Below are 144,179 nucleotides of genomic sequence, written 5' to 3'. Positions count from 1 at the left end.
GCAGAAGTTGGCACCTGTGGGTTGCTGTAATGCCTGCTTGCCAGTAAAAGAGAGGAAAACCAACTGTTTTTAAATAAAGCTCCTATATGGGAGAGTTTTGGATGAGCAGAGCACAATCACCATAATTATGAGTTAATCAAGGAGCTGGAATAAGCAATGCAGCTCCTGAGAAATGTCCAGTAGTGAGTATTCTCCCTAGCATTGCAACATGCTTCCAGTTCCAGGCTCAACCATGGAGAGTCAGGACACCATTTCCCACCGCGTGCATTTTTGAAGATTTCCCATAGATGCACTGAGCAGGCCCAAGTCTGCTTAATGGAAAGAAAAAGATGAGTGCTGGAGGCAACACGGCAGCAGGCATGCATGACAAATTTCAAGATTCTGGACAGCTTCAGAAACCAAAACTAAACAACACAAATTGGGGGGACAAAAAGCGTGGAGTATTTACTATGCTACAATGATAAGAACATTAGGATTCCAAAGCAACAGATGCCTTCTGCAATATCTATTAAAATGAATGACACTGTATTATTTATTTTAGAAATTAAAAAACACCCTAGTGAATTATTCATCTCTTTCTGTGACTTAAGAGGAGATGGTATGGTACAGCACATCTTGTTATAATACACAGCAGCATTTTGATCCACAGATTTAAAGAATTTCAGATTGCTTAGAGATACATGAGGCTCCATGGTGGTATGTAACATAATTTCTCACACAGTCTACCCATTGGAACAACTCTTGCCTTAGAGGAGGCTAAGTGGTAATGCGAAACATGTTGTTTCCTATTGTGAAGTTTTAAAGAAATGCATTAACCACAATACTTAGATTTTTCCCTTCATTAATATTCTAGTTCAATATACGCTACTAACAGGCAACTCTGGGGCAGCTCAGACAGCCTGGCTGATATATAATAAAAACAAGGGCCCTTACTAGCTCAAGCATTGAAGTTTTTGAGCAGAAATACTCCATTGACTTCAGAAGAATTCCTCCTTATTTACTGAGGTACGTGTGACAAGAGAATCAGGCTGAAAGCCATTGTATTGACAGTTAGAAAAATCTCACTATATTCTCCACAGAGAAACATAATAGTTGTGATTTCCATTTAAAACGTATCTATTTTGATGAAATATAAAAAATGTTTTAACAAGACACTGTACCATTTTCAATCTTCACAAAAGCACAGATCACATTTTAGAGAGGCATTGTGAAATATTTTTAATGAAACATGCACAAAGGTCCTCCTTCTGAGAAACCTACCAGACTAACACATCAATAGAAAGGGAAAATTAGACGTGAAAACAAACTCTGGTTAGATGATGATAGGAAGCGCTAGATAGCCTAGAGGAAAGGAAAGGTTTGGAATTTAATGCAAAATTTAACTCTTCTTTTGACACAGGCAAATTTCAATGTTTCTTTGGTTGCAAACTCCACAGATGTTAAGACTTTTCGTAGAGGAGATGAGTGTAAAATAAATTATTTTCGGAAACATCTCAAACGTTTGACAGGCTTGAAAGAGCAAGTCTGTTATTAAGGACTATAAAGAGAGTCCTATCTCCAATTTTGATTTTTCCCAGCATCACTGATCACAAATCACCCATGAAAAGATACACTTTCTTCCTGTAGCGTTTTTGTTTGTCCAGCTAATGCTTGGATCATCAGCTGTATTTGTGAAGGGAGAATATATGCAAGGAGTTTTATGCTACCATGTTCCCATTTGATTTTGATTATAAAACTGGTCTGTCCTAGAAAGGGATGAGGTGGGAATGGTACTGATCATCTGCCATGGCATGTTGGGAACTGATCCAGCTAAGGATCTGGAGCAGAACATGCTGTAGGATCGGGCTGAGCACCTTAGATCTCACACGACCACCAACCATGCTAAGTGCTAAGGCTCTTCATTCTGCAGTTTCAGTTCCTCAGCCATGAAACAGATAGATAGAAAATCTTCCCTTATTACCATTTTATTTCCATCCTATTACCATCCTATTGCTATCCTTATTCTCTCCTAATAGTTTTAGTATACAATATTTTGTGAGAATTGATTCCTACTGAATGGCTGAACTGCACTTCACACAGTGAAGTCCCCAGTATCCAGTGGTGCCTTTTGCAACACAAATAAACTATGGTGATAAATATGTCTCCTGAGGAACAAGTTTCTCTGAGCCAATGGAGCTCTGAGCAGTCCCCTTAGGCAAATTCACCCTTTCATTCTTAGCATTTAAAACTCATTTTATGAGCTGGTTATAAGCTTATAATGTTTAATCTTTGCCTAATACTTTTTATGGGGTCCTTGTGGATGAAGGGTGCACTTAGAGGGAAAGTCAGGCAATGTGAAAACTGCCGAAAGCAAGAGCTAGGAGGACGGTTAGATGAGAATTCGGGAATAATCCTGCGGGTCCTTAACACCAGAACTTGAAAATGAGGGAATTAAGGCTCTTTACTGCTATTCTGCATTTTTTTCCAACTCCTGTTTTGGGCCATGAATGTTTCCATTTTAGCCAAAGCAGATACACTAACGGCTGGATGGTCCATGCAATTCTTTCACTGTCTCATAATAAAGGCAACATTAACTTGCCTTATCAAAGCCTTAACTAACTGCAGAGAAGATATTCAGCCCTTAAAGATGCACTGTTACCAGAGGCATCCAGAGAGCAGGCTCACCTTTAGTCCTATTGCATCACTCACAAGGTAACTGTTCACTTCTCAGTTGCTGGTCCTCGTGGGAAGCTCTCAGTAATCACACAGAATCACGGAATCACAGAATGGCCAGAGTTGAAAGGGACCTCAAGGATCATGAATCTCCAACCCCTCTGCCACATGCAGGGCCACCTATTTCACCATTTAATAGTAGACCAGGCTGCCCAGGGCCCCATCCAACCTGGCCTTGAGCACTTCTAGGGATGGGGCATCCACAGCCTCTCTGGGCAGCCTGTTCCAGTACCTCACTGCTCTCTCTGTAAAGAACCCTGACATCCAACCTAAATCTTCCCTCCCTCAACTTAAAACCATTTCCCCTTGTCCTGCTGTTATCTACCCATTCAAAGAATTGATAATGCTTGATCACTATGAAATGCTACTCTTTTTTGCTCAAGGGAAAGATGCTTGTTCTTGCTGAAGTGGTGGGTTGCAATCCCGGCTCAGTCTGTACTGATTTTCTACAGCAGCATCACTCCCCTCATCTGCACAAAGACCTTTTCTTCCATCCTTTCTGGACTGCCTCCATGAGCCTGTGATAGGTGAGGTCTTCCAGGAAAAAGCAGAGCTCATATTCTTGCAGAAAAGTAGAGCCTTGCTGACTTTCACAGACTTTGGGTCACGGCCTCTGCATCCCTGCCTTTCACTTCTGTGTGCTGCTGTCTGTATGTAAAAACACCCACACACTGGATGGTGTGTGCACCAACGGTGCATGCATCCATGGACATCCTCCATCCATCTTCACAAAATAAAACACCACCTGCTTTCTGCACCCACACAAGCATTTTTCTGCAACACCACCTCACACTTCAGAGCTTTGTAAACACCAGTGAATTTGCATGGCAGAGCCAACCGAGCTCACAAACAGAGCTCTGTGAGATGTGCCTTCTCAGAGGACTTCAAACCTTCCATAAATCTTTTGTCACCACCTAGGAAAGCTCTCTGGCTTCTCCAGCATCATTCTGAACAGAGTCAGAGCAGTCACAACCACTACCTGCACATGTAAGGAGTACTAAGACCGTGAACCCCAATCTCTCATCCACCAAGGCTCAACAATGCTGGTTCTGGTGATCACACAAACACTGCAAGATGCCCTACTCTTTGTTCTGCCCTAACACAGCTCAGTGAAAATAATAATAACACATCCTTCCCTTTCGGAAATATGAGCTAAATCTCATTCACTTTTATTGAAAATAATGCATTATTTCAAGTAGTTCCCCTAGCTCCTACAGAGCAGGTGCCTCTGGCTGGTTATATATCGAGCTCAGCTACTGTTTTGATCACATATCAATATCTGCCCTGCTTTTACCTCAGTTATGCTTCCCGCAGCCATGTGAAGCACAACGCAGTGTGAAATTGCCCACATGAACTGGAAATTTTGACTTTTATCAATCTCAGAAAAAAACTGCAGGCTCTCACTTCACACCCAATTGACACCAGTGATGGACAAAACCATGATGTGTAAGTATAGACTCATTATAGTGACAGAGCACAAAGCCCTGGATACTCACTCAAGATGTCTACCTGGGTGAAAATAAGCAGGAATTATTTGGTTGATTCAGATCAAATGCTGCAAAAACCGCAGAGATTATTTACATTGAAAAGAAGAATTTTGGCTCATAAAGTACTTTTAAGCAATTTTCCTCATGCCATAGTCACAGGACTGCAATAGGCAGTAATTATTCCAGTCTTTAATACAGACTTTATCCCCCCTCCTTTTTCTCCTCCTGCAGAGAAAAAAAAAAAAAAATTATAGGTAGTAATTTTCCTTCATTGGCCAACACACGGCTGCGTGTGAAGAATGCTCTCTGGTTATCCAGCACGATGTAGGCTTTGATGGATGGAAATAAAAGATCATTCTCTGCAAGCTGGAGCTGAAATGTTAGCCTTTGAGAGCAAAGGTTATTTTATCAGGAAATAAATCAGAGCCCTCTTTCATTACTGTTTTTTTCCGAGCTCATCTCAGTGATGACTAGGGTGTGTGTTCAGACCACAGGAATCTGAAGAACCACCCAGTCGCTTCATCAGTCCTAGAAGACGACAGCGTTCAGAGTCAAAAAAGCAGCACCATCCTGGATTTTTTTTTCTCCTTCAGTCTTATTTCTGTTTGTTTGTTTGGATGTTCTCATTTATAGGCTGGTGGTTACAGCTCATTTTGTGGATCCTGAGCCAAGCAGTGCTGGGTTTTGCTCCCAGCAGCCAGTCCCCTGGGTGGCTGTGCTGCGATATGCCAGCCTGGAGCTCTTCCTGATGGGTCCCCTGGGAGCACTGCATCTGAGGCCCTTTCTGAAGATTCATATTCATGATTCTCCAATGTATGTCCTCAAAGGAGAGGCTCTGCCCCATTGTTTGACACAGCTTCTCCCCCTGGCTCTCAGCTCGCCACGAGCTCATTTGTGACAGAGATGTTGTGCTGGCTACAGAAGTGGTTGCCCTACTGATGCTGGGGTCATGGCTTTGAAGCCTCCAGACCCCCACAGAGAGGAAGGAGACATGTTTTAGAACTTTCCTCCTTGAGGGGAGGAGGATGGACACCAGTACAAGACAAGACATGCCTAAAGCTGGGGGAAAGGGAAGGCCCATTGAGAGCAATGTGTGAGGAGAGAAAAGGGGAAGAATTTGGGGAGAAATGCACAAATGGTAAAGGTGGAAGACACAACAACAAACCAGTACATACACCGGCATCTTGGAGGGCGGAGGGGCACAGCAATCCCCTGACAGCCAGCAGGACAAAAACAACATGGGGCTGGCCCTGGTGGGCAGGATCTGGATACATAAGCCAGAAAGGAGGGTAAATAAAGGGCTTGGCCAGGGAGCCAGGCCCACGTACCTTCCACAGACACTGGCCTGTAGCGCTTTCCTACCTCAAAACCTGAAATAAACTTGGATACCACACCTTCAAGAAAAGATACAGCTATTTATAAACATTCCAGCTATGCCTTTGATGCTATTTCAAAACCCTAAGATATAATTTAGTTTAAAAAAATAAGAGTATAAGAGAAGATGAGAAAAAAGAAAAAAGAGTTTAAAAACAGAAATAAAGTGCTACCATCATATTTTGCTACTGACCTACAGGCCTCATTTAGCCCCAGCTTCCCAGCAATCAGATTTTTAATTTGTTGATTTATCACTGTATTTTTATACAAATAAATGCGTATCTTTTCAGATATAAATTTTATAGTTATCAGCTGTTAAACATGCATCTCTCCTGCCCCTCTGGGAAAGTGAAAAGCTATCACCATTTTGCACATGGCAAAGCTAAGGCATCAACACGCTTGACGACATGTCAAGTCTGCCAAAGCAAACCTATGTCACAGATAAGGCAAGAGCACAGGACTGCTTCGTTTTCAAGTCTGATGCTAAATGTCAAGCTTTTCTTTTTAATCTATTTTACTGCAACCTGGCAATGATTGTAAGTCTGACTGGAGAAATAAGATCTTCAAATTGAATGTCTCTTAGTGATCTCGCTGTGACTCCTACATCTATTTTATACCAATATCCAGCCAGACATGGAGGTTTCATTTGTTCTTGACAAGACTGTAGGTTAAATAATGTCTTAATTATCAGATATACCTACATCTTTTTGGAGGTCTCCTTTTTACATCACAAATATCACAAAGGAGCTGCAAGATCCAAGATTTAAAAGTACCATTGATCAAGACACAAAGATATTAGCCACTACAGAAGGCTCTTCTGGGTAAAACATGAAGAATTTACGCAAATGGTTCATCTCATCATGGCATCTTCTGTTTATCTGTATTTTGCACAGCTTGTAGACATTCTGTTTGGCAAAAATCGCTCACTACCTTCTAATACGTGAATACACATAGGAACTCATTAGCAGCCTCCGTGTGATAAAAAATACTTGGTATTTGAAAGCTCTCAGAAATGATACACTGCAGCTATCCAAATGTCATTACAGAAAGGATAGCAACAACTTTGAGGTTCACTGGCTTACAAATTGCAAAAGATGGGTGCACGTGCTCTGTGTATTCCCGTCTGTACTGAGAAGTCTCTGAGAGAAGTTTTGCTGGGGCAAAACTTTGGGCAGCATACAATCTTCCCAGTCTTCTCCATCATCCTGAGGAAGCACATCAGATCTGGTACATTTTAGAAGGCAGCATTTTAATCACAGCTTTGACCTTTTCTGATCCTGGCTTTTTGCCTGTTGTATCAATCACATGCTATGAGAACAGCAGCTAAGTTTATCACAGCATACATTTTCCTCTATCTAATTACAGTCCTGCAGTCTACATTATCTGCACAAGTTTGTTTGAAGTTTATAATGTGTGCTTTGAATGCCCCTTAAGCTTCCCGCCAGTCTTGGAAATCTTTCTCTGATCAGCTTTGGAAGCCTTCTTTGAAAGCCGTGGTTCTGAGCAGGAAACAACAAGTTCAGGACTAGCATGCCAAAACACAGCATTTGCACCTATGTAGAGCAAAATACATTGTGTTATAGACTATTACAGGTCATCCAAAAGAGAACGGCATGGAGCTGCGTCAGGGGAGGGGCGGGTGGGGGTCAGGGACAGGGTCTGCACCAGGGGGCGGTGGGCATGGAACGGGGCTGTGGTCACGGCACCAAATCTGCTGAATTTCAAGAAGCGTTTGGGCAATGCTCAGGCACATGATTTGAGTTTTTTATGGTGCCGTGTGGAGCCAGGATCCTTACGAATCCCTTCCAACTCAACGTATTCTATGATTCTATGTTACATTTTCTCCCTTTCACTCCAGAAGCATTGTCTCCATTTTTCTCTCTCTTGAAGTCCTGTATAGTGCATAGGTAATACAAAATAAAAGCTTCTAGGCATCACAGCCTTCTGTCTAGGAGCTCTGAGAAATGCATCTGTGGCTCCTCAGCCCCACAGAGGGTGCTCCATCACCCCCTGCTCCAGCCCAGGCTGCCTCCATACCCGCCGAGCGTAACACTTGGGACAGACTGAGTGCGTGCCATGGGGTGGCGGGAGGGGGAGACACACCAAAATATACCATGAGCAGACATCTCTTAAACACCATTTTCAAAATGCCTCAAGGATTATTCACCTCATTTTAAATACATACCGGATGTTAGACTTGCTTAAATATATCTTTCACTGAAGACTGGACAAGTTCCAACAAAGTCATCCATGCTGTTGGGGTAAATGATATGCAATTTATGACCATTTCTTATTTTATTGAACAGAAAAAGGAAAACAGAAACTGTCACTGCAAGAAAAAAAAAAAAAATCTTCCTAGAAGAAAACACGTATTTACTTAATACTATGGCTGCCATACAAACTAAGAGAAGCCAAGTGATTCAAAGTCAAGTCTAGCCTTTATGCTTTTACCCCAGTAGCTATATCAGGTGAGAGCGGAGTACCAGACATAACTTGCATTTCTTATCCAGCGCTGGTTAATGTAGCAATTTGTACATTATGGAAACAAGCTTCCTCTGTTGAGTCAAACCCTTCCCTGATTTTGCAGTGCCCACAATAAGTACTCAGAACTATCCTACTATCCTTTTCCTGAGCCTTTTATCTCTCACTTTTTTTTTTTTTTTTTTTTTTTTTTTTTTAGCATATTCTTTCAGATTTGGACAACTCTGTGCTCTGGCTCCCTCCCTTGACTTCTCTGGGCTCAGGTCCCTGGGCTCAGTGACCCTCTCAGACCACATTCATGGCTAATGTGAAGACAAACCTGGTCCTTAAGCACCCAATGGGCTTACCTGGCCATTTTACTTAGGGCTCCACAGGAATGAGAGCAGCCTATAGCCACTCTGGTGTCAGTCAAATGGCATTATTCCTGATTTTTCTCCCCCATAGAGCAGACTAAGCTCAGGAGCTCTCAGGTCCTGCCAGCCTGAATGCTTGTCACAGCAGTAGATTGCAAGCCCTCATCTACAAACTCGAATATTATTTACCATATATATTGCATTACATTAATATCTGAACCACAGACCAGGTCCCCGCTGTGCTAGGTGCTATGCAACCTCAGAAATGAAGGATGATTCCCACTCTGACAAGCATATTAGGAGGAAAAGCTGACCTTGCAGTTCCAAAGAGCTCTGTTCGTTGTCCTGAACCAGTATCACCACATACCAGCAAATATCATTTCCCAGTATATTTTTCAGTGTTCTGCCAAGGGAATATGTTCTTACAGCAGCACAGAAGGAAGAGGGAAGGGTATGTGAAGGGACAAGAAAAGGTGCCCCATTAAGGGTTTGTGGGAGTAATGGCTTGCACTTGAATTCAGTGCATGCTGGCTGACAGGCAAGAGGATTAAAGGGTTGCATACCAAGTAGAATTAAGAAGTGCTAGTTTTCCTAGCTCCTATAATTTGTAAAGAACGGAAAGAAAAAAAAAAATCTCATGGAATTAATCTATTTCTTATGCTCATTCCAGCTGTGTTTAATTTACTCTTCGCTATTTCTCCCCTCTGATCGAGGAATGCTGTATCCTTACATTCATATTTCCCCTCAAAATCCCTGTGTTGAGCAGAACTTTTCTTAATTGCTTTAATATGCTGCATTCTGGGATGGGAGAAGCTGATCCAGAGTGACAAGGTCTGCCTCTGCCCCACTTCATGGCAGCGCCAGGCTCTTTGCCTTTTCTCTGCACTATTCCATTCCACCTAGTGCTGCACATGTGAAGAATGGATGCCCAGTGCTTGACACGGTCACACCAAGCAGCTTGCAGCAAAGCCAGAATGCTCCCCTCTGCCTGGCTTGCTTTTGTTCATGGATTAAAAGGCAGCACAAAAGCCTCTGGGTGGCCCATCAGTGATGTAGCAACCTACGTCCCAGATGGACCAAGCCTGGAAGAACAAGGACTGGGAGAAATGCTGAGCCAGTTAGGTGACAGTATTGCAAAACTGAGAGGAGCCAGAGAAGAGGGTTTGTCATTTCTGTTTGTGTGCATTAACCTGGACCCAGCCTGCAGGGGGTTTGTGGATGGAACCTCTTCGGCTAAGCTGGGCTCTGCAACCAGCATGGACTTGCATATGTCCCAAGAGCTGCCAAAGGAAGATCATCACTGCAGGCAGCACTTGGCAGTCTGAGTGTTGGCAGCTAGGATTGATGCCACAAGGAGACCTTCCTGTAGACTCATCAAGGCCCTGCCACCATACTAGGTAGAGCAATGACACACATACCCTAACCAGAACCAGGACAAGGATGAGTCTTCCCCCACCTACATCTACTACCAATTCATCTTGTAGATGGTGTATTGCAAGGTCATAAGAGACTTCTGCTCCTCAAGTGAGCCAAGAGCTTCCAAGAGCTGTGTACCCATGATTTTATTTTTTCTTATGATCCAAACATTTCACTATGTAACAGGATTCCATATCTAAGCCAAAGTGTTATTCCTTCCAGCAGGAGTGTGTCCATGCAGAAGGAACAGACCTCCCCAAGGATGAGCCACCAAGGGCTGATGTATCTGGCCCTCTCCATAATGACCAGACTTAAGACAACACAGCACTTTGCCAAAATAATCACCTCCATGCTAGCCATGCTCTCACACTCTGTGCAAGTCATTACGCCTAACTTATGTGGCAGATACATGCGGCAAAATGGGAATTGCATAGCAATTTATGGAGGATAGGATGAATGTTCTGGCCAACAATTTTCCCCCTCAGGAAGCTTCCTTGCACGTATCTCCCCCTGCCTCAGTCCTGTCCCTGCCTATGTTCTAAGACCTGCTCAGCCTTACTCTTGTGCCCCTTGCTAGGAGTCCGCAGAGAATCCCTTCACAGGCTTTGGGGCTCATTGCTCCTACATTTGGGAATAGTTCTCGAGAAGCTTCGGACTGAATGTGTGACAGGACTTTTATTTTTTTCGCCTTCAGTTTCCCATTCTGGCTATTCCAGAGGCAGCCCAACAACCGTAAATAGACCAAACTCCAACAAGGGAGAAAAAATAAAGAAGAAAAGCAGGCAAGTGAGATGATGACGTGAAGTTATGCAGCACAACCGGGAAGTTGACAAAGAGGTAAATTATGTGGCCTTCGGCAGGGACAACTAACAGCAGTGTGCACGCCGCACCCTGCCCTCAGCTTGGGGATGGCCAACACACAGGAGACCATCGTCTGCCGTGAGCTGCTGGGCTGCTGGATGCCAGGGGACACCGGCACCACCATGCCCACGAACCTGGGGTTTCCTCCTCTAGCAGCCACAGGCATGCTCTACCACTGGCTGGCTGGCTGCTGCTATTTATGCCGCGCTTTTCTAAAAATGTGCCTTGGCCTAGAAGCCCAGAGCATTGCCAACCTCCTTCTTTAATAAAAGTAACAACAGCAAGGTATTGAAAATCACAAGGCATTTAGAAATATACAGAGTCCTTTATGGGTGAAATAATCTAATAGACAAGCTGTTGTTAATTTACAGCCTCAATTTTCAGACACACTTCTTGAGTCAAAAGTACTTCCTGCTCCATAATTCCTACAGGGACACAGGTGGCCCAAATTGCAGTATACATCTACTGTACATTAAAATGTATTTCGGACTTAGCTTAAACATTTCTGAAATCTCAAGTTTATGTCTAGACTATTTTAATCAGCTAAATGTCATAATAAGCCATATGTTGGGCTTGATAGGTTACATATACCAGTCCTGCTCATAAAGTATCAAAAGGTGTTTTTAAAAAGGAGTCTGTGTTTGTTTTACCAGGAAAATGGTGCTTTTAGTCAATCGTATCAAACCTACTAGCAGAGTGCACAGGCTCTGACGTAACTCCTGGGAATGAGGGGGCCATGGTGACCGTGGTGTGGGGAATAGAGATGGCTCAGTCTGGGGCACCACTCCACTGCCTGGAGACACCGACCACCACCACCTTTACACTGCGGCATTCCCTGGGCTGGAGCATTTGGGCTGGACCCCTGCATGCAGGATTAAAGGGCACCCTTTGCATCTTAATGGTGTCAGGGACACATCCTCTGATTTGCATCAAAAGAAAGAGGCTTTCGCCCATAAAGCTCTGCCGCCACCAAATTAAATTAATTAAGCATAGCAGAATAAAATAAATCATACATTTTCTGGTGGAAAATAGCAAAAAAATCAAAGCCTCCTGAGTGCTGTTATGGCACCAGCCAGAGTGCCCAGCTGGAAGCACCCCACAGCCCAGCACTGCTCCGTGCTGGTTCCCCACCTCAGCTGAAAGGGATCCTGTGTGCGCCCTGTGCCGCTGAGGGCCTATGGCACATAGACACGTAGCCTGGCCTGCCTCCAGCCATGAGTGGGGATACACATGCACATGAATTCATCACGCTGTCGTGGGAGATTGTTTCCTTATGCAAAGCTGGCTCCCTTCTGGACGCAGAAATTCCCCTTCTGCTTCCAACCGCTGCCACCAGGCGGGTTTGCAGACCCTCCCCAGCACCCTGACCACCAGAAATACTCGGTGGCTGTGGGCCAGGCAGAGGCCTGAGCGCTCTCATTGCACGGATAGCTCAAAGCGCTTCTTACCTGGAAAACAACACACAGCCCCAGACAGAACACGTGCGCCTGGTGCAGCAGAGGATGTGCCGGGGGTTTCACGGGCGGGAACTTGCCCCTGGAAGATCCCCAGTGACTCAAGCTACACAGAGTGGAGCTTAAAGAGCATTTTAATTATAGACTTTCCTTAGGAAAAACAGTCCATTCAGTGCACAAGGATCCCCAGGGGCAACACCTGAACTGTAGCTATAAGCAGGGCATCCCTCTGGTTACCACAGCTCCACAGGATGAGAGGTTTGGGGTACTAGTTGGAGTGGCCCACAAACTGTACTTTAGCCTCCACAGCTCCCAGCTCTTTGGCTCCTGGGTAATTTCACTGTGTCCTTTCCAGATGCACTTTTTCTTCCTCCTTTTAACAAGCCTCCAGGGCACAAAGGGAGAGAGAAAGCCAGGCTCTCATTCTGCAAACAAAGCGCAGTGCCTCTGCAGGATGTGAAATACGGTCCAGCAGGTGAAACCGTGCAGCAGCACAGCCTGCCCGTGGTATCAGGTAAGAATACAGCCTATTTTAAAAATATACTTTCCTGTCAGTGTCTCCACCACCAAACATAAATCCTTACGTGATCCTATTTTTTCAGGATCCCCCTGTTTGCCAGCAGTAAACATCTGAGAGCTGTTTTTATTTCCACAGCACTTTATTGCTGTGCAAATACCATAATTTTCAGTCTCTACAAACAAAGAGAGATCCTCATCCACCCAGTTTGTTACTATACTTGCTGGGCAGAGGGATGTAGTAAAAGTCATGATTCCCCTCTGCCCAAAGTGAAATTGCAGTTTTTAACTCTTTCCCTGCTTGTGCAGGCAATGGTCATTTTCCCTAACACTGACTAGTCAATTTGAGCTCCAGTCTGAAAATTCCACTTTTTCTCATATTTACTATGTGCAGACACCAGGGGAAGGAGCAGCTGGGCAGATACTGAGCTACATCACCAGCCCACAGAAATTGACATGGCTTCATTGAAGGTGCCATTCTGAAGACGTGAGCTATTTGCATTTGTGGTCTTAGAAATAATGATTAGTTCATGTTCAGGAGCTACAGCTGGTTATTTCACTTCCTTGGTTTCCTATTTTGGTTGCAAAGATCCAGGACTATGTCACTACAGTGTAAGTTAGCCCAATGTCTTCCTGTCTGGCCTTGAGGAGAGAGCTCACTGCCCCAGCATTGAGCATCCTTGGTGTGCGTGTACTACTTAATGGACAACACCAGCTGAATCCAAGTGCTTCCCAAGCTGTTACTGGTACAGATGGATCAGCTTCTGGAACAGAAGGCAGACAAGAGAATGTCATAATTCTACAGTTCTAAATTATTTGATTCCTAATCTGGGTGACCAGGTACCAAGGAAGGAAAGCAGGACATAACTACGTATAAGTTGAAAAAAGGAAACTATCACATGGATTCATTTTCTCAATCACGTGGCTCGGCTGGGATGGGGACTTCCAGTTTTATGCAAATGAAGATGTCATATCAAGGGTAAGGAAAGGAATAGGGGACTAATTGCCATAATTTCATCAATAAGTAGAGGCCAAATTCTGTTGTTATATCAACGTATATATTGAGTTGTGCTGCTATAATCACTAGGATTATGTGTGAGTTTTCAGCCTCTTCTACCTGTTAATGCTTTCTTGTTTAAACAGTTCACAGTGGCACTGAGGTGAAGGTCAGTCCAGAAGGGACCAAATCCAATTAATTAAGGCTTCTCAAATGCTTAATGTAACATGTAACAGTCTGACAAAGCTCCCTGTATATTCATTATGGAAATGAAGTGCTTTGAGAGACCTCTGGGAGCGAATTCTGGCTGTATCCATAACAAGAGCCCAGGAAGAACTGCCAGTTCCCAGCTCCAGATGCTCAGCCACCACCTTTCCTTTCTTCAGGAAGGAAATCCAGGTATGGAGGCTGGGAGCTAAAGGTATCCCCTCTACCTGAAGAGAAAACAAGGGCTGAGGCACCTGCTCTGCCTGTCTAAATGTAGCTCTATGGGTAATCAGGTGCTTATATAGGGAGACCCAGATCGCTTTAGCTTCGCATCTAGCTTTCCTAGCACTTAGATCTACCACTTTTCTTCCAGATGAAGGGAGCTGAACACAGCTGTTAACGAAGATTAAACCCTGGAGTTCAGTCTTGCACCTAAACAGGCAAAGGACTCCTCTCCATGCAATTCTACAATTATACTGAGACATCTTCATTTAAACATTTCAATGCACTTTCTTGACAGAAAACATTTTCATAAATAGATGCATTTCTTGTGTCATTGAAATGACCTACATGTTGTGTTTGTTGGTTTTTGGTTGTTTGTTTGTTTGTTTTTTCCAAATCAAGTCCTGGTGCAAAGTATTCCCATTTTTAATTTATTTCTCATTACAAGCTTTTTTTTTTTCTTTTTTTTTTTTTTTTCCTGAAAGTATCCTTGCTTTCATTTTTGAGTGCCTTTTGAGATTTCCTTTTTTAAACTTCCAGCTATGATGATATTTTTAACAAGCAGCAATTATAAAACACAATACCTGATAGCTTCCCAGACAGATGGATCACAAGAGAGTGTAATTGGAGGTGGGTAGGAAATTACACCCTACCACTCACATATGCCTCTGTTCCTTAGACAGAGACACATCTTCTGATCCTTGAGAGCTCTTTAATCTAACAAGCACACAGAGAAAAAAATATCCTGCTTATTTCTACACTGAATGTTGTTGACTACAACTCTGTCAATCAGCACAACTCATTTCAATTAGGTTTTAGATAGTGGATTTTAACAAATCACCGTATGTTAGGGCAAAGTTGCTCTTGGAACATACTGCTAAATGGTGTGATGCATTTTCCTTTATTTATCCGGTCCTGACTCAAAGTCTTTATTTGTCTAAAATATATGCTGCAGTTTCACCATAAATTGTTACAGTGGGAGAAGTTTTCATAGTGCAAAATCTATGGCTTGTGCAATACTAGTCAAAACAGGAGTAAATACTGCAGAAAAAAAAACCTCAGCCCCCCTGTTCTGAAGTGACTTGGGACCACAAACACAACCGTCTTGCTTTAATATGAAGAAAGGACATGAGTCTAGTACATCACTTGAGCATTCCTGAATGTGCTGAAGCGATGGCCAACCTGGGGAAAACTCAAGTTCAACAAGACCAAGTGCCACGTTCTGCACTTTGGCCAAAACAACCCCAGGCAACACTACAGGTTTGGGGCAGAGTGACTGGGAGACTGTGTAGAAGAAATGGACCTGGGGTTGTTGGTCAGCACTCGGCCAAACATGAGCCAGCAGTGGGCCCAGGTAGCCAAGAAAAGCAATGGCATCCTGGCTTGTACCAGAAGCAGTGTTGCCAGCAGGAGCAAAGAAGTGATCACCCTTCTGTACATAGCTCTGGTGAGGCTGCACCTTGAGTGCTGTGTTCAGTGTTGAGCTTCTCACTATAAGACAGATGTTGAGGCCCTGGAGTGTGTCCAGAGAAGGGCACTGAAGCTGTGAAGGGTCTGGAGCTCAAGTTTTATGGGGAGCAACTGAGGGAGATGGGATTGTTTAGCTTGGAGTAAAGGAGTCTCAGGGGACACCTTATTGCTCTCTATAACTGCCTGAAGGGTGGTTGTGGTCAAATGGGAATTGGCCTCTTCTCCCGCATAACTAGCAACAGGACTAGAGGGAATGGCCTCAAGTTGTGCCAGGGAAGATTCAGGTTGGACATTAGGACCTTCTCTGAAAGAGTGGTCAGGTATTGGAATGAGCTGCCCATGGAGGTGTTGGAGTCACCATCCTTGGAGGTATTCAATAAATGTTTAGATGTTGTACTAAGGGACATGGTGTAGTGGGAAAATGTTGGTGGTACGTAGATGGTTGGACTGGATGATCTTGGAGGTCCTTTTCCAATCTTGTTGATTCTATGATTTCTAGTGGTTATGGATAATTTCTTTTTCCAGAAATAACCTGTTCAGTTGTACAGTGCATGTCTCACCCCACCAAACAGAAGAGCCCCAGTGCCCCCATCAGAGACGTGAACCCCCAGCCTGGCACCCAGAAGAACATCAGTCTCATGCTGGGTATGACCCAGAGTGATGGGTCCATGGGGGACTCTCTGGGGCACCACACTGTCCAGGGGGTCTTTGCTGTGGAAGATGGGGCTTATTATGGGACACCAAGAAAGAGCATTCTAGAATTGTGTAATACTTATTATGGGATGCCTAGGGGAGGAATCAAAGGCCGGGAAAGGATTTGTGCATCTATTGGGAACAGACACTCCATCACTCTGGGGGACGTGGAGCTGCAGCAGCCTCTCCTCTGCAGGGCTACTGGATTTGGCAACTCCTAGCATAAGCTTTGTGGATATTTCCAGGCAAAGCTTGAAATTAAACATCCATTATTCTTAAACGAATTGTCAAATGTCAGACTGAAATAAAACATGAGCTGCAATGGCCATTAGCATAGGAAACAGAGGGAAAGTAAATAACAATACCAGATCCCCTAAGTAAAGCCACAGTATCTCCATTTCCAGCTCAGCCTCGAGCTCTTCTAGCGATGATAGAGATAGACATGGTACGGAAATTACGGAGAGGAAGCCAAGAAGCAGCAGAGGGGACATCCTGGGGAGTCTGATAGCCGTCAGCTCTGTCGGAGCAGAGGACAATTAGATCGATGTAAGGTATATTTGTAAACCTAGCAGATCAGCTTGACGGAGACCTGGCAGCCTCCCAAGCCTCTGAGTACCACTGACCCAGAACAGAGGCAATCAGGGAGGCAGCAGAGCAACCACAATGGGTAGCACAGCCTAACCCAGCACTCATGGCCAGCGCCTCACCAGCACCAAGCACATCTGAGGAGGAGTGTTCAGAAATAGGCCATTCAGAAAATTAGAAGACAAGGAAGAGGAGGACTGACAACATTATTACAACAGGTAGCGCTGCCAGCCCCGATCAGGAGCGCTTTGTGTTTGTCAGGTTGGTCAGCTTGTTTGTCTTTGTAATAATACCTTTTGAGTTTCTTGTTCACCATTTCTTGATCACCATCCAGGTCTATAAGTATCTAAGGTGTGGGGGGCTGAATGTCGAGGCCGGACTCTTTTCAGTGGTGAATGGAGACAGGACAAGGGGAAACGGCTGGAAACTGCAGCATAGGAAGTTCTGCACAAATGTGCGAAGGAACTTCTTTACAGTGAGGTGACGGAGCACTGGAACAGGCTGCCCAGGGAGGTGGTGGAGTCTCCTTCTCTGGAGATGTTCAAGACCTGCCTGGATGCCTACCTGTGCGACCTGCTGTAGGGAACCTGCTTTGGCAGGGGGGTTGGACTCGATGATCTCTGGAGGTCCCTTCCAACCCCTACGATTCTGTGATTCTGTGATTCTGTGGTTTGGGTTTTGAGCCTTGAAGTTTTTCTTTCAAGCCTTTCCTCAACAAACACAAAGTACTGCTTAGAAAATTACTTTCTTTAATACAAAATGAAACCCGAGATTCTTCCGTGCTCACAGGAAATGGCACTTGAAAAATAATCATCACCAAGCCGTGCCATGCAAGAAAACCATCGTACCACCTCTTTTCCAAACTGTTAAGGAGGCTACAAGAGAGTTCACATTCCTATAGAGCAGGTACAGAAATTTTTCCTCCCCATCCTCTCTGGCCAGAAAATATCCTATTTGCTCATCTCTGAGGGCAGACCTAGAATCATGGAGTAACTTGAGTTGGAAGAGACCCATAAGGATGATTGAGCTCAACTCCTAATCCAGTTTTCCTTAGCTATAGATACGAAGAGAACATAGAGGCCCAATGACTGGAGTAATGTCACTGCCAGCCATGCACTTGGCAGAGCAGAAAGTACTGCTCCTCAAGTAAAATCACTGTTGCTATAGTTGGGAATGGGCTGTGCTTAAGGATTCCTCTACTTTAAGAACTGTGCGTACATTGAGTACATGAACCAGATCAGACATCCAAAGCAGCAGATGAAATCAGAAGAAAATGAAAATAATGTCATTTATGAAAAATTCACTTCAAGATGAGGAACAAACCAAAGAGAGACTGAGAAGTCTGTAATTCCATTCCTTGTCTCTTCCAGTGTTTTGCAAAAACAAAAATGGCTGCAATGTCAGTGTTTAAAATGCAGCGCATGCCCCAAATGTTTTTACAGCAACTGTTTGCAAGCAAGTTCAGCTCTGCTGCAAAGCAGCCAGATTCATCACTCCAGCCTGTTACCCACCAAATGAGATGTGTTTACTCAAGAGATCAAGCACTGCAGCCTATCAGTCACTTCTGAAAAACTGGCCTGAGCAAACAGGTTGAAAGCCAGCTGCAAAATGTCACCTGCTCACTAATTAGCCTTTTCACACACAGTAATTGATTTACCTTGTCATTACCATATCATTAGCCATCCTTCCATGGTTTCCTGCACCCCGAGGACGTCCCCACCTGGAGAAGTCGAAGCAGAAAACCACTCCTCCTTAAGGCCACCAGAGAGTCCTCAGCCTACCCAAAGCAGGAGTCCAGCAAACCAAGACCACAATGAGATGGTCTTAATGCTCAGCTCCTGTGCAGCTCTATTCATATGGTGAGATGGGTTAAAGAGAGAGCATCCAAATTCCAAATTCCTGTGTGCAGCCACTCTGAAGCCAGCCCTTATTACTAATTTTTTTTTTTCATGCTGAATATAAAAAAAATCCTTCATTTAATGCATTAAAAAAAAAAAAGATGCTGGAGAGTTTTCAATATTTCACCTGAAATACACACATTAGATTAAAATCTTAGATGCAGTGTCTGAACTAATGTAGGTCATCGCAAAGAAATAATTGCTAAATGTAAGCCTGTAAGAGGAAACTGTTCAGTGAAGCTGGATAATTGCAAAACAAGGCATGTATGACTAGATAGGAACTCAGATTCTACTTCAGTCACTTATCATTATCAAAGTACTTGAGACAGGTGATTATTTCAGGGAATATGTAACAGCACATAAATCCTTCATCTATAATGCCTCTGGTGCAGCCTATGCAAGCAATGCGAGTCACCCAGCCAGCAGTGTAGGGCAGCCTACAACATACAAGAAGGTGGTCCATTAACTGATTGCCGAAAAATAATTAAAATCCAACCCCAAACACCTGCACGTGCCATCCCACACAGTTGGCAGGCACTCCTGTCAGCGCCTGCCCACAGGCACAGCTCATGCACTGGCTGCTGTTGCTTGCATCAAAACAGCTCGTTGGTCCTTTGATTTTGAAAGATTGAGAAACGCTCATTTAGCTCCTGTGAAAGAGGACAGAGCTGTCGCAGCAGCACCCAGAGCCCGTGTTTTCTTCTCCTGCAGCTGGCAGTGCGCCACCCCGCCCTGCTGCCTGTCCATCATGCAGAAGCTACCAGCAGGGATAGTAGGTTCAAGCTGGAAAACCTGCATCTTGAATCAAATTTCCTTAAAACCTTCCTCCAACCTATTCCCAGCTGCCCTGGTGGGCAGCATTAGTGGGGTCAGCACCGGACGCTGCTGAGCTGGGCGGCCCCCTGGGCAGAGTTACCACGCTGGCAGTGGTGCTGCTTCATTCACCTCCTGTGGGATCAGCACAGTCATCATCCCCTCCATCCCCTGCCCAGGAGTGGGGTGAGGAATGCCCTGGCATCCCCTGCACAACGGAGCCCATCAGCAGGAGCCTGCAGCCAGGGAAACAGATCTCATCCAATAGTTAAATAAGAGGTGAAAGGATCCCTTTATGTTTAAATTTTGCCTGCTGACATCACCGAATGAAAACAAATATGGAGAAATAGTAACAAAATGAACCCCACAGGTTGTCTGGGGAACAATTGCTGTGACCTCCTGCACATTACTGGGTACGTTCATATGTACGGCCGATAGACTTTATTGGTAAACCAGATTTTTCTGTCTCAAGGTCTGTTCCAGTCTGCAAATGGGAGTGTGAGAATATTGTTTCCCCAACCCTTCCCCGATCAAAAGCCATCTCAGACATAAGAAAAACGCAGTTTGTGGGTACTGTTTTTAAAACAACCATTTATTTGAAGAGTGCTTTTCCCCTGCCACTTGTGAGCATAACCAGGACCAGCACGCTCCCCTTTTCTCCTTGTCTGGGGGTAGCATCGAAAATTCCCTGAAAGTTTTTTCTAAGAGCCAAGAAAGTGAGCCAGTAATCATGTGGGGCTGTGTGGCCAAAGGCACATAAACTGACTCCACATGGGACCCACAGTAGATCAGGTTGCATTGGGTGGAATGAAATAAAAAAAATCCCAGAAGTCTAGTTTCTTTGGAAACGAACCAAAACTGTCTCGCTATACCAACCTGGCACATCATATGTAAGAAAGTGACTATTTCCTAATACAGTATATGGGGTGTTTTATAGAAGTCAAAAAATCAGAATGGCCTTAGTTTGACATCGTAAACACAATATACTGTAATGTCATTGAGAGACTACTTGTCCCAAGATTAAATGCTGAAATTGAGCACGCAGACCTACCTACAGTTTCCCTCTGAGCACAGACATACCGGAAAATCTCATTGCTATACAGCTTGGAAATAATTGCAATAGCTACGTAATAGAAGAAACCACTTCTGTTTAATTCACCAGTATTATTTACGTCTGCCCTGAGAACCTGCAGTGCTGGGAAGCGATGGCGTGAGAATGCCACCCCCCATCCGGGGAACCTTCTGTCTGCATCCCCTGGTGGCTCTCCCAGGACGTGGATTTGGGGTCCCACTGCAATGGGTGTATGGCACACAGCATTGCAACAGGGCTGCTCTGCAGGCTTTGCAGATCCAATGCTATCCAAGATACTTTTCCTCTCAAGACACAACTGCAGTGACAAGTTGGTAGGTGAAGAGGTCACTGAGGATTAACAGGTATCTCCTTCACAGAGTTGATACCAGTTTAGCTTTTGGTGAGAACTAACTGAAAAGATCAACTGTTCACAGTGCCCAGATGTGGGCTTGGCAGCAGGGCAGGAGAAAGAGGGATGTCACAGAGGCCCATAAGCTCCAAGTCATAAACTTCTTAATACTGTCTAAATCTATTTGTATGCAAGATGAGATTAGTTTTTTTTGACAGGCTACATCATGTATTGGAACCAGTGCATCATTCTTACTAAATCAGATATATTGTCTCCAAATTACAGATCACCACCAGCCTGGAGGCAGGGATTACTACACCGTCAAGAAGAAGGAACAAAGGTAATTAAAAGGTGCTGCAGACACACACACACAAAAACAAAACAAAACAAAAAAAACCACTAATATGATTTTATGTAAATGAAGTTTTGATCAATAGCAGTGAGCTCCAACCCTAAACCCCAACCACCAGATGACAAAGTAGTGAGGAATCACCAAGAAAGCACTGTGACCAGACAACTTCCTAGGCAGCATGGGCCTTACATCTGCAAATTTCTGCCCACAGTTCCTGTATGCAGCTTTCTAAACAATTTTCTGTAGCTGCACCCAAAGAGGGGCAATCCATCAGTGCTGCAGGAGAGCTGCTCCCACAGCCGATGGCCAGTAGATGCACGTGGTGGTGGTGGCCTTATGTGCAGAAGTGATCCAAGCAGTGAAGAGTTTAAACTCGACTGATGTTATTTGTGCCCAAAGTCTGAAGGTATTCCCGAAAATGGGAGTCAGGCACCAAGATTTACACACTCCTTTTTGCCTTGTATGGCTATTAGCAGGCAGCAATTAGCTCAGCTGTGTTCTCATTGCTGCTGCTGCTCCACAGTGAGCATAGCTGGGTCTCACTGCTCGCTCTCACTGCTGCATTCCTCAGCTGCACCAGATGTCAGTCCCTTCGTTTGGGAAGGTTAGAAGCTGACTCCAGGAGACAGACAGCCCTCAGCCGTTCTTAACCTCTCCACGCCTGTCTGGGTTCTTTCCTCCTCCCATCATGAACAGACAGAGCACCAATGAATCTACCCCATACTAGGTTCTCAAACTATCTGCTTGCCATGAGGTATCAACGAGCAGCACTGAATTATTTATTCCAGCTTCCTAGGCAGGTGTGTGGCAAATTTCCATGCAGCTTTAATGGGAATCAGATTGCCAGCTTCAAACCCTAATTCTTCATCTGCAACACAGCATGACTGTGAAGTGTTGCTGAGCAAGGGTGGGGTGAGCAGCTACGGAGGAACCGACCACGCGGTCACAACTGGCAGAAGCATGTGGGTCTCACTTAATAAAACTCAATAGAAAATAGTTGTAGCTATACAAAAACATGGGGAAAGCCAGCAGTGTGATACACTTAGAATCCTAGAATCGTTTGAATTGGAAAAGACCCTGAAAGGCCATCTAGTCCAACTCCCCTGCAATGAACAGGGACACCTACAGCTAGAGCAGGAAGCTCAGAGCCCATTTCCAGGTGGATATTCACCATGGCACACATATGGTGCTGCAGGATCTGGCCCAGCAGTGGGTGCTGAGTTCGCCTAAGTCAGGGCTCCTGGCAATGCTTGTCCTGACAGGCACAGATCTGCCCCAGCCAACAGCTAGGGAAGTTTGAGAGGAGCTATGGTGTACCTTGACTGTGGAACATGGCACACACCTGAGTGCCCAGAAAAATCTCATTGCACAGGGAAACAGAATGCCTTTATTTACTCCATGCTAGTGTGGAACATCACGCAAAGCAAGGCATTAAAAATAAGAATGCCCTGATTTTTACTGCCACTGTTTTGTGCTGATTTGGTTAAATAAAAAAAAAACAAAACCAAAACCTCAAACCTTACAAACAACTGCGCAGCACTAGAGCAATAAACCAGATGAACGCTGAGGAACAAAATTTGGTACAAATCTCCAGTGTCTGAATACGTTTCTTTTAATAGAGAAATGTCTGTGATTATCACAAAAGGGGTAGAGCCGCAGCTCCACTGAAGGGTCCTCGACTGAAGGGCCCTCATTCTCTCCCCAGGCTCGCACAAATTGAAGGACTGCAAGGACAGCTTATTGGCTCACCCTGCCAGCGGGGCATCCAGGGAGGGCTGGAAGTGATGGTCTCAATTAGGGGTGGAAAGGGGAGTGCTGTGCCTGGATGCTGCCTACGTCTATAGTACTGTACCTTGAACCCATGCCAGAGGTAGGCATACCTTTATCAGAGTGCAGCAGGCAAAAACATTCAGAGCACCTGAAATCTCAGAGCTGTCTCTATTAATTGAGCCATGAAATTGACTTAAAAAATCTCTGAGGTCACTGCTGCAGGTCCAGTTGCACAGGGTGCTACACACCTGCAGCTAGAATGGGTATATGGGGGCAAATTGCGTCTTAATTATCTACTTAAATGAATAAGAGAACAAAATGGAAGTGGAAAGAACAAGGGAAAAAGTTCTGGTTTGGACACTATTTCAGAGCTCAGTACCTGCTGCTGCCTCATCTGGATCTATCTTCAAATGGTTTCAAACCATGCTAATCACTCTTGTGAATTAACTCTGCAAGTTGGATGTTGAAAATTGAATGCAAAAGCAAAGTGGAAATTCTGCAGTGCTGTTAAAGCTTAACCAGTTTGAGACTTAGACACAAAATGAGAAGCAGCAGCCCCTGGGTAGTGTGGGGGATGCAGAGCTTTGGAGAAGGTTGGGCTCAGGTTCTGCAGGGACACACTGACTCTCCAGGAGGTATCTGTAAGTGAATAAATACAGCCTAGGAAGAAGTTTCCCATTCCACCAATTTCATCTCCATTTAACATTATCTCTGCTCAAATCTCAGCTTCCTCATCCCAGCTCACCAACGCTGGCCAAATGCTTGCAGCAGAATGCTCACCACTGCCTCCAGTCTGCCCACATCAGAGATTTTCTACCTAATTCCAGCTTCCTCCACCCAGGACTCTTCCCCAAACAACAATATTAAAATCTACATTCACAATTGCCTTCAGCATCTTCCTCATATATGTGCATTTCTTGAAGTCAGGTTCTGCCCTAGCAAATTATTGCTTTCTTATTCCTCACATTTCCTCTTGCTTCTTCTGCCCCACGTATGCTGGCATAACTGACAAACAAGCACTTGCTTTCCTTCCCCATCCTCATTACACACTCCTGAGAGCACAACAGTTGTGAACATCCAACTGCCTCAAGCAGGTTTTGTGGTTTTTTAACACTTTTGTGTCAGAAAAGACTGATACTCTCCAAAGACCATTAACCTTGATGTATCCCTCCTTAGGATGTTCAAACTTCACTTAATCTCTTTGGCAAGCCAGCCTTTTTGAGATAAACAGTGATGGACACAGAGCTTACTAGCACTCCTAGAGAGCCTTGTGTTGGAGATGGCAAGTGTGAACAAAACCACCCCGCTGAGAAAATAAAATGTTCAAAACAAAGGCTGTTAGAATAAAACAGCTTTATTTTTTTTGTCATCTGCTATTTGTGGTAAGTTAAAATGACCCTGTTTTTGGCATATACAACATCGTTTGGAGACAAAAGAGATTCAGGGCTGAAAAGACAACAGGAAGATGACAGGAAGATGACCAAGGTGTCCATCTACATGAGACTTAAACCTGGTTTTGACATTCAGAAAATGTCTCCCCTCCTCGGTTCTGCCACCCCCAGCCCTCTCCTGGCTTTCCCACCTTTTCCTTCCCCCACTTTTACTTCAAAGCCCTTTCCCACACCTTCCATGTGCCACAGTGACTCTCCTTGGTGCCTTCCTGCACCTCCTGGTGTCACTGCCATGGAGAACTCAGAATACAGCCACATCTCCAAAAGCAGTGGTAAGTCCTGATGATAAATGGCACAGCCCAGCAGCAGGTCCCAGCACCCATCAACACTCAATACCAGGCTACCAGTAACTCTCTGAAGATGTATCCAGGAGTTGGTGACACACTGAGCAATAGTAGTGGAGAAAAGTATGAGTGGCCCTCCCAGGGCATGGCCCAGAAGAGGCAGCTGTGATCTGGAGATGAGGAGGTTTCATTCAGAGGGACAAATAAAGTCATGAATTAAGGTATCCTGGTGGCAGAGGAGCTATTACACATGAAATAAACAACCTTAATGAGGTTGTAACCTTAGATTTATGGTCTCATCTCCGTACACAGGACTTCAGGTGCAGAACTCCATTAGCACTAATGGGATGTGCACAATTAAAGCCCCCTACACCAAGATGAGACTGCTGCTATTAATACCGGTGGCAAACAAGCTCCAGAGAGGGTCTCCCATTCAGTTCAGCAGAGCAGTCTGAACAAAGCTTGTTTGCAAGGTGGTCATTTCTGAGCACTTGCTGCACAGCAGATACAAGTTTGAGGACAGACCTTTGGGTCAGCTGTCAATGTGTCCCTTCACACTTACTGGAATATCGGCTCTCTCTCCTGGGAATGGGCTCCAGCTCTCCGGCTATGGTTGGCAAAGCTTCCAACTTCAGTTGAAGGGGACAAAAGTCACCTAGTCTGTACAGATACAGAACAACACATCTCAGTGCTTTAGCACTGTAAGCTCCTTGCTTCTGCTTAGGGGTACAGCACGTATCCCCATGCTGAGAGGCAATGCACCAGTTAAGATCCCGGGACACAGCCTGTTAACCATTGCTACGGGCAGCAATCACCAGCTGAAAAGGGCAGCAGCTCCAGCTATGGTGTTCTTTAGCAGACATTATCCCCAGAATGGCTTTCTTGCCAGGGAATGGCAAAAGCTATTTACATCTGAGCACCACCACAGCATATATGGGGGAGATGGAATAAGGTGCAGGCGGTAGGCAGAACTGCGATGATAAAACATTAAATACGAATGTGATTTTAGATATTGTATTATGCTCTCCTAAGAGCTGTAATTTTTCATATATATGAAGCATTCAGAAAAACGGAATTGAACTCTTCATCACAACATTTTTTCTACAATATTAAAAATGTAATTTTACCAGAAGCCATGGGGACTCCTGTGTTCTTAATATACTTAAAGGTCTTTACAAGCCAACATTAAAACCGACTGAAATGCCGTACACATCCTTGTTCCTGCTTAACATTACTTTGAAGGCCATTCACTTTAATTTTGCATCGTAGTGTTCATTTTCTTGTATTCTTAACGCTCACAGATTTCAGCAGTACAGAATTCTGACATCATTCCTGAAAAGTCCGCGTTCACACAGAAAGCAGCAGAGTTTTACCGCCAGCTTTAGTGGCAATAGGCTTAAGCCCAAAAGTCTTAAATCTGATGGACATTAAAGATGGAGAAAATTTACTGGTTAATCTAATTTAGCCAGCACAAGAACATTCTCTACAAGGCCAAGGTTATTAATGGCAGCACAAGTAGCCGCATTTATGCAGAGGCTACTTAACTTTTTCCATTGTAATACTCTGCTTCAGGATAACTTTGAACAATTCAGGCTAAACATTCCTGACGCTAGCTGTCTGACTAATGGGATCTTTTTTGGGAAGCTTTTGCTCAAGGGATTCAGCTATTTCCAAGACTGAGGTTACATGGAAAAAAAAAAAAAAAAAAAAAAAACTGAGAAAACAAACTACAGTTTCACATGAAGAGCTCAAATGCTTCCATAAAGTTAAACAAGAACTTCAGCAATAAATCTGCTAAAAATTCAGACAATGACTGAGGAGTAAGGCTGAAAAAGCACACACTATGGATGAAAATGAAGTGATGTGCTAATTAGAGAATGAAGAGGCATAGGAAATTAAAAGCAGGTGCTAAGGAGAGATTAGGCAGAAGGACCTTTTCTGGTCAATAGGTTTACAAGATAGGGGTGTTCGCATCCCCACACTCTGGCCTCAGCCCTGCTTCACTGCTTTGCAAGTAGCAAAGAAACCTGTTATGAGCTGTTATCACCTCCTGCTATCAGGGCTGTGTCACAGGTACCCACAATGTGCTGCTGCTCTAAAGCAGGGGGATTACTGCATCCAGCACAGCCCTCAGACAGAGCCCAGGCATCTCTGTAAGACAAAATCCGCTTTCCTAAACTTTGGAAATTTGAGCCCTCCAGAGAGAGGAAAAACTGGAAATGTCAGTGAAATCTTCATCCAGCTACTCAGCATACAACCTTTTAATGGCTAATCATTTTCTCCATAAGATGTAATAATCAGGCAATTACGCTCAGATTGCATTTGGAGCAGATATGCTCCAAATGATATCAAGGACCTGCTGAGCATGGACTGGATTGAGCACATTAAGCACTTTAAATGTATGTGACAGACATGGACGGCATCAGTCTTAAGGAGCTTACACTCCATAAATACAAAAGAGCCAGAACCCATTCTTAATGCACATAGCTGAAGGATCTGTTTGGGTCATTTATCCGACCTGCTGAATCTGGGCTCAGACACAGGACCCCTGCTAGGCTCACACCTCCACTGCCCAGCAATTGCAAGTGATGAAGCAGCCCATATGTTTTGTATCAGGAAGAGCTGCTGTTTACATAAGGAAATTATTCACCTATGTCTACCAACACCAAGATTCCAGTAATTAGTGACAAGTTCGCAGCCACTGTCTGGTGGGAGTCGGAGGTTTATGGCTTGGAGACCACAGGCGGGGATGAGCTTCTCGCCGAGAGTGCTGGTTTCCTCCTTTGGGAATGCTCAGCCCATGGCCTATGGCCCTCTCTTCAATGTGGAAACCCTCCTACTTCGGGTGAGAGCAAAGCAGATTCAGCTGTCCCTGGACAGAAAGCAGCAGCTGCACATGGAGGGGATGAGAATTTCAGATAAATGCCTGACTGGTACCACTCCAGTCACCATTTATTTGCGAAATAACATAAATATTCAAGAGAAGCGTCTTCTAATAGCGTTACAATTAAGAAACATTAACTACAACAAATGCTTAGGATGTATGCACATAATTTGTAGACAGCCACCATCCAGTCACTTGGTGAGCATATTACTGCTTCAGTGTCGATTCAGAAGCTCTTTTTCTTCTCACTGATCCCCTTATTTCCTTTCCATAAAGTTAAATTCTCTGAGTATCCTTCCCAATTAGAAAACGTTCCCTTCTGAGTGAGGATTCATTGAGGATTCATTAAAGATTCATTAAAGTCTTACGGAAACCAATTAGCGAACGAGAGCTTTTCATTTCCAAGTAGCTCGTTGTGGTGCAATCTGTTACCCACCCCGTGACAATGCCAATTCCGTGTGACCCTGAGTCTGTACTCAGCCTCCTCTGCTCTTTGTCTGCAATATGCACAGCAATGCAAGCAAATGCTTACATCGAGCTTTGCTAAAGAAACAGGGCATACACAGTGGTGTTGTCTTAACAGCACTCTAAATTCTAAACCCAGCGGCCAAATTCAGCTAAAATGTGGTAGATTAGTAGGCTGAGGCATTTTGTTGAAGCAGCAACTTGGCAGGGGCTGAAGCACTGCTGGAAGTCTGCTGGTGTGGCCAGGCAGGAGCTATGCTGGGGATGTAAGGATTGGACCCACACCTGCTCAAGGAGGAGAAGGGACTCCGGGAGGAGCTGTGGGTTCTGCGGCAGCTGTGTGTGGAAGTCATTGGGAACAGCTCTTTGTGGTTGAACTAGGAAGACCAAAAAGCCACAAGGCAACTCCATGAATATGCACTCATATACGCAACTGTAGAAACTGCTCTTCCATCAACTGCAAGCTATTACTTTTTTTCCACTGATGGATGCCTAATGGCATCAAGAGTCACGTTAAAAGTGATTAAATCAAGTAAGACCTTGTAGTCCATGTAAACAAGCTGTTAACATTGCCAGAACTCGTAATTACTAATCCTTCTGGAAACCAGTTTTTTTACAGCTAGTAACACTGGATGTGTCTGACTACATGCTATGCCTTTTGCCTAAGGTAAGCTGAAATAATCCGTATGGAAGTCACACATTTGGTCGAAAGCAGAAACTGCTCAAGTGTTACAATCTGGTGTAATACAGCCTTGATCGTCATATTGTTTACTTCTTATCCTAAAATACATAAATTGGTCATTATGATTTAGACTCCACTTTCAGGCATATTTATTACCACAGCTTGAAATAGACAAAAATATTGCCGCTATTGCATTCCAGTTAAATATTTTTGTGCCTTATTCTGCAATCTAAAAATTAAATTTACTAATGTTAAAAGCCAAGTGAAAGATTTCAGAACAACAAAAAGACAAATTAACAAATTAGTGACAGACAAAACCTACTGTAAATCTTTCACATACAAGCTTTCAAATGTTAGGATACGCAAGCATGCAAACACTGGCTGTGGGATGACACCTCTGAATTTTTCCATCAGCTTTCAGCTTTGTGCCTATTGGGTATGACTCTCAGTCCATCCAGCTACAGAGATATGAAAAAAGATGAAGTCATACAATTGCATTGCTCAAATCTAGGCACACAATAAAAAACTCAAAAGCTTAATGTAACATTCCTTTTTAAGGAACACCAATACCAACGATGGTGAGATTAATAAATTGATCATTTAAAACAGAACGGAAATCCTTAATGCATGCATCCTTTTCATCTTACAAAGCTCTTGAGGTTTGCAGCTTTGTGCTGGACAAACACATTGCTGCCCTTCCTTGTTTACTGACGTTAACGCCTTTTCATATCATTGTAAAATGGATCTGGTCATTTTTCCCCGCATATAAATGTTCTTTTTAATTGAAGTAAGATTTCTTTTTCTCACTAAGGAGCCTTTTGCAAAAGCTGTTTTTCAAGACACCTTCTACAGCTCTGCACAATTCACTACTGTTCAGCGTATGATGAGTCTTGTGAACAGCAATCTGTTCTGTCAATTGAAAGACTTAAAAAAAATAACAACCAGTCCCAAAATGCCTGGTGTGAAAAGCCTTCAATTCACTCTATCTGGTGAAGTCCCACAGAAGTACCAGTCTTCTGAGCAGTGCTGATGCACTTGGTACCCTCACACCTGAAGATGAGGGGCATGAGAAAAGTGTACTTGGGAGCACACCTGGAGCAACGATCCAAAACTTCCACCACTAATTTGATGCGCTGCTCAAAAAATTTAACATATCTTTCCAAACCTATCCAGAAGAACTCACCACAAAGTGAAGCACATAATGACAGACATCAGAGGACTTAGAGCAGCATGGTCTTTTTCTTAAAGATCAACAAGCTGTGGGTAAAATTTGAAGGAAATTAAAAGCAAGTATAAAAACCAAGGGAAGAAAATGCACCGGCATACAAAATCACAAGGAAGGGTATATCTTTCACCCCTGGGCTGACACACTGGCTGTGAAGCAGATCTACAGAGAGCAATTCAGTTTCTCTTACTGCACACATTGCACATATTTAGGCTGGTGTTATTATTTGCATCATCAGCTCCTAATGGCTCCTTAGCAGAGCGCCGAGAGTTTTCTCAGTCCTTTAGACTATCAAATAAGAACCATTACATAGCATTTGCTCCTCAGAGATGTCTCAGATTGTCATCGGTGATTTGTTTCATCAGAAGGCAAAAAAATCTGGCAAGAACGACCAACAAAAAGATTAATTACTCTGCACTCAGGAATTTACAAAGCACAAGAAGCACAAACATGAAGATATCAGATGTTCTTCACAAGTGTTAGAGGTTGCCATGGCCAACCCCATCCAGCACCTCTGCTAGCACAAAGCAGGACATCCACATGACTCAGCCCTTCTCTACCACACACTCTATGCAGATGCAAACAGCCACACAAACACTACCTGCTCTCACCTGGCAGTGCCTTATAGTAGTTCTGCTCAACTCTGCATGGAAGTCCAAACTTCAACAGGATGCAGAGAAGGTAAAATCCAAGTCCTAAAAAATTTAAGCATTTGGGGGAATATTGCATGGAACTGAGAAGAAAGGACACGATAATGTATATTGAATAACTGGGTATAGAAGTCCCTGGTTTCCTCCACGTGAGCAGTTTGCTGCAGAATACTTACAAATACAAGATGGAATCTGGTCCAAAAGGAGAATGGAATACCACTTCATAACTTGATGTAGAGATAAGGCACACCAAGTACGTCCAGATTAGAGAAAAGCTCTCTCTCATTTGGTTTCATTTTCCTCAAACATTAAGGATTAGTCACTGCTAACAACATGGCAGTAAATGGCATCTAAGGATGTCATCATGCCTACCTGGTGTAGGGAACCTGCTTTGGCAGGGGGGTTGGACTCGATGATCTCTGGAGGTCCCTTCCATCCCCTACAGTTCTGTGATTCTGTGAATTATATCTATTTTCTTAGTTTAACCGAGCAGATAGTCCAAAGTGTGGCTTCTTTTCCTGTTGCCTGTCCTGCAGATAATACGTACCCAGACACATTTCAGAGCGTTAGAGAAGATCTGTGATTAACCTATTCTGCTCTGTTTAAGAGCAGGTCCACTCACAGTTCAATACTCTGACTCCTCAGGGAGGGCATCACTTCCAAGTACAGGAACAGTAACTTTTTATCTATGCAACACCACTTACATCCACCTTTGCCTTATACCAACACTTTTATGCCTTGTTTGCATGTGAAAAGAGAGTGGGTGCAAAGGACTTCATCACCCAGTAGGCAAGCAGTCACAGCAGTGACTGCAGCATGGGGCTAGTGTTACCACAAAGGGAGATGGTATTTCACTTCTCACGTGGGCCCAGTTTCGAATACAATTAGTGCACCTTAATAGTAGCAGTGGAACAGAGGCGTTGTCACAATAAAATGAGAGCTACACCAGTGAAGATTCCAAATATCAAGCAACCAGAAAAAAAATGCTGTACACTTTGTCTCTTGTGAGCATACACAATAGCTGTGGATATGTAACAGAGATGGGAGCTCAGTGCGGAGGCTGAGAGGTTGATGAGAGGTTCACTGATGAGAAAAAGAACAGTCAATGCTGACAGGCAGCAAAATTATCGACCGTCTCTGGAACAGTCACATGCAACATGAGAAAGTTCTCCTATGCAGTTCCTCTCTGTAAGTGATCTTTATGGGATCTACAGAAGCCTATGAATACCATGAGCAAAGAAGATTTTGTACTGCAGCTCACTACAGATATCAAAATTCACTATCTTAGCATTATTAAAATGGAGAAGTACGGAAAATTGAGACCAGAGCAGGCATTCTAGGGAAAACATTTGTTTCCAAGACTAAACACTGTATGAGTGGTCAAGAAAATGTTCTAACTTGTTTAGAGGTGATTTTTAAAGATTTTAATGTCACTGCATATGCGTTTAGAAGCCTTTCACAACCAAAAATAGATAGTGCTGTGATAATGAGAAAGGACTTGTCTACATAGAATGAGCTGCCAGCTCTACTACTTCAGGAAGGGAATGGGTAAGAGCTGAATTCCAGGAACACATTGATTGTGGGGAAAGCTGACACCAAACCCAGCACGGACACATAGCCCCTTTTAATTCTTAATCCCCACAGCTGTTGAATCTCATTTACAGACTGACAGCTTCAATTGACTCCACCTGCCTGGCTCAGGTAGGCTTCCCCTAATTCATTGCACCATGGCAGATGACCAAAGTGTGATTCAGAACAGAAGAGACAGAAACCACCTCCAAAATCTATTTAAGCCTTACTTACTATTGTAGCTCATTTCTCCATCTGACTCAAATCCATACACCTAGAGAAGCCATGAATCTCTACTGAAGATTTCAACATTTCTCCATATGCTTTAGCTGACATTTTTCAATTTAGCTATAATAAACGCACTGATCTTGTTAAACTCTAACATGGGAGATTATTGCACTTTCTCTCATTTATATCCACAATCTTAAAGGATTCAAAACACACAATTTGTTTTGAATCTATCCTAAGCATTTATTCTGCTAACACCTTTTTTGCAGACCTAGTATGCGTAATGTTACTTCACTTTTTATATACAGCCACTAAAGAGACAGTCGTTTATTCCCAGTCATTTAGAAGATCATTTTTTCCCCTCCATTTCAAGTGTCCCATCTTATCCTAACTATCTGCTCCTACTTCTGCTGCAATGGGGATTTTCTGGTCCTTCAGAAAACTAGAAAATTAACACAGTTTAAATATTATTTATACAGAAAACAAAAATCACGTGCACTGTAGCAGAACGTTGAACAGATTTTTGTTTTCAGATAAGTTCACTGTAGGAACATAAACACAAGGGTGCCTAAAGTTTCCAAGATAAAAAGATCAGACCGGCAATTTGCCAGATATTTGAGGGCTGAACAAAATTTGCATACATATTTGCACAAATACCACAAGCACTATAGTTAAGACAGACAAAAATAAGTTCCTAATCTATCCTCTGTTTTCACACACTTCTGACTTTCCAAAACATTCACCTTGCAGGCTGAAATTTTCCATACTAGGTTTGTATTTAGAAGACGTTATTCATTATAGAAGACTAAAATCAAATTCTTACAGCCATTTTAGGCTCTCAGGACTCATCATACCATGACAGGCAATAACTTTTTCTTCTTCTTTTTCTTTTAAAAAACAGTAACATGAGTGCACTGCCATGCATTAAACACTTAATGTTCTTGTTAAAAAGCAAAGTAGCTCAAGTTCAGGAATAAGTGCGTGTGCAGATGGTAAAGTTAACACAGTGTAGTCATGGCATCCATTTACACCACACTACCTACTACAGGTTAATTACTTCTACAACATCTTCCGTGCAGATTTCAGCAGGATCATTGGGTTTCAGTCTAGATGGTGGTGGCAATAGAAAATGGGAACACAGCCTAGCATGACATCGTGGGGATCAGCCTTCACAGAATATTGATTTGTATGTTCCAACTGCGAAGCCTATGAGATATTTGCAACATGGAAGGTCCACTGCACCATACTGTCCAAATAGATTAGAGTGAAAACGGACAACTGTTCCAAGTGACTAGCATATTATGGTTGTAAGTTCTCAACCAAAACTGGGAAATCTTAAATTTCTTCTGTAAACTCAGCTATGCTGAACGTTTCTAATAACTTGTTTTTATTTCGGATTCCAAGCTAAATAAAATATGTATTATTTGCAATGACTAAGTATGAATAACTGCCAGGCACTTAGAAAACCTGAGTGACCACAGAGAATTCCAGTCCAATATGGCCAACAAATAAGGAAATACTAAAATATCATTAAAATTTGCTTTTTATTTTTCTTGCTGGAGAGTTTTGCACAAACCAAGCTGATTGTTTTACAACATTCTTTTCCCAGTATACAAAGTTTTCAACAGGAGCGCAAACAATATTAAACTGTAAAATTCATTCTGTTGAAGGTTATAGCAAAGTTTCTTCAATTGTTGTAGTCTTGGAGAGCTTGAGCCATGAAAAGCTTGCCCAGGTTCTGTGCATTGAACTCCTTAATATTCTGACAGTAGGTATTAATTTGACCTGTCAATAAAAAGAAGATTAAAACCTCATCAATTTTCAAATTCAGAAAAGACACCCCAGAATATGATTTTTTTAAAAACAGCAAGATCACAGATCACGTAGGATCACAGAGAAGCAACTGAAACAGGTTGAATACACTATACTCGGGAATTCACATCATCAATATTCCCAAACAGGTTTGGAAAGAAGAATAAATTAGTAGAGTAGGTAAACTGGTATGCTCAAAACCTCATAATTTTCCTACAACTGTGTAATTTACAATTTCTTAAAAGATATGACAATCAGAAGATATGATATATGACAATAAAAAGAACAGTTTTTGTAGCTGTATCAGAAGCCTAATGATATATAAGCCTAATAATATTAACTAATGATTTAGCTAATTTAGTTGCTCTAAAATTTAGTCGTTCTAAAAATACTATGTAGCTGATTTTCAATTCTGCTTCTGTGCATCTGCTGTCTCTATTATAATGTTATAACAACAAATATTTTCCACTAACACTAAACATTGTGGTACCCCTGTTTCACAATTTCTAGGCTTTTTTTTTTTTTTTTTTTTTTTTGTTTCCACCTAATATTTCACTTTGTTAGCTATTCCAAAAGCCATCAGGGTATGAAGACTTGTCAGTGCTATACAAATCAAATGTGCCCATTAAAACACTTTTATACAAGCACTGCTTCAAGTTATTTCCCTAGTTAGCCAGGAATAGCAAAACAAGAAGCCAGTTTAATCAAAATTAAGACTGTTTAGAAGCCCAATAAACTCTCAAGCTAATGCTCTATTTGAAAAGTTTTTAAATGCCTCAGAGACAAAAGAGCTAAGTTTTATTCTTTATCCACAAATTTTACTTCATCTGAATTTAAGTAGATGCTTCCAATTCTTCCCTTGACTGCAGTAAAAAAAGAAATGAAGAGTGCTTTGGCTGAAAGCTTTGTTTCTCCTTTAATAGTTTTTAATTTCTCCTAAGAGATTATTCACATTAAGCTATCACTATCATAACACACGTGTGCACGCTTATTTTGCATATTCTAAGCTATGCTAAATCTGAGTGTTTAAATACTTTACTGCTACTAGGATTCATTAACTGTTCAAAACTGTTCAGAACCATCTAAACAATAGTTTGTTGAAAGACTCTGGATTGAATAATGAATCAAGGACATTATTTCTTTTAAAAGGAGCAGTATGAAAAAATATCAGTACTACCTTAAATCTTTTGGACATTCCAAAATTGAAGACTTAATTATTATTTTTTTTTCATGTCAAATCACTCACTTTCTGTACTCTAACTGCCAAGACTTCTGTTTAATTTTCTTCAAGTACAGAACAATGGTGATAGCTAAGCTGAAAATCCTCCCATAGTTTAAAAAAGAAAATGGATTTCCTGTGACATTTTCCAAACTTATATTACTTTCAGTGCATCTAGGTTTTCTGCTCCCTGTGAGGTCCCAGCTATTTTTGCTCTTTCAGGGGCAGGCACTGAATTTTGTAGCAAACTGTGGCTGTACACGGCAGAACACCAGAAAACTGAACAGACTGGGGGTGAAACACAACCAGAAACACCTATGCTTTGTTCCCATTTATATTTTCATTCACATTTGGGTGTGGGAAGATGGAAGATAGATACCCTAGAACTCTGGCCACTAAGATCAAAGAAGTGGGCCCAATTCTATGTGAAGTTAAAAGCAACGTTCTCAGCTTCTGCAACAGCCATTTCAACACCTAGGGATGGTCACAGTAACTTAGAGCTGCAGATAACAAGGCAGACACATGCTCTGCTCTGACTCAAAGTTCCTAGCCTAAGCAGTTGATTCCTGCCTCTCAGCTGTGCACCCCATAACATGTGGAGTTGAGGGAGGAGCTGGGCTATGAGTGCAGAGAGCAGCTTACTGGCTGCAGCAGTTGCTACTCCAATTTGCGCAGAAAAGCCATGCTCCATAGGGCATTTCTCCAGCTCTCCTTTCAAATCCCACTTCAGCTTCTCAGAATGGAGCCAGGAAGGGGCTCTCGTTGTTGCTCCTGCCCTTTTCCAGCAACCCATGAAACACAGATGGTCAGACACAGGCTAGCTACGATGGCCGAGTAAGAAATAAACCAAGAAAGTCTCCATACATCAAGTATAAAGCTATATACAGCCATTTTGGTTAAACACAAAGGCCTGATTTTATGCTAGCTAAATGTAGCCATTTTAGTTAAACACATCAACCTGATTTTATACCAGCTAAATGCAGATGTTTTGGTTAAACACAGTGGCCTGATTTCATAAAAACATGTATGTTTATGCCAGTATCCGTAACATGCATCAGTTACTTCCCTAGATGGCTTAGAATTGTTCCACGTGTGGAAGTTCACTTTCTAACAGAGGCATGGACTGCCTACTAGCAATGAAGTTGTTTATCTTAGCCACTTCTTTCGGAATGCTTCAGCCACAAGGGCAGTTTGCTCCAATCAGTGCCTTCGACCAAACGAAGAGCAGAATTTAGAACGAGACCAACACCAAAACATAACACCATAGTGACAAAGATAACAAAACATTAAGATGCTTTCTAGAGTAACAACTGCAGTTTTTCCCAGGGTAACATTCATGCGTGAAAAGACAAGTCAGAAAGACTGCTGGAACATTACCTGCAATAAGGAGTGATTCCATTCTGGCAGGGGGCTGTGGTGGTTTAAAAAGTTTATTGATGTCCTCTTCAGGCAGAGGGGCTTCTCCTCGGCTTTGACGCTGTAAATTTTCTTGCTGACGTCTCTGCTGATACTGAAAAAAAAGCAACAGAAAAAGAATGCAGCAATGCTTTGGAAGTCCTGTTAAGTTTTTATTTTCAGATGCTCTTTGCTTAACTAGCAAGTATGTTTTCAAAACCTTTCTTATCCATACCGGATAAAGAGTCAAGGGAACTTCAAATACCCCCTTGTATAAGAAACAAAATGACCAAGTGAAAAAGTAGCACAAGCTCTAAAAGATAAGCCCAAATGTTACATTCAATTCACTGGCAACAAGCGTTAGTATTATTTTGGCACCTGAAAGAAGTGAGGCACTAGGAAATCATGCGGCACTGAAGTGGTAGGGATCATTTTTATTATTTTTTTTCAGAGTTAAATACTGTATCTGATGAAAAGATTACAGCATGTTAGATAAAAGCTTCCATTTATCCAAGCAAAAATGGAAAACGAGGTTAGAATATGAAGGTATATGAGAAACCATTGCCTCAAACAGTTATAAAAGTATAAGATGGTAATACCCAATTTTACATCAGTTATAGGTCTAAACAACAGTAATGTGAAAGGGAAAGAGAACTTGATTAAACAAGGTATTTTAAACCAAAAGGTATTAACTCAAACCATCACAAAGTGGTAACTGAAACTAAGTGTAACGGCTCATTTCTCCTTTCAGGTTATTCATATATCCTGCCACACGGATGTCATTTCTTTGCAGGTTACCCAATGACACACTGAAGCAGCAGTCTGTAAAAATTAATCTGCTACTAAAATATACTGACATTTGTTTTCAGTACTTCTCTTTTTCACGTAGATTATTAAACCTTCATAAAAATTAAGGCTGATCATTTTTTCATCTGTTGGATAAACATTTGTTCTCGCAGTACTACATGCATTCAAAAATACATATGTGAGGTTTTGTACCAGGTGTCAGAGCCAGGAGTAAACATTGTAAGCTTTGTCCACCAAAGCCCTCATATTCAACACAAAAAAACTTTAAAATAAACAAGCCAAATTGTACGGAGTATATTCTCTCACTTACTTAAACATATCTGTGCACAAGAGAACAGTTCATACTTGGTGGCATACTGAAATGAAGTAATTTTTTTTCCAGTACTAGTGACAAATGCATCTTTTTGGACATTGTTAAAAATAAAATATTAAATGCCCATATTTGTATGTGAATTTCATGTAGTTTCTTCTTTCTTTGCATTACCCCATTCACTTCTCAGCAGTCTGCCTATTATTCTCTATTGAAACGGCTTGCTCTTAATCATAATCACTCCATTTTAAAAATGAAGTTAAGACCACTAACTATGTCACAATGAGCCACTACTAAAGCAGTCATAGTTACTAAAGAAATGAAGTGAGACACCATGGAACCTACTTTGTTCTGCTTTTCCAAATAAATAGATCCCCTTGTTATCCACAAAACCTTTGAAGTGTATGCCATCTTTCTATTCAAATTAGGCAGCAAAGGAAAATAATTCTTCTGAAGATAACATGCAGGAAGAGTCTATGTCCTCAGGAATTGCAAAGCCAGAAGAGGCCCCTGATCACGTACTGCTTCCTTAAAGTAATCCCTATGCAAGCCATATTTAAGTGGGGGGGTAAAAAAAGAAAAAAAAAAAAAAAAAAAAAAAAGCCAATTCTGATTTAAAATAGCCAGTGATAAAGCATTTTACATGAAACATGGATACTCTTTGTAATAACTAGCTACTTTGTGTAGCAATAGCTGCAATATTTTATCTGTAAACCAGCCTGGTCCAATTTCAACTGGCCAATATTAAATCTTGTTATATCTCTGTCTGCTAGATTAAAGAGCTCAAATTTATTTTTCTTGCAGGTACTTCTTGAGTAAGCAGGTCACTCCTTAATTTTACACATGAATTTATCATATGAAGTGAATTGTATTCATGAATATTGCTTTCAAGGCTTTTAAATCATTCCCACAGAGCTTTTTTCCAATTTACCAGCATTCTTCTCTAATTAGACATGGTACTGCATTAGTTGCTGCTGCTGCTGCATTTGGTAAAGCAACTGCCTCAGAAATCACAGCATGGTTGAAAGCTGGAAGAGGACTTGAGGTCATCTGGTCTGTTCAAGCAGGAGTATCTACAGCTGGTCTTTCTATTCTGGATTCCCAAACCAGAGTCTTCTGGATTTTAAGCAGCTTTTTTTGGCATTTGGAATTAAAAGCCAGCACCACCTGATCAGTATCACTATCTACTGACATAAAATATGACTGAAATGTCATTTCTGATGAGGCCACTCTGCTGTCTTTTCAGTATGGACTGCTTCTTTGGAGGACTATATACGATGGTATTAAAACAGTTTGCTTCAGAACACTTACTTGTACTTCACTGTACTGCTCTTTCATCTCACTTACTAATCCTCTAATCCTTATGTCCACAGTATATCTATCAAGCGACTTTGCTTTTATCACAGATCACTAACAAACACATAAAATAGCAAAGACAGACAAATCCCCATCATGTGTCAGCACAACTGAATTCATTTGATGATTCCCCACTAGCTGTAACATTTTATGACCCTACTTAACGGATATGTTTCTGTAAAAATTTTATCTTGCTTAGATCCAGACCCAAATCTAAAACCATCTGTCTTAGATAACACTCCCAAAACCGTATTTCATGGAGAAAGTCTTCTCGTTCAGGTTTTCCCTGTTACCAACCTGGTGCTTCTGCTGCTGCTGCTTGCTTACATTCCTCAGGTAGGTATTGTATTTCACAATGTCTTGGCTCATCTCATCCACTCTGTCCATCAGCAGCTGCAGACTCTTCCCCAGGTGATTACTGAAATACAAAAAACATTCCTGAAAGACTGAATTTATTACAAATATATATATATATATAACTTGAAAATTCAAGTTATTTGACAAACTTTTCTGCACTAATGGCAGAGCTTGCACATGTATTTATTTATTCAGTTCCTGGTTATTTTTGTTCATGCATGTATTTGGAGACATTCTACCTGGCTTCTCCTCCTATAGTGTCTTGCCACATTACAAATATGATATTTAAATGTCTTGGTCTTTGCAAAGAACTTCCTAGTTATGAAAACCTTCTGCTTAACAAGACTTATGGATTCAGGTCAAATGTTTAAAAGAGAAAGTCTGATGCCTTTGTGGTGACACACAACCTTGAAAAACATTCTAGAAGATGTGTTCAGTTTGGTTTCAAGCTATTTCTGGCTTTTTTTCAGTGTTTCTAATGCTCAATAGGGATTGTTAAATACTCTTCAGAGGACTCTCTCATTAGCTAGACCATCAAACCATGCCTGGAAGGTTCAGCAGACATCACTCGATTTTAGCTGTTGAGAGGCAGTATCGCATCCAACCCAGCCAATTCCACATTCCATATCATAGGCAACATGGAAGCAGCTAGGCTGGGTGCGTCCAGTTCCAGTTATGCGATCTGCAGCCTTGGCCAGACAAATGCAGTCTGTTAAACAACTTTTATTGCAACCGTTTTTAGCAATTGGTTCAGTATTTAGCAGGAACTTAAGGTATACTTTCCAAGTTTAAGTTTTGGAACTTTAAAGAGTGGTGCCCATGGAGACGGTATTCATCCTAGATTGTGTTTACAGGGTAGTGCAGTAAAAGAAGGGTACTCACTGCTCTGTATTGATCCCTTTGATCAGAAGCTAGGTGTCTGGCTCCAAATTTAAGCCACACCCAGTACAACCTGGCTGAAGACCAAGGACTAAGCAGCTAAACCTCATTCTTCTTCTCTTCAACTGAAATCCACTAATATTCATGGAGTTTCTTTCAACTAAAAGCAGTTTGGTGCATTTCTATGTCAGAATCATATCCATCTGTCACCGTTTCTCCCCGTTATCTGAGATTCCTACTGCCTTTTACAAAGCATTCACTCCATCCTAAGTCCTATGGATCAGGGAAACTAACTGGAAGAGCCAGTAGGAAATAGCAGCACAATGTGAAAAGGGAACAAAACACCCAATACTAAGCCCACTGAATTCAGAACTGTAGACAGATGCTTGTAATATACAGAGGCACTAGAAGATACCTGCTGGGAACAGTAGCTCAAGACACTCGCCCTCATCAACAAGAATCAGAACAGCTATTTCACCAGCTGAGCTGCCTGCTTACCCAACAAAAGGCTGGATCGGTAATTTCTGAGCACAGTTTATTTAAAGCCATAGTCTTAAACTTCTGTTGCCTACAAGGGCAAATGGTGAGGAAGATTTCAGCTACGTAGGAGAAAGAAAGGCGCCACTGTAATAATTATTTTTAAACTCCTTGGAGGGTTTCTTTCTTTCAGTCGAGCATTTCAAGCACTGCGATATTCAGAACTGTGGAATATTGCCATGGCCATGGGTGTACATGTTTTCATTTTCTACAGAGTTTATATTACATTGAGTTAGTGTAAGAACTGGATATTATCAGAACGCTAATGATCTTACAGGGTTTGCAGCCATCAGGAATACAAAATTATTTTACAGATAGCGCCCATATGAAATATAGCTGGTTACAAGAATGATTTTATGTGAATCTCTCTAGGAGCAGCTTAGTATAGCAGAATACTGAAACAGGGAGTTATTGTTAAGACACTGCAGTAATATAATGTTTGCTCTCATTGCCAAGGAAACAAAAATCTAAAAACAGATAACTTAAACAGATGTGAACTGAGACATGAAGTGATAAGTATGCTCCAAATACAGGACCTGCTTTTTCCTTACGTCTCATGTGCCTGATACTCTCTTTTACTCCATCATCTCTTTAAGAATATATGAAGGCCAATAGGAAACAATTTATAAAACTCTGTATGCGACGTTTAAGTACGTTTTATTCAGCAGAAGTTTATATGAGTGAGATTTAGAAGGTTAAATTGTATTGCTCCAGCCCATAAAACTCACCATACACTTACTCAGCCCAAAAGCTCTTTTAGGAATCTCCTTTCCTTCTGCACTCCCATAGAAGATATCAAAACTTACACTGCATGGTACCTAAATGCCTGATACGCTTTAATGCAATAATTAAAAAAAAAAAAAAAGTGCAAGTAATTGCTGCTCACATATCCATAAAGATTCATTTTCCTAAAAGTTCTCTGTGATAGTGAAATGGAGACAACACGGAGTTCAGCACCCAACAAATTGTTCTGTGAGCACAAGTAATACAGAAATAGCATTTTCAACAGATGTGTTGAGATAGCACTAGGAGATGACTCAACCTGAGGTATCAGTGAATATTCATAGGAGAAAATTATTAGAAATACCTAGCTGTAGGATTGCCATCATAGCAAGCATCAAAAAGTCCACACAGGTGACTGTATACATGTTAGTGTTGTGCACTTTTTCAGCCTTATAATTGATTCCCTATTCCCCGCATTACTCTTCACCAAAAAGGGAAGATATACACTCAAATAGTTGGCACAACAATTACTTCCAATTCCTTTTATCAAATAAAGTTAAAATAATTCTGAAGGTGATAAATGGAAAGCTGCGAGTGGACAGCCCTAACCCATAGGTGACTTGGTTATTCTGGCTGACGAGCCTTGCCTTTGGCAGTATTATGGTCTAGCTTCCATGGAAGAACAAAGCATTACCTATAATCAGATTACATCCATTTATCATTCACTGCATGAGTGTATCCTGTTGAGCAACCTGGTCTAGTGGAAGGTGCCCCTGCCATAGCAGGGGGGTTGGGACTATGTGATCTGCAGGTCCCTTCCAACCCAAACCATTCTATGATTCTATGATTAGGATGCAGATCTGGCTAAAGGACCTGAATGCAAGCTTTCCTCTTCAGGAGGGAATGCTCATACCACCAGAGCCTCCCGTTGTGGACATATTTTAGAAGAGCAAAGGTATGGTTTACTGTTGCCAGCAAAGCTGGTTTAAAAGGTTCCAGCATCAGCATCTTCCTGCCTCTCCCTCTGCCCAAGGATTACAGCACTCTCAGCTGTATGGATTCAGCTGTTTGCGTGGGCACACTTTAAACCGTTCCAGTGAAACGCTCTACTGTAAATGCAAAAACACCCTCTGTTGGGGTTTCTTTAAACAGAGGGGGAGAAAGAGAGAGAGAGACTGAAGGAAGGGCTGGAAGGGAAGAAGAGTGGGAGCCTGACTTTTTCCACCAGTCTATTCCACAAAGCTATTTGTACAGCCGTACTCCAAAACAGATGAGGGAATAAAAAAATCTTTGAGGGCGGGAGGGATGCAGAGATGAAATGGGGATAGAAGGGAGGAATGATGCAAGCAGCTGGGGGTTGGAACCTCAACTGGCTCCACTTCTGTAGGATTCGTAGCACGGAGATACACATGAAGCCCACATTTCCCTCAGCATCTTTAATCGGGAAAGGACTCCACACGTACACACTAAAGGTCTGAAACACCCACAATGCATCCTCATGTTAGCCACCAAAGCTTCAAAAAGATGCAGGAATCCCCATCATTCTTAGCTTCCCATGTCCCAGGCATTAGTTTTCTCTCTCTCTCTCTACGTGACTTGTAAGGCCACACAGTTCGCACTTTCAGAGAAGCTGAGCTACCCATGCTGCAAAAGGAAGCAGAGCCTTTGAGATCTGAGTTGCCATGCTGATCCATGCACTTCATGTTGGAGGATGGCAACACAGAAGCTGCAGGAATCCAAAAAGAAAGGCCTTCTGAAATTATCATAAAATAAAGTACATGCGGGATCCATTTATTTGCATCTTGTCTAAAGAAAACGAGAACAGGGAACAGCAAGGGCAAGCACAAGAAGAGCCCTATCTACTGCTCTGGTTTTCCAATTTCATCAGCTGTGCTGAGGCCCCTCTCTCCGTCACTGCTTTATGGGAAAAGGTGCCACTCTGCACAGCATTCTCCTCCTGAGGGTAACAGCATTGTGTGGATTAGAGAGGTACTGCTGGGCCAAGCACATCTTTTTGATTAAATATTTCTAAGGAACATTCCCACCGCTTAGCAGAAGAACTTGTTTACATCTCCACATTTCAGCCTGAATACAACCTGTGCTCTTTTTAAGAGGATTTTGTTTGAGTGAGATATGTAAGTCAGGAGTCTCAGAGCTCCATTCCCTTTTCTATTTTGACTTTGATGTGTGCCTTTGGGCAACACATTTACCCTCTGTGTGTCAGCTTCCCCCATCTGCAAATTAGAGATTTTCATAATTATCTTAATAATCCGTTAAACACACAGATTTCTGAACAAGCAGTACAGTGAACAAAGGTTAACATTATTTTTGAATGCCAAAGTAACCCTCCTTATGTCACTTTTGTAAAAATACCGCATCTGATGTTTGAAAAATCTTTCTGCCAAGTAGATGTTACTGCAGTAAATGTTCAGCACATGTTTGCTTCCACTGACGCACACTATTAGAAAAATTGCTTGAGACAAATTGAGATATTATAGAACAACCCTATTATGAAGCTAGACCACAAAAAAGCTTTTTTTAATTTAAACTAGATCATCAATGGAATAGGGAAGAGATGGATGAGAATGGGAAAGTTGGTTGTAATTATTTCTCTGAAGATCTGGAACATTATCTGACAGGATTTTAATTCCTGAGTTTCTATCAAAAGATTGGCAGCATTCCAAGGTCTTCACAAGACATTTTGGTCCTTAAGGGTAGCAGGAGGATAACAGTTTGAGCAAAAAGGCCTTTACTTGCTATTACTTGCTAGCTGTGCGCTATTCCACCTTTAACTTCTTTCCCGAGATTACTCCAGTTAACTCACAATTCACAAGAGAAACACAGATTTATGCCCAAAAAGTAAACTACTTCATACAATTATCACAAATTTACTTCAAAAGGAAAAAAGACATTAAGGTGCATTCAAAGTACCTCAAATAGGTACAGCTTCAAACTCAGACAAGGTGGGTGGCTGAACATGTGAGAATCTTGATGAAACAAACACTCCAGATGAGAAGAACCAAGGGTAAATAATTTCATTGCCAAAACCATTGCTTCAGAAGATTAAAAAAGGTTCAGGGATGCTCCCAAGGGACAGGGGGAAAAAAAAAGAAGCCAAAAAAAGCCACCAAAAATGAACAACAACAAAAAACCCATCTCACTCTACCTAAAATAAAATAGTCTTAAAGCTACTGCCAACTAAATCTACAGCAGCAGCAGAAGTTCAATGAGGAAGACACCTCAAAACTTAAAAATAAAACATTGATATATTGATTTTTCAGCCTATACAAGGACAAAAATAAGGAAATACAAAATGAAAATAAAACTTCAGTATAGTGGTAATTTGAACTCCCCTACTTCAGGCAATATATTCTTTGACAGAAATCTTGGTAACTGAATTCAAGTTAAAATGAGTTAAATATTTAAGCAAGCAATGTAAGTCACCCTACACCCTACCTAGAACAAATGAGCATTAAAGTGTTCCTATCTTGCCAGTTGATGCACACCAATGTAAAATGTCACTGAACGTAACCTGCCACATAACTAAAAGCAGCTCTAAAGAATTAAAAAAAAAACACAAATGCATTTACAATAATCTTCAAATAAACTCACTGGGATAATTTACAAGATCTTGTCTGCTTCAAATCAAACTAAGCACCTTAAGCTTCTCCAACAGACCAGGTGAGCTTGAAGAATGCTACCAGGAAAGTCAGTTCAAGAGGCAAAGCCGAAAACTGATGAATCTGCTGAATTAATTCCCCATTACTGGGAAGCAGTAGTCTTTGGTAAGCTGAAGAAATTGCTGCCAGCATAAAGGATAGTAACTATGCAAGTTCAAAGAAACACATTTAATTGAAAAGTCACTTTTAACCGGGTTTATCAAGAATCCATTTCCACCTGTGTCATTGTCAAGAACAGTGCTATACTGCTCTAAGAAAACACCTATTGAAAATACACTTTGATTCTAAAAGGAAAAAAGCTCTCCTTTATTCTCCTGTTGTGAAGGATTCCTAAGCACAAATGGAGAGCTTCTTTTTTCCTTCACTTCTCTGATGAAAGGACTGCCACAAAAACCTGTCTTGCACTAGGCTACAACCCCAACACTGCCATTCCAATAAGAAAACTAACTTGTAAATGTCTGTCTTTTAGCTTGAGTCAAGGTAGCAGTACAGCACAGTTACTACCAAAAGATGACAAGACAGTGAAAAACTTCACCTGTGTTTTGTGATCTGTTCAGACTCATTTCCATTTAAAGAACTGTACTGTGTGACTAGCAGCAGCCTGAGTAAGGATCCAGGGTTGCTTAGTAGTCTTTTTTAACAGGAGGAAAGTCCAAGAAGCAATAAAGGACAACACTGTCAAGTCACCTGCACACCTTCCCACGTCCTCATCACAGTTCTCCTTTTCATGGTAAAGTGGCAAAGCTCGTGAAGAATTGTTCATCTCTCACATCCAGTACCTGCCCATTCCTCATGGCAAAAGCCTTGACATCGCAAAAAGACTGACAGGAAGCCTGGACACTGAGTAGCCTGCACATCTCAGCAACAATTCTTTACCTACTGATTAATTCCAGACACAGCAACTGAACTGGACAAATTATTGACTAAATATTCCCTTGTGACATCTGTAAGTTCCCAAGCACAGTTCAGCCTTAGATCCAATCTCTCTTGCCCAATTTCTCTAAAAACATCAGATCCCTCAGTATGTGAACATAAGCTCTGGAAAAGAAAACAGAATGAAATGGAGTTGAAGACTACTGCTAACTCCAGCAACATATGCACTACTAGCAACATGGAATCTTAAATAGCTTTACATGGCGAGGGGAAGAAAAGGACCTAATTTGGTTGGCAGGGTCAATAGTGGAGATCAGAATCTTGGCAGATCAAGGTAAAAAGAGTGTTACACTCCAAAAATCTATTAGTGAATATATTCCATTTCCACACAACAAGATATTGCATCCTTTTCCGCATCTGGTTTTTTCAATCAGCCCAATAATAACCAAATTAACTACACTGTGTCAGGTAGGATTTAACTACCATCAAATTTCTGATCACGTTGCTCTAGGTGAAGCCTCTTTTGTATCATAAATGTACTTTTGGGGCAAAGTGCTACAAGAACAAAAAGCTACTTAAATAATTATTGACATCATTAATGCTGGCTGCCACCAACATCAGCCTGAGCTTTTTTTCCAGTTTCTCAGACAGACTATTCTTTTAATGAATCCTGCAACTAAAGTAATACAAACGTGATTTATTTTTTATTAAAATTATTAACAGCATCACTTAAGGATTACCTAACAGAATTATTTGCCTTAATTTTTCTGAATACTGGTATTTTTCTGAAGAAAATATGCATTACTGAAAGGGGTACATAGTTCAAGCAGTACAGGTAAATACAGATTACGGGCTGATTTTAGTCCTAGAATTAATGCTATCGTTTTACCACGCAGATTTTCCTTCAGCAAAAAACATATGAAGGTAAAGTCTTAACCCCATTAGAGTCAAGGCAAAGCTTCCATGGGCTGTAATGAGACTGGGATTTCACCCAAGGTGTTAAACTGTGGCTTGGGAAAGCGAATAAAAATACATCCATTATTGTAACAAGTACTTACCTGCTAGCCAGACTGAGCAATTCATGTCTATCAGCTACTGCAGATTTCTTTTCCAGTTCCCACAACATCACATTGATCAGGTATGAATTCTTAATTACAATGGGCACTTCTTCAAACATGTTTTCATAAGCAATATTTGCTTTTTTCAAACTGTGAAACAAGTTAAAAATATTTATTAAAATAACCAGTACCTGTTGTTCATTTTGTTAAACTGTTGCTCCAGCTACATTAAATAGGCAATTTTGTTAAAACTTCCCATTTCCAGAGCTCCATCTGCACGCAGAAGTCAGGTCTCTCTGTTAGAGAGCATTTGCATGGCAAAACCTCACATTTACAAAGAGTAGGAAAAGCTGCTCTACAAAAACTCTCAGAAGTCAAGCAGCTGCTTTGCTCGCTAATACATTACTTACATGAAAAAGCCTCCAGCAAAAGACTGCACTGACAGGATTAACTCTGCCCCTTCCAAAATACTTCACTACTTTCCCTGCCATCAGATTTTCTTAAATAGAAGTGAACAGTTACCGTATAACATCAAAACAGCTTTAAAGTCATAACTACTACAACAATAAACTATTTCCCCAATAGCTAAATAATAATTAAGAATTTTATTGATGAAAATTAGACTGACAAAACACCATGTTTCAGAACAATTAAATTCTATGGTGGATATTAAAATACAAGTTTATAGTGCACTTTTAAAAAACATAACAACTATTGTTCGTGTTTTAAAATAAAGTAGATACTGACACCTTTCATAAAATCTGGAAATAAAAGCATGATAGATGTTTCTAAGTAAATATATTCTTAACTTCTCTGTATGCATATGGAATCTTAAAAACATTTGCCTTTTTTTTTTTTTTTTTTTTTTTTTGACTGAGGACCAGATTTGTTTGTTCATTATGCAAATGTTATCTTTAGACACAGAGCAATGAAGTTACTTGGTTTCTCCTCAATGAATAAAGTTTAACAAGTGTTTGTGCTTTTGCTGTTGAACACCAAGCTGTTTGGGGAATAAGGAGAAAATTCAGGCCTACATCTACTACAAGCAACTATTCTTTTGAAACAGTTAATTACCTTTTACTCGAGAAGACTGTGTCCACACGGGGGAGTTAATTTGGAATAAACACAAAAGACCAGCTATTGTAAAATACCTGTTCAATTTTCCTTCTGAAAAAAACCAGCTCAAAGACAGACCAGCTATTTCTACTTCCCCTTCTCTCCTGATTCCTCCCTTTCTTTTCTTTTTTCCTTTTATTTTTTTTTTTTTAATATATTTTTTTGACTCTATTCACAGACACAGCTGCCTTTGCCATATTCCTTAGAGCCAGCCTGTCCACCTCCAAAATGAGCCCAAGTCCCCCCACCCCTGCCCTCATTTAAGTGCCCAATGACAGACTTCTGTTCCTTCTCCATGACTCTATCAGTACACATCTATAATCACACAGAACACATCCAGTTTCCCGGCACGTGCTGTTACATGAGATTTTAAAAATACTGTATTTCATCATCCCATGTACCTCCCTGCACCCAAATAATCCAGGAAGATCATCAGAAATCATTCTTCTCAATTACTTACGCTTCTGGAGAGAAGTCCTTTTCTTTGCAAACTTCCATCAGTTTGGGAGTCAACCGATACGCCTTCAGTGACAAAGACCCTTGGGCAGTCTTAATGGGATCTATAATCAAAAACAAAGGAAGAATACTAATATAAACTCCAGCTTACTTTATAATTTATAAACAGGAGGCAAAGAAACAAATAGTCGTCTTGGAAAAATAAGACAATCAACACATATTGAAATGTAAAATACAACTATGTACAATGAGGTTGATTAATAAACATAACTTGGAGAACACAGTGGGGATAGAGAACCCTCCTACCCATAACATTATTTTCCCATTAAAGGTCTAATTCACATTTTCTATTTCTTAATGTGAACTATCCGCATAACTTATGTAACAGCGACCTCATTTAAATAAATATTTTCCCCTCTAGTCATTATGCAGTAAATCAAAATATTCGTTAAACAGCATTTTATACGAAAATAGTATTTCTGAGCAGCAATAAGCTAATTCAGATCAAGTTGCCCTGCTGCTCGGTGCACAGCGATGTAACTGGTATATAAAATGCTTAATTTTGCCGTGACACACTATACTGAATGTAGGGGGAAATTTTCTAAACAAACTGTTACATTCCTAGGACAAAGAAGCTTAACACTTACTGCATGATAATGGCTGAATCATGCCAACATTAGAATAAAAGCTGTGTTAACATTCATGTTGTCTGAAACTTAACGCAGTAAAACTTTTAGCAATCGGTGATAAAATAAAAACCAAAATAGACTGAAACAAGTGGAAAATTCATCAAGGTCTGATGATGCAATGTTTCCAGCCAATATAAGTATACTTTAACAACTTGTTCTTTACTGTAATCCAATTGTTAACATACTGAAACAATTTTGGGGCAGCTCATAAGATTGATCGTATTCATTAGTATTTTTTCTGACAGATACTCAGGACGTTACATTTACTTCTCAGCTGGAAACTATATGCAAGTCTGCCAGATATGGCAAACTGTGAGTGTTTGGGGAGGGGGAGGCTATAAAGCTGTTAAATTGCCTACGGTTCTGATACAGCACAGAACATCTGGTCTGGAGAGCTTGAGGAAACACCATTAAATAGGCAGAAAAGAAAAAAATCTTTGTGCTAAGAAACAGTCCAGGTTTTGTATGCTTCTGTCAGAGGTATAAAAAAAACTTGGCAATTCGTGTCATGATTGGTCAGTCACGTACAGAGCCAGACACGCTAGCAATCGGGGTTTGTTAGACATCTGGTCGAGTTCCACCAGCCCCTCTGACGAGGGAGGGGAGATGAAGGAATAAAAATGAAGCAGCTACTCCAGCATTCCAAAACGTACACATCAGGGCTCTGATAGCAAGAAAAATAAACAGAAAGAAGGAAACCCTGTCTAGACTTAGCTGCTGCTGAGGCTGCCGTAGACACAGGGTTGGTATTTACTTGAAAAGGCCTGCCAGGCTACTCTTACAGGCAAAAGACAGAATACAAAAATAGTAGTAATAATATTAAGAGGGGAAAAGAATAATAAAGGAAACCTCATACTAACCGTAAATGAGAACTACAGACTCCTCAATTGCGTGCTGGTAACTGAACTGGGAGTCCAGGAGGGCACGGGTGACAAAAGAGCCATAGTATGTGGACTGGTACCAGCCAACATGAAGATGATCAATGTTTACGTGGCGAAGGCTCCGCATCATTTCCATCTGGTATTGAACTGGATTAAATAAAAATTATGTTTAGAAAGTAAACTTACACAATTTGTACTATTTCTAGAGAGCATTTAATATTCAATGACTAAATTGTACTACTTCTTTTCATTGGTTTTTTTCTTTCATTCACTGCATAGAAGTGTGCTCCTGCACTAACTAGACTATCTGCAGGAAAATACAGGGCTTCCTCAGAAAGTAAGACTAGCCTAAGCAAGCAGACTTTCTTTTTTCAGCTGGACTTAATTGCTAAAGCGATCAACAAACTGTTACGTCTCATTTGCAGTGCGTATTACTTGCTCATTCATAAAAAATCGCAGATACCAGGTTTCGTTAACCAGTAGTAATTTACCATTTTATAACAAAATAAATAGTGATTTAAATCACGGTACTGCTAGGAATTAGATAATATTCCTTTAGATCCAAAAATCATCTAATGCAAATACAAAATAGGAAAGAACTTTGTGTGCTCTTCACAGTTTAGAACGACATTTTCAGTACTACAGTTTGAGGCACCCGCTATAGTTGTCAGACAAATTTAATTGCATTTATCTTCGACTTTTTAACAGTGTTTCTTTCATATATGTATATGCAATATATATAAAGATAGAGAGATAAGTATTATACATAACATACACACAGAGCGTGTTATCTTAGCAGAGAAAGGTTGATTTTTTAATTTGTATTTTTTTAAACCCACAGATGTAATGTTTTACTGTGTCCATGAACAAATTCTATTTCTACCGAACACCTCATTCAGACAGATTACCATGATGGAAGTGCAATGCTTAATGTTTAAGCAATGTTTAACACGCTCCGATCGAGCAGATCCACACACCTTATCGCCTATCAGACCTTCTAGACAGACACTGCCTGCTGACTGTATATGAGGGGGCTGATTTCTGTGTGCCAGTGCTCACAGCCAAACGATAGGCAATCAGATGCAACAGCACTACATGATCCTTCAGTTTTATCTGCTGCTCCAAATTCACAAAAACAGCTCCATCCTATGCACTTATTTCTGCGTTGTTTTTATTTTTTTTTTTTTCCCATGGGCTCTCCTTTCACAGATGAAAATATGACATTCATTATAAAAGAAAGCCACATAAATTAATTAGAGACTAGAACGTGCTAAGTGTTCAGAACCCACTTTATATCATTTCCAGAATAAAAAACAATTACATCCTTTTAAGATATGAGGAGACATTTCTCAAGAACGGACACATTTTCCAACTTATCACACACAAAGCACAAGCTAAATTCTGCAGTCTGCTAACCCTTTTAAATTACATGTCTTAAGCAATCTACATACGTTTGTACAAGCACTTGCAGACTTCTTCCATCAGCATACGTTGGTGCCTGCATTCTATTTCATGATGCCTTGATACAAATGACTTACAATTTGCGTTTCACCCAGGACACCAACAATAACCTAGCACCCCACAGCTAACACAGCAAAACCATCCAGGTTCGGTCTGAAACGCCACACGCACCTATGCAGAAAGGCCCGCGCCACGGGGCTGCCACTGCACCGCGGCACATCTAAAGGTGTCACTGCTTCCCAGGACAGCCAGCTAACTGGAACCGATCTAACAGCTCCTTTACAGTCGCTACCAACACCTTTCCCCTCGCCAGACTGAAATAAAATAAACATTAATCCCCTTTTCATTGCATAACTTCCAGAAATACAGGACAGCTTCAGGAATCCTCCTTACTCAGCAGCCCCCGCTGTTCAGCAGGTAGCGTCTCAAGACATTTCCCACTTTTCTAACAAAAACAAAGTCAAGATCTAGCTTGTCAGAAAAGCACGGTCCTCACATTTAAAGGTTTGGTCGGCTTTTTTCCTTTTCTCCTACTTTTTGCAATTAAAACATACAGAACACAATTCTTTTCCAAAATTGCGAGGCTGCTGCTATGACCACAATTTTGAATAGAAAAAGCGTACGATACATTCAATAAATGTGGAAAATGTAGATAGAATGGGCTATTTTGGTTTAATGGAAGTTTTTTAAAAAAACTTGCGTAGAAAGCAAGTAAGACTTGCTTTTGACATGACTTGCAAAGACATGAAATTACGGTTAAATCCTCTCTAGCTAGATGAAGTCATGAAAAAGAAAAAACAAAGAGATTTTCAAAAGCAGTTGAAGGAGAGGAAATATTTTTTTTAAATGAAAATAGAGGAGGATTTTTAGACTGTTGATCTACAGTGCTAATTGCAGTGCTGATTTTCTTCAAATCGAGACGTAGTCAAAGTTGAAGCGGCCATGAAGCGATAGAAAAAAAGTATTTTCTACACAAGATTCCTTTGAAATCATACGGTAAAACCCATTCCAGTATTTTCTCCTTTAAGAGATTTTAAGGAGATGTTAAAGATAGGGAACACCCAAGGAAAACATCCAGATCTTGTAAATCTGAATAAAGGTATGTTATGCTCTTACAAGTGTAAGTGCAACCCAAAAATTATGTTGGAGGACTTCTTGTCTTAAACACAGCATCATGTAACTGAATGTGAGAGACATCACGTAGAAGAAAGGCCTCACTGAAAAGCATCCAGATTTCAAGTCAGCAGTTCCTCCTCTCATGACTGTTAGCAGTTAGATGATAATGAAGGCAATAGCGGAAAAATCTCAAAGAACCAATAAAGCATCAATAGCTAACATCTCAGCCTTGGGAAAACAACTGCAGAAATTAAAACATGATGCAGTTCCCACCAGAGAGAAATGGAAACTCTTTTAACCAAACATACATGTTTTATAACGTGTATTAGCAGCTAGATAGCTCCAAGAGCTGCCAACTTGCACAAATGTGTAACAGTCCCTAAGTTGCTTTTGCTGATATCATTACTGCCATTTCTTCACATCTTTTGCCCACTCTACAAAGCATCATGTATTTAACTAGAAGTACAAACTAGGGAAGAGCTTTCTTCTATCCAGTCCTCACTCTGCTATGACTTGGGGAAGTCAAGCACTTTGACAAGAAGTTCACTGTTTCAAACCATAACGTTTGGAAATGCGGGTGCCCTCCAAGTCTAAGAATGCCCAGAGCTTAAATGAGCAAGGAAAAGGGCCAAGCATTGGTCAAGTCAGACCAGAATGCAACGAAGTTTGCATTTTTAAGCAAATTATTTGCTCAGAAGCTTCCTTACGATGAGGTAAGCTATCAGACATGTCTGCACTTCATGCGTTTTGCATTAAAAATGCACCCACTGCACCTCTACCTCCTAAACACTTGGCAGGAATGGATTTTTTGAACAGACGACCTTTTTCACTGTCGTTGAAATACATATTTCCTCTAAAATTACAGTTAGTTTTTCACTTACTTGCAAAGAAATTAAATGGGGAAGCAGGAAGGAAGAAAATAAAATAAGGCAGCTAGTAAGCATTATAATTAATTTAAAGCAAAAAATAGAAAGCAAAACTGTCCAGTATGGGTGCTTTGCTTGAATCTGAGTGATACTTGTCTGTACAAACAAAATCCTGAAAATTAACTGAAAATAGAAACATAAAAGAGTATTGCAGTTATTCAGTGGATATTCCATGATTTAAACTAAATTTTAACAAAATTATCATAAAAGAATAAAGGAAATACTCAAGTAACATCAACATTTGCTTCTTTTCCAAAAATCAACAACACTGGAAACTATGTAACATTTTACACACATATCCTCAAGGTTAACAACAAGGAAATAACATACACAAATTCATATAACAGATCAGATAAAATACCAAGAACTGAACACTGACGTGGTGACCCATTTAACATTAGGGACAACTCAGCCAGAGTTGGCAAATTCACATTCTTACTTCCCAAACTCTTCTGAAACAAGTGTTCCTGTAACAGCCTCATACATGATGCAAGTCTATTCAACACTCCAAAATTATATTATTTTCTCTATAAACAATTCATTAAAATCCAGCCCTTATGAGGTCACATACCAATGTACATGTTGCCAAAAGTCAGTTCTGAAATAGTTACTGTCAGATGAGATGTATGTCAAGCTGGCCACACTCACGCTACTGGTAATTGTTACAATGTGAAATACTGATCAAAGATGACCCAGAACCAACACATCTGATGGTACCTTAGATGTGTAGGGTCTCAGTTTCCAAAACAGTCTTTAAAGTGTCTACATGTTAAGAAGTCTGCTTTGAAGAGTGGCAACGGACATGTCTCTGAAGTGGAAGAACTCGGGACCAATGCTGTGGGCTGGTCTGCCATCCTTGCTCATCCACTGCTCTTCACAGCGTGGCACTACCAAAGAAACCAGCAACCACTAACATCTGCATAAGCCTGGATTTCACAATTAAGTGTCTGCCTTGCCTTGCATTCAGCAAATTGGTCCTTCAACTACAAACTTGAGAAGAAATCATATGTGTCTCTTCATGAGAGCACATCAAACAATTTCAAGAGCAATTTAGAGGCAGCTCACCCCCAGGACTCCCCCAAGGACTGCCCAGACCACCTGAGGATGAATATTATTTTCTTGCCGGACTTCGGACAATCAGAAGACAGAAACTAAAGCCTATCAAAAGCCACAGTAACCAGCTCCTGCTCTAACACATATCTGGATTTAACTGACAACACAGACATAGCCAATTTTAGTTATTCTGGTCAAATTATATTGAAAACCAGCCAAAACATCCTTTTTACAGTACCACTACTAACGTGCAATATTTTTAGGGCAATTAATTGGTATCTTTTGAAGTGCTACCCTGTGGCAGCAAGCATACTAAACAAGTGCTATACTCTACATGGTACTTTTTAGCAGCACAAAAAAATTCTGTTTTTTCCTATACATATTAAACTTTGCCAAACCACATGTATGCATCACACAGTATCTTCAATGACTAAAACAAGCTAGCAGATGCTAGTTCAAGGAACTAGTATATGCATTTGAAAAGAAGGAAAATTGATTTATTTAATGTAATTAAGCTCAGAGAATTATGGAGACAACAGATTATTTTTTTTCCCTCCACACATACAAACCCAATTAATTGCCTAAAAAACTATGAATCATAAAGACTGCATCTATTGATAACACAAATTTTGAAAATGCAAGCATAATTACCACCACAACCAACTTATTCTTGTTAAAAATATGAAGGATGGGCAAGGAGAACCAAGAAAACAGTTAATTCTAGTGATAGCAGTATATTACTACAGCCTTTAGATACCACTGAAACATATTTTAAGCTTAAGACTGCAACACATGTGCATGTATTTGCAGATTTTTATCTATATCCAACTTCCAACTTCTCCCAAGACAAACGCACAAGTGGAGTAACTCAACAATTCACCTATTCAGGGTGAAAAAAATTAAAAGTAAATATTGCCTTCCTCAATAATATTCATTTCCTCCTCTGAAATATCAAATCGGTTGCAAAACAGTACTCCATTTTATGAATTTTTGCTACAGTGGGCTGAAAGCACCTGATCTCCTCTAAACTTGGAAGCTAAGCAGACCAGGACCTGTGAATATCTGTTTGGGAAAAAATCACCTGAGAACAGGCAAAAGTCCAGGAGTCATAGTCAATCAAAAGACCACAAAAACAAAAATGAGTCAAAAGGCTGAATTCAACTTCATTTTAGTTGCCATAATCCGGGATGAAAAAAAGTGGGGGCAGAAAATGCATGTCCAAAATGGATTAAGTTTTTCTAAAGGAATTGCTACCTTTTAGTAAGTCAGCAACCCAGGTAGAAAAATTGCGTGCTATTATAACACATGCTTTCCCAAGGCTGCTTTTTTTCTTTTTTTTTTCTTAGTAGAGATCATGGGACAAATTGAAATTAAAATCTGTAGCAATCATCTCCATTTGTGTTACTGATGCTCTGTAAATTGTCTTCTGAAAAGGTGATTATTACAGAAATGGAAGATTTGATAGTGTCTTAACACTTTCTGAAGCCAAAAGGCCTTCAACTTTATAAATAAGAAGGGGTGAAACAAAAAGGGAAAACTTTTTAATACTGCTACTGCTAATTGTGTAAGCTCAGCAAGCAGCTTTATCTTTAATGCCAGTTACAATCAGAACCATTAAGCTTGGAAAAGACCATTAAGGTGACGTAGTCCAACCACCATGCGCACTAAACCACATCCCCTCAGTGCCACATCTACCCCACGCACAGCGGTGTGCGTGACAGGGCAATGGGAAAGCAGCGAATGGAAGCACGCCACTTCCTGCACATGTGCTGGCACGCACCCAGCGCTTGCTGTCAGGAAACATGGAACTCCAGCCTCAGCATATAACCACCGAATAAGGAGGAAATCAAACTCATCAAGCTATCGAATCATTTCATTAGAACGTAAGTGAATACTCAAATAAGCCTTTGAAAAGCTAAGTAAATCTTACTGACCGCACAATTAACTGCAATTCAAGATAAAGGAAATTCACGGTATTTTTGAACAAGTACATTGGAACCTCATGAAGAACCTTGAAGAAATGGGCAGGACTGTCAAGGTGACTTCCAAAATTGTCTCTTGAAGTGTGCAACAGTATTCTAAAGGATAAAAGCAACACAGTACTTCCCAAAATACTGCAACAATTGTCTTAAATTAGAAGAACAGTCTTTTAAAATCATTTTTAATGCTGAATGACACTCAAAACTAACATTTTGAAGTTAAAGATGAAATTAAGCAATGCAAATTCCACTGTTTTGTTGACAATGATCCCTAAGAAAGAACTGTCAAACAACAAATGCAATACATTTTAAAGGTTTTCTGCCATATAGCTGGAGTGGTTTTCTGGGCATGTACATATGTAACAAACTACGTCTTCACAATACTGTACAAACACTTATCACTTAATCTTCAATCTCTTTCTTCAAGGCTGATAAACATTCTCAGTATTTTAAGCATTAATAGTTTAGTACTATTATTTTTTGTACACTGGTAGAAGATGCATTTTAAACAAGATTATAATCTTCATCAAGAAAAAAAATTCCAATCAGCAACTACATTGTCATGAAAGCAGTAAATTATGGTAAGAACTGCCATCCGGACAGCCTGATTCTTGCTTTCCTTGTAGAAGGAAAATAAGATGGCATCTCATTTCCTAATAAAAATCAAACTCCTAATGAAAGCATTTTCTACCAGAAATGCATTCCCCATCAGCTTCAGCACCTTGAAGCCTTTAGATATACAATTTTAGTGCAGTGAAAATGATTCTAGGTGCTAAAATGCAGAATATGATTGAAAAGTATAAAAATATCTATGTTAGCTATTAGGTGGAAGTTTTTCACACAGAGGATGGTGATGCACCGGAACAGGTTGCCCAAGAGGTTGTGGATGCCCCCATCCCTGGAGGCATTCAATGCCAGGCTGGATGTGGCTCTGGGCAGCCTGCTCTAGACATTGGCGACCCTGCCTGTGGTAGGGGGGTATTTGAAACTAGATGATATTTGAAATCCTTTTCAACCCAGGCCATTCTATGATTCTATGAAAAGAAGCCAGCGTGGTCAAAAACAAGTCTTGTTGCTGGGTACAGTAATCTGCTGTTCAACTGACCACCTCTTTTAAAAAAATTATACTTTTTTAAGAGACCAAATTCCCAAAATATTCTTTATCAGTCATTGATTTTTTTCTTGTTTACTCATTACAAAATATTAGCAATGTACCTACCATAGTGCTAATGAGCTACAAAGAAAGTAAGAACACAGCAAGACAAGAAAGTATGGTGAGAATCTAATTCCTTCCCTGCATAACCAAACTGATTTAATGGATATGATCCAATACATACTTATGAAACTCTCTTTTACAAAAATGCTCTCAGTTCTTACTAATTTATTATATATTTATATATTTAATATATTCATTAAAATACTGGAAATGTTTGAAGATTAATGAATTACATAGTCATTTCCTTTAAAAAAACAACAACAAATTTTCACATCCAAAAATTTGAGAGGAGAATCAGAACAATGTAGTGGAAACAACTTAGCAATTTGCTGCATTTTGAAAATCCATAGCGTTACACAATACACATCACAAGCAAGTCTCATTTTGTTAAGAACTTTTCAGTACGAAAATTGATTGTGACTTCACCTAAGAGATTTGGAGGCTTTCAAATCCCTCCACTTCTCTTTGTAAAGAAAAAAGATTTTGTGTTTTTGTAAAATTTGGTATTTTGTTTAACTTGTATCATTTTGTACCATGTTTTGCATTGCAAAAGCATGGCAAGAGAGAAGGGGCATCTCCAGCAGCTTGCTTACAGCCAAAACACCCTTCTCATTTTACCAGATACAATGAAGCAAGTGGTTTTCTGATGGCTTGGTATTAAATATCCACACATCTTGTTTTGAAGAATCCCTCACACTGTTTTCAAGCTCGCAAAATGTGGTCCAAACACTGAAGCAGACATCACACTCACAAAATAATTTTCATGGGTTGTCCTTACAGTAAATCACAGCTTACCAAAAGAAAATTCATTGCTACAGACTGTTTCTTCAGTTGGAAATTACACAAGCTATTTGTTTTCCACGACCGCCATCAGCCCATAATGCAGGGATAACACTGTTAAAACATTTGGCAGGGAGGATAAGTCAAGAAAAGTTCTAATTTCTGGCAAAGCATAGGAAGAATGTGGTTGCTACCCCCCTAAGCACATGTCTTTTGAATCAAAATTACACAAGTATCTAGCTTTCAAATGTGTTAAGCACACTTGGAAGAAAAGACAAGCTGCCTCAGGCTTACAGCGTCTTCCACTGGGAGCCCATTGGCACAGCACAGGAACCCACCGGGTGCCAGGCCAGAAACAGTTAACAGGTATGGGAAGAAAGAAGAGACCCCACACAACCCCAAATTTCACATTCATTGTACAAAGCCTACTGGTTTTATACAGCCCAGGTGCTGTTAGTCACCAATTAAACAGTAGTAAAATGCTGCATTCATTTCTTTCTTTACAGTCAGCACTTAACTCTCACCCCTCATTTAAAGCAGTAACAGGGAACTCTGTGTAATACCTCAATAAACAGCGTCACAAGGATGTTTCGGTAGGTCTCTTACAACACTGACACCTCTTTGTAACACATCCCATACAGCATGTGGCCGTTCAGTTGTCCGTGATGCAGAGGACTAAGATATCCCACTCAGCTGTGAAAGCACTAGTTAAGGGTACCTTAGCTTGGATCCCAGCTGTCCTGCTGCGCTCATCTCTAACTGTCAAGTCCTGAAGCCATGACCAGCATACCGGTCATCCACACACCATGAGCCGAACCCAAACAAGATACAAAAACACCTCTCCACTACGAGATGTGGGGCCACGCACTATGAGATAGAATTAATCAATGCCTTTCACTTGCCATCCCTGCCACAATGCTCTTCTTCAGCCTGTACACAGAAAGCTCTGAGATGGACTCAGAGCAGTTTCCCTGCTCGTTCACTGCTTGAGCTTCAGACCCAGTGACTACACAGAAGATAATGGGTAATTACCCATTGATAGCAGGTGATGTAGTTGAATGAATCTGAATTTTAAAGAGTTCTTTAAAACTAGGGGAAAAAAAATGCCAAACTTTACCATGCACAAGAACTCTTAACACGCATGTTTCTGAAAGATTAACGGAACAACTCCTCCAGCTAAGTATTTCTATAAATGAAATGAAATTCTCGTGTTGCATATGTGGAGGCTGTGGATCCAGACTTAGCTGATGCCTAATGAGAGCCAGAACTGAAAGTATGAAATTACTGCCTTTTTTTTTTTTTTAAATATACTAAAATATTCATAAGGGATACACATTACATTGGTATGTTATTGTAGCACACTGGTTATCAAGAGTTGTTCTCAATTCTCTCTTAAGATAGGTTTTAAGAGCAACACGAAGGAAATTGATTGTAGGTGGGCTGAAGAATGAAAGACTCTGATTAACATCTAGAGAGATTTGAAAAAATGAACATTTTGGAGTATTGGAGAGTGTTCTAAGAATTGTGAAGGAGTTTGCCTGGAAGTCTTCTAAGAAGCTCTGGATAGACAGTAAGACATTTTCACATCTCATGAAATCTACAATTTTAGTAAGCCTTGCCTGCCAACAGGCACAGCACAATGATTTTGGACGTTGTTGGCTGTACCAAAAAACAGCAGGTGAAATCAAGTTCTGACAGAGGCAATCCCTCTTGCCTGCAGAAATCAGCCTCCACAGATTGCCAAAGTCAAACAACATTATGTAAATGTCAACACAACAGGCAAAAGCATCAGCAGCAAAGCGGAGATAAAAAACACCACTTAATGACCATGGCTGAAGAAAAGCCTAAGTGATGAGTAATAGGACATTCCGAACAGAAAAATGTCATCCAGAACAGACAGCATCCAAATTTTTAAACACATATCATCCCATACAGCTAACCACTAAGAAAACAACATGTTAAAGAATTTTGAAGCTAACCAATTGAAGAAGCCTATTTTGCTTCTTCAGGTGAAACCATGTTCTTATGTCAACTCCAACACTGATGTTTGAGAAACACATCACTGCCACCACAATAGCTATTCATTAGGCAGCACGTGCAACATTTAGCTAGTGAAACAGTCTTATTGCACTCAACATTTAAGAAGTTTATGTTATCAGGCATAACAGTGAAGATTTCTAAACAACTCCAATAGAATGTTTTAACACAGGATCAGCAAACCTATGGGTGCCCAGGAAAGCCAGCAGGCAGAGTCCTGAAAGGAACACTGACACTTGAGAATGACCCCATTTTGATGCGAGAACAAGACAGCCAGATTTTTCCAGCTCCACAGTGCCGTTTTACAAGAACACACATGATTTAACACATAAAAACCACTGAAGTACTTAGGTAAGATTCTATGATTCTATAGCTAGCATTGTTTAGTCTTCAGAAGCTTTCCACACAGATGCGGAGAAAGTAAAACCCGGTATGACTAACTGACATTTCAACTGACCACAGCACATCCAGCCCAACCGTTCTGCTGCATTACCATTCCCCAAAACCACTAAGTTACCTCATATTTTTCTATCAGACTTCTAATTTTGTCTTGGACACTGAATAGTAAACTGTCACAGGTCCTGCTTTCTTCCCAAGGAAATTGGATTCCTCATCACCACTTGCTGCTTCACTGTTATCACTTGTGTGTATACACATGTGTACACACAAAGAGGAAGAAGGAGAGAATATACAAAAAACTGTACTTCAACATGGATTACTTATGCTATTCACTTTGGTTTAATATCACCATGGCCATATTTTATACATGTGGAAAAAGGGCATTGTAAAGCAAGTAATTTACTAAATACCTTATGCCTTGACTTAAATTAAAAACAAAAACATAACAAAAAATTAAGACATAAAAATGAATCTATTACTATTACACCTAGGTTCAACAGTAAGTAATTAAAAGACCACTGCCCAGTAATAAACAAGACAGAAGCCTCGCTGCATGAGTTCATTTGCAGCATTACAAAGCTCACAGTTTCATAGAACTGCTCAGATAATAAACCAACAGTTAGGACATTTAGATCACGGTAACTCAGTATTACAAGAGAACTCCATTTCCCAGCACAGTTTTGCAATATTTAGAAGGCTTAACACTGCAAGGTATGTGCTGAATGTCACTAACAGTGACATTACTCAGTGGAGGTTCCAATGTTCAGGCTAACACTAGCAATACCCTATTGTCAGTGTGAAGCCTTCAATGCTCCCTCAAACAAACAATGAGTTCAGAATGTTACAGACCATGCAGAAAAGCTTCAAATGGTCTTTTCCATAGGGAAGTGAGAGGAACAATAAAAACAGGAGTGGCTGGATATTTGAGGTAAAAGGCAGTCATGCCTCTTCACAAGCAGCCTTGGGCATCTGACAACTTGAGACCATAGACTATATTCAGATGCAACAATTTCTTAATAATTAAAAAAAAAAAAAAAAGATCCTCAACAGTTTAAGAATATTTAATGCATTTTATGCAGCAAGTAAAACTCCTGGATTTTAGATTGAACTATAAGACAGTTAGGATGAATTTCTCTCCTTTCTAGGGTCCGTAACATCATACAGCAGAATTCAGCAAACCAAAGCTAATATTTCAGCAACATAACACTTGCAACTTTTATATCTAAGTGTGCCTTGTTCTTTTAAAGTAGCCAAAAACTAGACTCACACCCTGTTTAAACAGGCAGAAAAAGTACTCTGTGCCAAGGAGGAAGTTATAAACTTAAAGTAGGTTTTGTGCACGGGAAACTCAAGTTGGGAAGTATTAGGGCAGATCCACAACAACCAGTACTTTAACAAGTAAGACAAAAAGCACAGGGTAATTTCAGAACTAGGGGCAGGAGGTTGCAGTTCTGCTATTGATCAGCTGATGGGCTCATCAATGAGCACAGAATAAATCAATTCTTTCAAATCCTGCCTCTCTTCTGAAGACGTTGAGCTCTTGGAACAGCATTCACCATTTATTCTAAATGCAGCCAAAGGGCAAAACAGCCCAGTTTGAGGAAAAGATAAATCATTGCATCACCTAATGGTATCTATACTTTCCAGACTGCCAAATTGTCTTCATAACTGGAGTATATTTACAAACCTAAATTATATTTCAATTTTTAAAAAGTATATCAAGATTAGTACTGAGGGGAAGATCATGCCTGATCAATCTAGTGGCCTTCTATGGTGGAGTGATGCATTGGTAGACAAAGGGAAGGCATCTCATGTCATCTACCTGTAGTTCTGCAAGGCCTTTGACACTGTCCCCACCACATCGTTATCTCTACATTGGAGAGATATGGATTTGAAGGGTAGACTATCTGGTGGATAAGGAATTGGTTGAAAGGTCACAGCCAGAGGGTTGTGGTCAATGGATATATGCTCAGATGGAGACTGGTGACGTGCAATGTCTCCCAGGGTCTGTCTTGGGACTGGTACTCTTTAATATAGAATCATATAATGGCTTGAGTTGAAAGTGACCTCAAAAATCATCTAGTGCCAAAGGTCCTGCCACGGACAGGTTTGCCAACCAGAAGATCAGACTGCCCAGGAACCCACCAACATCAGCCTTGAATGCCTCCAGGGATGGGGCAACATCTTCACCAGTTACATAGATGATGGGATCAAGTGGCCCATCAGCAAGTTGGCTGATGACACCAAGCTGAGTAGTATAGTTGATAGAGCAGAAGGCAGGGATACCATCCAAAGGGAACTTGCTAAACACAAAAGGTAGGCCTATGCAAAGTTCAACAAAGCAAAGTGCAAGGTTTTGCACTTGGGTCAGGGTAATCCCAGATATGAATACCGACTAGGAAAAAAACTCCTTGATAGTAGCCCTGCAGAGAAGGACTGACAGGTCTTGGCAGATGAAAAGCTTAACATGAGCCAGCAATGTGCGCTTGCAGCCCAGAAGACGAAAAGTATCCTGGGCTGCATCAGAAGAGGGGTGGCCAGAAGGAGATGATTGTCCCTATCTACTCCACCTTCTTGAGGTGCCATCTGGAGTACTGCATCCAGGTCTGAGGCAACACAGGAAATACATGGGGCTTTTGGAGAGGTCCAGAGGAGAGCCACAAAGATGATCAGAGGGCTGGAGTATCTTTCCTGTGAAGACAGGCTGAAAGAGCAGGGCTTATTCAGTCTGGTGGAGAGAAGGCTGCGTGGAGACTTAATTACAACCTTCCAACATTTAAAGGGAGTTTATAAGCAAGAGGGAAATCAACATTTTACACGGGTAGGTAGTGGTAGGAAAAGGAAAAATGGTTTTAAAGTAAAAGAAGTAAGATTTATATTAGACACTAGGTGAAAATTATTCAGAGAGTGCTGAGGTACTGGAACAGGTTGCCCAGAGAAGTTGTGAGCGGACCATTCACAGAGGTGTTCAAGGTCAGGTTGGATGGGGCTCTGAGCAATTTGATCTGTTACTTGACCTAGCCACTGGCAAGTCTGTCTACAGCAGAGGGGTTGGAACCTGATGATCTTTGAGGTCCCTCTTCCAATCCAAGCCATTCTATGATTCTGTGAATACAGATCAAACAGACTCTAAATAAAAGATACCATAATAATGAGGCCTGCAGAGCTGCTCAAAAAGAATCTGTGGAGTCTTCATTTTTGGAGATCAAGTGGACAAAACCCTGAGTAACCGCCCTACAGTTGACTGTGCTTTGAGCATGGAACTTGAAAGAAAGGCTGCTGGACATCCCTTTCAATCTCAGCTATTCACTGAATCTGTGATTGGACCTTACTAAGTTTGAACCCTTTTAAGAGACAGAAGGGAAAAAATTAAATAAACAGAACACAAAATGCTAATCCAAGTCACAAAGAAGCGGCCAAGATCACAAAAGCTCAGTTACACACTACAGAAAAAATATGGCGATCCAAGTTTGGTTTGAGTAAAAAACATGCTTTTACAAACAACCAACCATATTGTGAAAGTTCAAAGAGGATTTTTTTGTTATTTTCCTTATACGTTCAACTTTTTGTTAGTTATTGAAAACGTTAAAAGCAATTATGCATAGCCCTATATAATTCTCAAAGGATTCAGACGAAATGCTTTTTCAAATGCAAGCATGACACTATTCACAATAGGTACAAAATCCCTGGTTAACAGCCACACACTATATTTATTTTATTCACCCTCAATGACTGTCAAAGATGTTAACAGAAACTGTTTCAAAAAAAAATTAATACAGGTAAACCAGTCCAAAAATATTTTGTTTTGCAAACTGCATTTAGATTTGGGACTGCAGTTCAGGGTGGTGGGCAAACATGAAAATACAGAACTGTCAGAGGACAGAAAGGAAACAAAGACTGACTAACACTGAACTGCAATGTCAAGAGAACTTGAAAGGAGAGGCCTAGAGAATTCATTTTGTTCAACAGATAAGGGAAAAAGGCAGAAAGAAATATACTATAAAAAATGTTAAAGCATCTCAGTACACTGACCATGAGCTCCACTGTTTAAAATTGCATTTCAGTCAAGAAAATGGAGGGATATTGTTACAGCCATCAATGGCAATGGCAGTAAATTCCCTTGAAAAATAATATTACAGCCAGAATAAAATCTAGATAAACTGCTGAATATCCTTTCTCTGCAAAATATTACAAAGAAAGCTATTTTCTGAAGTAATTCACTGAAAAATGAACATTTACATGTCACAGATATATACGCACATCAGAAAGCAGCTCAGAATAAGGAAGTTTTATGAGACAAACTGCAGTAACTGAAGGATCTGGAAAGGTGATAATTCAGTAAAAATAAGCTCAACTTCTGTTTAATTGAAATAATTACTTTAAAATTCCCCGTTTCGTTTATTTTTATGCAACACAATCATAATACCCAGAGCTAGCAGGAAATATGCAATCCTCATCAAACACTTTCTCTGCCTCAGAAGAAAGTGATGTTTATACCGTTCTCAAAGTCTCCAAACACCTACTCAAAAACTGCAATTTGTGTTTCTAACACCTCCTCCATATTTTATCATAAGAATATACTCAAATGGACTGCCAAAAAAAAAAGTCCTTTCTGTAGGAAGACAGAGAGTAACAGCTTTGCTTGTTGGAGAGCACTGTCAGAAAGCTTGTGCTATGTGGGCAGAGCCCTTTGCTATACAACTCTGGTCAACAGCGTAACAAAGAGATCTTTTCTGCATAGTAAATTAATTCAGTTTTTGTTCAAGTTTAACAGTCACAATTCTGCAAATAACGTTTCTTGATTATCAGTAGCAGGGTCTGGGAAAACACAGCCCACCCCTCAGGAAGGAAGGACTGCCTGTTAAAAACGGCCCCAACACAGTCCTGCAAGTCAGGAGCACACAGTAAACAGGCCAGTGTAGAAACGTATTGCAAACTCGCAATGAGGGAGCTGAGTCCATGAGATTTTTAGGCAGCTGAGTAAGTTTGCAGTACTGGTTCAGTGTTCAAACTGAACATTTGCCTGTTCCACCACCATCTCTTAAAGCAGAAATGAAACCTGGTCTCTTCTCTTTCCAACACCTTAATCTTACAACTCACATGGCAATGAGTTTGTTCTCAAGACTCGTTTCCCTGGAGGTTACATTGGATGCACCAGGAGTAACAGGAGCACTGCCCTAGGTGTAAAGATACACTAATCAGCTTTTAAACCAGACTTCCAAATTCTGTTTTGGGGAGCAATTGCTGATCCCATCACACTAGCTCTGGCTGCCAGCTGTTGTTTTAAAAGACAGCTATAAATACATAAATTACTCTCCTAGTATTAATTTTTCCAGGGAGGCCGTTGTAGCTGTTAAAGAAAGGTTTTATAACTAAATTTAAAGGAAAAAGACACACAGTCACAAATGAGGGATTCACAAACAAGAGACTACATCCAGAGAATGGTGTATTGTTAGGATCTGCTTCATGTTACGCAAGAGCTCACAAACTCTCAATCTGAAGTGTTACAGAAATGACTCCCTTGTACTTCTCATTTCAAGGACAAGAGCAGTAAAGAATTGTTGTTTTCCAAAGCTGCATTTCAAGACGTGAATTACACTTCATCTTTCTTGATTTTGCTAAGTCGGACAACACGTTATTACTATTTTTAATCCATAGGAGCTCATATTCAGATCTATAGAAGAGAATCAAGGAATGTACCTTGTTCCAATTTACTTTCTAGTTGACTTTGACTAATAATTTGGCCTGCTAGTTCATTAAATTTGCAAATGGGATATCTCCTTTACAGGGATCTAAAACTGTGATGGAAGTAAAGACAGAAGGCAGAGAAAGAGCAAATCTCTTGTGAGCAAAGCTCCCAAGTGTGCCTGGTTAACAAAATTGCTACATGAACTTTATAGGCTTGCTGTCCCTACAGTTTTCACTGGTAAAGCCTTCCAAAATTTGGGTTTGCTATACTCTTGAAAAACAAGGCAGGAGTTCCAAGTATTTCATTAACAGATACTGAACAGACAGCAGCTTTAGGACCACCTCATAACTCACACATGGCGAGGAAGGCACATGGTCTCAGTATACGAGCAGGTGCAAGAACACACAAGCTGAATTTCTGCCCTCCAGTTCATTGCTGGGCAGTGAACACTGTGCAGTGAGTCACAGAAACATCCCAAAGATGAGTTTCCTTCTGCCACTACCAACTGAAGGTGTCTCTACTTGAAATTCTAAGTTATTACTATAATGCTGAGGTTTCCCCAGACAAGATTTTCAACTCTAAACAAATTTTACCAAATATGTAAGATATTAGACTGAATTAACTATTTATACAAAAATAGGGAAGTAGACTGAGTTTTCACAAAAAAAACCTGCTCTGTTTACTGTTACATTATGTTTACAAGTAAACTTAGTGTAAAAAAGATTGGATCAATACAAGAAATAAGGCATCTTGACAAAATACGGTTTAAAAGAAATATATATTTAATATGATACATTATAATGCTTCTTTAGGTTGTAAAAGGGTTCCTTTACCTCCAAATGTTCATAGCATGTTTAAAATACATTCTGAATTTTGATTTCTCACAGTGTTTGATACAAAAAAAAACAAACCAGAAGGTTGCCCTAAAGATAAATGAAACATCTGGTGAAACATGTAATAAGCTGCAGGCTCACATCTGCTACTGAAGTTAGTATTCCCGCACCATAGCTACAAGCTCTATGCAAAGCTCTACAAGAATAACTGAGAACAGGGAGGATTATAAGGAACACATTCCTCAATCTAAATTGATATTTCCTCTTCCATCTGAATCAACATTGTGCTTCCATATGTACGCATTAACGTCCAGCGCTAAACCTCAGTGGAAAATTATTGCTAAAAGTAAAGTTCACATTTAAAATTATATATTCTAGAGTGTCTCAGGCAGTTTTTACACATCTGCAACAACCCAGCCATATGTATGACTGCCGATACACATGCATGCACTTTTATCTTGTTACATACATAATTTTATCTCATTTTCTCTAGCCTTATGCTACAAGTAAACTTTCAACAATTAGCCTTTCCACACACCTCTGTGTAACCAAACTTATTTTAAAAAGCCAAGAGTAGACAGCAAGAAGCACTGTAAGTGTAATTGTATAACAAAGAAGCCTCGAGGATTTTCAAACAGTAACTGATAAAATTGAATGTAAGATATTTCCTAAGAAATAAACTATGTGTAACTCACATTCTTGTTTCTATAAGAAGGTTGCTCAATATTTATCTTTTTTTACCCATTCACTCCTAAACTTTCAATTTCTTCCATAAACAACCATTGCAAAGTGTTTACATTTAATGCCAACATAAAATGCTTTGTATTTGTGACATTTTTAAAAGACCCTTTTGTGCCACGGAGAGTTTAGAAAAAGACAGATATCTGCACAGCAGGGAAAAAAACCACTTACATTTTGCAACAGCTGTGAAAGATCAGTCCTCTGGAGTAACTGAAATCAACGGCAAACTGAGAAGTGTTTAGGAAATAAAATGTTTCCATCACCTCATACTATCATTCACTTCCATTAGTACTGATGAAAGAGAGACTGCATTTTACACAGTGTTATAGATGGTAGGAACATTACTGGCAGTGGAAACACAGCTTGGTCACTAAACAATTCAAACATCAAACTTGGGACAATAATCTGAAGAATAAATACTCTAGTGGGCATTTTGTTAACTTAACTTAGACGATGAAGAAATGACATCCAGACCCAAACTCATCTTTTCTGGATAAAAATTTTGTACTAGCATTGAAAGTGATTAAAAAGTTTAAAGCCAACACAGGTACACCAACACTTTTCCACTGATCAGACCACATGATAACACAAGTCAGTGCAGAAAGCTCTCTTTGTACAGGGCCCTCCTCTCCTACTTACCTTTGTGTAACAGCCTGCATTATCATAATTGAGAAATTTTACACGTACTTAATGCAAGGCAGAAGACAAAAACAAAGAACAGATGAATGTAACGTGATCAACAAGGGAAAACGGAGATTAAAAATTGGCCATGGAAGATATGAGGATAAGCCAGTAGTGTCATGACATAAATCATGCACTATACCAAGAATCTATCATGCAGAATAGAGCTGTGATACCAAGCATACCAAATTACTAGGTGTTGATAATAGCTCATGTCCTGCTTGTTGACACCCTGCAGAAATGCGCTGAAAGGATCCAGGGGAAGAACGGATAAAGGAAGTGACCACTTTTGATAAAGAAAACTAGGAGCCAGGAGGAGAGCAGCTTGGGTTTATTTGTGGTTGTTTGTTATTCTGTTTCTTTGTTTTGTTGTTTTTTTTTTTTTTTTTTAAAGCAAGAAAGATTCAACTTCTATTCCAAATAACAGTTGCACATCATCTACCTTCAAACGCATCTTTAAAACACTCTGAAGACAGGAGTGATACAAAAGCTTTTTGTAACTAAGATCAGCTGTTACAAAAAAGTACAAATGAGAAAAACATTATTCTGACAAGGACACCCCTTTGAAATCTGTACACTGGGATCTATAAATCGTTATCTGCTTACACCACCTTGTCCTGCATAACAGTTTGAAAGAATCACACAGTAAGTTCCATTTAAAGAGCCATACCCTGCTAACCTGTCAGTAAGCTAAAATGGAGTTCTCCCCTTAATGAGAAACACAACAGTTGCTCAAGTTGTCTGCATGATTTGACAGATATATCTCCAGCTGTGATATGGTGACATTTTGCTCGAGCTTACTTTCTTAACAATGTTAACATATTATGCAGATTTTTAGCTAGGAGAAAAACAAGTCATACAAGTAATGTTTAGATCTCTTGATCATTATGCTAAAAATAAGCTTTCCACTGTGTTAGCAGACAATAAATAAATAATCCAGGAACAAAAACGATATTGCTTCACACTCCTATTTTACCAATAATAGCTGCTAAAATGTGTGGTCCCATTCTGCCTCTTCCTCCAGCTCCTTGAGCTGCATCAATCTGTTGGATTCACCCTCCACCAGATCTACAAACCAATCTCTGTCAGTTTGTGGCCACACAACCACTTGGGCTGACAGCCTGGTGCAGAATACAGCAGGGACCCCTCCTGCCCTCAGCTGTGAGACAGTATTGCATGTCTTATGGAAACTCACCTGCAGGTAAACAAATCTCTCCTTCCAGAATAAGAGTACTGTAAAAAGAAACAACACTGCCCCCTTCCCCCCCCCTCCCCCCCCTTTTTTTTTTTTTTTAATACAGAAGTCAAAAACCCTTGTACTACTAAAATAACAAAGGAAGGGTAAATTACACGTTACGGTTAATTTCCCATTCTTGAAACAATCCAACTCAATCAATACACTACTGCTTCCAGGCCACAATATAAGTGCCTCTGTTACGAAAGGTTTGCTTTGCCAGGGATTTGAGCTCTGAATGACAGACGCTTGAATTACAGAAATCTAACAGCCAGAAGACTGCTGTAAGAACACAATTAAATTAAACACTACCTACAAAGGTCTCTCTGTAACAACAGTTATTTGCTTCTGAAATGACAGTGCAATCAGTGATCTGCTCCTCCAGTAACACACAGCTTAACAAGAACTATAACCAATTAAGGGAAGCAAAAGAAAAAAAATTAAATAAAAGTAAAATTTAATAGAATATTTAAAGTCATCCTGAACTCACAGAATTTATCAGATAATACGTATGTACAACCTTAACCTGTTTTCCACCTATGAGAAGCTGAAACAAAATACATAGAACTCAAAGCAAAAGCCCAGTGACATTAACTTAAAACTAATATGCTATAGTCCACAACGCAAAGGAAGAGTGTCCTACATACAAACACAGGATTTACGCAGCAAATTATCAAAAAGGGAATGTCAGAATTCTGAGAGAATAAATCTTTTTATAAAAGTCATCTGTGTAAAGAAAAAACATTTGCTTTGTCAACTAAAAACAGATATCCTGGGAGTAGCGTGCATTAATAAAGAAATACACTGATGATAAAAAAAAAGCTCAAATACAGTTTGAAACAGAAAATCATGGAATGAAAGACTTTGTTAGTACTTAAGGTCTACTGCTTGGAGTTAATATTACTAATTTGAGTATTTCTGCACAAGATGTGATTAATAGGAAATAGTTCCTCTCAAAAGTTATATAGGCAAGTAGAATCACAGGGCTTCAAATCACAGACCTGCTCCTCTTTAAGCCATTCTGCATTCCTCTCCCCATCCCTAGGGCAACCAACCACCCCCTCCAACACAGGTTTGTGGTGCTCTCAGCAGGCCAATTAGGATCAAATCAGAGAGAGAAAATAACAGTATACACTGTGTTTCACCCTATGACCAATCATGATTTACATGAACTAAGTCAAGAGAGAAACTGTCAAAGAGAGCACATTCCCTCCCACAGAATTCAGTATGGACAGGACAAATCACAAAGACTACTTAACCTGCAGCTGTGAAATGTGTTTCTTCTGTTATTACAAGTTTCATTATGTGAGAGTCTGGTAAAAGAGCAAAACAATTAAAAGGATTGAAGTGTATATAGAACTCTGTAGCAAATGCAGGATTGAGTTCCCAAACTGAGTTTGACAGTTGCAGATAAGATGGTAACAGCAGAAGGCTTCCCACAGCACCACTTTACACCTCTATGCCCTCCTAGAGACGTAGCATCTTTGAGCATCTTCCTACTGAACAAATGCTCCCTACCAGCTCTGGTGAAATTACTTTTTCTCCATGTCAATTACCACTCTACATAGCATAACTGATAAAAAAACATCAAGTACATTTTCTTCTTCCCAGTTGGCGTTCCTTCTTCATCTGACATGCCCGACTGCTTCAATGCAACCCAAGCAAGCTTCAGATTGCATGAGAAACCCACCTCGGAATACACCTGCCTTTATCAATATGTAAGCTCACCACACACACTGGCTACAGTGTGTACAGTCAGCACACAGGGCTTTTCTTCAGTTTGATCCCAGATCCATCCTTAACAGTTCAACAACTACAAACCCAAACATGGCCTTTCCTATATACAGGAATGACAGATGAACAAGTGAAAGGCCCAGTTCTTCAAGAGAGTCTCCAGATCCTAAATTTGAAATCTCTTTCCTTTGGCTTCGACCACTGCACTAATAGCTCCATCACAAGTATTCACAATGATTATATAAGTAGCTCTATGCAACCATATTAACGAGCACCCACGCAGCATTAGGCAGACGGCAGTGAAGGAGAAGAGGTGTTACTACAACAAACGTAAGCTGACCACTTTAAGGTCTTGAAAAAGACTGTAAGACAAACAAATAGCAACCTCTCTGGGCCCACCTTTGTAAGGCAGGTTTTAACTGCTGCACCACTGAAGTAGGACACTTACCTAAATACTTAGGAACTAAAGGATCTCTTTACAACTTTTAAAATCATGTGCATTATGTGTAACATAGGGGGAAAAGACTCAATTCTGTGAAAAATGAGAGAGTTGTTCATGAATGACTGTAAAAATTCTTTGAAAGACCCAGCTTTTAGGTACATAAAAGCAAGAGATAAAACATTATTGCATTTGAAGAGAGGCAGTTCATTACACTGGCTACTAATAAGGATGGGGTACCATAAGGAGTACCACAAGTGTACTACAGAGAGTAGAAGATTTTCAAAATCCTATTTTATTATCTAATGAAAACCCCAATTATAGATATAGTCTCCTACATCTCAGCAGAACACAGTGTACAATTACAGTTTAAAACGTGCTTGAAGAACAAACACAATCAGTCTTTAGCAAAATAATCAAAACGTGTCCGCTAAAACACAGGGAGAACTTGTAGTAGTAGCTCATTTTGACAGAAGAATTACACTGCAAGTCTCTTATACTTTGAGAAATGATTCCTGTGTCTGGTAAAATAGATCTCACCCTCACTTCACCGGCATATTTCTGTGTGAAGGTGCAGCACCACAGCAATCTTTTGACGTTGAACTGATTAGTTACTCCCTACATTAAGTATCTGTTTTTACTATTTGTTGCTCAATTCCATTCAGTGATGCACCTTTATTACAGTCAGATCAGACGCTCACATATTCAGTATGGGATGAGATTTCAGTTGAGATCCGCTCTGCTATCAACTGAACTGCTGTCTCCAAGCTTCTCCATCTCATAAATGAGGAACGAGCCTAAGGAGATGTCCCAATAAATTCAGTTTGCCCTCTGAGATATTATTGAAGGACTTCATAAACTACTGCCCCATCCTTTCTCCATCTTCATCAGCTTCTCCCTCAGTCTCAATTGCTCATCAATTCCACTAGCAGCTATAGCTACCATATATCCAAATGACTAACGATACCAGAATAACCTACATGTCACTTCAAGGAAATTTAAGGAAATATTTTTTTAAAAAACAGTCTGTATTATTATTTCTATTATTATTAGGAATGCTTCAGTTCACAGCATAAATGACTAGATTAGGTTCAACTGCAGGGCAGCGTTCTACCAATTAATCACCTGAAACTAGTTCTCAAAAGACAGCATAGGTAACCGTCTTATTCTAAAGAAAAGCATCCAGTCCTACACCCTAAACCACTTGGACTCTGTCCACTGCAAGGAACAGTGCAACTACCAGATGCGATTCATCATTTCCATAACATTTATGTTTTATTTAAAATAACTGAAAATCTGACACCACCCCACCCCCCCAAGTCAAAATTGGCTTGTACAAATTATAAGGAAAAAAAAAAATCTTACAAATCATTAATTAATAAACAACATAGAAAAGCATTTCCAAAGATTTTACTTTTCCCCCCTTTATTACCACTGTAAGAACTACAAGCTTTATTCATTCTGGATTGACATGCAAATCATATTCCTCTAACTGCTCATAACATTGTCCACTGTATTCTAATGGAGGGTAAGGATGATTCTTTCCGACAACAAGTTATACAACCTATTGCCTGCCAGATGTTTTTCTTTCTTTTTCAGCTTCTTCAAAGGCCATCCACTGATAGCAATTCACTTCAGTTTATTTTCTTCTTACTTTTACTTTTTCATATCAAATCAAATATTCCTACCAAAAAAAAAAAAGTGCAGGCAGGCCAAAATTCTGATAATGTGATATTCATAGGCATTCAGGTCTCATTCTCCAGTTGGTTTTATAATGGCACGATTAAATACTGCAAACATGTGAAGAACTATTTAATGCTCAAGAAATAAGGTGCTTCATAGCTCGTCTTCTTAATTGGAAGAGTTGTGTGAAAGCAAATACATAGTTTCATATGAAGAGGAATTAGTCTATGAAAATCTGAAAAGAAATTCCTCAAAAGAGGATGCAAATTGAAAATAGAAATTATTATTAAAAAAATAAATCACCAAATGTTCTGGAGCACGTCCCCACATTTTGATTTTGTAGTGTTTATGTAACTGAGGAATTGAAAAATCAGATTAGGTGACACAAGGCAAAAGATTACCATCATCTTCACCCACGAAGCACACACCATTACCAATTTATGGTGAAATGCATTCATTGCACTCAGATATTCAGCAACTAGGAACCACAGAGAAGCCTGTATGAAACATCATATCTGCACTTCTGGCATGACTAAAGGCACACACATATTAGGTTTCTGTATGAAAGTTCTCTCTTTACTTAGGTTAGCAGCAGGAGTTATTTTAAAGAATTACACATTTCCCTCAGTGTCAAAAACTTGAAGGTCCGCAGGGTCCCTTGCGGAGGTAAAATAATCACTTACCACACAGTTCATCAAATTTCACAAATGCTGGTTTTATACACTGAATTAAATCCTTGGATTTTTACAGTCTCGGAAATCAACTTACCCATTTTTAGCCTTTATCTTTATAAAGAGGGAGGCTACACTCACAGACTGTGCTCAAAAAGACCAATACTTTTGCCTTTTAAATTCCACTTCCCATAATCGTTTCCCTCCCGGTAACCCCAAATTACAACTCACACCACTGAAAAGACATTATATCTCCCTGTATAACTTCTCCTCTCATTGCAGTGATCTCTCTTTTATAAATAAACCCCTATATTTCTTTCTATTGTCCCTGCTGCTTCAGCTTTGCCTGTTCACTTTCTTATGCAACACTGTGCAAACTGAAAGCAGCAAATAACCACCTTCTGCATATCTCTTCACTGTTATTCTTTCATTTGTTCTATCATTTTTTCTTGGCCTATTTCTTGTTGGATACCTGGACCAAACTATCTAAAGTTTTTTGTTTCTTTTCCCCCCCAAAGAAGCTTACCATGGACATTCTTCTTCCTAGTTTAAACAGTAGGTAAACACTGCCTCATAGCCCATTTACTATTTAAAATTAATATCCTACCTGGCCTGTTCCAATCCCAGCATATGACTCTTTGGCACGTTTCCATCCCTCAGCAGGATGCACTTTATAATACCATTTGACTGCTATGATATCAATTAATTACTACCTACTTTAAAGTCTTCATGATGTAACTTTTATTACATTACATGGCACAAAAATGAATTATCAATAAGAATGAGAACATTACTTACAACAGAGATGTTTCTTGAAAAATGAAAATGTATATATGCATTTTTAAAGAATTAACACTTAATCTTCAAATCAATATTGAGTCACTGTGAGCACCACTCTGCTTAGGAGTAAAATCTAATTAAGCTGCACTAGAAGTAGCTATTTCAGGCTATTATATAGTCTGAAAAAAAAAGAAAAAGAAAAAGAAAAACCATCCCTCTTACACATTAATTACTGAAAACTTTGTTTTTATTTCAACGTGAGAAGAAACAACAAATGTGCATTTCAGATAGGTCAGCTGTGTTATCCTCTGTAAAAACAATAAAGTTACCTCCAAAATTAAGTATTACTGGGCATTATTATAATTTTGTAAACCCTTCTGTAAAAGAGCAAATGATGCTGTTCTTCAAATGAGCTCCCCAAGCTTTTAAATATTTCCGGGTTTTTATTCCTGTTACAAATAATTGCCTAAAGGATTTGGGCAGCACTATGACTTAGCACGATACTGATTCAAAAGAAGAAAACAACATATTCTTGTGCCAGATTCCAAATAAACTTGATATCCAGGCCAGGAACAAAGAACCACCGTGCTCTCGGATAACAATTTAATAAAATCTGTGGCATCTGAAGTAGCAATCTTTAACTCAGCACGATACTCACAGGCATCAAATTTAATAAAATGACCCCAATAAAAGTTAATCAGAAGTGTTTAAACGTATTGGCAATAAAACAAATTTTATGGCCAGTAGAGTCAGTTATCTTCTGTGTGACAAATTAACTGAACACTGAAAATTGGGCAATGCATCAGTACCATTCCAGCAGTGAAAAATGCATGATATGAGGAAAGAAAGCCCAGGCGTAAGTAGCATGGATAAAAATCCCTCAATACCCCCCATTTTGTAGTACACAGAACAGAACAAATAAACAACAACAGTTTTCTTCAGATGAAGACAACAAGAACTTTACTGAGATTCCACCAACAGGTGCTTCAATAACGCTTGCTCTTTAATTACATCCTGAAAGCAGAAGCACCACCATTAAACACTGGAAGAAAATAGCTATGATCAAAAGGTTTGCAGGTATAATTACAAGACAAGGGATTAACTCTGCTCAGTTATCACTCACGCAAATTTGAAAGTGTACCAGTACAAACCTCTGGAATGTGTAACACAACTAATGTGACCCTAATTAGCTTACTTGGAGGTATGATAAGCTAGAGTGAGCTGGTCGGTATGACCTGTATGCAATGCATTACAGTCAGTTTGTGAAAGTAGCATTTTCAAAAACTGCCAGTGTTTGCATCTAGCACAGAACTACTCAGCTTGATTTTGAACTCATGTTTCTTGAGAGTTTCCTCCCTGGAAACAACACATTACCTTTCCAATCACAACAGTCATCTTGTTGCCATATAATCCTTGCCTCCAGAAACAAAGACAAGCTTTGTAAATCTTCTTTTAAAAAAGGTTTACAATTGCTCTTATTTTAAGGTGGAAGTGCTATGTAACTTTGTTTAAACAGATGCACACACACACACAAAAAAAAAAAAAAAAAAAAAAGCAGAAGAACTAGAATGTAAGTCTGGGATAAAAATACACATAAATCACACCAAAAAACTTTGTCTATCTTTAATATTGGACCTTCTGCTTCTGCCTTGCAGCATGAGCTGCACTACTGACTGTTAAGAAGCCGAAGAAAAACTACCTTCTTCTGTAAGGCAAAAGCAGCTGAACAGAATGATTAAAACCAATTATCAGTCTTGTCAAGTCCACCAGTATCTTAAGGGAAAGTCCTGTTTACTTTTTTCTTCTCCAAAGCCGAGGTCAAAAAATGTGTTTCGCTTATTGAGCAGATGGCTCATACCAGCTTTCTTTCAGCACTTCTCACTCTCCAGTGTCTCAAAAATAAAAATCATTACTAGCAAGAACCAGTATATGTAATAAGGAAATTACGCTGGGGGTGAGGGGAGAAGAATATGTCCAGTTTTTATCCACGCATACTTCAAACCAAAATATAAGTTGTCACAGCTCCAAACATTCTGAAGCACTTTTCTATCTTAAGAATTACTACTCTCAGTTGCATTTCTAAAGATAGCATTTTATACATACTATAAAGGATGCAGCCTGTAACACAGTCTCCATACATGATAGGTTTAATTTTCATACTCCAGCACCTCTTCAGATAAATACCCCATATGTCCTTTCCTGGTGAACAGTAACTTCGCTCCTGTCTTTATAACCAGTATAGATATGGAAGAATTCTATACAAATGTGGTTAAAGCGATTAAAAAGTTAGCTCTGATTGTTTTATTCCTAACGTGAAAAAGGCCAAGTAGGAATTTACTAACTGCAAAAGTTTTCTTTGGACCACAGAGGTGTACTCACATGCTGAAACAGCACTGCCATGATTTAATGTGTATGAGGTCTAGCAGAGACAAAGCCATGGCTTCCCATCAGCAGCACCTTGCACTGCCAGACCTCCAGCGCCAGGAGTAAGAGAAATCAGGCACGACAGCAATGCTTTATCATTTCTCAATGTGGCAAAAACAATGGAGAGCAGCTCTGAGATACCTGCGCATTCAGAAGTAGAGAAGTCAGTCCGAAGATTCAAAATATTTCCATGTCAAAATGCCACTCTTCAGCATCTAAAGCAGATGGACAAGTTACAGTGCTTTAGACTCACACCTAAAAGAGCACTTGGTTGTCCTTTCCAACAGTTCTCTTCAGCTACCACCTGGAAGACCACAGTTCAAAGGACAAGGGGGAGAAAAGCACAGACAAGGAACCCCACAACTGAAGAGCTGGAGCAATTAGAAAGAGCAAGGCTAAGTTCCTGCCTTTTGTTAAGGGAAATTAGATGCTGTGATATTAGGCATTCCAAAATTAGCAAGAGAAGAACTTCACACATTTCTCCCACAACTACCCAGGCATCCCAAAGAAGTTACTTAAATTCTTCTATGCATCAGTTTCTTTAACTGTAAACTAGTGATAGCCTACCTCACAGAGAGGTTATGAGGCAATTAACTGATCATAAAGCGTGACAAGACCCTCAAGTGAAAGGTGCTATGCAAGTGCAGGGTATTAATCTCACACTCCAGGTACAAATCATTCTCTTATCCCACCTTATACCTAGCGTTGGCAGCTTTACAACCATTTAAACTCTCTACTACACAGGTTGGCGAGGTGCCCTGCAGCAGACATCTTAGACACAGTGCACTTTTGTGGTTCAGCTACCTACACCTTCCTGCATAAAAGAGGGCATTTGGTTCAAGCGATGTGCAGCTTCAGGTTGTATGCACAAACACGCAGCCTGCGAGCTGCATACAGACATCAGGTTTTTGGCTGCCGTACGAGGAGATCCATGAAACTTCTGTCAGCTGCATGTAATGGATATGCTGCCAGATACCATCTAACTTGCATAAAAGCTGCAGCACAGGGGAAGCAAAAGGATCACTAGCCATCTTTGTAAGTGTAGATTTTAATTGCATACTTTTCAAAATGTCCATTGGGTCCATAACCAGTTTTAACACTTAGACTTCATTCATCGTGATGCTTTTTAAACAGCGTATTAGCTGAAGACTTCCTTCTAATTAATGAAAATCTTAAGTTGGGAACAGGCAAAAAGACTAATTTGTTACTAAGAGCAAGTAGGATGAGAAGACAGATCTGTGAGAAAAGAGATCTAAGCATCTTTTTTTTCTAATATATATATTAAAGTGCTTTTTAAAATACACGAAGGGAATGCAAAGAAAGCCCACCAGGACCATGCTTGCATCACAGAGCACGTGCAGGGAGCCCAATGCCGGACCAGAACGTCTGCTGCCTTAAGTCAAAGCCCTGCGGCTTCACTTGTTTGTTACAGCAGCTGCAGCACGCAACATCAGACATGCTATGGATACCCATACTAGCCCCAGATGCAGCCCGGCGCACCATGTGAACTCCTTCATCTGCTCACAGCAAGTCTGAGAGGTTACAATGCTCTCCATGGCTCAAAGCAGATGTGTTCCAGCTGAAAGTCATCTGCCACTCCACTTTGAGAGTACAAATTTTGTTCAACAGGTGGTTTGTGCTGAGGTGGGCAAGCTGAACATCTTCCCCATACCAATTTCTGATTTGAGTCATGTCTTGAGTTTTATAGCCCTTCATTGTATTGAGTCAGATTAAAATTTGTAGTGAATTGGAATGCTAACATTACAAGCGGACAACTCTCTGTTTCAAGTTGTGATCAAAGCACCAAGTAGCCTAATAAAATCCAGGTGGCTCCAGCCTATCATCCACTATACTCATTACTTCAATTGGTCCATTTATTAGATTTCCAGGTGTCAACAAAAGGAGGCTTGCTGCCAATTCCTTCATATCTGGCTCTGCTTATGTATCTGGTGTCTTTTGATAAGAAGGTCTCATTAAAATTTAAAAAAAAAAAAAACAAAAAAAAAAGCTTTTTAAAATAAGTCAGGCCTTTTCCACAGTTAGCAAAACCACAAAAACCAGTGCGGCTTTGTATTATTCACCATCTACTTAAGACTAAGCTAATTACAAGTAGCACCAAATGACTCATGTTTGCCAAAGCTTTTTTGATAGAGTTTGTCCTGCAAAGCACAAAACAACTTAAGGGCAACATTAAGAGAATTTATTTGCAAGTTTAAATTCAGAAGAGTCAATACTTATAACAGTTTTCAAAGTTTTTACTCTTCAAATACAAAAACACACAGAGAAAAGGATGACTTCTCTTTCACTCTTTACGCATCCAAATATATCAATTTTTTCACTTGGAACAATACTGTAAGAGAAGAGGTTGGATGATTCAGTCCAATGGAGCAGTGTAAGAAACAGGAACCCCTTTCTCAAATGCCATTTTGAAAAGTGAAAGAAAAATCTCAGAATTCTACATTTGAGAATAGAGTGACTTTTTGCTTTTAACTCTACACAATTATATCAAAGTTGAATTTTACAAAGAACTCCCTCATCCTTCAGCCTGCAATTCATTATTTCAATTAGTGTCGTGCTTTCCACCCCTTCCATGCACATTTCAATTTCTGACCCATTATCTTAACTCCATTTCAAACAAAACAGCAGGTAAATTTTTTGCAACAGAGATCAGCCTTAGATGTCTCACATTTTCTAAGTGTTCTGTCCTAGCATTCTAAACCCCCCTCATCAACAGAACTGAGATCTCATTTTCCAGTAGCCAGGTATATAAAGGCCAACGCTCCTGTGGAAGACCTCAACTCCTATGCCTTTCCTCAACAGTTTGAGCACACGTGTTTGTAGAAGGGCTAGGATGCCTAGAGCCAGCTGATGCCTCCAGGCACAGCAAGGCATAAATCAGAGCCTGTGTCCCAGCTGGACAGCTGCATGGCTTTCAGAATGGCAGTATTAACCTTGCTCCAGTTTACATCTGAATGCTTCTCCTCACTCCCACTCCTCAGCACTCCTCTTACCTTCAGCACTCAGTGCCTATCAAAAAACCATCATGCATGCCTCCAAATCTAGTTTCTGTAAGTCCATCAACCCCTGAGTGAACCTGAGCCATTTCTTTCATCTGGTTTTCCATCACAGCATACCATCAGATTATTTTACAAAACACTGTATTCTTCTAACAAGCAATAAATCCATGGAAAAAAAATAACAAAAAAACACAGAACGTATGTATACATATGTGTGTATATACACACACACACACACACACACTCTTTGAGGGAGACCTTTCAGTCCTATTTTGTTTTTAAATTATTCTTTCTACTCGTGAGGAGAACTGTGGCACTTGGTCTGGCTCCTGAATACTTGGTGCTGTGACTGCGTCTTTCTTGCCTATGATGGAAGCTGCGCAGCCAGACAGCAAAGCATCAAGCCTAGAAAATCATTCCCATTATGATGACAGAAGAAAAAACAGATGAAATCTTGCCCTTGTAGCTTTCATTACTCTGCGTAGGACTGAGGAATATGTTTTTCCAGCTAGGGGAAACACTTGGCTCTGAGGACGAAGGCCTTCAGAATTTTATGAGCAAAGATCTCCATTTTTAAGAGCGCTTGTTGTTTCGCTATACAAGGAAAGCTTTCGAGCCTCTGTGTGTACCAGGAGTGGCACCCAGTGTCCAAACTGCATCCTTACAACACCGTCTTCGATTTCCTTTTCCAACTGTCTTCCTTCACTCCTTTCTCCCCGACTGCAGCCACAGAAAATCAGCAGCTCTGTGAAATGCACGGCTTCACCATCAAGCTCACCAAGTAAAGCAGCTTGCACGAAGCTTTTGCCAAACTGTTTTTAATCAAGACTGCAGAGATGAATCAAATTTTAAGCTATTTAATATAGAGAACAACTATCAAGTCTGGTAAAATTATTTAATTAAGCTATGCAGCTACAGATTTGAACCCTGAATAAAATCAACATTTGCATATACCATGGTCTTTCAAGTGCACTCAACAACTGACTTAACAGCCACAAGCTGATTTATTCCTGGTCACTGTTAGTGCTTTTATAGCTCCAACCAATTTTATTAAACATGGCTTGTTAAGGCAGAACTAAAAATCACCCAAGGAATTACAAAAAAAATATTTTCACGTGTTGCAGCTATGTGGGATTTTTAAAGACAACCTGTTGTGCTTGGCTACAACGACTGACTAAAATCAGTGTGACAAATCCAGCAAATAAAGTCCTTTTGTTTACTCCCAAATTGATCAGAGGGTTAAGGTTTAGGTTTAAAAAGAGATTCAACACCTGGATCCGGCTATAAGGAAAGCTCCCCCCCAAACTGCTGCGACAGCCCCCATTTCTACTACTGTTCCTTCGCTGACACAAACAGTTGAGAGTTAGAGATGCTGGATTAGGATATTTATCTATAGGAATGATTATCCCAAAATATTAAACAGCTGTCGCTTTCTCAGCAGGTAAGATCGCGGTATATAAACCACTAAAAAGTCAAGATTTTTGCACAAAGAACATAGTGGAAAAACCCATTTCCACCCCTGTATGGAAGTTTAATTGCAAGTACCATTCAGGAATCGTGCCAGACTTCAGCCAGTCAGTATTCCCCTGTCACTAACGTTAAATCCTAAAGCACAGAAGTGTGCCATCACCTCTCAAGCAAGAAAGCTCAGCACTGCCCATCTCACTATGTGCCCTGCATGTGCAAGTTGGAGGAACATTACCAGCACCTTGTCAGAATCCCAACGCCTTGCAGCTGAGTGCTGTTCTGAGCTCATGTGAACTAAGATTAGATCTGAGTTAGAGTGCAAATATATCTGAACCAGCTTTTCCCTCTAAGCCAAAAGGCATTAACTTGGCACAATTTAACAGTTTAATCAAGACCTCCAAAATCCCGGAGTTCAGTGTCTGTTCTGCCTCCCTAACTTACCCCTCTAATTTCTCTCCAGTATAAATGTTATATCTCGGAGCTTTTGTATCACACAGATGATTTATTTATATACACACACTGAAGAGAGCATTCAAATCTGCTGCATTATTTTCATGTCAAGATTTATTTTGTTCTAAGGAGACTTCCACTTGCAAAACCATGCACACACTGCACAGCAAATATATCTCTGTTAGGTGCCTAATATGGCCAGGGAAACCATTTTGATTATTCCGTGCCCGTTTATGCATTGTCCTACAAAACAATAAGATAGAACAGCAAGAAACTAGCAATTAAGAGAGTCTGAATGCACATCGGGAATCACTAAAATCCACACCAGCCAAGTCAGGAACAATATGACTGATGAATAGACCGTATTATATTAGGATTGTTAGCAAGTATTAAAAAATTATCCTTCACAGATGTCCCTTATGACAGAAATATATTGCACAAAAACATGTCTTTTTTTCCCCCCCTGAAAGTTTTCAGAAATCTTTTCGTTTCTATTATTGAATAAAGCTCCACAGTGCCTCATGTTGGCTATAAATATCTGCATCAAGGATTTATCATACCAAACCTACGAAAAAAAAAAGTATGAATATTTTACTAGAGAATAAACAATCTATTTTAATGTGTATTTTTCTACTGCATTAATTTATGCTGAACCCAAGCATATAATTCAATAAAGGAAATCAAACTGTGTGTTCAGCAAACAGTGAAACAAAAGAAGCTGCGTACTACAGAAACTTCTCAACCAATACACCACAAACCAAAATAAAGCAAACGTCCTTTAGTTAGAAGAACAACCTTATCTCCCATAAACACATTGGGTAGGTAGGCTGATGAGAAATTAAAAACATAAGCTGATATAAACTACTCCTTCTGCAGCTGTGCACACCTAGACCATTCTCAGCACAGTTTTAAACTAGTTTGTACTTCCCTAGTTTTGTCATTATTAAGATTCTATACACTGGATCTAAAGTTCTACTGAGGATTTTTCTCCTTTCTATCAAAGACAAATATTTCTCTAGAAAATCATTTAAGTTTAGCGAGCTTTGTGAATTGATTGCTTATCCCTTCAACTCCACTGCTTCAGTAGGTTTGCTGTTAACAAAAATGGATTTCAACCACCTCTACTGCTTAAGTATTTAATTCAGGATTCAGCACTGAACCCTGGGCCAGTAACACAGCTCAGTCCATTAACAAAATAAATATAAACACTATACACTAATATGGCACGACTTGGGCTTAATGCCTTTTATACCTTGACAATATACACATTTTTTGTCAAATAGAACACTGCCTAATTTCTTCAGGTTATGCAGCTGTGAGAAAACCATAACACATTATTAGGCAAGAAACAACAACAAATCATCCGATGCCATTTCCTGCTCACTAAAACATCCCAACTGATCTTTAAAAAGTTGTCATAATTGCGTTGCATTGTAAGATAAAAAGCATATTCCTCAGAACAATAAATCTCACATAAGAAGCTGTTACTCTAACAGTCCCCCACCTGCAGGAATACATGTTGTTTCCATGCACACATCCCAGAGCTGCTCCCAGCCTTTACCATTTGGAGCAACCGTCAGATTATAAAAATCTGTTCCATGACCTCCATGCAACTTTTGCAAGAAATTTGCAGTTCAATGTTTAATTTTTAATTTTTTAAACTATGCCCAAGACAATACAGTTGTGTTCACCACAGAGCATCAATAGTGTTTTAGGTGATATCTTAAGAACGCTAGCACTGCTGTCTGGTCACAGAACAGAAAACATATCTGATAGGGGAGATAATACAAACAAAAAAGATTGATACATTTTTTATTTACCATTACTTAGTATTTCAACCCATTCTTATCACTTTTACTCAGATGTATTGCTCTGAGTTGTTGTTGCTATCTCCATTCCCTTTATTCTGCCTCTTGGAATAAGACTCCAGCACAAGGGGTTTATGCAGTTCGCTGTACTTTCCTTCTGCTCCCTCAAGTTTATTGCAGCATTCTTCAGGGAAGGAAATGGCTAAATACTTGTATTAGCAGAAAAGGAAAGGGGAGGGGGAGAATGGAAACAAGTAAGAAGGTGTTAAAAGATCATTCTCCTTCTTTTGGTGCAGACACACTAGAAGTGTTACCAAAAGAACAAATGAACTGAGAGTCATAGCTAGTTAAAGGCATGGGGGAACACAGGGACCACAAAAGAAAAAAAGAAAAAAAAAAAAAAAAAAAAAAAAAGAAGAAAAATCAAATGAAAATCAGTCTCTTAAGCAAGGACATGCTAGAGACCACAACAAAACACACACAAAGTGGAGATAGCGATCCAAGCAGCCAAACAGAATGGAAATTTCCATTGCTGCAGCATGTTGTCTAGGACTGAAGACTCACAATGAAAGATGAAAAAGCAAGTTTTATTGCAGTGGACACCACTGTCTTCACATGGTCTGGGCTTCCTCCTGCAAGAAGCTCATCTGCCAGGCACAGAGGTAGCCTAAAGCTACTATCTGCTCGCCTAATTTTTGGGCACCTCAGAAGGCACCTACCTCAGTGTGACAGTTGAGCACACGCCTGTCTGTCTACCAGGATGCCTATTGTATGTTACAGCATTTGCCTGAAAAAAAAAACCTTTTTTCTTAAAAAACAAATGGCTACATCCAGACTTCGACTAAACTGTGGTATAGAAAAACTCAAATGCTCAGTAAAAAATAGAGCACATGTGAAAAAAAGGCAGCACACTTCACTGTTGCCATATGTTCACACTAACATCTTTTCAGAAATGAATCTACTGAAACTGTACGAAAACAGCTGTAAGGAGCTGTAAGGTTTACTTGGGACTCCACAATCAGTACAATTAGCACCTTAGGTATTGGTTACCATAAGTTAATGATAAAATACAAACAGGAGATCATTTCTGTGTGATTTTAAATGTGGAAGAATATACAGTATTTCCATATTAAGCCTGCATATCCCCAAAACAGAACAAATAACACATTAGGTGAATTTGTAACAAGCAAATAACCTCAAGATTCTGTGTAACTCACCAAAAAGTAACTCTGAAAATCCTTCTGAGTACTCAGGGAAAATAACCTGTAATTTTTTTCATCTCTACTAAGCATTAAGCATAAGACTTTCTATTTCCAAATGACTATCATAAAATTTATAGACTACTATGTGAAAACAAAGCACATATTAAAACCTAAATATACTTTCTGTATTTCTTCTTACTCTTCCCTGTACACTTTTAGTCAGAGTGCAGCCCGTTGCATTTGCAAGAAGAAACAAAATCACAGAGCTGTCTGTAGCTTTTTATTTAACCTGAAGAAAATAAAGAAATTGAGCTTTCATATTACTGATTACATTTTAAAAAAAAGTGCTTCTGCAAGCGTTATAAAATACAAAATATTCATCTAGCAAGCTGCACAATTGTATATCGTGGTTATAAATGAAGAATAGAGTTGAGATGGAACACAAACCATGAAGGAAAAATCTTCTGGCTTCAGGTTCAGCACTTGCATGCAGTGAGTACCTGAACGCCAGGGCTGCACGGTGCAGTGCTGCTCAGCCTGCTGCATACAGCCCTACCTGCACAGCTGCTGCCTGCAACTGAGAACCCTCTCTCACCTCCTCTTTAGGACTATTAAATGAGTGTTCTGAAGTACAGTTTTCAGTAAATTCCAGCGTAACTACGAGTTTATTATTAAATATGGTAATGAAATCCACTGCATGGGTGGCTTACAGAAATCAAACAAATGGACCGAATTACTGGAATCCGGCAGATCTAAGTATTTCATCTTTAAAATTACTCAAAGAAAAATGTCACAAAGAACATTTTCTTCAAGTAAGATAAAAGGCGTTACGGCATTCCTGTGTTTGGTGCATATTGCCCCGACTCCTTCTGCAGCACATCTTAACGGACGTGGATTTAAATACAATTTTAATATGTCTGTGCTTAAAAGAGCACAACAATTCCTCAGTTTTGATTCAAAATGAGACGCTGAACAAAAGGATTTATTTACCTCTGCAAAGTACTATTTCTACAGCAAGAAGGAATCCCACTCGAGAATCCAGAAGCGCTACAAGCAAAGGTATTTAGCACCAAGAAAAGGAACAGAATATGCAACAGTATATACGCAATTCTTAAATTGACACAGCCCGCATAAACAAAAGTCCCTGTCTCCGCACTAACCGAGGGGTTAAACGCGTGGGGATCGGGAACGGGAGAGGAGAGCCGGACGCGGCCGCCGCAGCCCCGCGCTGCAGCAGTGCGCGCGGAGCTCCGCAGCGCCCGGCGGCACACGGACGGACCTCGGCACGGGACGGGGCGCCACGGCCCCGCGCTGCAACGCTCCGCTCCCGGCCGCCGTGCGCGGGATGACGGCGCCCCCTGGCGGCGCCCCGCGCGGGAGAGCAGAGCCTCGCCGCACGGCCGCCATCCCGCTGCGTAAGGGCGGACGGCAGCGCTCGGCCTGAGCGAGATGCGGGGCATGGCTGCGCATTGCTTTCCACACAGACTTCGAACCCCGCCGTGGAAGACGAGAAGACGCTGCGCACTGTGACGCTGGGAAGCACAAACTCAGGCAATGCTGTTCTTTAAGGACCTACAACGCCAAGCGCAGCAGCTCACAAGCTTAGCTTTAAGAGATTTAACGTCCAGAACGGCTCCTCCAACGGGACAGGAACCTGAACAGAGAACGTTCACTTCAGTCTCACTGCAGTGAGACCAATTCAAGCACGCGTGCCCCAGTGTGATGCTTATCTTAAATTAACTCCTCTAAAAGCGCGCTCCTTCCAGCCGTGTGAAGCCCTCTAGCACCACGTAACTGCAGGGCACAGTGCTGGCAGTGCTGCAGGTCGGGCTCTGCACTAACAACTGCTGCTGCCACTGTCTGCTTCAAACCCTGAAAACCACCACATGGGATATACGTGTCGCTGCACATGCCCCTGGGTTTGAGGCTAAACTGCAGCCACACGCATCGCAAACCGTGCAACGTTCTCGCTAAACGCTCACCGTGTTATTTTAGTTATTACTGACAGCACAACTAAACACAGCCTACACACAACAGATACACGCAAACGTAAGAATCCTGAGATAGCTCTTTTCTGAAAGCTGACAAACAAAATTAACCTTCAAGCGAGGAAGTAAAATTCACACAAGTGAAGACATCACCTTTCCATCTGCAGTATTTCACAGCGAACTTGATGAAAACTCCACATAGCTACAAGAAAATTCTAACATTCTAGAATTTTTTCTTTTTAATACATGATTACACAGTTGTCTCAAAGTTGTTATTGGCACAACTACCACAGCACTTAATCTATTATCTTAGCTTTGAAAGTAAGGTAGTAAAAACATCTCAGGTTGAAATAAAGCGTCTCAAAACTTATCATGAATTTCAAAATGTACATTACATCATTTTTCTCTTCTGTGTTATTCGCTATGTAGCTTTTCTTCCTATTTAAAAGCAATGTGTATTCCTTGCATGGAAAGCGAGTTAACTGAAATGAGAAGAACAGAACACAACATGTCCCTTGCAGAAGCAATTTGTAGTCAAGAATAATATGTATTTTCTTCCTTAAATATTAATGCCATGCCTTACAACTTCTTTGTAAATGCTAACTGAAAGAAAAACTAAGCACAGACAAAAGCTTTGAAGTACCCTAAAGTGAAACTAATTCTCAGAAAACTAACCTCACAGAACAAAGATGTGCGTGGGTACTGCTCATTTCACAGCAGTGCTTTCACCAACAAATCCTTAGAGCAGAAATCATTAGATTCAACTCATGTTTAGGGAAAACCTGGAGGACGTCACATGAAAGTATCTTCTCAAACTTAAAGACCTCTGTTTTGAAAAATCATTTCAATACTTTTGAGCGTTTGAGTGCACTGAGAATAAAGAAATAAAGCTATTTGGAAGTAAAAGCCTGAACAGGAGTCTAGAGAGCAGCCCTAAAATCAAAGCCTGTGCTGAGGCATATTTTGCTGAAGACTCAACAACATATACCAGTTCGGCAATTTTCCTCCATTAGTTCACACATCATCAACTAAACTTCACCTACAGCTTTCTAGCACAGATTGCTGGGCTGAAAGTCTCCCTGGAAAATATTGTGCTACAGCAGGCCATTGTAGGTGTTTAAGACTTCCCTGACAGGAAAATCTTACGAAAAATTATACTTTGTAAAAAGAATCTCAGGAAGATGACACTGCAAGAGAAACTTTCTGAGATGAAAAACACCTGTGGATTCGTAAATGTTAGACAGCCCTCACAGATTTTTAATAAGAACTACTTGAAGCTAAATATATATATATCTTTTCTATACTTTCTAGAAATAGTCCAAACTAATCCAAAGAAAATCATCTTACACCAAAAAAAAAAAAAAAAAAAAAAGCAGTGACTTTTGTTTTTAAATTGTCAATTTTGTTTTTGAAGCAATTATATTGAGGCAAATAGTCAAAATTTACTATTAGTTCAGATATTAGCAGTGAGAAGCAAAAGTCACCTTTTACAATAAAAGCATATTTGAAGCAAAATGTCACCTTCTTAAATAAAAGCATATTTGAAGTAATGGTTGTTGCTAACAACAGTTAGAAATCCATCTTTATCCCACAGATTCTTAAACATCATTTAAGTACCTATTTCAAGTTTAAGTTAAGGGCATTTTCTTAGCACCTTCAAAAACGTGCTTTATATCAGATCTCAGTTTTAAAAACAAATCAGTAGCTTTCATGTTTCTTGCTAAGTACTCAAAAATTTGTTTGCTGAAATATCATCCTCCCATACATAAACTTCATTCTCTTAACAATAATCACCTCAAGAGCAAAAGGTAAACGTGTGTTTTACATGTGACCTACTCCTAGAGCTCCTGCAAGAGGATACAGAATAAACTGGTTTTTGTGCATTCATCCAGTTCTCACCATAGCAGATTTGGTGTTTGGGAACAGATAACTGCAGCATGATTGCTCCCCCCTCAGGAGGAGGTCAGCTGGGGTATTGTGGTCCCTGCAACCTGTGCAGTAGTCCCTGCATTAACACACAATCATGCATGGCCAAAGTCAGGCAGGATATTGGCAGACCAAGGTTAGACTCAATGATCTCTAGAGGTCCCCTGCAACCTCTACAGTTCTGTGATTCTGTGAAATGTATTTTGCAGGCCCAGAACCTTTCACTGCAAATAGAATTGTTTCTATTCCAGTATCCTGGATAAAAGAAAAGAGAAAAATCCAAAGACACACTAAGAAAACTAGAGGAAAAGGCAATACAGCACGATGCAGATCGAAGCGAACTATGTTCAGTATCTTTCTGGGTGATGGAAGTACTGAAGCGCAGAGATACTTTTTCTTTCCCTCAGTATCTCTGGGTCTGAATTAGGGTAGACACATAAAACCAGTGGTACTCATTTATACAAGTCTTGTTTGGTTTGGGTTTTAACATGGTGAATGTTAAGGTTCTAGCAGATAACAATGGATCTCTCTGCTTAAATACCTGCATCTAAAAGAAAAAAATCTTTTGAAAATCCAGCGAAATAGTTGCATAGAGAAGCACAGCTCCAGGGAAAACAAACAAGACACACTGACGAGATGGAGGACAGTTCTATTCCAAGGGTAAAAAGCTATGTAACACTCAGCTGGCTACCTCAAGAGACACTTTGTTTCGATTTTCACCTTCTCTAGCCCCTCCACATGAGTGAAAGTGCTTAAGAGACCCAAAGTAAAGGTAACGCAGAGTGAACAAGAGCAGTGTGTGAATGATTTTGCCTGCTCAACTATTTTACCAAGAAGGCAGAGAACCTCTTTGTACATAGTGCAGCATTGGAAAGCTCTGCTGACACGGTTGCCAATTCCACACTGCTGTTAGGCACGTAGCAGTTAAACTGCTACACGTGCCATCTATGCTGGCTCGAGTTTATTCTTCCCTCTGTAGCACTGGAACAGAAGGTTGATATGCTAAGGCATCCTGGTATGGGAAGCTCCACAAGCATTGCCTTTGCACCTTACTTGATACCAGGATAAGTGCCTGCTTGCTGAGAAGAGAAAAAGAAAAACTGACAAGAGTTCTTGAAATGAAGTTTTTTTTACAAGCAGGAACAGCTGAACCTTGCAATAAGATCACAGACTTACAGCTTCAATACGGTTGTCATAGTGAGATAAATCCATCTCAGAAACTAAGAACGTTATTTCACTGCTTGCTTATCTATTGGCTACACAGAAAAAAAGCAGCCTTTTTGTACAGCAAAAACTAAAGCACAGGCTCCAATTAAAAATTTAGCTTACTCTAATCCTTTGAAGAGATACAGAAGAGAAATAATATTTAAAACATCTCTTAGGCTTTAAGAAAATATAGCTCTGACTCTGGTACCATATTACTGTAGGACAATTAACATTCCCTTGTTTTGCTGTTCTTAAAATTCTGAACAACAAAACAAAACAAAAGCAATAAGCAGCTAAGAAACTTTACCAAGCTGCACAGTCTTAAAACAATCTCTGTTTTAAAGGCAGTTCAAGGTTCTTTTGTAATAAGATATTAATTTAATAATATCTAATCTCATTATAAGAAAAATGAGTTTATGCCTAAACACTACTTAATCTTGCTCAAACTGAATTAGCAAAATTAGATAGAATCAAGCTTCCAACCACAACTCCTTTGATTATATTGCCTCTTCAGTTACTCTTGAAGTCAAATTGTTCTTCTCTAAAACCTAACAAAGAAGCATTTCTACCAGCATCACTAGATGTATACATACACACAGTGCAAAGATTAGAATTATAAACCTCTAAAATTTGTTTTACAAATTTTATAATTCTGTGTCAGGTCAACTATGTTAACTTATATTGACAATAAAATAAAAAAACCTGCTAGGCCAGCAAGTAAGCACCGAGAGAGATGTAAACCTCTGATACTACTTGTAGCTTAGTTGGAGAAGCAAAAAATCATGCAGATTTCATGTTAACCAGTGGTTCTTAAACTTACAAAGCTTTGCCTTCCAGGCTTTCAGTAAGTACTTAACACATATAAAGAAATCCACAGGGAGGCAATCTACATGCTTGACTACATATATACACATACATGGACATACAAACTGTAAGTCTTTTTGTGAAATGGATACATGAATTATACTGGAAACAAATGTAATTTTCAGTGAGACAGTCTTACTCTACAATGTGTGTATATACATTATAGTATTTACCTGTAACTTTCCATATGCTGCAGTTGGAAATGCAAGATAGCATTTTAAGTAGAGCAGTTATGCCTCAAATCAAAACAAAAACACTCTCTGATCACACAGAACCCATTGGCCGTGGTGAAAAAAAATCTCTTTTTGCAAATATGGCTGGTGTTTGTTTTACCACAAGTTCTGCAAAAAATTGTAGCCATTACCTTCATCAAAGTCTGCATCATCTTCTGTATGCTGAGGGAAGGGGAAACAATTTGTGATTTCAAGTCTGTCATCCACCACAAGACCCAGCAGCACTCCCTGGACCACTTCATTCCCCTGTCCTTCTTCTTGGTAATGTTTAATGATCTTTAACACGACCTAAAACGCAAAGACAAGAAAACCATAAGATGTAATCATTTTTCCCCCAACAATTTTAAAACTCATAACTATATTCTTTTAACTGTTGCATAGACTAGAGCTGCAAAACAAGCGAGCTACCAGTTAGAATGCCAGTATCTTCAAGGCAAGTTAAACAACAGCCACTCTTAAAATGTTGGGGAATTTAAAGACCACTAAATGAAGTAAAAAAGCAGTTCTAACTCATCTTTCTGAAATACCCTCCTAAAATGAAATATTCATTTATGTTTCTTTGTCTGTTTCAACTTTATCTTCTTGCTCTAATTTTTATTAGCTCTCACTTCAAAGAAACATTACCAAAACATCTTGAAAGTAATTATGGAGAAACCAGTAGGATTTTTTTTTCTTTAAAGCAGAAAACGTACTAACATTTAAAATTGCACCTTATTGCAATTTTACTTCAGATAGTCACGCAATCTGTATCTTGTGAACTACATATTTCAAGGAGTAATGAATGATTAAAAGGAGTATAAGTTCCTTCTCTTTTTATTATATTTCTCACTTCCTTTCCTAAGTTTGAGTTCTACAATGAATGACTCATAAGGCAATACAAAAAGAAATGGAACAGTATAAACAACCATCACTCATAAATAGTTACATGGTAGAAATGCTACTTTACCAGAAATTCACTGCACAAATAAAATTTTGTTTAATAATAAAAACTAGAACGTGACAGGATATGGTTACCACAAAAATAGACCTCAAAATCTTATCCTTGGTCCATCACATGTGGATTTTATTTCACTAAATCCCAATCCACCCACCCAAGCAAAATGCACCAGAAAATGTCTGACAATGTGTTGTTGTTACACTACTGCTACAATACATTCACTGGTAAATCCCCCACTATAATGGATTTCAGCTCAACCTCTTGAGGGTTGTTTAAGCTTATATTTAAATATCAGTAACATAGATCTTTTCCTAGCTTGTCCTTATATATTTGTTCTTAATCTTTGCCTCAGTTGGCAAAAAACACTCTTAATAAATTAAAGAGTTGCGGTATAGATTAAATGGAAGAAAAACGTGCTTTGAAAAAAAAAATTATAAATAGATTTCCTTCATGGGGAAGAACTGGAAGCAAAGGAGAATTTTGCAACACTTAAAAGAAGTGCAGCAAACACGAACTAGACCATATCGATCCACCAAATATCTGTTATCACACAGCCAACACATAAGTAATACTGAGTCGCATTTTGTTAAATGTAACATTTGCTATATATTTGCCATAAACTCGGTCTTTCACTCAAGAAATTCATAAAAAAATAATTCAGGACAACATACAAATAATACATACAAAAAACAACATACAAATAATTCATTACAACATACCATGCTCTTTATGTACTGCACTACTATTCTCAAAATACAGCCCAAAAAGCTTCATTTTTTCAGTATTTTTCTCCTCATTTGCTATTGAGATTTCTGTGTATATTTACTGTTCCCATTACAATTCCCATTTTCCTACTGACTCCAATCCAAAAGCGCTTCTGATATTATGTCAGTTTTATTACAGCATTTCTGACAGCATTTTCTGTGAGTATCTGCTCACAGAAAACAGCAGCAAACAAAAAGAGCACTGGCTGTCACAGACCATCAATATTTTTCAGGAAGATAAAACTAGGGATTCAAATGCTAGTCAACTACTTCAAAACACAACAAAGTTGTTACCAAAGTCAGCAATTTTCTATCTCCAACCTGAAAATCACAGCAACTATTATCCAGGGAGACACAGACCCCAATTTAGGCTCACCCACAAGATTGTTTTCTAAAGGAGTCTAAGTAAAGTAGAGAAGAAGTAGCTCACAAACTCGCTTTTCTCAATTTCACACCCATTAACAAGCTGCAGAAGTTGCGGTTTATGACTGCACTGGAAAATACATTAGCTACTGAAATCATTTATGAAACAATAAATGAAGGAGTCTGAGAAATGTACCTGATGACACGTCAACCCTGTTTTCATTTTGTTCTTTGTTCTGGAGAGTTTCATTTAGTGCATAGCACACAAGCCTTTAGTGGAGCAGGCTCTTCAACTGGGATTGAAAAGCTTGCCAACAAAATACCGTATGACCGATACAGACATAGGCACTGAAATTCTTATTTCACTATTAAGAACAGACCTTCAAATGCAAGGTCTGCTGCTCTAAATACCCTCAGAACCATCACTGCTACGCCACTGCCACATGAAATTAAAAGTAACAAGAAACATTTCAGCTCTTACCGTCATTTAAGTAATGCAGTTACAGAATATGACTCGCCAACTATTAAAGGCTGCCTACCTACTGGAGTACAAAACACATTAAGCAATGTGACTTACTATAAAAACACATATTTAAACTTTGTTTTTTAAAGATTTTAAATTCCAGCATCTCTGAACACAGATATCAGTCGTGTGCATAGCTTAATATTTCATACATACTAAATGCATTTACTAAGATATACAAGGGCTCTTTAGAAGAGGGTGGGTTTACAAACAGCTACTAACTAAACCTCAAAAGTACCCCAGCATTGTAAAGGTAGTCTTCAAAAATTCCAAAGCAATTCAATCACTTGGAGTAGCCACTTGCCAAATTTTAATGGCCATTAATCCTTAATTAATTAAAAAAAATGCTAGCTGTTTAGCAGTGTTTCTAATCTTCAAAGCACTGCTCAACCATTAAAAATGAAGTCATACTACAGAAAGAAATACATTCTGAAACTATTAAAAATGCTCAAAGATGCATATTTTAGTCGTATGAGCAATTTCAACTGGACATAATACAAAAGCACAGCTGTTTATTTCAAAAGTTCATATTTTAATACAGCAATACCTTTACCATGAACTGACAACCTCAACAGCGGGGATCCTGGAAACATTCAGTTGTAATGACAAGAATATGTTAAGATACACATGTTTGTATTTCTCTGAAGAGAGAAAACACCAAATCAAAGTACTGAAAGTTCATATGTAGTTCTGTTCCAGAGAGCTGAAAGTGCCTATATTAAAACCAGATTTCCAGTACCTCTGCTGAGCTGTTTCTTAGAGATACAAAATTAAGCAAAACAGAGTTACTGGTAGCCCACTAAATACACAATGAAACAAGCTGATTTATGTTCTTAAGTCATGTATTTAAACCTTTCTGAATGCTTAACAGTGTTTCCCACCTATGAAAGCTTTATTAGCACAACCACCAGCACCAGTAGCCAGGATCTGGGGAGAGAGTGTAAATAGTGATGTTATTGAGCTGTTTTCAAACAGATCATAACTGACATGGGCATCAAATACAGATGGCGCCATGACAGCCACATCCTCTCACTAAATAACACGAGGGAAAACCGTGATCAATATTTAGCTTGGCAAAAGTCTTGAAAGCTTTTACTGGTAATAGTGGCTGACACATTTTGAATGCGTGTTATCACAGTCCTGGAAGCTTTCCCATAGCAATTCTTAAAGCTCGGACCACGAACCTTTACGTTTACCGCTACATCAGGAATGGCAATTTCATTTAAACTCCTAGCGTGGAAAACGTTCAAGAGAGCAGAACTGCCAACGTACTTCTATAAATGGACAGGTCTGAACCGATGAAACTAACTCATGCAACTGTACTGTCCTAAACCCACAGATGTTGGTGAATTTTAATGAAGTTTAAATGTTGGTATCTACTTAATCCATATTAAAACCACTCTGGAGAAAATGCTATTTAATCTGTTTGATACTTTCCAAATGGAGACATACCAAGTTGCATACACTCTAGCCTCCGTGGCATTTCTCTCCACACGCCACACCAAAAAGCAAATCCACAATCTGTGCTGGGCTAAAAATCAATTGGCTATTCAGGTATTAAACTTCATTAATCAGGTAAGCATGGAATGGCTTTGTCTTTATCAAAGACCTGGAGAGCTGGAAAAGAGAGAAAACTACAGAAAGATACAGTGAAACATGGGCGATGTTAACATTTGTTAATAGCACCAGGTGATGTTTTTACAGAGGACAGATAAGTACTTATCCTGCAGTTACAAAAGACAAGTTCTGGAAGCTGATGAAGCAAAAGTTGCCTTGAGCTGATTTATCACCTGGCTGTAGCACCACTGGATAAGACAGAAACAAAGTATCTCAGCTTTCCTACCTGAAAAAAAGAAACTCCAAAGAAATTAAAGATACCACTGTAAGAAAACATGTCTAATACATGTAATGCTCTCTCTGGATGTTTACGGTGACAGATGTTTACATACACACAAAGAACTTCAAGTTAATTGGAGTACTACTAGATCTCAAACTTAAGGAGTGTAGATTTAGATTGGATATAAGGAAGAAAATTCTTATAAGGGTGGCGAGGCACTGGAACGGGTTGCCCAGAGGTGGTGGATATCCCACTCCTAGAGATATTCAAAGCCAGCCGGACGGGGCTCCGAGCATCATGCTCTGGTGGTAGGTGTCCCCGTTCGATGCAAGGGAGTTGGACTAGATGACCTGTAAGAGCTCCTTCCAACCCAAACAGTTCTACAATTCTGCATCCTAGCCTTTTTGTTGCTGTGTATGAAGCTTCACAACAGAAGACTGAGAAGTACTTAAAGTGGAACCTGCTCCCCATCCCCAGCTTGCTTTTAGAATAAAGGCCCTTACAACCATTAGACCAATCTTAACCCAGAAGTTAATATACACACACACACTTATCTTCCATTGCAATCTTTGACATCTTGAATTAATGGCTTTGATAAATATCTCTGATTGTAACAATATCTGTTGTAAAATACAAGCCCTCTGATCTGAATACATTGTACAAAAGCTAAGGCCAAATGGATAAGATGGGGTAAATTTGAAAAGCAAGGTAGCTGTGGAAAAAATAAAAAATAAATAAACTTACTCCTGAACTTGTTGATAAGTAACAAGTTCAGCCCACAGTGTTACGTACAGCAAGTCAAACTGCCATCGTTTCAACTGAAGGACTCAAAAAGCCCACGTTTCACCCTTTGACTAATGTCTTAATACCAACTTTTAGAAAGCCTTTGGAAATGCAGTTCTTGGAATGGTAAACTTGCATTTTATGTCACTCAACAGCTAATAAATACCAGATGTTAAAGTCTTATTTCTGAACTTGACAAATTCGGTGCTTCAAAACATAATTCCATAGGAAGCACAGCAAAATGCTGCGTGCCATTTCATACCAATTCAATCAGGTGTGAATAGTAAAATATCTTTTGACGCAAGACTGGAAGTTTCCAGAAGCTGGAATTCAACTACTACTAACAAAGCACACTGATCAGAGGTGGTCCTCATATAATGGATATTGCATCTGTTTTAAGGCAAAATTACAAATCACAGGATTCTGTAGGTTTTGTCTCAGTACGAAATCCTGTGATAAATTAATTTTAATTGAATGGAAAAATACTAGATTTGAACTGTAATTTTAAATATATTTATATACTATGCGTTCCTGTACTATTTGAATACTTCTGGGAACTGGAAGTGTCTGAAAATTATCCAAAATTTTTTATTCCCTGGCTGAGTTACTACATCAGCTGGCACCACAATGTTTAGCTTATAAAGCTGAAGAATTCAGAAGATTTAACTGCAGGAAGTCTTTCAAAAAGCGCAAAATAACACATTGCTGAAGAAAACCATCTAAATATGATTACTATACTGCACTGCTAGGGCACCAGAAGGATCTAGATGACATTCCATATTACCTCCTGCTTCATCTCATGCTTATACTTTCTAATTCACCACTTTCCTGTTGGTTTTTTTTTTTGTTTGTTTGTTTGTTTTGGTTTTTTGGGGGGGTTGCTTGCTCTGGGGCTTTAAGGAAGATTAAGGGAGATGATGTTTTCATTTTTTTTTCCTGCAACAGCACGAAGAAGAGGTGTTTAAATCCATACATAGCACTAATTGAGGATATACCCTGCTACTGAGTGGATGAATCAACACACAACTCAAAGTTGGTGACAGGTCAATAACATTTTATCACTCCTTCCTTACCATTAACTGGTTACATAAAATCTTGGCCATAGCTAGAAATACTCTATCTTACCATACTGGTTTCAGCTAAGATAGCGTTAAGAAAACACCAAAGTCTGGTTGTCTCCCAGTGCTACATGCACAACTAGGCACAGCTAGGCCACTTGGTGGAAGAGCTGCTGCCATTATGGTCCAGCAGCAGGAAATGGACAGAGCCAGAATTAGGCCAGCAGTTACTCCATACCACATGTGGAAAGCCATACAGTTGTGGGCAGTCGGCTAGGGGCAGGCCACCGCTGCAAGGGTTGCAGGACATCAGTGAGCAGATGGAGATATATTGCATTCTTAGTGGGCCCTTGTTCAGTGTAGAGAAGACATTCTTTTTCTCCACTTCCCATAGAACATGAAGAGCTCATGCCACAGATAACAGACATCTCGAACTGTATACAAAGGTTAAATTACCACAAGGTAATGCCCTAAGTAAAATATTTCATAAGCATCTACTCTCTCAGTTGTTTCATTATTTCTCCTTTTAGCAGAAAGTAATTTTAAATGCTGCAATTCAGGAGCTCCAGAATTTCCCAGCAAGCAAAACAGAAATCCAGTCTAACAACGACAGGGCCTTCCTCTACAGGAGGTAAAGCCTGCCCAAACCTTCTGGCCTCCACAGTCTTCTGAAGGTGGTGGTCATTCACACAGTGCAAGTACAGGCTTGATAAAGACTGACAGGTGAATTGACACAAATGCATTTAACGAAAGCACACAAAACCTCTCATCAATTTTTCATTCACTTTATTACTGTGATACTTCAAAAACTGTAGAGATTTGAGGATATAAAGCCTACCAAAAAACCCCCACCAAATTATAGAAATAGCTGTTTTTACATAAAATACGAAATAAATTGGTAATATCTATAAGGAATTCTGGCAAATATATTAAAGATGTAAAAATGCTACTGACAAATAGGCAGGTGGAATTTAGCTTGATGAACTGAAGCAGTACAGGCACAAAAGCCTGTTCCTGTACAAATACAACATAAGCAGGGGAGATCTCTGGGTTTTGTTAGAGGCTCAGTGGTTTGCCACAGGCTGCAATTCCTTTGACTCTGTCAGGAACTTGCATTTATCAGCTAATGTCTTGTAGTACCATGAAAAATGTGTTTATATTTAATATTTACTGTTTAATATTTAATATTTACTGTTAAGTTACATTTACTTGTAACCAAGTGAGCTGCTTGTTCTTGCAAAGGAAAAAAGTTGAACACAAACTGCAGCACACCAAATGAGGTCATTAAACAGCTGAGAAAAGTTCATTAAAAACACAGAAACACATCAAATGTTAGATCAAGGTGTCTTTTAATGAACAGATCCATCTCTTCCTGATTTTTGTCCCACCGCATTTTAATTTAGCTTTTTAGACTACACAACAACTCAGGCTAACAACCACCGCCATGATCGCACACAAGCCATCAGTATAAATATTGTCTCACTATAAGTCAAAATGCATGATTACATTTGTGCACTCAAACTCTCCATTGTCCTGGTCACAGACTGGTATAACAAATTTCTCTGCAATGCAAAGTTTCATAACAAATTTCACAGTACATGGATTCGTGTTCATTCCCACGGAAACCACCAGGGCCACAGGCACCACAGAATAACCTTCTTGTAGAAACACTTCTGTAACACAGCCTCAGGATTTCAATCCTGCAAGCAGCAGGGCATTAGATGCTATTAGCACACTGTTAGGAGGCAGTGATAGGGCTATAATAAAATAAACGTCCAAAATCCTGCTAGTTACAAGTGGGACAGACCATAGCAGCAGTACTACCAAGTGTATTATTTCTCCTATTTCCAATCTTTTGAAAGCTGAAAAACTTAGTATTTTAGACAGTTTTTCTAAACTGCCAACAAAATTTATAGTTATTTTTAACAATTTCAATACATAACCTTCATTTCAAGAGTGAAAGCTGATGAACTGTGCCCTTTAGAAGTAGTGTAAAGTTTCAACATCTTCCAACTGATACTCCAGAGCCTTACACATATATACATATTAACTGTATTTTGACATATTTTGTGTATAAGTAAATCATCATCACTGAAATATTCAGAGTCCTTATTTAGCTAGCAGCATATTTGCAAGCAGGTTTTACTCTTTAGCATCAACTTCCAATACTTCCCTATTGATTTAAAAAATGACAGACAAAAGCAGCAGTAGACAATTTTATTAAAGCAGGCTATCCTTCAATCAGATTGTACCAAACTGTAAACCTTTCAAAGCTAAAGAAAAATTGCAAGATAGTCACTCCTATTTGGACTTCAAAAAACAGCTTGACTGGAAGAGGGCATGCTATGTTTTTCACGACAGTTCATCTTTTGTAAAGACCATAACCTGCTCAACATAATGGCAGTGCACATACTATTAGTGCTTCTCTTAAAAAAATAAATAAATAAATCACCATTTTCAAGTGCGTTCAGCAGATGCTTCTAAGTAGCCAGTAAAATCTTTACTGGCCCTGACTTCCATGGCGGAGTGAGCTGGGCTTGTTCAGCCTGGAAAAAAGAAGGCTGTGGGGTGACCTCATTGCAGCCTTTCAGTACCTAAAGGGAGCCTACAAACAGGAGGGGAGTCAATTCTTTAAGTGTAGATAACAAGGAGAACTGGTTTTAAGTTGAAGGAGGGAAGATTTAGGTTGGATACCAGGGGGAAGTTCTTTACAGAGAGAGTAGTTGAGGTGCTGGAATAGGCTGCCCAGAGAGGCTGTAGATGCCCCGTCCCTGGAATTGCTCAAGCCAAGTTGGATGGGGCCCTGGGCAGCCTGATGTAGCATTAAATGGGGAGGTAGATGGCCCTGCAGGTGGCAGAGGCTTGGAGACTCATGTTCCTTGAGGTCCCTTCCAACCCAGGCCATTCTGTATAATTCTTTCAGTTTATTAACATTTGCACAATGCATTTTCCATGCTCAAGCACTTATCCAAGCATCTGCCTGAAAGGGTACGTGCTAAAGGGCTGAGATGGAGAAAGATCATCCTAATAACAGGCTATGTAATTCTGAGAACAAAGAATGACTTATTTTCAAGTTTCCATGCTTTAAAATCCAAAAATCATAGGAAAAAAAAACAAAAACAAAAAAAAAAAAACCACCAAGAAAGTGAGGTATTCTTGATTATCTTCAGCTTCTCCATCAATCAGAGATACTTGCTTTTTGTACCACCACAAGGACATGTGAAAACCACTTCCAAGTGAGCTCCATTTCTAATAATAGCTATTGTAACAGTAAGATTAAAAATAATCATTCTAATTTTATCACCAAGAAAACCAAAGGATAAAATAGTACAGCTTTCAGACTATTCCCAAATATTTATTCTGTGTCCTCTTGCAATTTGACAAACTTGAAAACAGTTCGTTTTCAGCACCAGCAATATGGTAATGATAAAATAACTGAGTCTTAAGTGCTCTATGTTAATGAAGGAGGCTGCTTAGCGTCCTCAGATCAGCATAAACAACAGACAAAAAGCAACTTGCATTCTACAACAAAGATCCTTAACATCAAGAGGACACAACATCTGCTCAATATGAATAGCTGTGGCTATTACCTATAGCATAGATAGAATCATAGAATGGCCTAGGTTGAAAAGAACCTCAAAGATCATCTAGTTTCAACCCACTTGCTGTGGGCAGGGTCACCAACCACCAGACCAGGCTGCCCAGAGCCACATCCAGCCTGGCCTTGAATGCCTCCAGGGATGGGGCATCCACAGCCTCCTTGGGCAACCTGTTCCAGTGTGTCACCACACTGTGAAAAACTTCCTCCTAATATCCAAACTAAACCTCCTTTGTCTTAGTTTAAAACTATTCCCCCTTGTCCTGTCACTATCAACTCATGTAAACAGCCATTCCCCCTCCTGTTTTGAGCTCCTTTCAAGTACTGGAAGGCCACAATGAGGTCTCCCTGGAGCCTTCTCTTCTCAAGCTAAACAAGCCCAGTTCTCTCAACCTTTCCTCATAGGAGAGGTGCTCCAGCTCTCAGATCAACTTCGAACAGGGACTCCACAGAATAGGAAGAACTTACAACAAATGGATGACAAAGCAGGATGCAACATTTAAGCAAAACAAATGCAGGAACTGGCAACCCTTATATGTTCAACACAACATCCCAGCTTTCTTTTTCCAATAAAAGACCAAAATTGTTGTTTTGTTTTTTAATAACAGAGGCAGCCTCTCATCACATACACACAGCAAAATTCAGATGCATCTTCAAACTCCAAAACAAACAATATGAACAAATAAGCTTCACTTTATTAACCTAAAAATTAAATTAACCCATAGAAATGATTGAAAAGCTTATCTGAAATAAGCATCCACACACAAGAAATTCAGGAATACTCTCGCACTTACTCCTAAGCAATCTTGTATATGCATGCTAAAAAGATATTATCCAAGTCAAATGCTTCTAATTCTGTTTTGAATTTCAGATTATTGAATAATCCTACAAAATAGCAACAAGAATTACTTACTAGATTTACTATACAAGTATGACATTTTCCAATTACATATGAAAACATTTTACATTCTATTGATACTAAGCAACACGCAGTTCACAGTCTAACTGCTAAGCACTGTTATCAAAGCAGATGACATCTCTGCAATCTTAACAGTCTGAAGATTTGGGGTAAAAAAAAAAAAAAAAAAAAAAAAAAACACGAAACACCATGCTCTAAACTGTACCATCAAGAATGCATTTTGAGCAAACGCATAGACAAGGAAAAACAATAAGCAAAGAAATCATACCCAAAAAAGCATCTGTGGCAATGAAAGATTAATAGAAAAGATGACAGCAACAATAAGTTAAAAACACATTGACTTTTTCCAAAGACTAGAAAAAAGATAAGGTGACCTCTTCCAAGACCTCCCATAAGGTTGAAAGATAAAGTCCTATGACACAGAAGAGCATAAAACCTGTCTGCTGTCGTGCTGCCAATGGCCTGCTATATTTTGTGCACTTCTCTGAACTACACGAAAACTACAAGGTTTGTTGTTGTTGTTTTTTTTTTTTTAAGCATACAATAAAGTGAAAACAGAGGAATATATTTAATAATGTTTTCAGTGTGCAAGAGGACAATGTTTTATCTCAGCAACAAACCCAACAACAGTAATCTCTCCAGTCTTAGGTATCTCAGACAAAAATCAACACCTAAAATAAGACAGAGGTGATGCCTACCACCTCTTTTGTTTCAGATGTAACATCTTGATCATGAAGATGTAGGAAATTTGGAAGATATTTGGTGGAAACACTCCTTAAAATAGCAAAATAAGTAGCAAAAGAACACAACACATTGTTTCCAACTGTGAAGTATGCGTAAGTACAAGGCAAGAGACAAGTCTGATATACATATAAAAGGAAAACAAAATAACAAGCACTTGAACTGTTAATGACAGTAACACAGAGAGCAACATATTACTTCTCCATGCACGCAGGAAAGAAAAGGTTGCTTTGAAATACTATTTTCCCCTTCAACTCCTGAAGTCTAACACTGTTCAACACATTTAAACCACCTCCACATTTAGATTAACTCCTTTTGTCAGCACACTGGTTTTACAGTATGAAGTGATACCAGATGTTTTAGCTTTAAATTCCTCACTAGAGTATACTTACCATGACATTTAGTAGATGCTGAGTGCACAAGTGCACTCTTACAAATCATTTAAAGTTTGTGCTCTGTTAACATGTATACCTGTTATCCATTCAGACGAAACACTGAAATTTTAATCCTCAAACCACCACAATGTAGTTACTGTGTCCTTTTTAGATTAAGAACTCTCAGAGGGAATAGTATTTAGATTTAAGAATGAAATCAATAGCAAGAACAAGAGTTTAGGAAAGAAAAAAAAAATAACAAAAACCTTCCTTGCTAGACGAAACTACTCACAGACAAAGGACTGAAGGAACACTAGGTTAGGAAAACAACTAAATCAGTAAATAAATAAAACAGCAAACTAATCTTTTGTTTGCTTTAAATAGGAATGTGACAATGTAAAAAGAAGGACAAAGAACACAGATAATATTCTTGGCACATTCCATTCAACTCTTTACCACTTTGATTTATAAAACCGTGACTCTGGTAACAGACAAAGCTAACTGTTGTGGTTTCACACCAGTAGGCAGCCAAGTACCACACAGCCACTCTCATTTCCCCTCCCCCTGCCTCAGCAGGACAGGGAGAAAATACAATGAAAAACTCATGGGCTGAGAAAGCAACAAGATCACTCACCAGTTACTGTCACGGGCCAAACAGACTCACCATAAATATGATCAGTATGATTTATTGCCAGTAACTAACAGATTAAAGCAAAACTAAAAGTCAACTAAAACCACCTTCTCTCTCTCCCATCCATCCTCTTCTACCTCTTCTCCCACAATACTTCCGGGGAACAGAAAATAGGGGCTGCAGTCTCTGCCACTCTTTCATGGTCACTCTTTACCTCTCCTCCATGTGGGGTTCCTCCCACAGAATGTCATCCTCCCGGACTTGATCCTGTGTGAGCTTCCCACAGGCTGCAGCTCCTCAAGTGCTTCTCCGATGTGGATCTGTGCTGTGGGGATCATCCTTCATAATCACACTGCTTCAGCGTGGGTCCCCAGGGGGAGCAGCTGCCCCATACCTCCTGTTCCCTGCAGCCCACGGCTTCTGCTCAACTCCCAGAGCACCTCCTGCCCTCCTTCTGCACTGACCTTCGTGGCTGCAGGGCTGTTTGTTTCTCTCATCTTTATCACTTCTTTCTCTCAGCTGCTGTTGCTCAGCAATTTCTGGCCCTTTCTTAAACCTGCTCTCCCAAAGGCTCTCCCAGAATCTCTCACAGCTCAGCTCTGCACAGCAGACAATCCCTTTTGGAGATAGCTAAAACTGGCTCTGGCCTGATATGGGGCAGCTTCTGAACACAGAGGCCACTTCTACCAGAACCTCATCACACACACCCACAAAGCCAACAAGTCAGTCACAGCAAGCCATTCTCCATAGAGTGCTATTAGCACTACTGAAGTATTACCAATGAACTTACCTACATGGAGCAGGAAGGGGAGAGAAAAGGAGCTCTCACCAGCCAAAGCAACGAGAAGTCTCCAAATTTCACTGGCATTTCACTTAGCCCAAAGATTTACTGCAATGAGGCTCTTTACTTTTCAGCTGGAGTCCACACTTTCACTTCTGAATACAAGCACGGATTATATGGCAGAAGATTCCCTCTGTAATATTCATGCAACTCATTGTACCTCAAGATAAGTAACATATACACACACACATACATATCTCACAAATAATACGGAATGCTTGCATCTGTTCTACCATTCTGGGAGCCATGAAGACATCCAGATAGTATTCAGATCATACACTAAATCTCAATCACAACTTAATTTGATCTAAACTTTCAGGGAAACATGTCAAGTCAAATAGATGACAATTCAATTCAAAATGCCATTCAGGCTCCTTTGGAGGACACACACAAGAAAATAGAGCCTGTAGGACACACTATTCTAAAAGCCCATTCAGTGCAATGTCAAGAAGCTGTACAGAGAACAGCAGGCAGAGCACAGAGCCTGGGCATTTTTACAAAGTCTACAATAGGTGTAAGGAGAAGTGAAGAAAGCACAAGAACTGGAAAAGCGTAATCTTCACAACATAAGAAAATGTCAGTGATTTTTAAGCCAATTCAATCCAGGCTTTGCTTATTACCAACTTTCAATGAAGCATGCTCAAACACTATGGAAATGTATCGCTTTCCTTCTGAGTATGTTGGAAGTTCTCATTAAAAAGAGCTTAAAAAAGCGTTTACAAAATGAGTCTCAGAAACTGATTTTCTGTAAGTGTTACCTTGTGTTTTCATTTACTGCAATCAGATTAATTGCCATAAAGAGCCTCTTACCCAAGAAGCTAACTAGGCCTTCCCTATCTACAGTTGGAATACAATCCTACTCACCGTATGATTTCAGGACAAAAATGGCTGTCAATAAATAAACAAGAAACAGGCAAATACTATGACTGTGAGTGAAGTAACTACAGAAAAATAGCTCAATAATTTGAGATCTTGTCTTGAGAAAGGCTAACAAGCTTTTAAAGTAGATTAGAAAATAAAACAAACAAAAAATGCTTTTTATACTACAGATGAGAGTACAAACCATTAGGCACACTACGTCATCTCCAAATCAGTGATAATGTAGAGAAGCTTAAAATAGCAGCTTTGGAATAAACTGTCAAATCTCACACAAGAAACATCAACATTATAGTCACACTACAAAAATATACGAAGAAGTTGGTTAAAAGTTATGTGTTGGACAATCTGTTTATGTAAAGGTATGTGTATATATATATAATAAATAGACAAGGCTATCTTAAGGTTGAATTCTACACATATTTTTAAAAGCATGCCTAACTACATATTTAGATAACTAAGTAGCTGGAACAAGTATTACCTGGCATTGGAACATCATCTTGAGTAATAACTGTTAATACTCAAGTGCCTCTGTCCTTCGTGTTGCTGTTTGATAGCCTGCAGGCATGCCTTACCTGCTGCTATCCAGAAAGGCTTCTCTTGAATCAATAAGCCTACGTGTACAGAATATTCATACACAGTATTTTATTAAAAAAAAAAAAAAAAAAAAAGAAAGAAATACGTTCTTTACTGAAGTAAAAAAAAACAACCAACATATTAATGCACTGTCCTGTTACTATTGCATAGCTGTATATCTGAAGCCATAACCACATATGAGAAAGCTTTATTGTCTAGTCAATGCTATTCTCCAAAAGCATTTCTGAATGTAGTTCTGGAATGCATATGATACATTCAGCAGGTTATAATTAAATTTACGAAGTCATATTGGTGTTTAAGGACTTAGATGGACAAGAAATTTTTCTTCAGCAAAAGGAAACGATCTTCACTGTTATTCAGTTCACTGTTACTGCTAGGACATCCTCATGCAAAGAATGAAACAGCTTCCCAACAACATACTTCCTGCTAACTACTTGAAAAGTAAACGTGATTAACAAAAACAAACAAACACACATAATCACCATAGTTGATACTGGCATTCAGTATACTTCCCTTGCTAGAAGATCCCTTCTGCCCAACCCACAGCTGTTACTTTCCCAGGAGAAAGTTTCCACATACCCTCTATCTACATACTAGTGGACAGGCACAACACACAAGTCCACCACATGGAGTATCTACATTTTTGACTATTTGTTTCATTTCTACATTTCATCAGATTTCATGCTTATCTAGCAAACAGTGTTATTCACCCTGCCTGACTTTATGTCTCTGAGTGGTACACTGGATCATCTCTGCTTTTACAGATTTGCATCTTGCCTGACATTCCTACTGAAATTGTGAGACAGGCAGAAATATGCAGAAGATGCTCTTAGTGCAACCTTAGTAGAACAAGAGTAGGAGTGTCACCAAAAAGAGCATTCTGAAAGTCTCCCAAGTTAAATGGAAATTCAGAATTTCTTAGAGCTGTAACACTTCCTGGAAAACTTAGAACAATCTTCAACCTGCTTTCTTTCCTCATAGGGTGCCTGAGAGTTTTGTTTTTATAAGCTTACCCAAGGAGCTCAAGTTTGCAAGATAAGGCTACAAAGCAATGGGAAACAACAGAGAAATGAAGAAGTCTCCCAGCACCTTACAGCCACCCGACTCTTGCAGTAAAGCAGCGTTATACTGAGCCTAAACAATAAACTACAACTACTCCACTGAAAATAAAGGTTACAGTGCAAATGCTGAAGAGTTGCTACAAACTTGAAACTAGGTTACATCGCGAGCTTCTGTTGTAATGATCCATCGAACACAAGACTTTTTAAACAAGTTCCCTTCATCTTAGCTCACTGCTACTCTCCTGCTGTTCCCTTTGCCCCATTTATTCATTTTGCTGAGTGAGATAAAGTGCAAAGGCAATACAGAGCAAACAGCCAGCATTCCTAGTGCACGTGCAAAAGAGGCCAAATAAAAATGGCAAAAACAGAACTGTTGTTCTGAAAAAGACTGTCGCTTTAGAAGATAATGGCTAACTGCTAGTAAATGAGCTTTCCAGAACTGCAGAACTCATTCTCTTTTATGACAGTATGCAAGAACTTAAAGTACCTTTATCATTAATCTGAGAAGCACAAAATTAAAGAACGTCAATTTCTCTTATTTCAAATATTCACAAAAGGACTAGAAAACAGCAGCACTCCAAGGAAAACAGCAATATCCCACAAGTGTATTTATATCTCGAACCATGAACAACTTACCATTATGACCATACCATGAAACAACACCAAAAACTAAAAAGCAGAACTACACCATGAAGACAATTTTTTGCAAATGAGTACAGGGCATAACGAATGAAAAAGAGAAAGGGTGACATTTGTTAGTGTTAAGGAAGCAAACGTGAAGATACAGAAAAAAAAAAAAAAAAAAAAAAAAAATCAAAAATCACAATCACTTAGTTTGGGAGAGACCTTCGAGATAATCAAGTTCAACCACCACCTAACACTACCAAGTCCACCACTATACCAAGTCAGTAAGCACCACATCCACACAGCTTTAGAATACCTCCAAGGATTGTGACTCCACCACTTCCCTGTGCAGCCTGTGCCTAACCACCCTCTTCATGAAGAAATTCTTCCGGACTCGATGAAACTTGCTTTCCATACAGCCATTGGCATAAACCAGCAGCACAGCACTACCAATTACGCTCCCAGAAAATATTGATGCAGTTTTTGGAAACGTCTGAAAAAGGTTTACATGCATATGCAATTTAAATTAGCATGCCAAACTTGAGAAGTTCTGCATAAACAATGTTTATAGTCAACTTTACAAATTCAGAACTTTCTGGCTATTGACACTCAGGTCTGCAAGGACAAGAGTGGTGTAAACGTTCTGGCGTATTTATAGACTTCTATTCTGCATTTTGACACCGCTAATGGGAATCCAATGGGAACCAAGTCATCTCCCTTGCTTTCTGGACAGAAAGACAGAAGTATTCACTGATTAACACAAAGTCACCTGACTGCACAGATAGGTATTCATGAAAGAAGGCCAGATCTACTCCATTAGCCTGAAAATTTCTTTCCATACAAAAGAATAAGTACTATCAACATTCTAAAATTCATCAGCCTACAGCTTGAAATTTACTGCACCTCACTGAAGGGAAGGAATACAAGATCAGTGAACCAAATCTGATTAATTCCTGCAGTTGAATTCCAAGAATTCAGAGCTCCGAGCAAACAATTTAAATAGATAAATAAAAACAAGCTGCTGTACGTTTATTTCAAATAGCATTTAATAATTACTAACCCCTTGGAGTCAAAGGAGTGACATCTGAAGTCTTTGCTAAGGGTGAAAGTGAGAAACTAGCAAGCTTATAAACATGAAAGAAAGGCTTCACAAGGCTTTGCACAGCCGTGTTTGCACTACACCCAAACATCGTGAGAATGACTTCAGTGTTCAAATTTTAATATGGTGCTCTTATCTGGACAGCACTATTTATATAAAAACTTCAGAGGACTCCAGGAAACCTACTGAGCTACCCACTACAATACTTGGTGCATCCGTTGCTACCGCTCCAATCAACAAGGAAGAAAGGAGTCAGACAATCTGTTGTTACACGTGAGTAACACCGAAGAATGCCTTTGTTCTTTCCTTCCATGCTCCCCTCCCTATCTCTCAAACACATGCACCTCCAAGTCCACATGCTTCCCTTTTTCCTCCTCATACAACGCTTAGAGAAAGGATGTTTCATTGCTTTTCAATTTACTGTCAAGCAAAGAAAAAAATAGTTATATATAAGAGGCAAGACATGCTTCCAATCTTCAAGTGATGCCCCCGCTGTTAAATGTAGTTACAATCAACTGTGAATGCAGCTGGTATATCCAGACCTGCAGCCCTTAGCAGTCACCAAGCAGGTTGTAATCCAGCATTCCAAGAGCTAATAACAAACCTAGGTAGCTTTTAGGTTTGACTTCTGCTAAAAGTCACATTCTCAAATTGCAGAATATGATAATGAACATTAGTTCTGGATTTCTAAAACGACTACAGAACAGTTTGCAGTAACCACATCAATCAGATAAACAAGTTCCAGTGATGCAAGGCAATGAGCCAGAGGTATTATTTGCTTAGTTCCCTATCAAGGGAAATCTTACCATTGTCACATGCATCAAGTTTTGCCATCTACACTTTCAAAGTGATTTCACTCCGAAAAAAATAAACTCCTACAGACTCCATGAAAGCAGACAGCTGAGCAGGGAAGACTCTACTGGAAGAACAAGCTTACCTTCCAAAAATGCCTTTAAAATGCAGTCTGCAGCAGCTAGAAAAGACTGCAGATCCCCAAATGGAGAAACAAACTTAAGAAACTATTCACTGGAACAGGTTGCCCAAGGAGGCTGTGGATGCCCCATCCCTGGAGGCATTCAAGGCCAGGCTGCATGTGGCTCTGGGCAGCCTGGTCTGCTGGTTGGCGACACTGCACATAGCAGGGGGGTTGAAACTAGATGATCTTTGAGGTTCTTTCCAACACAGGCCATTTTATGATAAGGAGGTGAGCGCTCTAGCTTGGTCCAAACACCTACTATAATCCAAGCAGCAAAAACAGTCTTTTTTTCTTCTTTTGTCTCAATCTTACATTATAATGGTGCCTACTGCAAATGGACATTTATGATAAATATGTACAGCTACCGTTTCTAAAAATTCCAGATAATACTGAAGATGCTTCATAAATCCTTTTGTAGCCATTATCATGACAAATTTGAGCAGGTTAGTGATAATTTCTTTCAAGAAAAAAAAAAAAAAAAAGAGGATACACGAAAAAGCTGCTTGCTGACAGCCATATAAAAAGAGAAAACAAGATAAGTGTTCTATGCAAGTAAAATAAGAACAGAATAGAATACTTAAGATATCATTACCTTGCAATACAGAAGCTGTTAGTCAAACATAAGCACCACTTGGCAAGTGAGATCTTGACTTTACAAGAAAAAAACTGCTAGAAAATCACAGAATTGTAGGGGTTGGAAAGGACCTCTGGAGATCGTAGAGTCCAGCCCCCCTGCAAAGCAGGCTCCCTACAGCAGGTCGCACAGGTAGGTGTCCAGGAGGGTGTTGAACATCTCCAGAGAAGGAGACTCCACCACCTCCCTGGGCAGCCTGTTCCAGTGCTCTGTCACTCTCACTGCGAAGAAGTTCCTTCGCATATTGGAGCAGAGCTTCCTGTGCTGCAGTTTATGGCCATTTCCGCTTATCCTGCCCCCACAGACCACTGAAAAGAGGTTGGCCATGTCTCCTTGACTCCCACACTGAAGACATTTATAAACATTAGAAAGATCACCCCTGAGTCTTCTTTTCTCAAGGTTGAACAGATCCTGTTCATTCAGCCTTTCCTCATAGGAAAGATGCTCCAGGCCCTTCACCATCTTTGTGGCCCTCCGCTGGACTCTTTCCAAGAGATCCCTGTCTTTTTTGCACAAGGGAGCCCAGAATTGGATACAGTATTCCAGGTGAGGCCTGACCTGAAGGGATCATCAGACTTGTATTCTTCTTCTTCTTTCTGAGCAATTGTAAAGATTGAAAACTATGTTCACAATTACCTTCAGAAGTACTTTATAATATACTCAGGTACTCCATTCAAGTTGCCATGGGTCTATAGCATGATACAGTTCTTACTGATTCTTCCTAAATCTACTGCTCCGTGGTGTATTTTATTTAAGTAATAATACTTCTAAAATTTGTGTGGATTTATCCCATCTAAATAGCCAAGATTCCATTGTTAGCTTTTATGCCAGCCACAACCGTGCTTTTTAAATATTGTTGCACTACCTGAAACAAAACAACACTTATTACAAATCCACATGGCACCATTACATAATCAAAAAAAAAGAATGCATCACATTAAAATACTAAAGAAGTTAACTACGAGATGCCCTACTTTTATTTAAGAGGAAGCCAGAAAAGTAGGTGTTGCTGCACCATGTATTACGTTTTCAAGTAGCATGCTGACATTTAGAACTTCATTAGAAAAAAAATATTAGTATTTTACTGTTTCTCTGAAATAACAGACTTCCTAGAAGCCTATTCACTTTCTCACACATACAGAATACTGACAGATTATTCCATATTGCATAAGCAAAACCAAAGCAGCCTATACAGTGAGCCTGTCTGAAAGAATTACTTATGCCACTGCCAAGAGATAAGGCACCAGTAGAGAGAAACAGATCACTGACTTCCTTAGCTCAGACTAATTCATCCCCAGTTTTGGCATGTAATTATTCTGATCACCATTAATGCAAGACTGAAAAATCCCCATTACTTTGTGAGAATATAAATGAGACACTGAGACTAGAAACATTCAAGTAGAATTTGAGTGTAACAGTCCTAAGACTGGCAATGGGAGGCACTTTGGTTACAAAGAAAATAAAGTTATGCTAAAACTTCACAGACATCACGGACATTTGAGAATCACAATTTGCAACCTGAGAAAGCTCCTTAAATCCACTGAGATGCCTTCTAAAGGGAACAGTAAAAGCTGTCCATAATTTTCAGTAAGCCAGCTTCAGCTCTAATCTCCATAAAAGAAGTACTACCACACACAAAGACAAGAGAAAACAAGAAAGTAAAAAGCATCCAAAGCCATTGGACAGACAAGAAGCAGACCACCAGGGCCACTCACAGCTGATGTGAGTGATCAGAATTTCACAGAGCATTACACATCTGTTCTCTTTTCTTCATTATGACAGAAACAAATCCAATCTAGAAGTATCCTACCCTCAAATATGTTTATATTGTTCCCTTAAACTTGTTAAAAAATATACACAACACTGTTCAGGTCTCTAGAAAACTCTGACCTGCTTGCGACAACAGCAGTCTGCTGTCAGTTGCTATATCTTTAACACTATGCTTTGTGACTGGTCAGTATTGACTATTCCTTGGCAAAGCCCCATGCACCAAAGCCACAGGCAGCTGAACACAGTAGTGCAGAAATGGTCACACACAGAAATTCAAGTACTCTCTTTTCAATCACACGACTCTGTATAAGCAAATAAATCACTCTCTGTAGTCTTAAATATTTACTAAGCTGCATGACTCTGGGATGAGTGGGGACTATCCCTTACAGACACCAGCAGGCTTTTCAGTACTTACCCACAAATCATAATCTTTCTCATTCCTAGTATGTGGTTCTCCTTCATGCTTCAGCTGCACACTGTTTCAATGACACCCAGACGACAAAGAAGCAATAAACAGTGCTTCTACTCCTAAGAAGTAGAAGTAATCACCTATTCTTCCACTGTGCCATCCTGAGTACTACCAGGTGTATGATACATCAACAGACACAGGAGGTGCCAGCAGCAAAACCAAAAACCAACTTTTGCAAATGCTCCCCCGCTCAAAGCCTGCATGGTCACCACCATTAGGACAGCTTCACTTTTTTATTACTATTATTTCTTTTAATAAAACACAGTAGGCAGGGCAAGCTTATCAAAGACGTTAAGAGACAAGAGACAGATCAAGAAAACTCCACCATGTGCTCCCCGGTGGCACCCGTTTGGTGTCACGTAGCACTAGGTACAAAGGGTGGAAACAGAGAATACGAGCACGAGAGCCTGCCCCGGTTCGCGTAGGGCAGCTCGCAGCCCCCAAGGGACGAGTGCAGGCCGCGGCAACTCGAGGAGGAATCGAGACAGAACGGAGCCCCCGCAGAGCTGCACAGACCGGGCCGGGCCGGCTTCACCGGAGCTCCACGCGGCTCCAGCCTTCACCCCACCCGCCTGCTGCCAGCTGCCCCCCGGGCACCGCCACTCACCAGTCCATCGATCTGCACTTGTTTGACGGCCGAGTCTCCCGTGGCGGCAGCCTTGCCTTTGCCCTTTGAGGCGCCAAAGCCACCGCCGGCCGCTCCGGAGCTCTCCTTGCGAGACGCCATCTTTCCCTCGCACCAACCGGAAAGAGAAAAGCGAAACACCGGAAGTGAGCTCCAAAGCCGAGGCGGTGCGCCGGAAAAGGGCTCCGGGCGGAAACTCCAGGTGAGGGAGAGGAAGAAGCGCGCATGCGCGAGGCTGCTGCAGTGCGAGGGGTGTGTAGCTTTGGCGCCGTGTCGCTCCGCTCGTCCGGCTGTGGTTTAGCGGCTGGCAGTGGGGAGGGAGTTTGGGGTCAGCCGTAAACTTACGTCTGGGTACTTAACAGGAAGATTTGAGGAAAGTCTTGCTCGATGGGGGGGATTTATGTTTAATAAACTCGCTTATTGCCGAGGGAGAAGCTTCCTTCTACTGGAAATCTGGGAGAAAATGCATGTGAAAGCCTAGGACTTTACTTCAAAAAAAAAGAAAAAGCAGACTATATGCAGTTGACGTGAGTGAGTGCCCGTCTTGAGCATAAACAACAGCTCGGCGTGCTGAGCCGGGATACAAAATCCTAGACAGAAGTAAAACCCTGAAGGAGCAGCAACTCGTTTTGGGCTTGAGAGTTTCAGTGATGTATTAAAAGTCAATTGCTGCTTTTCATTTGATGCTTTTTTTTGAAGTACGCCAAACCCTGCCCTCGTGTTCTGAAAAATGAAATTGGCTGTGAAAGGTAGATGGACCAAACATCAAAACCTCTCCAGATCCAGTGCCAAATGCGTGATCTCGTAGGAATTCACTGTGAAGTTTTTCAATCATGTGGTTGATGGTAATTTCTAAGTGAGGCAGGGAAACTTATTTTGCAATGCCAATGCTGAGGTGTATCTGCATTTTCCAGCAGACACATGCCCAGCGTTCGTTCCAATGAAATGACCTTAGCATCACACAGAATGATCCTTACCAGCTGCTTGCATGAGGGCTGGAACAGATTCAAGCAAAGAATGTCGTACAACATAACACCCACCAGGGAAATCATATCCTAAATGCCATTGATATCACTGACTGGATCTGCGTGGACTGAGATGAGAAATCTAGGTGCCCAACTTAGCCTTGAACTCCTCACAGTAGATGTATAAAGTTGGGTGAGATAAGGCCCACTTTAGATTTCCCAGAGGAAAAGCTGTTAAATGGAGATTGAGAGTCCCATTTAAAATTTACAGCATTAGTGAGGTCAGATGTGCTCCAAAGAAAGTGAAGTGTGCGTGTGCACACTGGATTAAGGGCACTGCTCCGAAAAACTGGTCAGAGGCTGATGCAACAGCAACCCCAAATTACACAGTAGTATCCTGTGGCCAATGAGCTCAACCATCGTGTAGGTGTTGCAGATTTGAGTCCTACCTTTCACAGGCTCCCATGACTGCTGACTCCCACTAGCATTGTCTTTTGAAGTTTTTCTAGAGAACAAAATTAATTAATTGCTTGAATATAAATGCTTCACAGTACTGTTATATACACTTGCATAACCAGATTTAATTTACACATATGATCAAATAGATTTTGATTAAAGAAAATTAAGATTAGAAAGCAGTATTATGGTAATACTGTGGTTTTCAGGGCCAGCCTACAGACTCCTAGAAATCTATGGGCTATTTCAAAGGTATTGGCAAAGCATATTTAAAAATAAAAAACACGCCTTCTGTCAGTAGACACACTGTGCTTTACCACTGGCAAATTCATAGAGACCTGAAAACTGAGAAGGAATGAAAACTACTTGAATAACACAAATGTGATTCATTATTCCTGCCTATATTGAACAAAAATTCCATTTAATTAAAAAAAAAAAAAAAAATCTGCTGCACGGATCATCAATATGTTCAAAGAGTTGCTGTGGGCACCAAAATAGCCCTATTCTAGGGACTGGCACAGAGCTCACGTTTAGTGCAGTGCCAGAACAACTCAGTCAATCTGGTTAATTATGATTAACGTGAAAAATGAAAGAAAAATATCAACTTCCTTCTATTTAGAACTCTTCAGATCATGAGAGGCTAAAGGCCACGAGAAATTTACCATTGAAAATACTGAATTAAAAGAGGACATAAAAAGGAAGTCAAGCTGAAAAAAGAATTAGTGACATTGCCCAAGCTACTCAGGAAAACCACAGAACAGAAGACTTCCATCACAAAATAATTTAGAAAGCTCAAGTAGTGCACAAACTCCATTAGTCATTTTCAAATTATACTCTAAGTCAAAAGGCAGATGGAACCAAACAAAGCCCTTTTATTCTCCAGTCCCACTTAAGTAAAAACCTTGATATAATTCAGATGTGTCATTTGCCTCCACAGCTTTGCTGCACCATATCAATGCTATGAGCAGAACAAGTGCTGCTAAATGTAAATAATCTGATTAAGGCTTCAAAGGTGTAATCCCTTCCAAATTGTCAGACTGACTTTACCTTAAGGGCTAAACCAACTTGAATTACTTTTGTACATGCTTCAGGCTAAGACCATTCACATGAATAGTTCCACAGATCAGCCAACCTGCAATGACTTGTTACCACTTGGTTAATGAGTTGTGTCTGAATTCTGTGTTTTTTCTCCTTACCCTCTGAGCAATTCCAGGTATTTGGAAGTATAATGAATACCTTCATTTCATTATCACAAAGTGTACAGGAATACAAAAGAATCACTTAGGATACACATACAGCAGTCTGTACTTGCACTAAGAGTCAACAGCACCCCAAATGCAAAGTTGCATTAATAGCTATAATCACCTAAAACAACATTTGTTATCTGCAAACAGAAACCATTTGTATTAAAATAATCTCCTCAACTCGGTGGCAACAGATTCTCCTAACACCCAGTTAAAATTATCTTCTAATACCTTGCACCCTTACAGAAGTCTCAAGTTCAGAAAGGCTGTTTTCTGGAAGAGATGAGGTATTCAGGCTTAAATTTCCAAACACCACAGCATACAGGCAGCTGGCACATAGGAGTATATTGCTGTCCTTTTTCAGTGTGCCATTACATGTAATATACCCACTCTGCCTTATAAAGTGAGTATATCACATAGAAGCAAAGTAACCATCTAGCATCTTTCCCTTGTAAGGTAAGGCTTGCACTTGGGAGCACTGCAGTGAACACAAGACTGTACTTAGTCCCTACATTCAAGTGCAAAGCTCGTTCCATAATTCCTGCACGTGCCAAATGGCACGGTGTCTTTCCTCCTTTTGAAATTCCTTTCTTATATTCTCATCTCAACACTAGCCTCATGGTCACACACCATCTCATATCTCATAAGGGAGGGTGACAATCCAAGAAAGCCCCTCATGCCTACACTGACCCTGGCCAACCATCCACCCATCTTCTTGTTCACTGCCTTCTTCCGTGGCATGGGGAGAAATCAAAGAGGCAGGGAACCTGTATGTTCAGAAGCACTGAGTGCTACGTAAAGGCAATTTCACACACCTCCTCCAGCTCCAGGAAGCAGAATTGTGTGTAAATCCTATGTAATTCTGGATTTTCTGCCATTTGTGTTCTGGTGACATCTGCATTTCAGTTCTAAGGGAAATGCAGCACCTCTGGCTGATAAATAAGAGAGCTAATTATCTTGCTGATAAATAAGGCAGCATTCTCCAGCCTCTCTTTGTTACTATTTAACAGCGTGCACTCCCAAAACACACAATATGTTTAGAGAGGAGAGACTGTTGTTTCTGTGCTGGATGTCAGATGGGCTATTTCTACAGGTCAAGCACATCTCCTTCTTGCTCATGCAAGCTATTTATACCTACTGTCCTACATTACTCCACCTTGTTAGTACAGAAGAAACACCTACCTACATATTGATCAGATGAATCAAGTAGAATACTCCATCCCCTTTTGTCTTCTTTCCCCAGCCATCTGTGCCTGCGCAGAGTTGTTCAGCAGAATTACGTGACCCTCAGTGACCCTCAGTGGTCATTTGAGATGTGTTCCCCTGACTCATTTTGCCTTTATGTGATCATGAGTCATCTAAGGGCACTGTTGTTCCCCTTTTGGTGTCTCAGTTCTAAGACCAAAGAGGAGGTATAACCTGGGCCAGACAAATTACTGCTAACATGCCACATTCTTCAGGGAGCACTGACAATGATCCAAGCATCAGCTATTGAAATAAATTTGAAATAGACAGTGATTAACCTAAGAATACATGTGTTCATTCATATACTTGGTATCATCTTCAGACATAAATCACTTCACCAGATGCAATTCACTGAGGCCAGTCCTCTGAATGCATATGCATGCGCATCAACAAGTTTCTGTGTCGTTGATAAATAATCATCTTCTGATGAGTCAAATATTCAGACAGTGCTTACTGTGAGTGATGTTAAATGTTTGTAAATGTTGTAACATGATTATATGATCGCACGGGCATTTTGTGTCTAAGAACTTTTAAGTACTAGGATTTGTCACAAGGCTAATTGGGATTTTAAAAGATGTTATTGGTGCCGATGCTGGAATGCATTGTGTAATTTTTTGTAATTTTCTTCTTGAGAATCAAAGTGAAGAAATGGTTTTATTGGATTTTTTTTTATTGGAATAGGGAATAGAAAGTAGTAAGGTTCAGCAGTAATAGAACAATTGTAAAGGTGGGGGCAGCAACCACATGGAAACCCCTGGAGACAAACATCAAATGCAATAAAGAAACTTCAGGGCAGAATGTGAGCTTTGAAAATTCAATTTCTTTTCATGAAGCACGTAGGTTTCAGAGGTCGTACTTGCTTTTAGCCATGCTTTTAAACAGGTAACATTTTAGCACTTGCTTGAATAAATGTAAAAGCATTGCATTAAAATATGGGGCAGCTATCATGGGCACTATAAGGTACATGTGCACATGAGGGAAATATTTAAAAACTATGAGCACTTCTCTTCTTTTCTTCTTCCCATTGTTCAACTTTTTCTCTGCTTTTTTTTTTTTTTTTTTTTTTTTTTTTTTTAAATATCTATTTTCCCATCATTGTAAAGCAAAGAAAATAGTTATTTGCAATAATTTCCTGGAAGTTGCTAAGCACAACCAAACTCTTAGGTAGGATCGTGTTAGAAAACTGGGCAAGTATGGGGAATATATATCATTCATGTCCAAGTTTTAAAGATTCTACTTTTCTGTTCCCAATTAACTGATTTCTAATTATATCAACTAAAGGCTGAGAATATATTCTTAGTATCTCATGCAACAGAATTCTCTCACGCAAATCAGAATTTGGGCCATAAAATTAATTTCTTATCTGAGAGAAGAAATGAAAGAAATGAACCACACGATTTCACCTTTTGATGTCAATTTGTTTAGCCCCATCTTTGTAATCAACTGGTGCACCTTCTGATTTTCAATATCACACATGCTGTCACACACAAAACAACCTTCTCCATGGAGAACAAGACATAAAGAAACAAATGGAAATAAATGGATTTACTTTCCATCAGAAAGAAAACTAAGAGGGGGAGAGGGATGCTCTGCTCAAAATGAGAATGGACAGCTTCATGTGCACGAGAGACGAGCTTTAAAGCATCACTTCCTTCTTTCCCTTCACCTATCTATTATGTCAGGTATCATAAAATTAGTGTTACATTCCAGTTCTGTGTACCAGAGACTTCCTATTTTTCTGGCACTTTTCTATCACACTTTACCTCAGTCTCATCTACAAGCTCTGCAAGTGCAGGGGAACCACTGTTGCAATGTCACGCATCGAGCAGAATGGTAACTAACGAGTGCACATCCTGATGAACAGTGCAGGGAGGAAAGGCTGCTCTCAAAGGATGCCCTTGTGTGTACTTACAGCAGCATGAAAACATTTGTTTAGCATGTACATCTTAATGAGCTTCATCAGCCAAAAATGCTGCATAACCGAACTGATGTGTATCACTGTATCTATTCAGAAAGATGAAAGATTTTGTTAACCGAGGTATGATTTTATTTAGCACTCCTAAAAATCTAGCTCAAGGACAAAAAAAAAAAAAAAGTAAAAAGACTGGTATAATATTTGAGAAGCTGTGGAGAATCTCACTAATTATTTCCTGTACTATAATTTCTTACAGCACTAGGAAGAAAACTAAAGTTTCCTGTGACATCTTTGTTCTCCATAGCATTCTCCATGTATCTGCTACTCTAAGCAGTCACTTAAAAGCCTATATAGATGTCCATTGTCTTCGTTTTCTTACTCATGAAAGCCACAAGAATGTAGTGACAACAAATATCCTAACTTCTGCATTAAATGTGCACTATTTATGATACAGTTCACATGGCAGTTCGTGCAGGATGTCCTGTGATGGGTAGTTAGGATATTTATCCCAGAAATAATTTCCAGTTAAGAAGTACAGTAACAGTACTGAAGTAAGGTTCTGAAAGCTTTATCACATATACAATTGTTATCTGGTGAGTTCATACCAATCTGTAAAGAAAAGCCAGTATTGCCACTGCCATGTTTATTAGAAATCCAGATGCTGCATTCCCAGGAGATAATAGAAAAATAAGTACTGTAAAAGATGAATGTATGTGATGAAGGTTAAAATTCAAAACCTCAAAACTAGCCCCAAGGTGATGAAAGGAGCAGCCAGCAATGAATAATAAACATTCTGACAAATACAATTTAGCATATTAAATGCTGCTGAAACTTCTGCGGCCTCCATATACGTCAGAAAAATTCTAAAATACACTTAGGAAAGTATTTTCAGATATATTCCAACAATGCTTTACTGTTGTATGCTTCTTTATCGTAATTTTTCATTTTTGTACAACAACTCATTTTTTGTATCTAAGCATGTCTGGTGCTAGGACTTACTGCAGATAACCACAGCACAGCACAACATTTGCCTGGGAGCAACACATTCAGATTAAAAAGGTCTGACACAGGACAAGTCTGGGAGAATCGGGAGTTGAGATCTTTTCCTTGCCAAGCTACACTCATTTGCCAAGTGCCAGCTATTAAGGCAAATCTTTGTTATTAGGCCCACATCAAAGCTCTTCTGATAAAGAACAGCTCCAGAACAGTTAAAGAACAGCTATAGCTTCAAGTAATCCACATGTCACAGCAATTTCATGTTACTTCAGTCTACTCTTGCCTTACCTCATGTCTCAAAACAAGAGTTGAACTCTTTTATGCCAAGAGATGGCCGCCTCTGAAAAGGGCTAACGCTCTCCTGGTGCAAGTAATTTTGTGTGCAAGTGGTGAAGCTCAATTTCCTATGATTCATCATTGCTTAGGTTTGGGAAGGTCGGTATCAAGCCCTGCTCACATTTTGTATATACAGATCTCCTACAGTGTGATGGCTTATTTTCATAAATGCTGTATATTTGTATATAGTTATTTCCATAAATACTTACCCGCAGCGTATAAACATTATTGCAAAAGTAATAGGAATTGTTGTGGTTTTTTTTTTTTTTAGATTAGAACTGTACTGTAGGGCAGTATTCTTTCTGAGGCCTGCATTTCAGACAAAGGAGTGCCACACTTCAAATTCTGTTTCATGTCTTTCAAATACAGGGAGCTGTTTTCCTGTCAGTTAATGGTGGTCGTGCTTCTGCACCTCTCATTCTCTTTTCATCTTCATTTCCATGATGATGCTTCTTCTGGTAGGCAGTCTACTGTTACTGCAAGTGGTCTGTTAGATCTTCAATAAAATGCTCACTTAAATAAAATAAAATAAAATAAAATAAAATAAAATAAAATAAAATAAAATAAAATAAAATAAAATAAAATAAAATAAAATAAAATAAAAATGTTACACACGGACAGACGCACAGAAATTACCAGTTGAGCAGGTGGTAACAAACACAAGAATGAAGAACAGAACTCTTCAGCTACAAACTGATGGGCCTTTAAAGGGACTGCACAGAGCCACCTTGCAGAGCACCAGCCTAAATTTTGACATTCATATGGATCAGAGTGGATATAGGAGTAAGCAGGTGCTGCACATGAAAGCTGCGTGCCTCAGTTAGAGTTCACAAGGCCAGAAGATACAGCCAGAAAACAGAGAGACGGGGACATATGAGTGTGTTAGAGAGCAATGGGTGTATTTGCTGTCCCACATTAATTAAATCTTGTGTATGTGTAATCCAGGAGCAAGGTTGAAGTTGAACTAGGCAATGAGAAGGCAGAGACCTCGGACCTGCACAGGTCCACATATAATTAACATATAAACTGAGGCCCACATATAATTATCAGATGGACTGGAAGGCCATGCCATTTTTTGAGGGATCTCTGAATGTGAGTGTGAACTGTGAATTTCAGTAGTGATCAGCTAGAAAGGGGGTACAGAACTTTGCTGTACTTAAATTACATATGATTTCTGGTAGTGTTATATGCATGGTGCCTGTGCCAGCACACATGGATATCTGATGGATGTACACTTCAGCAGCCAAGAAAGAACAATCTCTAGCTGTCAGAGACCACTGCATTCAGCAGCTCACATAAGATCCTAAAGTTTCTTATTAAAATATCCCTTCTACACATTTCAGGGACATAATAAAATAACTGAGTTTGAAAGGAAAATGATGGATTTTATTATACACAAAATACTATCAAAATATCAAACAAAATGTTGAATAAAAAATGTATTAAGTTGATGTTCTTACAGATACTACTTTTAACATTTAAAATACATTAAAATTATATCCTATAGGGATTACTCAGAAGAGAAATACAATTTACTGAACGGTATTGCAAGTAGTCTATCATAAGATGGCGTAGGGCCAGGGGAGGTTCAGGTTGGCTATTAGAAAAACATCCTAGATAGAGTGATGAGGCATTGGCACAGGCCTTGGAGGCGTTCAGAAAAGGTGAAGATGTGTCACGGAGGGACATGGCTTAGTGGGCATGGTGGGGATGGATTGACGGTCAAATCAGATGGTCCTAGAATCTTTTCCTGCCTTAATGATTCTGTGATTCAGTGACACCATTCATGCTGTTTTCTGCAAAATGAAGAAGTCAGTTTCGAGTTTCACCTGTTTGTCTTCTGAACGCATTTCACATACCAACTGCATTACAACTTGTCTGTGATCATGCCATTTACCAGTTGAGTAGGGGGGAAATACCTCATTACAGTGGTATTAACACCCAACTTTGGATTACATCTTACTTTGTGTTTAGTTCAAAGTGATGAGTAGTTCAAACTCATTAACTTGCTTTTCTTTTTATCTCCATTTTGTAATAGCAGCTGTTATCATTGCAGATTCGGCAATCTAGCTGATACCTCTGGTGTGCAATATTCTGGTAAAGTGTTCTTAATAAGGAATAACTGCCTGTCTTTGGCAGTTAACTTGATTTAAAAAAAAAAAAAAAAAAAAAAAAAAAAAAAAGCAAGCTTCAAAAATAAATAAACCCTAATCAAATAAGGTTTTGCTCTGGAGTCTTATTGAGTGTATCTGATTTTTTAAATTACGAGACCATGTAATTAGAGGAATTGGGATACCAAGCCAGTATGAGAATAGGTCAGCAACATGAATCAAACTTCATAAAGAACAACAAATTCAGCATATAATTTAGCCCATAGCATAAGGCATGTGCCCATGTATGCCCAGGGTACTCATGAACACATGCAACTGCTCCCTGAATGCTGCTGGAAAGGACATAATGACAGCAAAATACTGCCAGCAGCACAGCCATAATGCATATCTTACTCTCAATCATCCGCTCTTCACACTTTTCATCCTGTAAACACTTCTCCCATTTAAGCTTTAGAACTCAAGATTAGTAATTAGTTGCATTATTTTTCAGTTTCTTTTAACTCTAAGGAACCCTTCTTTCTGGAGGCAGATGCTCCCCATGCCCACTCCTAACAAAAAAACCCACCAGACTGCAGGTGGTAATGAATGGGTAATGACCTCAAGTTGTGCCAGGGGAGGTTCAGCTTGGCTATTAGAAACAAATTATTCACAGAAGTAGTGGGACAGGCTGCCCAGGGAGGTGGTGGAGTGACCATCCATGGAGATACTTAAGAACTATGTAGATGTGGCACTGAGGGACATATTTTAATGGGCATGATGGGGATAGGAAGACAGTTGGACTGGTGATCATAGAGGTCTTTTCCAATCTTAGTGATTTTATGACTCTATGAACAACCTTTTTACACAGAGCTAACACGTTTTCTTTGCAATTCAGTTGTCCCTGGCATTGTCTCCTGCCATACCTGTGCAGAACCAGATGTCTCTATTTATCATTAAGTTCTTTACAGAGAGAGTGGTGAGGTGCTGGAATAGGCTGCCCAGAAAGGTTGTGGATGCCCCGTCCCTAGAGATGTTCAAGGCCAGGTTGGATGGGGCTCTGGGCAGCCTGGTCTGGTATTAAATGGGGAGGTTGGTGGCCCTGCAGGTGGCAGGGGGGCTTAGAGATTCATGATCTTTGTGGTCCCTTCCAACCCAGGCCATTCTGTGATTCTGTGATCCATTCTGTCTGATTATTTTTACGGTGCTGAGACACTCCATCCCTTTTGCCTGCCCAAAATACAGGAATGAAGTTCAGTTTTCTCACTGCCACTCATTGTCTGCTCGGAATCAGTCTGTGCAGTGTCTGAATTATTGCTTCTGCACACTACAATGAAATTAAGTTCTCTATTTGCCACGAATAAAAATCATTTCAAACATAGATATACCTACTGTAGCCTAACATTGTCAGTGGGCACTGAATAATTCTGCATGAGAAAAGTACAGCAACGCATGATTGTGCCACACTAATGTTGAAGTCTTTGGGACTGCAAATGAAAGAGGAAAGGGGAAACGAAAAAGGAAAAGAAAAAGAAAAAAAGAAGAAGAAGAAAATATATATTAAAAAAAAAAAAGAGAGAGAGAGAATAAATAAATAAATAAATAAATAAATAAATAAAAGGAAAAAAAGAGAAAAAAAAAAGAAGCGTTCCTCAGAGCCCCGGCAGCTCAGGGCGGGAGCCCGGCACGGCACGGCACGGCACGGCACGGCACGCCCCGCCCCTCCGCCCGGCTTCCGGCGGCGCCGCCATGAAGATCACGCGGCAGAAGCACGCCAAGAAGAACATGGGCTTCTACAGGCACAACTTCCAGTTCCGCGAGCCCTTCCAGGTGCTGGTGGACGGCACGTTCTGCCACGCCGCGCTCCGCAACAAGATCCAGATCCGCGAGCAGCTGCCCGGGTATCTGGGCGGCACCACGCAGCTCTGCACCACCCGGTACTGCGCGTCCGGGGGCCGCACTGCGCGTGCGTAGGGCGCCTGGCGCCTGCTCGGCACCTCCTCGTGGCTGGAGGGGAGGTGGGGTTGGAGCCGGGCGGGGGTCCGTGGCTGTGGGGCGGGGTGTTCAGGCACCGGGCTGAGGTGAGCTTCCGTTAGGAAGCGAGCTTCCTTCATAACTAGCTGCTTTTCTGGAGGTGGCGTGTGTGTATTGTGCTGTTCCATCAAGTGATGGAGGCCTGAAGCTGCCCGCCGTGGAGACGAGTATTGAAAGTATCAGGAAGATTTATACAGTTGGATAAAAATTAAACACGATTCCACTGCAGAACTGACCCATGCTTCTAAGCAGAAGAAGCTGTCAAGTCATGCCCTTAGCTTTAGAAGGTTTGGGAATTACTGTATTCCAGTCATGTTTAAATGTCACTTTTTTTTTCCCTTCTGTAATCAATATCAGTGGATCTTTTTTACCTGTTCGGACTTAGAGAGGCTGAACAGGTTCATTTTTTCTGCTGTCAGCACACTGAGTTGGTGAGGAACCACCTTTGTGGCATGGCCAGAGCTTTCCCAAGGAAATAACCTTGCTCTCTGGTCAGGAGAAAAAGAACAAAATAAAAAGAACAGGTTCAAGTCTCCATAAAGACTCTCCCCAAAGGCTAAACTTTATTATCTAGAAAGAAATGTTTTGTTTAACATCTTACAGTTACTTCTCAGATCATAGTAAAGTAAGTAAAAGATGCAGAGTACTTTGTTACACACAATTGTGATGAATTGCTGCAGTACCGTATCCTTGAAGCTGTGTTTCAAGAATCATAGAATCACAGAATCACTCAGGTTGGAAAAGACCTTAAAGGTCACTGAGTGCAACCATGAGCTAACCACACCACCCTAACTCTAACAACCCTCTGCTGAATCGTGTTCCTGAGCACCTCATGCAGATGGTTTTTAAACATCTTGGGATGTCGGTGCAACCACCTCCCTAGGGAGCCTATTCCAGTGCTTAACAACCCTTTCTGTAAAGTTTTTCCTGTCATCCAACCTAAACCTCCCCTGATGCAGCTTGAGGCCATTTATAGAGTCCTAAAATTGCTCAGGTTGGAAAAGGCCATAAAGATCAGGCCGTACATTCCTACTGCATTCCACGTGTAGTAGTGTTTCATCACCTGCTCTCTCCTGAGTTTCACCCAGTTATGATCTGAGATAGCTTCACTGTGCACTGCTACACCATCCTGTGCCTGCCCGTGTCAGCTGTGCTAGGAGAAGGACTTCAGCTTTGTGTTTTGTTGTCTAATTGGGAGGTTGTAGAGACTTAAAATCCCAGATTTTTAATCATTTGAAGAATCTCCTTTTGCTTGAGTCATTTGGCTTCTAACGTAAGCCTAAAGCAAGGTGATGGATACTAATGCAGAGTTTAACTTCCATGTAGTGTTTAATCAATTTATGCTAATTCAAGTAATTTTATTTGTTAAGTAGCAGTTCATGTGCATAAAAGTTAAGACTTATCAGTGCCATTGATAAGAAATGTTTTAAAATCCATTTAATGTAACTTACTGTTGTTGGTGGTTAATCTTGTTTGGAACCAAGGAAGTGTTGCTGAAGCATTCAGGTTGGTTACTCCACTCAGATTACTGGGTGCCATTTATAGCTCACAGAGCCTGAACGAGTGGCATTATTCATTCCCCATTAACTCACACGTGATCATTCATACCATCAACCGTTTGCTATTGTAAAAAAATGTGGTTATTTCATTGTTCAGAAATCACTGTTTTGGGTTTTAGATGCATTCTGAAAGAATTGGAATCACTGGGGAAAGCACTGTATGGGGCAAAATTAATTGCCCAAAGTTTTCAAGTTCGAAGCTGTTCTCACCACAAGGATCCTGTGAGCGGCTCGGCCTGTTTACTTTCCATGGTTGAGGAAGGCAACCCTCATCACTTCTTTGTGGCTACTCAGGTAAAAATGCTCATGGGAGATGCAACTGCATTTCAATTGGTGTGATCCTTTGATACGTAAGGGCATTGAAATTTTGGTTATGAGATTCGTGTATAGTTTGTGGAAATTAGTCTTGTAAAGCTTTCCTCACTCTAAAACGTAATTGCTAATTATAAAATAGGAATCTTATGTATTATTTGAACAACCTGTTTGTTTTACCAAAGAGGCACGTTGCTTAGTATAGCAGAAAATGGAGAAAATATACCAACTACCTAGTAACATGTAAGAAAAAAAGTAATGAATGTCAGTTTGCAAATTGCTTCCGTGTGCATCTCCTGTCCCATACTGCTGTGCATGGTAGTCTGATAAGTGAATTTAGAATTAAAGCGCCATTGAAGTGCAGTTTTAAATGATTTTATTATTATTTTTTTAATATCTAAGGAATATAGAACTTGTGTACGAATAAGATAAGCAAGGTTCTTTTTTCCTTAGGTCTACTCTTGGGACTGTAGGTGTAACATATGCAATATATTCAGTGGCCTACAGTAGAATTATTCTACTTATGTATGATACAAAGAGTTTTAAATATCTTGTTATGGAGTGAAATAAAATGTCACTTCTCAAAAAAATCCATGTAGGCTTACACAAGCATGGAAAAAAGGAAACAACATATTTTCCAACAAAGTACAGCTAATCAGAGGGAGAAAAATTTTAATGTAAATTGCTCTGAAAGAGTCTGCCAGGTATATCTAGTAGATTAAGTTTCTTATCTTTTTCATAATGTAATTTATCTTTATAGTTTTGTATTAAAAGTAGGTGCATTTGAATTGCAAATGCTGTTTTATCTCAAAATATTGACTGAAGTATTTAATTTTACAGGACCAGGATTTAGCAAACAAAGTGAAAAAGAAGGCTGGCATTCCTCTCCTCTTTATTATTCAGAACACTATGGTGCTAGACAAACCTTCTCCTAAGTCTTTGGCATTGGTTCAAACCTTGCAGACCAGTCAGCTTGTTCCAGAGCACCAGAAACAAAGCATCGTACAACTTAAAGAAAAAGAAGGACTAGCAAAGCAAGAAGGTGAAAAGAGAAGAAAACGTAAAAAGGCAGGTGGCCCCAATCCTCTCAGCTGTCTGAAGAAGAAGAAGAAGACACAGGAGAGCCAGAAACCTGCCGAAAAGAAGAAAAGAAGAAGAAAGCGAATTAGGGTTAAAACAGAAACTGTGCTGTCAGTGCAGAAGAATGAGAAAGAATAAACCCATCTTTGTGAACAGTGCAGGACACTGGTTGATCTCTGCACAGAGCGGGATTAATTTGCAATAACTGAAATTAAGTTGTTTATATTAAAACTTATTTTTATGAGGTGGTACTGCTTATTATTGCATTTTCAACATTCGCAGGTTATTGTCTTCATTTATTCTGTTGTTTAGAAATTGGGTATGCAACAAAATATTTAGGAGCCCTCAAGTTCCATTATTCTCTACAGCATCTTGATTCCTGCCAGAGTGCTCACGTGATCATTAACAATTTTTAGGCATGTTTCTTGGGCTTTGTATGGGTTTTTGGTATGCTGTTTACTTGTGTTGTTTGCAGGGCTGCTTTTTTACAAAAGTTAACTTACACAATGACTGGGTGACCTCAGCTAATCACTGCCAGCCTAAATTATAAGCTTTATAAACTCCATAGGAACTGATATGTCTGTTCACAATGTTTACTATGGAGATCTTGTAGGGCATGTGATTTCATTGATATACCTGACCTATTACAGTCTCATCATTAATTCTATTTTATTCTCCCATTTTAAATCAGAAGAATACAAATTAAAAATGCTGAAGTGATCCTCCAGCTTGCACTTAATGCCATCACAGCTTAGCACTGCTGTGGAGGAGTCCTGAGAAATAGCCCACTGATTGATGATGAGGAGACTCCTGTACTACTGCACAGATTCTTAAATATGTAAAGTACTTATATAACTCTATGTAGCTGTAACATATGATTCTTTCTGTTGCCTTTTCAAATTGCAGGGGCAGTTGTTTTGTGGAGGTTAAGAAATCAGCCTGGGCAAGGGAGTTGCAGGTTTCCCTAAAGCCTATGCACAAGGGGTACACCAGTGTGCTCTGCTTACAGCACGGTGTTAAGGATGCACCAGATCTTGGGGGTTCAAACATCGGGGGTTGGACTCGATGATCTCTGGAGGTCCCTTCCAACCCCTACAATTCTGTGATTCTGTAATCTTTTATTGTTCTAAATGAGAGGCTGCGTGCACCTCAATGCTGGCTACAAACTGAAACAGCAAGGAAGGTTACTGTACTCAAGATGAAAGTTGCAATTAAAAATTAGAAATAGTCACATTCACTGTGTTATTGTTCCTCCAGTGATCACTAATAGTGAGTGCCGAGGAGAAATCTACTAAGTCACAGGAACTCCTTTGTGCAGCTTGTTTCCTTCATGTGTCACCTTTTGCAAGTTGTCCCGTTCCTTTCTTCACTTGTTTGGGCACAATGTAGTTTGTTTCACATTCCTCCTTTAGTGTTGCTTGTATTTCCTTCCCCTCCCAAACCTAGTTCCAGAAAGCATTGCTGAAAGTAGAATTTGGAGCTGACATCAGAGATGGTTCAACTTCCAAATCCCACTCTGAGTAAAAATAATTAAAAATAATAGCTTTACTGTAAATATTGTTTTAAAAAATAGGCAGAAAATGCACCACAATTTCTTACAATAGTGCCTTTCAGTGCAGTTGGACCACAAAACTTAAATACAAGACTATAGGCAGACAAAAAAAAATTATCATAATTACTGCAGAAATAATACTTTAACAGTCCTCTAATGACTCCTACTTAAAGAAGTTTAAAAAAACATTTGCCTGTGTTTCCTTAGTGTTTTGTTAACACAGACTGAGTCATGATATTGCCGTTGGGAATGAGAAGGGAATGAGGTCTTAGGAGAAAAGCTATAAAATTTGTCTGCAGCTCTCCACCGGCAAGGTAAATAACACACCTCTCAGTTCTGGAGGATGGCTCCTGCCCAGGCAGCAAGCAGAGGCAATCACAACATTTTGAAATTTGATTAAAAAAAAAAAATGTTTCCAAGTAAAACAGGTCCACCAGGCCCAAACTGAAAGGCTTGTTTATATTCTTAATGCAGTAATGCTCAAGCTAGCCTGTAGCACCCAGCCCTGCTGGTCCTCATGGTCTCAGCTGGTGCATGAGCTGCCCCAGGGGATGGCACTGGCCCTAGCAGTGGTCTGATGGAGCTCACTGGTCCAACTGCACATGGTGCTGGAGTCCTTCTAATGATGTTAGAGGGTGCAGATCACTGGGAGCATCCCCAGGCGCAGTGTAGAACGCCACTGTGGAGGTATCTGTTGGGCTGCTTCCATCTGTTAAAAGAGCTCGAGCTGCACGTTCTGCCCCAAGCCGTGGTGGCCAGGCCCACTCCCTTGTTTATCAGAGTAATAAATGGTGATCTGACCATATCTCCAGAATGAGTGTCCCCAGAGTGACTTTTCTAATAAAGGATCATTTTGCTGCAGTATGTCAGAGAGAATAGCTTTGTTTTCAGCCGCAGAAAGCCAGAGGTAAATGAAAAGGAGATTGAGAGAAAACTTCTTTGGGCTTATTGATTTGCTCTTTTCTCAGACAGGGTTACTATATAACCTCCACCCTATGTAGTACCTCACTAAATCTTTTTTTTAAGAGGGAGATAACCAGTGTTGCTGAGTACAGTGTATGCTGCATGTGCACAGTAATAGAAGAAGAAATCATGCTTCAGCCACAGTCTGCAGAGCATTAATACTGTATTTAGGACAGAGCCTCATCTAGCAGCAGCAGAAGATATTTACCTGGACTGTCTGCCAATTCAATTGGCTGGATTTATACGCTGGTGTGATCTGGTATTGTACAATAAATCACTCCCTAAGCGTGTTAACAACACTAAACAGATGAGTTAATTAGAAGCTTCTGGAACCTGGGACGTTTATGAATCATTAAAGTAAATATGAATATAGTATGACTCGAAAAATAAATGCATGCTGATGCTGAAAGGAAAATGGGATGTCCAGAGCAGTCCTGCTCGTTTGTTTTCAGCTGCAGTGATAAGGCATGAATGACTTCTCCATCAGCCTCTGCGTGTTCCTGTAGTTTGCTGAACACGTTCTGTCAGACACAAGATGAAGAATGTCAGAGCAGCACCATTATTTATACTCCCTGCATCTTTCATACAGAAGTTTCCCAACAAGCTGCAGCATATTTCATACCTCCGCGTGGGCGTAATATCTCACACAGGGAGCAGGCAGAGATACGGGGAATGAACAAACAAGAGCCCCTGCAGGTGTTATCATTTACAATTTCAGAGAGAAAGATTGCAGTGCGTGGAGAGAAGATGACAGAAAGCGAGGTTTTTGCACCCAGAACGCCAGGAGTGGCAGAGAGACGATGCCTGATGGTGAGGGGTGGACTGGCTGGGGTGGAGGGGTGATGCATTTTTGGTTAGTTATTATGTCTGTACACTCTGAGTCCCAAATCTGTCTCGGAGAACTCAGCTGCCGGCCCAGGGAGTCTGTCATTTGCAGAAGTTGCTTCAGCTTGTTAAGGAGGAGACAGGCTGAGCTCTCCAGGGGCTGCACTGCCGGATTTCTTCCTGAGCTGAGAGGGGGAGTGTGCAGCTGTGCTCCGAGTGTGGCAAAGGGAAACAACCAGGCAGCTAACAAGAGCCAGGCTAACAACCCAGAGCCAGGAGACTGGAGAAGAGACAGCAGATTAGTCACTGGGGTTTAAAAGAAACCGAGGAAGAGAGGAAAATTTACATGAAGGTTTCTGGGTACGAAGTTGTGGAAAGGATTGGTCACTAGTGAAAGATGAATTGCAAATGACTGAGCTGTCGTTGTGAGTAGGGAACAGAGTAATAAACCAGAAACAAATTCTGAATTCTTTTGAATTCCCTTAGGAAAATGGCACGGCCATTTCTGACTCGGTTTCTGCACCTTTAGAACAGGGAGCTGGGCTGGCTAGCAGTTCCACAGGTCCTGCATCGATGCAGTTCCCACAGAACATACATCTTCCCATGCCAAACATGCCTGGCCTTTATGGTTTTTCAGTTACTCTCTGCAGCACTGGCAGGTTTGCAGCCAAATCCTTCTGCAGAGGCAGCCTGAGGCTTCCTGTGGCTCACTGCCCAGCAGGCAGATCCTGTGGCCAGAAGGAGCCTTAGCTGTGCCACTACTTCTCCCAGGGGTACTGGCAGTGGGAGACTGGGATTCACTGAGGCTCTTCTGGCTCTGGAAATCATGACCAAAAATGTGGTATGCGTTTTTAAGTCTTATCTTCCAGGAACTCCACGGGAGATTTTGAAGTTTTTTGTTGCAGTCTTGTCTTCTGACTGATCCACAATGATCTTTTTGCTATGTTCATACCATGGAGACCAAAGATGCTACTGGTTTGACTCTTTGGGGTGGTTTCTCATTCTGGCTTTCATGGAGAAATAATGTGGAAGTATTTTACTTTGTGAATTGGCACCCATTTTGACTGGAACATTTTGCAGAAAAAAAAGACAAAACAGTTTTCTAGTTGTCTAGTTTTCCTGGTTCCCTCTTTCCCTCTCTAATTTCTCTGCCAGCTCCTATGAATATAAGGATACCTGGTCCAAGTCAGTCCAAAAATCTGTTGAGCACAGCATCACATCTCCAAGAGCAACCAAAAGCTGTTCCTCAGGGATGGGATGAAAATAGATAAAACAATTTTGAGGTACTTCCCCAGATAACTTTCTGACTTCCTGACAATTTATTAGCAAGTTCCTGACCCCAAAGAAGTATTTTGTTTTAACAGCACACAATAGCTTTTGGTTTCACTAATTTGTCTAGTCTCTTCTTCAGACCATGTTAGCATTTAGCTGCTGTTATTTTCTGCAGTAAGGGGTTATACAGCTTCAACTTGTTCTGTTAGAAATATCTTCTCCTGTCTGTTCAGAAAGCCCATATAATGGATGAATCATTACACAGTCATTCCTTACTCACCCTGCCCATGCCACTCGTGGCTGCATAAAGCTCTGATTTTTCCTTTCTTTCATCTTTTTTTCCACTTTGAAGGATCTTCTTCAGCCTGGTGTGAAGCCTACAGCTCACAAGGGGAGAAAAGGAGCTGAGAAGAGGAGCTCTGCATTCAGCTCTTGCTTTGTCACATTCTCCTCGGTTGCCTGAGCTCTGTGCTCATGGATGTCCTCTACCTGTGGACGTGTCTTGGCTCCTTGCCTGTGCAGTGATGGTATAAATATTTCCCTGAGATCCTGGGCTCTCAGAGGTTGTGACCACTAGCACACACAAGTCAACTGACTACTGAACTAACACTATGGTATGAGGCTTGTCTTCACTCAACAATTGATAGACTGTAGAATTTAGATGATTATCTGAATAGACTTATTCCTCCAACTCTTCTGACTGTACTTCTGTCCTACTTACAGATCTCATTTCTCAGTGTCCGCAGTGAGTTTTCAGAATGGGAGCTGCTTGTCTACTTGAGATATTCTTTATTAATTAACATGCATATAAAAGAATGGTATGAGGCTTCAGCTTCATTGGTAGAATACTAACAAAGTTGCAGTGTTTCCTTTTTATGTTGTATAGAAAAAAAGACAGATCTCTTGCTGTTCTAAACAAGAAGAATACAATTGAGGTCAAGTTTAAGCCAGAGAGAAATTTGCCCAAGAAATCCAAAATCAGTGACTAGGATACAAGCAGAGCTCAAACAGGCCTGCCAAGCTTCTGCACTGAAGAGAGTGAAAGTAAAATGGGGATATGGCATTTGTACAAATCACTCCTTGGCGCTGATCAGCAGTCTTGTTCCTGTCTGGCTTTTGGTGATACCGGAGATCTTGATTTCAAGTCTGTAGTTATCTCTTAATGCTAATGTGAAGTAGAACATTGTTATTACATATGCTTGACCATATCAAAATGTCAGATAATTAGCTTCAGTAATGTAGGATAGCTAAGGGATGTTTAATTAATTAGATTTTTAATTGGTCTCTATGTGTAATAGGATAGAAGAAGGTAAGAAATGCGGGTGTGTAATTCATCTGAAAAAGTGTTGTTTCCTCCCCTCACTCCTTTTTCAACTGTTGAGATTTCTTTTTGTCATTATTTATAACTTATTTAATTATCTGCTTTGGAATAATTTTTAGTGGATACTTGCCAGTTTACTAATATTCACTGCCCACTACCTGATGGTGTCAAAAACACACCATCTGTTCGCTTGTGCCTTCCAATAGTCTCTGAAGTAGCTAGCTGACTCAAGCTGCAGGTGGTAGGATTGCTCAAAATACATTATCACCAAACTTCTTAATAACAAAACTTTTCTTTCATGTATGCTTTCTAAAACTACATTTCTGACTTCATTATGGCTTTCTCAGCTACTTTCCTACTGTACACAAACCTACCTCCACTGCAAACAGATGTGGCACCACTGTACTGAGGAAGATTCGAGCCATAATTTTGCATTTTCACATTTGTGCTTTTTTAATCACATTTTTTATTTGTTTTGTTTTGTTCTGTTTTCTCAGCATTTTCACAGTCATTGGGCCAAAGCTGTGCATTCAATCCCTGGTCACATTTCTCTTGACAGCCTACTCCTCCACCATGCAGTAACCAACACCAGTTTGGTATTTTTGAGTGATGTAAGCACTGCTCCTCCTCAGCTGGACTTCTACACCAACATCTCCGCATCAAAGCCAGATCCTCATGGCCTTTGCATCTTCATCCCCCTGTGAGTTGGACAGAGCTGACACTTAGCAGGTGGGGATTATAAGTTTGGGGAGTGCAAAGGGTAGCTTTACACATATAAGTAGATTGGATCCAGAAAAGATGGTCTAGCCTAAAAAATTAATTGATAACAATAACAGTTTCTAAGTTTAAGGAAGTTTATCTAGTTGCTAAGTTTACTTTTAATGAAAACTTGAGACAATGGAATTTCAGCAGGGTATCTGGGAACAGAACAAACAGATGAGAAATGTATAGCATACCCATGAAAACATGTACTGTTCAGCAGTCTCTTAGCTTTCTGATCATCCTCACTGGCTGCCTGGCTGGTAAACCTGTGCAGGAGTGGGTTTGTGATCAGTACTTCTTTGGAGAATCATGAGTTTCTCAGCCACCCCAGGAGATAACCTGTTATCTCTTCTTGGATGAGCTCCCCAGTGGTGCTGGGCAACTAATTCACACTTGGTTCTTCCTGCTGCCAGGTTGGGATTGACTGGGAGAGCGGATCTGAAAGCTGGTAATCTGCTCAGCCTGCTGCTCAGGCAGGAAAACCACAGACTCATTAGCCCCTGTTAAAATACTTTGAAATAGGAAGTATCAGTAGGTTAAGAAGATAAAAATATAGCAAAATAATTATTTTAAAAGGGAAACTAAGTTAGTGTTTCTGGTGGGAGAGTGGATGTTTCTATAGGCTTTTACTTAGACTCCCTGAAATGCTATTTCTGCCACTGAAGATTAATTTCAGTGCCATTATCAAATGTAGTCCTTGAGGAATTAATTGTGTTTCTATCTCATATCAAGGTCTTATTTATATAACCAAGCAATCTGGAACAGATAAGCTCCTTCTTGGGAAATCTCTGCTGCTCAACAACATTTGACTTTGCCTCAGACAGGTTATGGCCCTTTGGGACCTGAGGAGCTCACTAAAACACCATTTGTAATGCAGTGTGACAAATCCCAGAGCCAGGGTGATAATCTCTGAGAATTCTGTGCAAACACTCCCTGTGTCTCAGCAAAAGTGATTAATGGGCTCTGCAGAATCAGCATATGGCCCTCTGTATTAATTACTGCAGAGGTCTGCTGAATGCAAACCCCAAAATCTTGTATGGAGCCTTGAATTTGCCTGTGCTAATGAGGTAAGCTGGACCAGGCTGACTTGTCCAAGATGGGCATGTGGGCACTGAACTTCTACCCAAATTGGGGTTGCAGCTCTGCTCCTGAGGGGGCTTTATGTCCCCAGAAGGAACAGGCAGGTGAGTGGGTGGGAAAACATAAGAAGAGTCTGTTTTTCAGCTGAGGACAGGGACACCATTCAGCTGGGCACCAGGAACTGAAGGGGATGTGATGGGCCAGAAGGGAGCGTGGATTGCAATATTCCCTCTGTTTCTGCCATAACTGATGTGATTTAATATGCATAGGGCCTCCATAAATCATTGCAGCTCGACTGCAGTGAGTGAAACTGCGCCAATTTATCTCCAGGGAAGATCTAAACCTAAATGTTTTACAGAGGAGGAAAAGAGATGGGAAGAGACATGTGCATTTATCTTGCTAGTGTGTTCCCTGGGCCTCATCCAAGGGGAAAACGTCTAGGTCTTGTCTCAGGACCCTTAAATCCTGGCTGTGGGATGTCGGTTGGAAGCCCCATGGAGAAATCTTAATGAATTTATCATGGATTTATTTTTGATTCATTAAAATTATGTTGAATTCAGTACAACACACCAGACTTTCTTCATATTTTTCACTTGTCCTGTAGAAGTCCATGGCAGGGAGATCATTGCCTGCCTCAGGAGTTACCCAATCGTGGTAAAGCCCTGACTGGGCTGCCAGATAGGATGTATTTATGCTCTGCAGGCTTCACTCCCAGTCATCACACAATAAAAATGATTTCAGCTGGAATAAATCATTTGGCCATTCCAACAGTTCTGCGTGGTCTGCTGACCACAAGAACTTTTCTGCACTAGGACAGGGATTATTGATGGATTACTGTCGACGGTGCTGCATCAGGTGTGGAGGCACCTGGATTAAGAGAGGCTTGGCCCTCTCTCCCTTGTAATGCCATGTGCCTTTGAAGATGGACCAGAGAGCGGCATAATTCTCTACCCTATGTCACACACAAAGAAATAAAAGCAAAGATAACTTTCCCATGACAGAAAATAGTATTGCATCTTGAGTATATGATAGTGCCCTTAAAAATTCCTAAGACCACGTTTAACCATTGGTCACCATCTAGACTGAAACAGTACTTCAAAATGGATAAGTGTAGAGAAAGATATCCTGTATCTATCTGGCTACTTTGCAGTTATCTGCTTAATACTAGATATTTTGTAAGCGCTGGAAAGTCCATAGAACAATTTTTCATTTAGTCATTGCACCCACTTATTAGGCATTAAACTTCTTGAGGGCACAGGTCTGAGTGAAAGTTAGCAACTGAAAAGTTTACAAATCAACCATAAAAAACAGTACTAAATGTCCTATGAGTCAACTGCCAATATCTGTAAGCATCAAAGCATCTTTTAAGAATTTGGTTCTCAGAACTTCACTGGTGAAGCCTGAACTGAATCTGCACAGATAAAAACTCACTTGTTTTCCTTGCACTCTGAGAAGCAAATACGTGAAGTGTTTGGAAAGTAGCATTGCGCTTGGCTTTGCAGCCTTTCTTCCCCTGAAATTGCTTGGATAAAGGCGGTGCAGCCAGAAAGCTGCATCCATACCAAAGAGCCTGCAGCCTCTCTTCTGAGAAATAGGAAAGCTTGAATTTAAAGGGACTTTAAATAAAATGAGCAATAACTGCTGGAGGAGCTGCCCAGGCAGAGAGGTTGGGCATCGCCTGGCCTTCTGCTGGTGGGAACAAGTTCCTGGGGAGTGGGAAGAGCTGTGGTGCAGCACTGGGCTCCTGTCTGCATCACAGCCAATGAACTCATGGAAGGAGTCTTGATTCTTTTCTGAGAAGTTTCTGACAGTTGTGGCATTCAGAGATAATAGTTAACCCTAGCAGCAGCCGAGCACGAAGAGGAACAGTGGAGAGCTCTCCAAACTCTCTAAACTCTTCCTTAAAATGAAGCGGGATGGGATTACCATGTCTCCTTGGCATGGGCCTCAAACCAAGATGACTCCTCACTGGATAAAATATTTCATGCGCTGGTTGGACTGCAGCCTGCAGCTGTAGGAAGCTGCTCTTCCTTGAATTTTGTCTCTTGCTTTCAATAGAGCTTGAAGCAGGGCTAGCTCAAGGCAGTGCCCTGCATTGCCAACCTTGTATTTCTGTCTGACTACCTGCTGCGTTAATTTAGTGATATCACGCTTTGAACCCATTGGTTTATTGATTTAGCCCTAATTGGAACCCTGATGTAATCACTGTGTTGTTCCATTCTTAATTAACTTGGCAAAGCTGTAGTGGGCTAAACCTCACTGCCTTATGAGTAAACTCTCTTGCTCATTCTTTTTGAGAAAATCCACTTAAATAAAATCAACCACTACAGTTTATTCTACACCAGACTACACCATAGGTCAGAAGCCCAAGGGTAGGTGTAATTTAAAACAAGGTATTTCCATGCCTCTTCATTCTTCTCTCAGATTAGTATGAATTCTTCACATAATACTTGGAAAGCAAACATGGCACAGAAGCAAGCACAGAAAACAAAGCAGAACGGGAAGAAAGGACTGCTTTCTCATGCTACTTATTTTTCCAGAAATGCACTGTTAAAACATGTAATTATTTCTAACTTAAATGCTTACAGATTGAAACTGCTCAGGAATATGATCTAGGCATGGATAAAACGACTGTTCTTACTGGTAGACTGAGTACCATGTGTCAGACCATTCAGTAGAGTGGCTTTCAGTAATGGCTACAGTTCACACGTAGACAGCACCTTACATCAGCTTTGCCTTCTGTCGTGCTTGGTAAGGAAATAGTCCACTTAGTGTACAGGAATTTCGAAGAAAGCCTCTGGTGGAGAGAGTAATCATACTTTCTGGGGCCATTTTCCATCCCAGCTGTCTGGTGCAGTTGCAATTACTGAACTTTGCAATTAGTTGCCCAGGTTTTTTGCAGCAATATTGTAGTTTTTGTGTTGTTCCCAGCATGCTTTCTGTTAGCTGTTGTTCATGGAAATCTCCAGTACTGGGTACAAAGTGAAGTGCAGGACCTCTGCTTTTACTGTCCCTATGTTTTATAAAGAGAGCTCCTACCCTTGCCTTCTGCATCCTTCTGGCACTCTCAGAAATATGTTCTTCTCCCTTCCATTTCTCTGGCCTTACAATTATCGTATTTACATCCCTTACTTTTCTTGTATGAACCAGAGCCAAAACAAACTACCACAGGCTGAACATGTGAACTAAGACATTAAAAACTCTATCAGTCGGTTCACAGATCTGATTTTCTAATTCTAATATTGCATATAAAGAAGGGAGAGAACGAGTGTCTTGCTTGCCTAGAAGTAGGGTGTTTGTAAGTGAGAAGAAACAGCTAGCATGTACCAGAATGTTGGTGCAGCTCAGTTTCAGTCTTCAGAACTACAAGCAAGAAAAATGAACTGCATCTCAGTGACTTGTAAAAGAATCTGGGCAATTGAGTGCAGTGAGCTTGAAGCTGCTCTAATGAAATCATTCCATCAGATGGGTGTTAACAGCTGGAAAGGGAAAACAGCTGGTAGAAACACTAGAGATCCCAGACCTTGGGATAAATTACTCACAAAAGAAATAGAAACTGCAGGAAAATGTCAAATTTGTTCGAGTTTCAAGGAGGATAGACAGCTGCTTGACCACATTGGTGCAAAGGACAGAGTGGCTGCCAAAAAAAAGCAAAGGTTATGAGCCATGAAACATTGACAGCATCAGCAAAACAGATCCCCTCCTCTCAGCAGCCTTCACTGGGAATTGTGCCATTTCTGGGATCTCTCTGGACGCAGGGCTGCTGGTGGCTGGGGGTTTACCCACACTGATCCCACACAGCCATGCAGGAGGGAGCAGCACTGCCAGCACAGCTGCTGCAGCACAGTTCCACTGGTGACACTGGGTACTGGTGGCTGGGACATGGGATGGTGGGAAGGACGGTGCCTTTGCTCTCACCGTTGTGTGGCTGGCCAGGAGCTGGTGCAGAATGCTTTTGTTTTCCTGTATTGGACGTGGTATTGTAATACTGTCAATATTTGAGCTAATTTTTCATGCAAAACAAGTCCATCTGCTCTCTGCTAACGGGAGTATTTCATTTATCGTCACGCTTTTTCCAATTTTCAAACTTATGCTGCCAAGAGAGCTCAAAGGTAATCCTGTGCATCTTGTTAGTGGATAGAGCAAACAGAAAGGCTACTGCTCTGCTGGCTCACCCGCTCATCCCCTCGTAAGTCTGTGCTTTCCTGATAAAGTGCTTTACAAACTAATGTTCCTCACCTAAAAGATTAAGCTTTTGAGATGAAGGAAGCAGCTGGGTTGCAGCGTGGTGTGCAGAGCATGAGTGGTAGCTGCAAAAAAGCCTGTTTAATATCACATACAATGGGATCTTTGCAGCATCTTGTAGGATACAGCTAGTTATTTTAAGCCTTATACAGCGGACCTTCCTTCCTCCAGTCACACACACAGGTACACCAGATACTTAATCCTCTGAGGGGAAGGAGGATGGATCAACTCAGCCATGAGAAATGTGATTCCAGAGAGTCCCTGCAGCTTCAATTCAAAGCTCGGATCAATAAAGGTAACCCTGTGCCTTAGAATAAAGACTTGTAAATATGTGCTTGCCACCTGACTCTCTTTGTAATGTGGCCAGGGGGTACTTCTCAACAAGTGATAATTGGAAAACAAGCACATGTGAGAAATCACCTTCCTTCAGCAAGGAGACAGCCAAAAATAGAACCAAACAGATCGCAGCCTAAGGCGCTCCAGGATCTTTCCACATGAATGAGAGCGAGTGGAAATGAAACGGCAAGAACAGAGCTGATGACAGCCTGCCTGCCTGTGAGATGTGACCTGCAAATGGATTTTACAACATTCCTGACTACTATCATAATTTTATCTGCATATCCCTGTAACCAGCACACATTGTAGAGGGAAAAGCGTGTTGTTTTTTTCTGGTTACGACTCAGTAGGTGTGAGGTATCCCTTCTACTCCTTGGCTTGATCTGTGCTATCTGCTATGCATCTCTCTGTGCCAAGCTCTCCCCTCCTAAGTCCAGCAAATAATTTTGGGAATAATGGAAGAACTGAGGTAGCCCTGGCTTGGTGCTGAACTCGAGGTGTGGGCTGGGGCTGGGTGTCTCAAGATGGCAGAAGAGTACTGGAGAGAAGTAGACCCATCTCATGCACCCCCAAAGTCTGCTCCCAAGCAAAGGGAGAGCTGGGCCCTGTGCAATGGTAGCATAAGCCTATCTTGTTGTCCCCCAGAGACTGCTACATCCCCTAATCCTTTTCTGAGGGATCTGCCGTTGTTTCTAACACTGGAGAGACTTCTTCCAGAGGCGTCTCCAGTCACCATACTACACACAAATCTCAAGTGTCTATATATTAGGATGGCATGTTGCAGCACCAAAAGCAATTTCTTTTTGCTTCTAACAAAGTCAAACTGAGATACATCCAGAGGGTGTCAGAGACCCCACCACACCGAAACTGTTGTCACATCCAAGTGGAAGAGGGAGATACCAGTTTGCCTGAGGTTATTTTAAGGAAGGATCAAATATCTGTCAGATTGGAGGGGGCCCTGGGCAGCCTGGTCTGGTAGGTGACAGCCCTGCCCACAGCAGAACAGGGTGTTGGAGCTGGATGATCTTTAAACTCCTTTCCAACCCAAGCCATTCTGTGATTCTATTATTCTGTGTTTTTGCTCTTTAAGAGCAGCTGCATGCGTTTACCGCAGAAGATTTTTTCCCAGGTACCTGGGGAAAAAAGAGCAGAGCAACCTGACTAAAAGAAGTCTGGAGTGCAGGGTTCAAGGACAGGTTTTTGTTAGGTGCCTTTCTTAACACGTCAAATGTCTTGAGAGGAGATTGGCCCTGACCCTATTTCTGAGCATGGAAACAACCAGCAGACAGCAGCTGGAATAGGACAACAAAACATAAGAGAACTCTTGGGAAAGCAAACACACGTTGCTATCTGTGCTGAGCTGTGATCCTGGGCAGCAGCCAGTTCTTTCCCCTTGACCAGCAAGCTGTTTGCCTTTCTTTAACATGGGAAGAACTCACCTCTTCCATCTATCTTGTTCAATTAGCAAAAAATAAAGAGCCTATCTTCCTCCTCCGGACTGCTGTTTTCTAGTTCCATCCACTTTTGGTGTTTGGTAGATTTCTATTTCAGAGGAAGGAGAAACTCTTGGCATAGGCCACGTATCAGATGAGGAGGCCCAATCTGGGTTCCCCCAACCCTTGCCAGCTAAAACAAAAGGGCACCTCATGGGTTAACCGACCCAACTATACACATAGTTGGCACATAGAATCATGGAATCATAGAATCATAGAATCACAGAATGATAGAATGGCCTGGGTTGAAAAGGACCACAATGGCCATCTAGTTTCAACCCCCTGGTATGTGCTGGGTCACCAGTCACCAGACCAGGCTGCCCAGAGCCACATCCAACCTTGAATGCCTCCAGGGATGGGGCATCCACAGCCTCCTTGGGCAACCTGTTCCAGTGCCTCACCACCCTCTGTATGAAAAACTTCCTCCTAATATCTAACCTAAACCTCCCCTGCCTCAGTTTATATGGCTGCATACTGTCTCAGTTTTACATGGCCTTATAATGAGTGTCTGGATGTTAGCTGTGTTTTCTCAGCACAAGAAGCATCCACTGTTTCCTTTAATTCTGACAAAACAGCTATATGTTTTCTGATAGTGTCACTTGTTAGTCTTGTGTTAAACCATTATGCTGATGATTATCCTTTGAAGAGGATCATTGGTTGCTGTCTTGGATGGTTAACAGAGTTTGATTATTAAACCTTCTCTGGCACAGTGAAGCATAAGGAGAGCATGAAACACCAAATGTGTGGGCAGCCACTACACCATTTCTGTCTGTTCCAGCACCAGAAAGCACTGACACAGAGCCAACCCTGTGGGATATGATCTCCAGTGGAGCCCAGGATCCCAGGTCCCACAACCCAGGATGGAAGAACTGAGACCCAATGGGAAAATAACTGCCTTCAATACAGCTTCCATTTCAGCCAGTTTTTGTTTCACGTGACAAGATACCACACTTATTCTGTTGTTCTACAGTCTGAGTTTAATAATGGAAAACACAAGATCACCGAATCATAGAATCATTAAGGTTGGAAAAGACCACAGAGATCATCTAGTTCAACCATCCACCCATCACCACCATAAAGGAAGACAGCAACAGCTGAGGAGGCTTAAATGAGAAACTCCCAATGTGATGGAGTATTAGAAAGTAGATAAAAGATGCACTATGGATTTATCACCTAGCTCTGTTATTTTTGTATGTAGTCTTGTCATCCATCATAGGGTTTTTTTTGTCTTCGTGACTGAAGTATATGGCGAACCGTCGTGTTCACATAGAGGAGTAAAACACTTTGTCTTGATTT

At 40.3% G+C, this 144,179-nt stretch overlaps 2 protein-coding genes across 2 annotated transcripts; one reads left to right on the top strand and one right to left on the bottom strand.

Annotated features, from left to right (window-relative positions):
• Positions 1–34,083: 34,083 nt before the first annotated feature.
• Positions 34,084–114,907, bottom strand: EIF3H (eukaryotic translation initiation factor 3 subunit H; the record flags this gene model as incomplete). Its single annotated transcript, XM_079533195.1, has 8 exons — positions 34,084–34,305; positions 36,929–37,061; positions 39,717–39,837; positions 47,527–47,676; positions 49,103–49,202; positions 50,648–50,815; positions 92,837–92,993; positions 114,788–114,907. 8 exons carry the CDS (start codon positions 114,905–114,907, stop codon positions 34,208–34,210), a joined length of 1,047 nt encoding a protein of 348 aa, XP_079389321.1. The 3' UTR covers positions 34,084–34,207.
• Positions 114,908–125,798: 10,891 nt separating this feature from the next.
• Positions 125,799–129,172, top strand: UTP23 (UTP23 small subunit processome component; the record flags this gene model as incomplete). Its single annotated transcript, XM_079533765.1, has 3 exons — positions 125,799–125,986; positions 127,762–127,936; positions 128,795–129,172. The coding sequence occupies 3 exons, from the start codon at positions 125,799–125,801 to the stop codon at positions 129,170–129,172; spliced, it is 741 nt and encodes a 246-aa protein (XP_079389891.1).
• Between the last annotated feature and the right edge of the window lie 15,007 nt (positions 129,173–144,179).

This window comes from Tetrao urogallus (assembly GCF_951394365.1).
Source record: "Tetrao urogallus genome assembly, chromosome: 3".
NCBI classification, from domain to species: domain Eukaryota; kingdom Metazoa; phylum Chordata; class Aves; order Galliformes; family Phasianidae; genus Tetrao; species Tetrao urogallus.
Note: the sequence above shows the minus strand (reverse complement) of the source record. Positions and strands in the feature narration are given on the sequence as shown.